This window comes from Leucopleurus acutus (assembly GCF_964270905.1).
Source record: "Leucopleurus acutus genome assembly, chromosome: 12".
Classification (NCBI taxonomy): domain Eukaryota; kingdom Metazoa; phylum Chordata; class Mammalia; order Artiodactyla; family Delphinidae; genus Leucopleurus; species Leucopleurus acutus.
In genome coordinates, this window is record NC_139154.1 from 49,744,131 (window position 1) to 49,874,477 (window position 130,347).

Here is a 130,347-nt window from a genome sequence, read left to right on the forward strand (position 1 = left end):
AACTAATTGCTAGGAAGTGCCACAAATACGCAAGGCCAAATTGCTTTTTAAGTGTGATAGTTGTGGTAACTGAAAAATCTAGAAGCAATGCAAATATCAAAATGATTTACATTTGGTCCATCCACTCTGGACTATTATGCAGTCGTTAAGAATACTCAGAAAGACTGTAGCAACATGAAAAAAGGCCATGATACGTTAACAGGGGGAAAAAAGCAGGTTATACATTAGATAGAAGGGAAGTGAAGAGTAAAAGATGTCACGTACAAAATTTAAAAGCTATGAAGAATCCTTTTACTTATTCATTGAACAAACATTTATTATGCACCTTACATCCCAGGCACCAGGTCAAAAAGAAAAGGTTCCTGTAGAAGAAATTAGTTTGGAACAATAGATTTAACAGGATAGAATAACATTACCCCTTCTCACAAAGAGCCACGGTGCTCACACCTTTCTTTTTTGGTTTAGGTTGTCTCTTCCTCTGTTTCTACAGTTATTTTAACGTAGCAGTAATTTACAATTGCTGCTGCGAAGTTCACCTCTGATTCTTCGTCCTCCTGCCGTTGGCGTCTCCGTTTACCGCGTTCCTGCCAGTGTGTGTGCCCGGTGCGGTGGAGGAGAGGTAAGACTGACGTCCCAGCCCGGCAGGGCCTCTCCATCTCGCAGCAGGGAAGATAAATGGCTCTAATCCAAGCCTGACTTTGGTAAGTGTCCAAGGGTAAGGCGTTACATTAGAAGGCAAGAAGCGGTCTGGGAGTGTCGAGGCGTTTTACCAGGACCTTGCCGGGAGGGAAAGCAAGGCCGGGTAACTGGACAAGGTGGGCAGGCGGTTGAGGCTGCGAGTGCAGCGCGAGGTGGGAGGGGAGGCGCGCGTGCCTTGGCCTGGCCCCGCCCCCCGGAGGCGGGCTTTGCGCGCTGATTGGCCCGCGCCGACCTCGCTCCGGGTTGGCGGGAGGTCTCCGAGCCCGCCGTGCCGCGGTGGAGTAACCTGAGAGCAACCGTCTGAGGCCTTGGGCGTCTGGGGAAGGCTGCCCGCCGGCCCGGCCCCCGCTCACTAGCCTCGGTTTTCCGCAGGTACTCTCCGCTCGCGCCCTGGCTTCGGGCGTCGCCGGCAACTCTCCAGTTTTGGTTGTGCCTGGTTCCTCCGTCCCCTCTCTCCCCCAACGACGCCACCCTCAGTGTGCGAGGTAGCGGCGGCGTCTGGGCCCCTTCCGCCCGTGAGTTCCCGCCTCAGGCGCCGGCGGGGAGGAGGGGCGTCGCGGTCGTACGGCGCCTGCCGGCGCAGGGCCGCGGGGCCGGGGACGGAGGCGAGGTAGAAAGAGGGAGGCGGGGCGCCCCCCTCGGCCGGGTTTGTCGGGCTTCGCCGGCACCGTGCTCTTTGGCTCAGCTGGTCGTGCTCACTAGTGGGCGGGGGAGGGGAGGGCACACAGGGGTTGGGGGGAGATGCGTCCCCAAGTGCTAGCCGTGCCCTCTCCTCAGCGGGCGCTGCCCTCCTCGGGAAGGAAGGCCCTTAGGAAAGCGCTCGTGCCTTCGCGCAGCACGCCCGCCCCCCTGCCTTTTCCCTTGGCCCATTTATCAAAATTTACTAATGTCCCTTTCTTACATTTCCAGTACGACTGGAGGCCAACTAGCTTCTATTAAAAAATAAATAAATAAAAAAACTTTAGAAGTAATTTAACATTTAAAGACTGATAAACCCATGCTATGTTAAAATTGAGATCCTGTCTCTACAAATTTCTTTATCATGAGCACATTAAAAAAAATACCTAGGGTCTCTGTTACCAATACAATTTTAACATTTAAATTACATGTACTAGTTGAGGTGAAATTTGGTTTTCTGTCATATTGGGACTCTTCTTTCTTTCGAAGACACCCTTCCTGTAAAAAAGATACAATAATAGTGCTGCCATGTATTGAGATTTTGCTAAGCATTCAGCACTGTGCATTATCCATATAGTTCCTTTCCTCACTAAGCCTACAAAATATGTATTATTAACAATGCCTAGTAAGTAACTTTAATTGAATACTTACTATGTACCAGGTTCTAAAAAAAAATAGCTGCTTTTATTATCTCCGTATCACAAGTGAGAAAATGGAGGCTCCCAGAAGTTAAATAGCCTAAGACCCAATCGCTAGTGAGAATCAGGTCTTAATCCAGGTCTATTCTCCAGTATTTTAACGTATATTCTCAGGTGGCTCTGTCCCTCTGCCTTCTGTCGTGCTGAAAAATCCTCTGTCTTAAAAAAAAAAAAAAAAAATTCTTGGGAATTCTCCTGCGGTCCAGTGGTTAGGAATCGTTGCTTTCACTGCCAGGGCCCGTGTTGGATCCCTGGTGGGGGAAATAGGATAGGCAAGCCGCGCGGCCGACCAAACTTAAAAAATACTACTAATAATTTGACTGTTGTCATTCTTTTAGTATGTCTAAATGAAGAGCAAAAATAGAAGTTACCTCAAGTTGGAATTTGACCAAAATGCTGCATTGATAGCTTCTCTCCTTAAGGTCCTTCTCCATAACCCTCCTGCCAGTGTTTGGTTATTAATCTCAGTGAATCTCTATTTGAGGAATTTCCTCCTCTTTCTGTTTTCTCAAATTTCATATGAAGCAGAATAGTGTAAAACATATTTATTTTTTTGATTGATAGAACATTTGCATTCTATTTCATGATATATCCAAGGTTGTTTTAACAAAGCAACGCTTTTAAGTTACTTAATATTAAGTAACGTTAAGTAAAACTGACATCCTGGGAGATATGCCACAACCATTCTATATTCTGGCACATCTGTCCCGCACTCCCCCAAGCCTGCCCCCACACCCCAATGTGAGAATCCTGACTATTTAGTTTTTTCCATCTAGATTTGTAAGGTTGCTCTTTCTTTGAGGGGGAAAAAAAAAAAGATGCAGATGAGACCTCCAGCTGTCTCCCAGATGAGGTGGGCAGGGAGTAGCAAAACGTTCTTAACACAAGTCTCAAGGCACAATTAATCACCCATTCCTTTTTCTATGGAGTTTGTAGCACTCCCCCACCCTCAACTCCATAATTGCCTTCGATTTGCTTGGACCTTAGGATCTAGGAAGAAAGATGAGAGGAGAGGAGGGAAGCAAAATAGAGGGAGGAGAAGCAATTATAGAATTAATTTAATATAATTTACTCTGCCTAGTTCTTCATAATCTAGCCCTGTACTGTCTAATATGTGGTTGTTGAGCAGTTGAAATGTGGCTGGTGCAACTGAAGAATTTTTACTGCAACTGAAGAATTGAATTTTTACTTTTATTTAATTTAAAATTAAATACTGAAGGAATGTAAAATATTTTTCCCTTATGTACCACATCATTGTTTTGGTAAGACTACATTTCACTTTAACTGTTGGAAATTTAGCATCCAAAATTGAGATACACTGTAAGTGTAAACACCAGATTTCAAAGACTTAGTATGAAAAAAAGAATGTAAAGTATCTCATTAGTTTTTATATTGATTACATGTTAAAATGATATTTTGGATATACTAGGTTACATAAAATACATTCCTAAAATTAAATTCACTTGCTTATTTGTACTTTTTAAATGTGGCTTTAGAAATATAAAGTGACTCACATTATATTGGACAGTGCTGATCTAGCCCCACTATATCCAATCTTATTTTCCATTCCTTCCTTCAGCAGGGAAGTTGCTGAGGGTCAGGAAGGAGAATCTGTACCTGACTCCTTGAACATCAAGGGAGGCATGGCTGCCTGGGTCACTGTGAGTTATGGATTCAGAGGTTCTCATTAGGGTCTTAGAGTAGTTTCCTGCTTTGGCTATTCATAACTACATTTCCTATTACCCTATAAGTACTTTGACCGTAAAAGTAATGCTAACTAGTAATCACGTGAACTAATTACCACCAAACATGGTAATGATTATGCATATTGTTACATATTGATGGATTAACTTTGTTTCAATTTTTATTAGTCTATAACAGTTTACATTCATTCACACTGGTAATTGGCCACTCAAATAGCATAGTCATACACTCACAACTTTAGAAATTAAAGTGACCCTACCAAATGTAAAATAGATAGCTAGTGGGAAGCAGCCACATAGCACAGGGAGATCAGCTGGGTGCTTTGTGACCACCTAGAGGGGTGGGTGGGATAGGGAAGGTGGGAGGGAGACGCAAGAGGGAGGAGATATGGGGATATATGTATATGTATAGCTGATTCACTTTGTTATAAAGCAGAAACTAACACACCACTGTAAGGCAATTATACTCCAATAAAGATGGTAAAAAAAGAAGATATTAAAGTGACCAATTTATGAGAATCCCTCAATGCACTTTATACCATGCATTTCTTTGCTAGAATTGTATTTAACTTTTCAATAAATAACAATCAATGCTTGTTGAATCAGTGAGTTTTATAACATATCAAGGAATTAACCAGTTAGAAAATATGCTTTTTTATGTGTGAGATTGCTTTTTAATATAATAATTGATGTTGATAATAATTTAGTTCTGGAAGTAGTTTGCCTTATTGTATAAAAACTTTGACTGACATAATAAAATTGTCAATACAAGCAGAATAAAAATTATCAGGAAAAAGGAATACCACAAATAGATTATAAACTCAGCATAGTTTCTATAATTTAAAATTTGGTTTTGAGTTCCCTAGTAGTCAAAGCAAAATAGTATGCAGGATCTTATTATTTGGGAAGAGAAGGCATATCAGTTACCCAAAGGAAGCATAGCTTTACTTGGTACTAAATTCTAAAAGCAGTTTCTCATGTGAGTCATTGTCATAACTAACATTTTAGTAGTAGGTTCAGTAACATTTCCTATGACTGCATCTGATAGTGTCATCCAATCTGTTGTTTTTATATAGAAGTGAACAAGAGTGTGATAAATAACTGTGTGTTTTATTTTTACAGGAATTGTGGGAAACCAAAATGAGGCATAATCAGCTATGTTGTGAGACACCACCTACTGTCACTGTACATGTAAAATCAGAGTCAAATAGATCACATCAGCCTAAAAAACCCATTAACCTGAAGCGTCCTATTTTTAAAGATAGTTGGCCAGCATCTGAAAAAAATGCACATAATAGCGACAAGTCTAAACGCCCCAAAGGACCCTGTCTAGTTATACAGCGTCAGGAAATGACTGCTTTCTTTAAATTATTTGGTAGGTTTAAAATATTGTAATGGGGTAATTATAGAGTACTTAAAAATAAGAATATAAGATCTATTTTATCATTTTTATAATAAAGAGGATACTGTTATTTTCTATGTCAGATTTTCTATCTCCAACCAAATTTGCCTTTTGTTTTCCTTAGTCCTTTTTTTTTTCCCCCTCAATGCTGGATTTTTGTTTGTTTTGATTACTTTTAGAGTAGAAATTCATCATCTAGCTTTTAGACTACTTAAATTTAAGTGTCAAATGTAAATTCTGGGCAGTTCAAGGTCATAGCATGAGTTTTGTTTGACCTAAAGTATAAATACTACATAAAGTCTCAGGTGAGCCAACTGACCCAGTGTCACTGGGCCTGAGGGGTTTCCCAGGACTTTCAGTGCTGAAACTGAGCAAACTGGCAAGGTTAGTCAACCTAGAGCAGTTTCAGTATTATATCTGGGGAATATTATTAAAAATTAAGTATGCTTTATCATCATGCTCATGTAATGAAATTGAGTTTGAATTTGTTCAGATCATGAAACAGTGCTACTTTGCTAATAAGCCTCTTAAACATAGCCAAAAAGAAACTTCTTTATAGTACTTCTACTGGCCAAGAAAGAGGATTGGTTTTTGTTTTTTGAGGTAAGGCAGTAAGGTAGACGGAATAAAGGGTTGGATAGATGGATTCTGGTAAGTATCTGCGGGACTGAATCAAATCAAGTAGCTATCACTGTCTGGTAGATCCAGGTAACAGCCTTCCTTGCTTATAGAGGAAAGCATATGCATAAAGGAGGAGAGAGTTGGGGACAAGAGTGTTTGCCCTGCTGAGAGGACAGAAATCTTTAAAAAAAAAAAAAAAAAGGAGGGCAAGCTGGTTAAGATTTAAAGAAAAGCAAAATAAGATAATAGAAGACAAAATGTAAATAATACAGGTAGAAAATGTTGAACTATAAAGATGTTCCTTGTCAGGATCTAGAATGCTGTTAATAAAAGTTTCCCTCTCTCTTTATTAAGAGTAGAGTGAAGTTATTACCCACAAACTTTATTATTATTTGTAACTGAATGTGAGAAATAGGAGAAAATACATGGCTTTACCATTTTAGGTAATTTAAGAAATAGAAATGGAATTAACAAGGCAGAAATTAATTATTCTCAAAAAAGCAGTACTTATACTTGGAACTTTCCATTTATTTGACTACATTGATGATATTTCTAGGATATAACAAGAAGTTATGCTTATTTAACTTAAAATGCAGGGGGAAATGGAAAAAAGTAGATCTTTCTCAAATTATATTCTGACAGCTACCCATATATTTTGGGATTATATATTTTAGCCTTTTAAAATTGAAATGAGTGTTTCTGACCTATTTTTTGGATGTTATTCATTTTTTAACAGTATGTTTGTTGATCTTTTTGTCATACTCAGTTTTTTCCAAAATTAAATGTTAGTTATAACTAACTAATGAATTATGAATCTCCTTTACATAGATATTTTCATGTGTATTTGGATAATAGATAATTGGACAGAGATAAGTAGGAGAAGAGAAAACTCAAAACTAAAAATACCCCGTACCTAAAAGGAGAAAGTAGTTAAAAAAAAAAAAAAAAGTAAAACATATTTAGAAAACAGAGTATTCATTGAGTCATTATGTCTTAAAGACTTATCTTTTATCAGATTCCATTTCCACCTGTTAAAGATGGATTTTGGAAAACAACAAAGGCTCATCTAGAGCTACCCAAGACATATTTCTAAAAGAGCTATAGAAATATTCAATAAATCAAACAGTTCTATCATTCTTCCTGCAGTCTGGGCTATATATTAAGGCAAATCAGATGGGAAGCCAAAGAATAAAGCAGTAGCTTTTTGTACAGCGCTTGCAATGGCAAACACGCTAAAGAACTGAAAACTACACCTTGGACAACCCTGGTCCTGCCATTTTTGTTTGATTTCTAAGCATCATTTGTCATCTTCTTATGTAAAAATTAATTCTTCAAAAGGAAACCACCTGTTTTCAAAAGACAAGTCATAGCTATCTTTTGTTGTAGATGATGACTTAATTCAAGATTTCTTGTGGATGGACTGCTGCTGTAAAATTGCAGACAAGGTAAATTTGTTAACAGTATAATCATTAACCAGCATTATTATGTTACTAGGCTATCAGGACTTTAATGAACCTTATTAGGATTTTCTATCTTATTAATTAAGGTTAGGAAAAGAACTAGCCTACATTGCTCCTTCAAAGTGGAATCCATTAGCATACAACATAGATTCATTCTATCTATACTTGAGGCATTGTGAAATATTATTGATTAAATGACCTTAAACCCATATCTGTTTGATTTAAAACAAGAATCAATATAGACTTAATATGTTCTTTGTTTGGGTGGTTGGGGGTTTTTTTGTTCTGTTTTGGTTTTTTTCTTAATTGAAATTTAGTTGATGTGTATCAGTTATAGGTGTACACTATAATGATTCAAAATTTTTAAAGGTTATACTCCATTTATAGTTATAAAATATTGGCTATATTAGGCTTAATATGTTTTGATCAGAATTATTACTTTTTATCAGGTAATAATATGAGATTCATTCCACTAAGGCAGTCTGTTACACATTTTAATATTTTGTAGATAATTTAGATAAAACAAATCCCAATAATCTTGTAGAGTAAAATTAGTTTATCATGTTCTTTATTTAGGAATCAGTGTTTCATAAAAGAACATCATGATGCTGACTTATATACTAGGGATTGTGATGTTTCTATACTATTTAGGTTTAGCTGATCAGTTAGAATTTCAACTTTATAAATGTCATCTTAGACCAGTTAGTCATATCAGAAAATTCAGCATGACTTCGTATTACATTTAAAATAACATGCTATGGGACTTCCCTGGTGCCACAGTGGTTAAGAATCGCCTGCCAATGCAGGAGACACGGGTTTGATCCCTGGTCCGGGAAGATCCCACATGCTGCGGAGCATCTGGGCCCATGTGCCACAACTGCTGGGCCTGCGCTCTGGAGCCCGCGAGACACAACTACTGAGCCTGCATGCTGCAACTGCTGAGGCCTGCATGCCTGGAGCCCGTGCTCTGCAACGGGAGGGGCCACCGCAGTGAGAGGCCCGCGCACCACAACGAGGAGTAGCCCCCCCACGCTGCAACTAGAGAAAGCCGGCACGCAGCAACGAAGACCCAAAGCAGCCAAAAATAAATAAATAAATAAATAAATAATGTGCCAACCAACAGAAAAGGGAATGAACAGAAGACTAGCTCATGATTAAATACCCACTAATTTCATATTGATGTGAACTCTTATTTTAAGCTTAAGATAAAAATAAAATCAGAGGGTTTTTTTAATTTTGAAAATTTTTAGAAAATTTCAAACATACAACTTATAGTAGAGAGAATAGAACAAAGACCCTCCATGTGCCTGTCATCCAGCTAAAACAATGATCAACTCATGGCCATTCTTATTTCTTCTAATCTCTCTCCCCAAACGTGGATTATTTTGAAGCAAATCCCAGACATCCCAACATTTTATCCATAAATATTTAAAGATGTACTTCTAAAAGGTGAGATCTTTTTAAACATAATCAGTGTCACTGATGCTTTTAAAAATTGACAGTAATGCCTTAATGTAAAATATCCAGTTCATGTGGAGTTCTAAAGTTTTAAATTTTACAAATTTAAGCACCTTACAGTAATTAAAGTTGTTGGACAGCAGGGGGCAGTGCCTTTAAAGTAGCCGGGAGTACTGTATCTTAACACTCAATATATCAAGAATCCTCTACTGAAAGTTACCTTGAAAATTTGGAATCACCTTTGTGGCCAAACCTGTGAAGGTAGCATGAATTAGGCATTTTATGAAAGGGAGTCTATTATCAATATATCAGTATCATAACTTGTTTTTAACTTGCAGAACAGGCAGAACCTGGCATGGGTCCCAATAGCAGGCTAGACATATGTCTTCCTAATAGTACATTTAAAACACTTTTATTCCAGTGAAAATAGAGCCATGTTGTTCTAATTTCTGGTTAGAAGTTATTTTTCAAAAATTATTTTCAAAAGTGAGTATGGATGTCTGCAACTAACTCAAAGGGTTGAGGGGAAAAATTTTTGCATATACACATACATCAAGCCAGTGTGGCAACAGAAAAACAATTGGTGAATCTAGGTGAAGGATGTGTGGTTATTCACTTGATTATTATTTCAGCTTCTCTATAGGTCTGAATAGATGGCAATAATAAAATTTAGAGGTTAAAATTATAATTATAAAGTTATAATTTAATCATAAATGATCCAGAACTATTTCTCACTGTTCATATGGATTAAAGAAAGCCAAAAAATAAGGACTCAAATAAATAGCTAATTCTATAATAAGGATAAATAATGCTTTATTTTAGCTTATAAACATAACTATTTTAAAGCAGTTTTACTATGAAAGCAAAACATTAATATTAACTTTTAACTTTTTTCCCTATAGTATCTTTTGGCTATGACCTTTGTTTATTTCAAGAGAGCTAAATTTACTATAAATGAGCATACCAGGATAAATTTCTTTATTGCTCTGTAAGTATGCTTTCTACTAAGTGATTTTTGTGCTAGTTATTTATAATATATACAATACCTTATTTAAAATAGAGGCTGTTTAAAACCTGATGTATATCTTTGAATAGGCCTTCCTGTTTAAAAGCTATATGTTTTTTTACTTTAATAGGATATTCTTATGTTCTTTTCACTGGTCTTATCCTGCCATATGCCTAACATTTATTATTCAGTATTCCACTTGAGTTTGTATTGTACCTTTCACATTTCCATAATTTATATAGTGTTCCACATAAATTATCCCAAATTTTCCTCTTTTGGACTTAGAGATTTTTTTAAAAGCCAGAATATTCTCTTTGAAATGTAATGTATAGTAAAAATTATCATTATTGCCCTTTTACACTGAACAGCTTGTGGAAAATGCTCTAGACATCTCAATATCAAAACCTTTTCTACCTAGTACCTGGATATAATGCTGCAGTTTGGAATATATGAATATAATTTTAAGTACCTAACTAGGGAACTACATATAAAAATATTTAAATTGAATACCACAACAACCGTTAGCACTGAAGAATTTATTTAAAGTCTGTTTAATTCAGAATCAAAGAGTGATTCAAGAAATAGGACTAGAAGAAATTATCTCTGCATGCTTTCAGCAGACACATTTCCCCATGCATAGGAAAATATGAACTCAATATAAAATTTGAGTTGATGATTGCTAAATGGGGGGGAATATAATAGTATTAGCTAATATTGATATGTGCAAGGTACCACAAAAATGTTTTCTATAAACTCGTCTAATCTTCCCTATAAGATACATTTTTTTAATTATCTCCATTTTACAGATGGGGAAATTGAAACTGAGGAAGATTAAGTACTTTCCAAGGTCACAAAAGTTAATCAGCAAATTCAGGTGTGACTTGCCAATGGCCAAATTCAGCCATTTAACACTAAGCTGCTGTTTACGTGTCTCTTAGTATTATATCTGTATGTTGATGCAATATCTATTTTATAGTTTTTTTTCTCACGTGAAAATTGAAAACAAACCAAAAGAAACTTTATTTAAATCTTACCAGATGCCCCAAATTGGATTTGACAAGTTTTGTAATGTTATTACCAGCAAAGCACTGTGTTAGCTTACACTGTGTAGTAGCATGTCAGGTTGCGTTGCATGTTGTATTATAAGCTCCATATGAAAAGTAACATGAATTATAATTTACATTTTTATATCTAATCATTCTTTTGATATAACCTCACTCAATAGTTCTCATTAAATATTTTCTCAGCCACAGTTCTAACTCAACTCCTTTTCCTTTCTATATATTCTTATAACACTCTGAACTTCTATTATCATTTTCCTATATCCTCTTTCAGTTATGTATTTATTTCATACTTGATTGCCTTTTCTACTTGACTGTAGACTCCTTAAGGGCAAGGAATGTGTATCTTACTTTTTTTGCATACTTCAGTGGCTGACATAGGAGGTTCTTAATTTTTTATTTGAATAAACATAATTAACCCAATGCAAAAGAAATGGACTCTGCTCCAAGAAAAATCTATTTCAAATTAGAAGACAACTTACATGTGTAAGAGACAGATATTTCATTACCTTGAGGCTGAAAAATTGTTAATATAGAATAGAATAATAATGTGGTCCTGATACTGGAGTACCATAGTCCATTATAGATTTTTCATTAATCTGCAAGCATGAAAGGGGCCAACCTCCAGCTCCATCTACAGTTTATTAAGAACTCTCAGGGATACTTAAGTGAGAAATTACTTTATGTAATTTCACAAAGGACATGATTTGACTCATATAACTGAATGGGTTTAACAATGAGGTGCTTTATAATAAGGTAATATATATATATATAATATAATATAAGGTAATATTAAAATAGTTATTTTAAGGGAGGATAAAAATATGTACGTACTCATTTTATATTAATGTAACTAAATATGAATATGCACATGGTTAAAAAATATATATAGGAAGGTATACAATTAAAAGTAAGTCTTGGGGGCTTCCCTGGTGGCGCGGTGGTTGAAAGTCCGCCTGCCGATGCAGGGGGCGCGGGTTCGTGCCCCAGTCCGGGAGGATCCCACATGCTGCGGAGTGGCTGGGCCCGTGAGCCATGGCCGCTGAGCCTGCGCGTCCGGAGCCTGTGCTCCGCAACGGGAGAGGCCACAACAGTGAAAGGTCTGCCTACCGCAAAAAAAAAAAAAAGTAAGTCTTCCTCATATCTCAAGACCTTGACCTCCCTCCTCAAGGACAGTTAACAGTTTCATATGTATGTGTCTAGAATAATTTTCTATATATGAACCAGTGTGTATATTACATGAATAGAGATGTACTATACACTTCTGTGCCTTTAAAATTTTTTTAATGTGAAATATTTACAAAAGAGTATATGGAATGTATACGTATGTGTGTGTAAAAGAATAGAAGCAAAACAAATACTCATGTACCCATGACTCAAGAATAGAACATTGCCAAAATCTTAGAAACTCACAGCACACAGTTTCCCAATTAGAGCCCCCTCCCTTCCACAAGTAATCATTTTCTTACTTTTCTTTATTCTATGTATATACCTCTAAATAATATATTATTTGGTTATTCCTATTTGGGGGCTATATAATAAAATAATTATACACCATAATTACCATTATCATTCTTCTGTAACTTTCTTCTTTTGCTTTATAATATTATTTTGAGATTCATTTCTATTGATACATGTAGCTATAGTTCATTTCATTTTCACTGCAGAATAATATTCTATTGTTTCTTATATATTTGCATTTTTTCCTACCATCTTGTTGTGTATTTTGTGTATGTCCCATTTTTTTCTTTCTTCTTTCCCCTCCATTTTAATCTTTTTGATTGAGATTTTAATATTTTTACTTTTGATACCTTTTTTTCCTCTACATGTTTGGAAATCTTACATTCTATATCTATTCTTTTAGCAATTGCCCTAGTTATTTTTAATTACAAGACCCTTAAGCATTTTAACTCTAATCACTCTTCCCAACTTCTATTCTCTTGTTTTGCAATTCTATTAGTTCTACCTGATGCCCTCCAAAATGTTAGACATTATTATTGTTGTTTTATAAATTCAACATTTGTTTAGATTTGCCCATATATCTATATATCTTTGATTACTGTTCCTTCTTGCATCTCAAACCTTCCACTTGGGATCATTTGCCTTCCTTTCTGATTGCTTTTAAGACCCCCTTTTCTTGGGTGTTTGTCTCTTAATTCCAGTATCTTCACACTTCAGGGACTGTTTCTGTTCATGGTGCCTTGTTCCCTTGTATGTTTTGTAATTTTTTTTTATTGTGAGTCGCCTGTTTTTCTTAGAAAGTCATCTATGGAGCTTGCATTGTTTCCAGTGGGAAATCTGCTCCATCCTTATCTCTGTTCCTGTGTTATCTAACATGTCTTATTTTTTTTCTCTGACTGCTTTTAAGATTTTCTCTTTATTACTGGTCCTAAGTAATTAATTATGATATGCCTTAGTATAATTTTCTTCATGTTTTGTGCTTTGGAGTTCACTGAGATTCTTTGTGGGTTTATAGTTTTCATCAAATTTTGAAAATTTTCAGTCATTATTTCTTCAAATGTTTTTTCTGTCCAGCCACCACCCTTTAGGGATTGCAATTTCACCTTTATTAGGCTGCTTAAAGTTGTCTCGCAGCTTATTGATGCTCTGTTCATTATTTTTGTTTCCTTTTTTCTGTGTTTCATTTTAGATAGTTTATATTGCTATGTCTTCAATGCACAATTCTTTTCCTCTGCAAAATTTGATCTGCTGTTAACCCCACTCAATGTAGTTTTCATTGTACACATAGTTTTCATCTCTAGAGGTATACTTTCAATGTGTCTAATCTTTTTGAACATCTGGAATAATTATAACTGTTTTAGTATCCTTGTCTGTTACTTCTATCATGTGGGTCAGTTTTGATTGACTGATGATTCTTCTTATCTGTCCGGTTTTCCTGCTTTTATGCATGCCTGATTCCCCCTCAGGTATTTGAGTGTAGGGAAAAACCGTAAGAATAGAGGGAACACAGTGACTAACATTCACCCAGGGCTGGAAATAGTGCCTGTTCCCATCAGCCAGACTGAAAAAACTTATAATTCACACTGAGTAATTCAGTACTGAGTACAGTACTCAGGAACGTCTTGCCTTAGTGGGGAGAAATTAGCCCTAGACTGAACATTGCTCCAGATCCACCTAACAAATCATGAAAGCAAGACTTGAAAGGATCAGACCGTTTCCATATAACTGCATCCCAGAGCAAAGCTCAAGATTGATAGGAATATAAAAGTATCCAGAACTCAACAGGTAAAATTCACTGTATCTCTATTTTTGACCTACCTTTCTTTAATCATGCATAAGGTTGAACATCTTTTATGTGTTTATAAACAAGTTGGGTGTGTGTGTGTGTGTGAACTGTCTGTTCCTGTCCTTTACCCATTTCTTTTTTGAGTTGTTGGTCTTCTTTGCTAGGTATCTGGCCAATACAGTTGAAGAAGATGAAGAAGAATCCAAATATGAAATTTTTCCATGGGCTTTAGGGAAAAACTGGAGAAAATTATTCCCTGATTTCTTAAAGTTAAGGGACAAACTCTGGGATAGAATTGACTATAGGGCTATTGTAAGCCGGCGATGCTGTGAGGAGGTAAGATTTTTACATGCGTTTTATATATATAATCTCTGTCTTCTCTTTATGTAGTTTTCCTTTTATGTTTTTTAATGTGCTTCTAATGTTTCACTTTTTTTTTGTATATGAAGTGTAAACCATTAACCTTGATGATTACCATGAGTACAACTTTTATATTACAATGTTGATGTTTTAATTTTATACCACAATAATTAAAAATTGTCATTTCTGTTTTTCAGAGCAGCCTAGTTCTGTAGAAAGTATTTTTATTTTAGAGTGTTTCTCTAAAAAGATCACCAGTATATTGGGAAAGAATAGCGTGCACATTCCAAAATACATCATGGTAATAACATTGGAGCTGAATAATAATTTCCATTAAATAATTTCTGTTAAAGTATCAAAATTTCAAGTTCCCAAGGTTAAATGTGAACTACATGGTATAAAATAAGTTTAAAAACTATACCTCTTTTCATAAAGCATACATAAAGTTTCCTTGATGCCAGATTCTATTAATATAAAGCAGAAAGACACTAAAAGTTAAAAGATTATTTTATCTAATGTTCTGGTTTTCAGTAAAGAAAGTTAATGTTTCAAACTAAAAAAATTTGGAGTAGAAAATTAAATGGAAGGCAATGATCACTATAAGGCAGTACTAGTTCAAAGAAGTCTGGTAAATGTGGGCTAGATAATGCTGTAATTAAATGAAGTCATATGGGACTTCCCTGGTGGCGCAGTGGTTAAGAATCCGCCTGCCAATGCAGGGGACACAGGTTCAATACCTGGTCCGGGAAGAACCCACATGCTGTGGAGCAACTAAGCCCATGCGCCACAACTACTGAGCCTGCGCTCTAGAGCAGGGGTCGCCAACCCCTGGTACTGGTCCACAGCCTGTTAGGAACTGAGCAACACAGCAGTAAGTGAGCAGTGGGCGAGTGAGCGAAGCTTTGTCTGCCGCTCCCCATTGCTCGCATTACCACCTGAACCATCCACCCCCACCAGTGGAAAAATCGTCTTCCATGAAACCAGTGCCTGGAGCCAAAAAGGTTGGGGACCTCTGCTCTAGAGCCCACGAGCCACAACTACCGAGCCCACACGCTACAACTACTGAAGTCTGTGTGCTCTAGGGCCCATGTAGCCACAACTACCGAGCCTGCATGCTGCAACTATTGAAGCCTGCGCACCTAGAGCCCATGCTCCGCAACAAGAGAAGCCACCGCAATGAGAAGCCCGCGCACCGCAAAGAAGAGTAGTCCCCACTCGCTGCAACTAGAGAAAGCCTGCGTGCAGCAACGAAGACCCAACGCAGCCAAAAAAAAAAAAAAAAAAAATGAAGTCATATCTAGTTTAATGACTACAGGCCAAAGGAACCAATTAATGGATTAGTGTCAGACCTGAGGGGAGACTTCAGAGGTGTGTCACAGAACTCTGCCCAGAATTAACCTTGTTAATTATATTAATGAGATGAAGATGTTGCAGTTATGCATATTTGTGGATTAGGATTGTTGAATGTTGGGGGAAATGCAAGGATTCAGAAATAACTTAGAGGACTGTGCAGCAGGCCAAGTCTTTACAAGATTATATTCAATAGAAAAATATGAAAAGTTAGGTATGTATGACCCACCTCCCCAGATTAATGGATCCTCATTAAGGAATTTAAAGGACTCATTCCAATTACAGGGCATTGAAAAAGTCCTGTCTTGTTATTTTTTGTCACTACCTCCCTAGGTGAGGAGTGGGTAATTTGCGCACTTGTTGCCATCCTTGATGTGATAGCGGGCCTTATTTGAACACTCTGATTTTTTCAAAGTAAATGCTTCAAGCCCTGTAGAACACTCAGCTAAGTACATGGAGGGGGCACTGGAGGCAGAAGAGGCTGGGATAGGCAATGCTTCCTCATGGCAGGTTGCTTACCCACTCCTAAAATACAATGACTAGCATTTTAACTGCAACAACTTTATTCTGCTGGAGCTGGAATTACCTCAGTTGCTGGCACCAGACAAAGAGACAGAGAGTTATGTGGCTTAATGGTGTATGTGTAAGAGACTACAAAGTTTTAGACACCTGGAAAGTCAGTTGTGTAGTGGGATTTACAGAAAAGTTTAGTCTCTCAAGGCTTCAGCACTGAGAACTAACAGATCTCTCTCCTAATTCCAGATCTGCATATCCAATTTTTAATTTACATTTCATTATCTAGTAGATACCTCAAACTTAACATGCTGAAAATTGAGTTTTTGATTCCCCCACATAGACCTCTACACTTGCTCCTCCTGCAATCTTCCACATGTTAATAAATAGTAACTTCATCATTCTAGTTGTTCAGGCCAAAAAACTGTCACCCTAGACTTTTTTTTCCCACATCTATACCTTAAAGAAAATCCAGCATCCTACCATTTCTCACCACCTCCACCACTAAACCCTACTTTAATTGTCATCTCTTGCCTCAACTATTGTCATAACTTTCCAAATAGTCTCCCTTACAATCTTTCTTCCCTATAGTCTATTCTTCATAGCAGATTTAAAGAGTAAATCTTTTAGAAAATCAAATCATGTCTCCTTTACTCAAAATCCTCCAGAGGCTTCCCATCTCACATAGAGTAAAAGACACAAAGTACTTATCCTGGATCCACATGGTCTGCCAACTCTCCTCCTTTATCTCTTTCACTTCATCTCCCATCCTTGTCCATTTCACTGCAACCACTCTGGCCTACTTGCTATTCTTCAAATGCACCAAGGACACTCCCATCTCAGGGTCTTTGCATTTGCCATTCATATTACCTGGAATGTTTTCCCCCAGAGATTCATATGCTTCACTTCCTCACTTCATTCAGGACTCTGCTTAAATGTCATGTCAGAGAAACCGTTCTTTACCACCCTATACTGAGTAGTAACTCCCTCAATGGAATAAAAATTGAAGAGTCCAGTTGACTTTTGGCGGTACCAAGAAAATTAAGTGGGGAATGAATCGTCTTTTCAACAAATTGTGCTGGAACAACTGGATGTCCACGTGCGAAAGAAAGCACTTGGACCCCTACTCCATATTATATATAAAAAGCTAACTCAAAATGGATCAAAGACCTAAATTTAAGAGCTAAAAACTATAAAAATCTTAAAACATAGGGGTTACATCTTCATGACCTTGGATTAGGTTTCTTAGATATAATACCAGAAGCACAAGCAAGAATAGGAAATATAGATAAAATGGACATCATCAAAATTTTAAACTTTTGTTCTTCAAAGGACACCATTAAGAAAGTGAAGAGACAACCCACAAACTGGAAGAAAAATTTTGCAAATCATCTGTTTTATAAGGCACTTATATCTAAAATATATAAACAGCTCTTACAACTCAGTATTAAAGAGACAACCCAATTTTTTAAAGGGCAAAGGATCTGAATATGTATTTCTTCAAAAAAGATATTCAGATGGGCATAAAAGCACATGAAAAGACGCTCAACATCATTAGCCATCAGAAAAATGCAAACTCAAAAACACAAGGAGATATCACTTTACACCCACTAGGATGACGATAATTTTTTTTAAAAAAAGACAGACAATAACAAGTATTGGTAAGGATGTGGAGAAGTTGGAATCCTTATACACTTCTGGTGGGATTGTAAAATCATGTAGTTGCTTTGGAAAACAGTCTGGCATTTCCTCAAAATGCTACACAGAGTTACCATGTGACCCAGCAATTCCACTCCTAGTTTTATACTCAACAGAAATGAAAACTATGTCCACACAAAAACTTGTGCATGAATGTTCATAGCAAGCAGCCTTATTCATAATAGTCAATAGTTGTGAAAACAGTCGAAATGTCCAGCAGCTAATTAATGGATCGACAAAATATCTATACAATGATATATTACTTGACAATTAAAAGGAATAAAGTACTGATACATGTTACAAAGTGGATGAACCCTGAAAACATTATGCTAAATGAAAGAAGCCAGTCCCCAAAGGACCACATATTGTATGGTTTCATTTATATCAACTGTAAAGAATATATAATCCAAAGTGACAGAAAGTGGTTGCCTAGGGATGAAGGGAGAGAGGAATGCAGTAACAGTGCCTGACTTGTAGGCGCTCAGTAAATATAGCTGACTGACAGAATGAATGGAACTTAAAGCTTCTGATTCTTTTTCATACCTTCTTATCTGTGAAGACAAACAACAACAAGGACCTAATGTATAGCACAGGGAACTATATTCAATATCTTGTAGTAACCGATAATGGAAGAGAATCTGAAAAAATATATAACTGAATCACTTTGCTGTACACCTGAAACATTGTATATCAACTATACTTGATTAAAAACTTTTTTTAAATAAACAAAACTATAAAACAATTCTTGGGCTTCCCTGGTGGTGCAGCGGTTAAGAATCCGCCTGCCAATGTGGGGGACATGGGTTCGAGCCCTAGTCTAGGAAGATCCCACATGCCGCGGAGCAACTAAGCCCATGTGCCACAACTACTGAAGCCCGCATGCCTCGAGCCCGTGCTCTGCAGCAAAGAGAAGCCACCGCAATGAGAAGCCTGTGCACCACAACGAAGAATAGCCCCCACTCGCCGCAACTAGAGAAAGCCCGTGTGCAGCAACAATGCAGCCAAAAATCAATAAAATTTAAAAAAACAATTATTTTTATTTTTTGGATGTTGGGGGTAGGAATTTATTAATTTATTTATTTTTGCTGTGTTAGGTCTTCGTTTCTGTGCGAAGGCTTCCTCTAGTTGTGGCAAGCGGGGGCCACTCTTCATCGCGGTGCACGGGCCTCTCACTATCGCGGCCTCTCTTGTGGAGCACAGGCTCCAGACGCGCAGGCTCAGTACTTGTGGCTCATAGGCCTAGTTGCTCCGCGGCATGTGGGATCCTCCCAGACCAGGGCTCGAACCCGTGTCCCCTGCATTAGCAGGCAGATTCTCAACCACTGCGCCACCAAGGAAGCCCTCCAAAAAATAATTCTTTACCGAGCTCACCTAGCACTGACCCTTATCCAGATAGATAAGCTAGATAAAGATAAGATCTTTTTTTTTTGGTTGTTCCAACCAGGTACATTTGAATCATGTTGGTGTACAGAAAAAGAAATTACCTAGTAGATTTTATCCTGTTCTCTTAAGTATTCATTTAACAGCTAATTTATGAGTAAGACACTAAGTTCAGTGTTGTGGAGGTTTATTATAAAGAAGTATTACATCATCCTTGCCCTGAAGTTTGCTGCATTATAGTAGCAAGACATGCTGTTAGAAATTTAGTTTTCTATGCATTTGTTATTAAGAGTCCAGTACTGGCATACTGTCAACCCATTTTTTAGTCACATATCCTAAAATAAACTCAAGTTATGATAGTAGCCACAAACTGGCTTACAGTAATTATACTGTACACTTGCATTGTGCTTTACAAATTTATATTTTCATATAAATTATCTTCTTATCCTTACAAAAATACTTGTGAGGACCAAGGAGGTTGAGATTTACTCAAGATCATATATCAGTTAAGTGGCAGAGCCAGAACTTGACTTCACATCTAATGGCTTCCCAGTGTTCTGTTTTCTCTGACATCTAGCCTCCATCTCTTATGTTGGTTAGTTTAGAAAGTGCACTTATATCTATTATGTTATCTCAGGAATTAAATAGCATAATAGGTAAGTGTGCATGCATTTTTCTAGGTGGGTTAACGTGGAGAGACTACGATGTCTAGCTTATTGCAGAAAGAACAGTACCAAATCTTCTATATTGTGCCCTTTACTTCATATTTCCCTCTGCTCTTTTCACTAGACTTTGCTATATAGGATTCCTACAAAAACCATATTGCTGAAGGCTCCTAATGTTAGTGGCCTCTAATTCTTAAATATTTTCATCTATCATTAAAAAATATTTAATGACTGCATAATATTGTGGAGAAGGCATTTGAAAGCAGTGTATGAGAAACTATTCCTGTCCAGAGGGGGCTTTCGGCAGAATAGGTTACATGCATAAAAAGGTACATCTGGGGCTTCCCTGGTGGCGCAGTGGTTGAGAGTCCGCCTGCCGATGCAGGGGACACGGGTTCATGCCCCGGTCCGGGAAGATCCCACATGCCGTGGAGCGGCTGGGCCTGTGAGCCATGGACGCTGAACCTGTGCGTCCGGAGCCTGTGCTCCGCAATGGGAGAGGCCACAACAGTGAGAGGCCCGCGTACCGCAAAAAAAAAAAAAAAAAAAGGTACATCTGAGTGCTAACATTTACATGCTGAGTCCTAATATAGCATTAATAATAAAACAAGAAAATCTGAAAGCTGGAGTTTCTAGAAAGGTGGGACTTATGTTGGGCATTGAAGGAAAAGAAATACTAAGACAAATAAAGGGAAAGGACATTCCAGACATGAGCAATAAAAACAGAAATATTGAGAAAAATAGTAGATAAATATGGAAGGAATAAGAAAATTTGATATTCTACTTCCTCACCTTGGGTATCTCTGCACCTAGTTTTACATTGGCATAGAAATGTGTATATTTAGAGTTAATATCTTTATTTACTTCTACCTTTTAAAAGATATATAACTTTATTACATGTCTTTGGTTGAAAACTGTTTTGAAGGATTTAAGAAGTAGATTATAAAATCAATCCAATCCTAAAGTACACTTTAAAAATTAGGGTTGCTAGTATTCTTTATGCATTGTCTTGGGGGAGGCACAATAACCCTATTTTCTGAGGGAATCAGCTTTAATCTGGGGGTTTTAAGGTTGTCATTCTTAACAGCAAAAGCCTTCTTTCCAAACAAAATTTTACACACAATCCCCCAAATTGAGGTCCTCCACCTGCTGTGTCTTCCCTTAGCCCCCCCTGCGACCCCTAATGTTGTCTGTGAAGCCTAGGGCTCCTCAAACCAGTTTGAAAATCACTCGTCTAGGCAATTAATAAAGCACTGTCTGTCTTTTTTGAATAATAATTTTGTCTAGATACTTGAATAAAATAATTTTTTTAAAGCACTGTCTAGCTCTCAAATTCTACAATTCTCATTTACCTTGGGTCACTGATAACTGCAACTAAACATTTTTGCTTAGAAGTAACATTCTAACATTCTGTTTAGAAGTTTTAGACACCATGAGGTCAGCAGGTAGGTACACTTCGCTAGCTTGTCTTAAATGGCCATCATTCGCCAGATGTTTACTATGTGATAAGGATTTTACACATATTTAACCTTCAGGACAATCCTATGAGGCAGATGGTATCCCCAGTTTTCCATATGAAGATATTGAGGCTCAGAAAGGTTAAGTAACTTGCAAAGTATCATACAACTAGGAAGTGGCAGAGCCAGAATAAGAAACTAAGTCTATCCTGACTCTAAAGGCAGTGTGTTCTCTAACCGACCTTAGAGAACAATGCCTGAGAGGTAGTGTGGAATCTTGAGTACTTTCTGAATAATCCCTCATCTAATCCTTGCAACAACCCTCTGCAATAGACACCATTATTCTCTCCATACCACAGACAAGAGAATAGGAACCGAGGGGTTAAGCACCTTACCTGTGTTTTCATTCACCATACCTCTTGCTGTGATTGCAAACATGTTAAGATTAGCCTAACATACATAGCTGGAAACCTCAATTAAAAATATTGTTTTCAACCCAGTACATTCCAGAGAATTATGTATTGTTTTGGACTAACTGTATTATTTTTCCCAAACCTATAATATCCAGAATTGAAAAACCTGGAAGGTTGCTTCAGTTCTATTCCCTGTTTGAAATAATTTAAATACTTTGTCAATTATTATCTTACGGATCCAAGCAATGAATCACTTTATAGGTAATATTGCCTTATCTGGAAATGCTTTTTTTCTAAAAAAAAAAAAAAAAAAAAAATCGGTGACAGATTTTTAGATCTAGTTTTACAGGTAGCTTGTTCTTGATTTATAATTTTTGTTCTTAATTTTACTAAATTTTAAAATCTTATTAAAATTCTAAAAGAAAGCTTTCCACCATAGGTTATGGCCATTGCTCCAACCCATTATATATGGCAACGAGAACGCTCTGTGCATCACAGTGGAGCTGTTAGAAACTACCACAGAGATGAAGTTCAACTGCCCCGGGGACCTAGTGCCACACCGGTAGATTGTTCACTCTGTGGTAGAAAAGGAAGATACGTTAGACTGGGATTGTCTTCATCATCATCTTCATCCAGTGATACAGTAGAGGTGGTGGAGAAACATTCTCAGAAATCACACAACTCATTCCCAATGGACATAATAGTTGATCCTTCTCAAGCTTATAGCTGTTTTCAAGGTATGACTTAAGAGATATGTCAGAATTAGATCTATGAATGTTATTAATAAATCCAAGTTATCTATTGACCAGTAGTCCTTATAGGCAGGAGGACATAATTATTTATATACTACAACAATATGAGTTAAAGTAGTATTGAAAGTTTTCCCCTTTTCAAGTACTACTTTTTGTCTTGGTATTGTTTTGTGGTAGCTTACCTAAACTAAGAGATTTTTAATGCGACTTTTGTTAAACTGAAACCTAATTCACCATAGATCTCAAGTATTTTAAGAGCCTGAAGCATTTTCTTTGAAATGTTTATTTTATTCAAAAGAAGTTTTAAGAAGAGAATAAATTTACTTGTAATCTCACCATGCAGCTTTATCAGTAATTAACTATTGGTTTCTTTTACACACTTTTTAAAATTGGGATAAAACTGACATATAACACTGTATTAGTTTTAGGTGTATAACATAATGATTAACACAATAAATTTAGTTAACATCCATCACCACACAGTTATGGTTTTTTTTCTTGTGATGAGAACTTTTAAGATACACTCTCTTAGCAACTCTCAAATACACAATCTTGTTAACTTATACAATCTTGTTAACTACAGTCACCATGCTGTAGATTATATCCCCAGAACTTATTTATCTCATTACTGGAAATTTGTACTTTCCACTACCTTCACCCACTCCCCCAGCTCTCCCCGCCTCCTCTGGCAACCACCATTTGGTGGTGTATCTATGAGTTCAGGTTTTTAAATTTATTTTTAATTTTTGTTTAATATTTATTTATTTAGGCTGTGTCGGGTCTTAGTTGCAGCGTGTGGGCTCTTCGTTGCGGCAGGCAGGCTTCTCTCTAGTTGTGGTGCACAGGCTCCAGAGTGCGCAGGCTCAGTCGCCCCGTGACATGTGGGATCTTAGTTCCCTGACCAGGGATCGAACCCATGTCCCCTGCATTGGAAGGTGGATTTGTAACCACTGGACTACCAGGAAAGTCCTGAGTTCAGCTTTTTTTAGATTTCACATATTATAAGTGAGATCACACAGTATTTGCCTTTCTCTGTCTCACTTATTTCACTTAGCACAATGCCCTCAAGTTCCATCCGTGTTGTCACAAATGGCAGGATTTCCTTCTTTTTTAAGATATATATAGATAGATAGATAGATAGATATAGATATAGATAGATAGATATAGATCGATATATAGATATAGATAGATAAAAAGATAGTCACATTTTCTTTATCCATTCATCCACTGATGGACACTTAAGTTGTTTCCGTTTCATGTCTTGACTATTGCAAATAATGCTGCACTGAACATAGGTGTGAGTGTGCAGGTATATTTTCAAGATAGTGATTTTGTTTCCTTCAGATAATACCTAGAAGTGGAATTGCTGGAACATATGGTAGTTCTATTTTTAACTTTTTTAGGAACCGCCATACTGTTGTACATAGTGGCTGCATCCAACAGTGCACAAGTGTTCCCTTTCTCCACATCCTCACCAACTTGTTATTTCTTAACAGCCATTCTAACAGGTGGGAGATGATATCTCATTGTGGTTTTAATTTGTATTTCCCTACTAATTAGTGATGTTGAACACCTTTTCATGTACCTGTTGGCCACTTGTATGTCTTCTTTGGAAAAATGTCTATTCATTTCCTCTGCCCATTTTTTTTTTTTTTTTCTTTTGCGGTACGCGGGCCTCTCACTGTTGTGGTCTCTCCCGTTGCAGAGCACAGGCTCCGGACGCGCAGGCTCAGCAGCCATGGCTCACGGGCCTAGCCGCTCCGTGGCATGTGGGATCTTCCTGGACCAGGGCACGAACCCGTGTCCCCTGCATCAGGCAGACTCTCAACCACTGAGCCACCAGGGAAGCCCTGACCATTTTTTAATTGGATTTTTTTTTCTGTTGAGTTGTATGAGTTCTTTATATATTTTGGATATTAACCCCCTTGTCAGATACATGATTTGCAAATATTTTCTCCCATTTGGTAGGTTGCCTTTTCATTTTGTTGATGGTTTCCTATACTGTACAGAAGCTTTTTAGTTTGATGTAGTCCCACTGTTTATTTTTGCATTTGTTGCCTTTGCTTTTGGTGTGAAATCCAAACAACAGTTGCCAAGACCAATGTCAAGGACCTTACCCACTGTTTCTTCTAGGAGTTTTGTGGTTTCAGGTCTTACATTCAAGTCTTTAATCCATTTTGAATTAATTTTTGTGCATGGTGAAAGATAGTGGTCCAGTTTCATTCTTTCACATGTGGCTGTCCAGTTTTTCCAACCCCATTTATTGAAGAGACTATCTTTTCCCAATATATTTTTGACTTCTTTATCATAAATTAACCATATGTGTGCGTTTATCTCTGGGCTCTCCATTCTGTTCCACTGATCTACGTGTCTGTTTTTATGCCAATACCATACTGTTTTGGTTACTATAGCTGTGTAATACTATACACTTTTCTATTTCTATTTTCAAAAATAGAACCATAATGTATCTATGCTTGCTTTTTTTTTTCACTTCCCATAAAGCATTTCCCGATGTCATTATTTAGTCTTTGAAAACCTGATTTTTAGTCATGACATGCTATAAGTACCACAATTTATTTGCATATTTCTGTTTTGTTGGGATTTAAGTGGTTTTGAACAATGGTATTTTATATTAATTTGAAAATAATCGCATGAACTGGAAATACTTTGTCAACCACACCCTAATTTTCATTTAAATTATTATTTATAAAGGTTGAGTACTTCTCTGACATTTCTCGATTTGAAACAGAACCAGAATGACATTCTACCAGCAGTGATCCTTTTTACTTCTTATAATGACTTTGTCCCAGATTTTCACCCATCTGAAGATGGGACTGGCAGATTTCTTATGGTTCTCCCTAATTCTATAATGAGACTCACATTATTTCAGAGTTTCACCTATTTATTTTTACCACATTCTTATGAGATTAGCAGTGGCTACTGAAGTTTTACTGAGAAACTAGACTCTTAAGACTCCTGAAGGTAGGGGTCTTGCCTATTTCTGTTCCATTCCCTGGCCATAGTAATCACTGAACAAATTTGACTGACAGTATAGTCTCTTCCCTTGTAACACCTCCAAGCATTTTTATTTGTTCACTCATATTTGAAAGTAAATAGGGTCTATCATAGGCTAAATGATAAGAGTTTCCTTTTAGCATCCTTCCCCTCTCTCCTAGCCCCTTTGCCTACAGTCTTTGATCCTCATAACAGGTAAGATTTACTAGATATTTAAAATGTTCCATGCAATGTGTTAAGGATTTTACATTCATAACCTCACTTAATATTCACAGCCAACCCCAAGGTAAATACTAGTATCTCCACTTTGTACATAAGGAAACAGAGGCTTAGAGAGGTTAAATCATTTGCCCAAGATGACTGAGAGAGTGACACTTGAACCCCGGTTTGACTCTACTACAACCTGAATTCCTGTGATGCTTTGCTACCCCCTTTGATGAAATCCTGCCTTCAGTAGTGAAAATAAGCTGCCACAGAAGTCTTCTAGCAGATTGCTAAGGACTAAAGAATTGGTGAAAGCATTAAGAACGAAGTCCCTGGCCCTGAACCAAGATGGCGGAGTAGAAGGACGTGCTCTCACTCCCTCTTGTGAGAACACCAGAATCACAACTAGCTGCTGGACAATCATTGACAGGAAGACACTGGAACTCACCAAAAAAGATACCCCACATCCAAAGACAAAGGAGAACCCACAATGAGACAGTAGGAGGGGCGCAATCACAGTAAAATCAAACCACTTAACTGCTGGGTGGGTGACTCACAAACTGGAGAACACTTATACTACAGAAGTCCACCCACTGGAGTGAAGGTTCTGAGCCCCACGTCAGGCTTCCCAACCTGGGGGTCGGGCAACGGGAGGAGGAATTCCTAGAGAATCAGACTTTGAAGGCTAGCGGGATTTGATTGCAGGACTTCAACAGGACTCGGGGAGAAAGAGACTCCACTCTTGGAGGGCACACACAAAGTAGTGTGCGCATTGGGACCCAGGGGAAGGAGCAGGGACCCCAGGGGAGACTGAACCAGACCTACCTGCTAGTGTTGGAGGGTCTCCTGCAGAGGTGGGGGGTGGCTGTGGCTCACCATGGGGACAAGGACACTGGCAGCATAAGTTCTGGGAAGAACTCCTTGGAGTGAGCCCTCCCAGAGTCTGCCATTAGCCCCACCAAAGAGCCCAGGTAGGCTCCAGTGTTGGGTTGCCTCAGGCCAAACAACCAACAGGGAGGGAACCCAGCCCCACCCATCAGCAGTCAAGCGGATTAAAGTTTTACTGAGCTCTGCCCACCAGAGCAACAGTCAGCTCTACCCACCACCAGTCCCTCCCATCAGGAAACTTGCACAGGCCTCTTAGATAGCCTCATCCACCAGAGGGCAGACAGCAGAAGCAAGAAGAACTACAATCCTGCAGCCTGTGGAACAAAAATCACATTCAGAGAGAGACAGACAAGATGAAAAGGCAGAGGGCTATGTACCACATGAAGGAACAAGATAAAACCCCAGAAAAACAACTAAATGAAGTGGAGATAAGCAACCTTCCAGAAAAAGAATTCAGAATAATGATAGTGAAGATGATCCAGGACCTCGGAAAAAGAATGGAGGCAAAGATCGAGAAGATGCAAGAAAAGTTTAACAAAGACCTAGAAGAATTAAAGAACAGAGATGAACAATACAGTAACTGAAATGAAAAATACACTAGAAGGAATCAGTAGCAGAATAACTGAGGCAGAAGAACGGATAACTGACCTGGAAGACAGAGTGGTGGAATTCACTGCTGTGGAACAGAAAAAAGAAAAAAGAATGAAAAGAAATGAAGACAGCCTAAGAGACCTCTGCAACAACATTAAACACAACAACATTTGCATTATAGGGGTCCCAGAAGGAGAAGAGAGAGAAAAAAGACCAGAGAAAATATTTGAAGACATTATAGTCGAAACCTTCCCTAACACAGGAAAGGAAATAGCCACCCAAGTCCAGGAAGTGCAGCGAGTCCCATATAGGATAAACTCAAGGAGGAACACACCGAGACACATAGTAATCAAATTGGCAAAAATTAAAGACAAAGAAAACGTATTGAAAGCAGCAAGGGAAAAATGACAAATAACATACAAAGGAACTCCCATAAGGTTAACAGCTGATTTCTCAGCAGAAACTCTACAAGCCAGAAGGGAGTGGCATGATATACTTAGAGTAATGAAAGGGAAGAAACTACAGCCAAGATTACTCTACCCGGCAAGGATCTCATTCAGATTCTATGGAGAAATCAAAAGCTTTACAGATAAGCAAAAGCTAAGAGAATTCAGCACCACCAAACCAGCTCTACAACAAATGCTAAAGGAACTTTTCTAAGTGGAAAACACAAGAGAAGAAAAGGACCTAAAAAACAAGCCTAGGGCTTCCCTGGTGGCGCAGTGGTTGAGAGTCCGCCTGCCGATGCAGGGGACGCGGGTTTGTGTCCCAGTCCGGGAGGATCCCACATGCCGCAGAGCGGCTGGGCCCGTGAGCCATGGCCGCTGGGCCTGCGCGTCCGGAGCCTGTGCTCCACTGCGGGAGAGGCCGCAGCAGTGAGAGGCCCGCGTACTGCAAAAAAAAAAAAAAAAAAAAAAAAAAACAAGCCTAAAACAATTAAGAAAATGGTTATATGAACATACATATCGATAATTACCTTAAATGTAAATGGATTAAATGCTCCAATCAAAAGACACAGGCTGGCTGAATGGATACAAAAACAAGACCCATATATATGCTGTCCACAAGATACCCACTTCAGACCTAGGGACACATACGAATGAAAGTGAGGGGATGGAAAAAGATAGTCCATGCAACTGGAAATCAAAAGAAAGCTGAAGTAGCAATACTCATATCAGAAAAAATAGACTTTAAAATAAAGAATGTTACAAGAGACAAGGAAGGACACTACATAATGATCAAAGGATCAATCAAAGAAGAAGATATAACAATTATAAATGTATATGCACCCAACATAGGAGCACCTCAATACATAAGGCAACTGCTAGCAGCTATAAAAGAGGAAATCGACAGTAACACAGTACTAGTGGGGGACTGTAACACCTCACTTACACCAATGGACAGATCATCCAAAATGAAAATAAATAAGGAAACACAAGCTTTAAATGACACAATAGACCAGATAGATTTAACTGATATTTATAGAACATTCCATCCAAAAACAGCAGATTACACTTTCTTCTCAAGTGTGCACGAAACATTCTCCAGGATAGATCACATCTTGGGTCACAAATCAAGCCTCAGTTAATTTAAGAAAACTGAAATCATATCAAGCATCTTTTCTGACCACAACGCTATGAGATTAGAAATGAATTACAGGGAAAAAACCGTAAAAAAGACACACACACGTAGAGGCTAAACAATACGTTACTAAATAACCAAGAGATCACTGAAGAAATCAAAGAAGAAATCAAAAAATACCTAGAGACAAATGACAATGAAAACACGACGATCCAAAACCTATGGGATGCAGCAAAAGCAGTTCTAAGAGGGAAGTTTATAGCTATACAAGCCTACCTCAAGAAACAAGAAAAATCTCAAACAATCTAACCTTACACCTAAAGGAACTAGAGAAAGAAGAACAAACAAAACCCAAAGTTAGCGGAAAGAAAGAAATCATAAAGATCAGAGCAGAAATAAATGAAATGGAAACAAAGAAAACAATAGCAAAGATCAATAAAACTAAAAGCTGGTTCTTTGAGAAGATAAAGAAAATTGATAAACCAATAGTCAGACTCATCAAGAAAAAGAGGGAGAGGACTCAAATCAATAAAATTAGAAATGGGCTTCCCTGGTGGTGCAGTGGTTGAGAGTCCGCCTGCCGATGCAGGGGACGCGGGTTCGTGCCCAGGTCCAGGAAGATCCCACATGCTGCGGAGCAGCTAGGCCCGTGAGCCATGGCCGCTGAGCCTGCGCGTCCGGAGCCTGTGCTCCGCAACGGGAGAGCCCACAATAGTGAGAGGCCCACGTACCGCAAAAAAAAAAAAAAAAAAAAAAAGAAATGAAAAAGGAGAAGTTACAACAGACACTGCAGAAATACAAAGCATCCTAAGAGACTACTACAAGCAACTCTATGCCAATAAAATGGACAACCTGGAAGAAATGGACAAATTCTTAGAAAGGTATAACTTCCCAAGACTGAACCAGGAAGAAATAGAAAATATGAACAGACCAATCACAAGTCACGAAATTGAAACTGTGATTAAAAATCTTCCAACAAACAAAAGTCTAGGACCAGATGGCTTCACAGGTGAATTCTATGAAACATTTACAGAAGAGCTAACACACATCCTTCTCAAACTCTTCCAAAGAACTGAGGAGGAAGGAACACTCCCAAACTCATTCTATGAGGCCACCATCACCCTGACACCAAAACCAGAAACAGATACTACAAAAAAAGAAAATTATAGACCAATATCACTGATGAATATAGATGCAAAAATCCTCAACAAAATACTAGCAAGCAGAATCCAACAACACATTAAAAGGATCATACACCATGATCAAGTGGGATTTATCCCAAGGATGCAAGGATTCTTCAATATATGCTAATCAATCAATGTGATACACCATATTAACAAATTGAAGAATAAAAACCATAGGATCATCTCAATAGATGCAGAAAAAGCTTTTGAGAAATTCAACACCCATTTATAATAAAAACCCTCCAGAAAGTGGGCATAGAGGGAACCTACCTCAACATAATAAAGGCCATCTATGACAAACCCACAGCAAACGTCATTCTCAATGGTGAAAAACTGAAAGCATTTCCTCTAAATCAGGAACAAGACAAGGATGTCCACTCTTGCCACTCTTATTCAACATAGTTTTGGAAGTCCTAGCCATGGCAATCAGAGAAGAAAAAGAAATAAAAGGAATACAAATTGGAAAAAAAGAAGTAAAACTGACACTGTTTGCAGATAACATGATACTATACATAGAGAATCCTAAAGATGCCACTAGAAAACTACTAGAACTAATCAATGAATTTGGTAAAGTTGCAGCATACAAAATTAATGCACAGAAATCTCTTGCATTCCTCTACACTAATGATGAAAAATCTTAAAGAGAAATTAAGGGAACACTCCTATTTACCATAGCAACAAAAAGAATAAAATACCTAGGAATAAACCTACCTAGGGAGACAAAAGACCTGTATGCAGAAAACTATAAGACACTGATAAAAGAAATTAAAGATGATACCAACAGATGGAGAGATATACCATGTTCTTGGATTGGAAGAATCAGTATTGTGAAAATGACTATACTATCCAAAGCAATCTACAGATTCAATGCAATCCCTATCAAATTACCAATGGCATTTTTTACAGAACTAGAACAAAAAAATCTTAAAATTTGTATGGAGACACAAAAGACCCCGAATAGCTGGAGGAATCAGACTCCCTGACTTCAGACTATACCACAAAGCTACAGTAATCAAGACAATATGGTACTGGCACAAAAACAGAAACACAGATCAATGGAACAAGATAGAAAGCCCAGAGATAAACCCACGCACCTATGGTCAACTAATCTATGACAAAGGAGGCAAAGATATACAATGGAGAAAAGAAAGCCTCTTCAATAAGTCGTGCGGGGAAAACTGGAGAGCTATATGTAAAAGAATGAAATTAGCACACTACCTAACACCATACACAAAAATAAACTCCAAATGAATTAAAGAGTTATAAATGTAAGACCAGACACTATAAAACTCTTAGCGGAAAACATAGGAAGAACACTCTTTGACATAAATCACAGCAAGATCCTTTTTGACCCACCTCCTAGAGTAATGGAAATGAAAACAAAAATAAACAAATGGGACCTAATGAAACTTCAAAGCTTTTGCACAGCAAAGGAAACCATAAAGAAGACAAAAAGACAACCCTCAGAATGGGAGAAAACATTTGCAAACAAATCAACAAAGGATTAATCTCCAAAACATATAAACAGCTCATGCAGCTCAATATTAAACAAACAACCCAACCCAAAAATGGGCAGAAGACCTAAATAGACATTTCTCCAAAGAAGACATACAGATGGCCAAGAAGCACATGAAAAGCTGCTCAAGATCACTAATTATTACAGAAATGCAAATCAAAACTACAATGAGGTATCACCTCACACCAGTTAGAATGGGCATCATCAGAAAATCTACAAACAACAAATGCTGGAGAGGGTGTGGAGAAAAGGGAACCTTCTTGCACTGTTGGTGGGAATGTAAATTGATACAGCCACTATGGAGAACAGTATGGAGGTTCCTTAAAAAACTAAAAGTAGAATTACCATATGATCCAGCAATCCCACTACTGGGCATATACCCAGAGAAAACCATAATTCAAAAAGACACATGCACCCCAATGTTCATTGCAGCACTATTTACAATAGCCAGGTCATGGAAGCAACCTAAATGCCCATTGACAGACGAATGGATAAAGAAGATGTGCTACATATATACAATGGAATATTACTCAGCCATAAAAAGGAATGAAATTGGGTCATTTGTTGAGACGTGGATGGATCTAGAGACTGTCATACAAAGTGAAGTAAGAAAGAAAAAAACAAATATCGTATATTAATGCATATATGTGGAACCTAGAAAAATGGTACAGATGAACCGGTTTGCAGGGCACAAATTGAGACACAGATGTAGAGAACAAACGTATGGACACCAAGGAGGGAAAGCCGCAGGCAAGTGGTGGTGGTGGTGGGATGAATTGGGCGATTGGGATTCACATGTATCCACTTATGTGTAGAAAATTGATGACTAATAAGAACCTGCTGTATAAAAAAATAAATTAGATTAAACAAACAAAAAAAAGAACAAAGTCCCTGATGAAAGGTTGTATGGAGTGAACTGGGAGAGAATTCCAACCATAATTTGAACACATATTTAACGAAAGCAGAACAGAAGCACTTATATTTTATTCAAACTAATGCCTTATATATCAAAAGTAGTCACACCCTATGTTTAGGCTTTGATATTTCAATGGGAAATCAGAGTGCACCCAGGGTGTAAGGGGCTCTGCTAGTCAGCTTGCTTCGAGGAAAAAAAGGAAAGCAGGTCTTTGAGGGATTTTGGGTGAAAAGTGGGGCACTTGACTTAGGGCAGTTGTAAATGGAACTGTGCTTTCTTCCTGTCCCTGGATGAAAGCCCTGACACCCTGGTTTAGGATATATAGGTCCTTTATAGGAAGAAATAAGTATTTACTCATTTGTGTTTTGTTCTGAGTGGGAATTCAAGGTTAAATGTAAAACCTATTGTTTCAGGATGACAGAGGGTAGGCAATACAAAGAAAAATTATTGGTCATACATACACTTGACCAATAAACGTTTACATTCATTTTCCCTCAGTAGGCTTAACAAGTCAGTGGGCTAACGGGGGGTGGAGAGGATTAAGGGTAACATGGTATTATCAGGAACAGTGGTCTCTTACTGCCTCAGCAGCTGTTTTGATGCTCAGTAAATGGCCTCTACCAGCAAAACTTTCTTCCTCCAGTCTATATAAGGTGGTTGGAATCACCTAAGGTTTGTGGCTACAGACAACTCAATTCATTCTCCAGGAGAAACACAAAGAGCTGATGCTCTGCTTAGGCTTTTATGATAAAACTTACCAATAGCTGGTATCGATGCTTCCATCCTTCTTTCAAACGCAAGCAACTTCTTGCTTTTCAGGTTAAAAACATGTTTTTCTGCCTTAAGATTTTTTCTCAAAACAACACGTTCAATGAACAAGTTTTACATAAACATGTTTATGACATTTACTAAGAATAAAATAGTTGATTTTGATAAGGTTGTGGGAGATAGATAGATGGGAGATAGATGAGAGGGATGAGATAGATGAGGCATTCTTTACAAACTTACATGCATCACAATCACCAATCACGTGCTAGCCACCTTATGAAGGTAGTCTCATTTAACACCTGACCCCCCACAAGAAATCCTGAAGTGCCACTATGACATTCATTTTACTGATGAAGAAACAAACTCAGAAAAGTCACAGCTGCAAAGTAAAACAGCAACAATGAAAACAGCAAGATGAGAACCCAGTTCTATCTGAATAGACAGCACATTTTTATACTTACTGAACTATATTGTTTCTCTTTACCTTATGCTGTCTTAACCTAGGCTAGTATATCTGAGACATGGGTACATATTATTATGTATTATCTGAGGACTCCCCAGATTTTAGAGTGAAGCCAAGGGAAAAAAGCAGTATACCAAACCTTAGTCCTGGGTCACGCAGGCAGGCACAAGACATTCCATTATGCAATCTAAAACCAAATAATTTTTCCTCAGAAATAAATCCTTCTCTGAACTTCCTTATTTACTTTTGTCATTACCACTGTTCTAGTCATCCCAATTTAAAATCCTTAACGAAGGCATAATCAGGGCTTATAAATTAATGATGTGATAAGGGCAATGCTAACTATATGGTCAACATTTATGAGCACAAAAGATTTCAGAATCAATTCTGTAGGGTGAGAGACATAGTGAAGGCTGTTCCAAGGAAGTTATTTATGAGCTGGGCTGAATCCTGTTTGCCCAGAGAAATAAGGCAAACAGTAGTTGTTTGCCTGAACAGTAGATGAAAGTTTGAATACATATAGCTTCTCTCCCTCTACATCCAATGAACCACCAGCTTATCTGGTTCTTCCTTCACAATATTTTTTTACACTTGCCCCTTTTCCACCCCTCATAGTTGTATATTAATACAGATTACCTCATAGTTGTATACTATGTATTACTATGACATTTCTGATTTAATATTTTCCTTCCTTTAAATACTCAGACACCACTAACAGACTAACTTTAAAAAGTATCTGCTTTTACATGACCATGGAAACTTCAGAAGTTCCCTACTGACTCTGAAGTATAAAGTTTAAACTCAAAGTCTTCCACAACCTGCGAGCTATATACTTAAATTTCCCCCTAGAACAACCAAGTCAGCAGATGAAATAACACCTGATCCAGTGTAAGCTTCAAGCCATCAGCAAACTTTTACTGATTTACTGGGTGGAAAAGTCAGGGCCTTTGGAAGTTACTGGGAAGACAGCTGTGAACCACTCACAAATCTCTAGGAGTTTATATTATGGTAAATGAGAACCAGAAATGAACATAGAAAGCTAACTTTAGAAGAAGGCACCTGTCCCACAAGCCAGATTATAAACATGCTTAGTGTTCAATGGAGAGATGGATAAAGGGCTTAAGCTGGACTTTGATTAACTATATAAATAAATGTTTATTTGCTTATATAGTTTGGTTTTCAACTCATTATTAGAATGGACACTGTTAGCTCTTGTTCAGTTCAGCATCTACTGAGCATAGTGTACTGAACAGAAGCCATTCTACATGAAATAGGAGAAGGCACAACTTTTCTTTGCTCTTAAGTCAGCCCCTTCTCCAAGAAGTACAATTAGGGCCTGCATTCAAAACAATAAATGAAGGACAGAATTTCACTAGTAGTTAAATAGAAAGGCAGAAGAAAGGGGAGTATTCCATGATGGAATCTACAAATATACATCAGAGCGTCTATAGATCTGGAAATGTTATGAAAACTTTAAAGCCATTATTATTGTATGAGTGTTCGAATACTTACCATTTAGAAATGGTACCAGAAGACTACTCCGCTTATGATTCAATCAGTTCTCCAGATGCAACCAGAGTGATTTTTTTCCAAAACACAGATCTAAGCATGTTACCACTTACTTCATGAAATCTTTCAATAGCACCCCATTTTTCTTAGGATAGACAAACTCCTTAACAGGTCTACAAGATCCTCCATGGCCTGACCCCTACCTATCTTTCAGTCAACCCCATCACTGGCCTTTTTTGTTCTCATTTTCCCTGCTGTAGTTAACTCTTACCTGCCCTTCAGGTCTCAGCTCAATTGACATTTGCATAGGTAATTACCTGATCAGAGCAAAACCTCTACTAAATCCTGTACTTCTCTGAAGTATTTATAACAGTTTTAGTTTTATATTTGTGTGATTATTTAATGTCTATCTCTACTATAGGCTGTAAAGTCTAAAAAGGCAGAGATTTTAGACTAAATTTTTCCACAGAACGAAAAATATGTAAAATGTTATTTAGAATATGTACATTATTTTAAGTAGTTCTAGCCTAAGGGATAAGTAGCATATATCCTCCCAGGCACTACTACTTCAAAACCTATAAAACATCTATATTTAAATAATAACTATAAGCTTATGTTTATCTGTAAAATGTGGATAATCTTAAGGATGAGCTACACATATTAAATGAAAAGATATTATAACGTTCTTAAAACAATGTAAGGCACATGGTAAATGTAAGGCACATGGTAAATAACATTATTCATAGTGCTTATGAATAATAATAAGCCCTAGTCCTAATTAATTCATATGTATAAAAAGTGTATCTCTCCAAACATTATCTTTGGCTGCGCCGTGCAGCTTGCAGGATCTTAGTTCTCTGACCAGGGATTGAATCTGGGCCATAGCAGTGAAAGCGCCGAGTCCTAACAACTGGACCAGCAGGGAACTCCCCAAACATTTGATTTATATAACAGAATAATTCTGATGTTCTTTCAAACTGTTAAAATGATTCTGAGAAAGATAAGAGATTCAAGAATTGCTACATCTTTTGTTACAATTTTTAAGATAGTTATTCTTATCAGTTTTCCCCCTATTATTTACTATAGCCCAGATTTGTTATTTTTTAAGACACATACAAGCCATTAAAATATGTATTTAAAATACACAGATACCTAAAATTTATCTCAAAATGCATATTTTATTTTGGTAGCCAATGACCATCAATCAAACAAAGAAAAGAAAACTAATTTCATGAAGGAAGACAAATCTATGGAGTGGTTTACAGGAAGTGAAGAATGAGATGGCTCAACTAAACAAACTTGGAATCATTAACTACAAAATGTCAAACTAACTGCAAGACAAGTGTCAAAATGGGACATTTAAGCAGTTTCGAAATGTTACACATCTTTCTCTAGCTTTTGTTACTTTTCAGAATTACATGTAAAAGTTATACAAATCATAGTAGTAGCTAAGAATACCAATCTATGAAAGTAGTGATTTGCAATACAAAGTTCTATTTTGATATTTTTCTTCACATCTTCAAATCAGTTGTCATCTGAGGTACTCAGTTAAGTTGTGGTTTGCACTTCCTCAACTTGACAAGAAAAGCTAATTTGAAGGGAGGAAAAGGTAAGGTCATTGCAATTTTGAGAAGAAAACACCATATAATATAGCATGGAAAACTTACCTGTATGACCAGTTTGCCAGTGTATAGGTCTAGCAATATAGGGAAATGATCCATAGGGAAAATCAGAATGTGATTCTTCTGTTATAGAACAAAATATGTATTGTAAGCTACATAAAATATTTTATAATTTGTTCACAAAACTGTTAAAAAACAAATTACTGTCCTTTTCCTGTAAGTTTTTTCCTCTCAGACTTTTTTTTTCTTTTAGCATTTGTCTTGGAGCTATTCTGACAGTTATCTTACAGAAACAACTTGTCAAGGATGACATGATAAACCTATATATGGTTTTATAACCAAATGGATAAGCTCATATCATAAATCAATGGATGTCTGAAAACTTGTTTATGGCCTAAGTAATGTGTACATACAACAAGGACCTAAATTTAGTTCTTTGAAAAATTCCTAGAAGTTGCTTTTTGGAATATTAGCTATTTGCATATCGGGTCCTATTAAATTCTTTCCCTTCAGTGATAATCACTGATCTAAATTTACAACATTATTTCGTATATTTAAAGTATTTCATAAGCCAATCCCCTTGTCACAAGTAAAATATGAATATTATAAGAAGTTCAGTTCTTCAAAGGTATCAGAGTTTTACATAAAAGGCAGGAAAAGTCATGATTCTGTCTCTTAAAAGATTTTAATTTAACAGAATAAATACCACATTTCAATTTCTATAGGAAAAACATAATAAATCCCTGAGAAATATTTTTATAATGTATTGCCCAATACATTCAGGAATGTATTCTCCATTTATTATTGCAAACACATGCATAAAATAAAACTGAAGCTCACCATGGTCATCTTCTTGAAACATCTCACCTTCAATTCTAATTTTCTTTTGAGAATGTAATTGTAAATCTCTGTTGATTTTAGGTTCCACTTTTTGAGGTAAAATTCCATTTTTCTGTTTTGCAAGGCAAACCAACCAATCTCTGACAATAACTTCACTTATCTTTTCACATGAGAGGGCAAGTTCACAGATGCGAATTCCATCTAAAAGTTCAATAACCTGTGTGATGCTTTCAAAAAAGTGAAAAATATAGTTTAAATTTCTACTACAATAATAACTTTATATTTAAGTTCACTATACCTCTTACGCCAATTTAAATGCTATGCTTAAATTAAAAGGGAAAAAATGTAAAAATGCAAGTTAGGGCACATAAGAGGAGAATACTAAGTAAAAACAATAAAGAGACTATAACGTCATTGTTCACATTACACTTTTAAAAACATTTCTTCTAAATTGTCAGAAGAAGTATGCATCTTATATTACCATTTATGTAAAGGATGATTTAAACAGCAATGTAACTGAATTTGGGACATATGCTGTTTCATAACAGTTTTTTTTTGACTTTTTAAAAAATTTATTTATTTATTTTGGGCTGCACTGGGTGTTCATTGCTGCGCGCAGGCTTTCTCTAGTTGTGGCGAGGGGGGCTACTCTTCGTTGCAGTGCGCGGGCTTCTCATTGTGGTGGCTTCTCTTGTTGTGGCACATGGGCTTAGTTGCTCCACAGCATGTGAGATCTTCCCAGACCAGGGCTTGAACCCATGTCCCTTGTGTTGGGAAGCAGATTTTTAACCACTGTGCCACCAGGGAAGCCCTTCATAACAGTTTTACGAGATAACATATACACTTAACTCAGTTACAAAATGAACACTTTAGCCTAGTACTTAAAACAAAACTGTGTTTGAAATATCATTACCAAAAAGTCACATTACTCACTTTGCTAGATACACAGCACATACACCACCCTGTTTAAGATTTGGGTATAAAACAGGCAAAGCAACTTGAGGATTCAACATATCCAAAGCTACCTGTAGTGGGGGAAAGAGAATCAGACTGAGTTTTGTTTAAATAAAGCATGTGTTTTCTTTTCTTATTGAGGTGAAATTATACACTTTGGGAAAGCAATTACCCAGTTAAAGTATTTCATTTTTTAGAATGTAATACTAATGACTGTCATTTTACCCCTCTCAAAAAGGCATACTTATAATTATACAATTTGTCATAGTACTTGACTACATAAAAATTGTAATGGCATGTCTTGTACTTGGCAATATTGATAATACAGGAATCTTTAGCTATATTTTATACACATACCTAGATACACACACACACACACACACACACACACACACACACACACACACACACACACACACACACAGTTGCCCCTTGAACAACATGGGTTTGAACTGCGCGGGTCCACTTAATGCAAGGATTTTTTTCAATAGTAAACACTACAGTACTACACAATCTGCGGTTGGTTGAATCTGAAGATGTGGAACCCTGGATATGTTGGAACCATGGATAGGGAGGGCCAACTATAAGTTATACTCAGATTTTTGACTGCACATAGGAGTGGTGCCCCTAAACCCCATGTTGTTCAAAGGTCAACTGTGGGCTTCCCTGGTGGCGCAGTGGTTGAGAGTCCGCCTGCCGATGCAGGGGACACGGGTTCGTGCCCTGGTCCGGGAAGATCCCACATGCCGCGGAGTGTCTGGGCCCGTGAGCCATGGCCGCGGAGTGTCTGGGCCCGTGAGCCATGGCCGCTGAGCCTGCGCGTCCGGAGCCTGCGCGTCCGGAGCCTGTGCTCCGCAACGGGAGAGGCCGCAACAGTGAGAGGCCCGCGTACCGCGAAAAAAAAAACAAAGGTCAACTGTATATGTAAAGTTTTTCAATGCTTTAGTTCAGCTTTTGGCAATAGAAATTCACATTATCTCAAATATGTATTTTTATGTTCAAAAGTGTTGAATAATTAATTTTAGAGATTCTAAAATTCAAGAATCATGTCCCTTGTTTCTTTACTCTTCATTCAGTTGCAGAATACAGGGCTGTACTCAAAAGATGTTGAATGAATGCAGAGTAAATGAAATTACAAAAAAATTCACTGAAAACAAAAATACAGTCAAATAGAAAATAAAGTGACTTACTGATAGATAGCTCTAGCAATCTAATGTAGTTGGCACATCATTATATTTACTAAATTAGAAATTATTGTTTATGTGTTTTTAAAAAAACAGTAATAATGGGTCATCATTCATTATTAATTTATTCACCAAATATTTACTGAGCATCTACCATGTGCCAAGTATTTTGCTAAGTGGTAAAAATATAATGGGAGCTTATATTCTATTTTGTTTCATAGGAACTTATATTCTAATTAAGGAATAGGCAGTAAACAAAAATCTAATAAATATGTAATTCAGAGGGTAATGAGTGACATGAAGAACTACAGGATTATAAAGGAGGACATGAAGGATAGAATGACAGGGCAGGGGAAGGAAGTACTATTTTATACATAGGCTGGTCAGTGACGATACCTAAAGAAAATAATTAAGGTTACCCTGTGGAAATTGAGGGGGGAAGTGTGCTCCAGATTCAGAGAACAGCAAATACAAATGCTCTGAGGCTGTAGGATACTTGGTGAGTCTGAGAAGGCCACAGTCGCTGCAGTGGAGACAAAAGGGGGAAAGTTGTAAGAGAAGAGTTCTCAGATGGTGGGGATGTGGTGGGGATGGGGAGGGACAGATTATGCAGAATCTTACAGACTTTAACTTTACTCAGGAAGCGAAAAGTCACTGGAGAGTTTGAGACATGGTCTGACTTTTTAAACTTTTTTGAATGTGATAAACATAACATAAAAGTTGCCATTTCAAGTGTACAATTCAGTGGCATTAAGTACATTCTGACTTGGGCAAGGAAAGATGATGGTGACTTGCAATAGCAAATAGCATTGGATGTGATGAGAACAGAGAGCCAATTAGAATTAGAATTGGCTGTCAGATGTGAGAGAAAGAAGTGAGAATGAATCCAGTGTTTTCATCCTAAGCTACTGAAAGAATGGAGATGTCATTTACTATTGAGGAAAATAATTTTAGGCAATGGGAAGAATAAGCTTGGGGAGAAATATTCGAGAATTCAAGATTTGGACACAAGTTTAATATGCCTATTAGGGCTTCCCTGGTGGCACAGTGGTTGAGAATCCGCCTACCAGTGCAGGGGACACGGGTTCAATCCCTGGTCCGGGAGGATCCCACATGCCGCAGAGCAACTAAGCCCGTGAGCCACAACTACTGAAACCCGTGCACCACAGCTGCTGGGAGCAACTAAGCCTGCTCTCCACAGCTGCTGAGGCCCACGCGCCTGGAGCCCGTGCTCCGTAATGGGAGAAGCCACTGGGATGGGAGGCCCACGCACCACAGCAAGGAGTGGCCCCCACTCGCCACAGCTGGGAAAAGTCCATGTGTAGCAAAAGGGACCCAATGCAGCCATAAATAAATGAATGAATAAATAAATAAATACTTTAAAAAAAAGATGCCTATTAGATATCCAAGTAAAGATCTCAATGACTAATCAAAGGGCCAACGGTGTGGACATATTGGTCTCTGTGACTGTAGTTTTAGTATATTATCAACAAGGAACAAAAATAAGACTACCAAGAAGCCTGCCATTCCAAAGCTCCATGGCTCAGCTAACAACATTACCATTCATTAGCCACTCAAATCAGGAAATTACAGTCACTATTTCTTTACCTTGAATTCTTTTTTGAGAATCTGTGGGGTTTTGATGCTTTTATTTGGATTAAAATTATCCAGTCCTACAAATCTACCTCTTAGTATTTCTCAAATTCATCCTACTGCTAATGCTTTAAGTCAGGACCTCATCATATCTTGTTGAAACATTACAATAGCTTTCTACATAGACTATGTAAATTCCATTCTTTCACCAGAATTATTCTGAAACAGGAATCTGGACATTCTACTCCCCTACTTAAGAACTCATCAATAGTTTTCCATTATCTAAAAGATAATGTCCACATGTCCTAGCTTGATATACACACAAGTGTTCTTCACTATCTAGTCCCTCATGACTGTATTTGCATCTTCATCTCCTCATTAGACCCAATTCTACAGCCATAATGTTTCATGCTTCTGAGTCTTTCTAATAAATGTTTATATGTCTACCTTTTCTTCTATATCGAAACCTCCTTTAAATGTATAATTCATTTTTGTCTTAGCATAGTACGCGGCACACAGCAGGTCTCTAATACATATTTGTGGAATCAAGAAAGTGGTTCAGTAATTCAGAGAAAGATGATAATCCTCCACTTAGATGATTAAGGTATATTCCATGGAGGAGACAACCTTTTATCTAAGCTTTGAAGGAAAAGTAGAATTTAAACAGGTAGGGACTTCCCTGGTGGTGCAGTGGTTAAGAATCCGCCTGCCAATGCAGGGGACATGGGTTCGAGCCCTGGTCCGGGAAGATCCCACATGCCGTGGAGCAACTACGCCCATGCGCCACAACTACTGAGCCTGCACTCTAGAGCCCGCAAGCCACAACTACTAAGCCCGTGTGCCACAACTACTGAAGCCCACACGCCTAGAGCCGGTACTCCACAACAAGCGAAGCCACTGCAGTGAGAAGCCCACACACTGCAACGAAGAGTAGCCCCCGCTCGCCGCAACTAGAGAGAGCCTGCGCGCAGCAATGATCCAATGCAGCCAAATAAATAAATTAAATAAATAAATTTATTTTAAAAAATAAACAGGTAGAGAAAAGGGAAAAGGAGAAAACTAATGATGAAAATCATAGCTAATAATAATTTAATGCTTACTATATATCAGGTACTGTTCTATGCACTTTACAGAAACACCTCATTTAATCCTCAACAACACTATGAAATAGGTATTAGTATTGATTACTATTCCTATTTAATACATGAGGTGACTGAGGCACAGAAAGATTAAGTAATTTACCCACGGTCATATTAGCTACTATGGAGCCTAAGTGAACCAGGATGAATAAACTCCAAAACTTACTTCCCTCTATTCACTCCCTCCTTTTCTCTCCTCAGAGATAATCATTGTCCGGAAGTTGGGAATGTTGCCAAATAATTTTATGCTTCTACAACATATGTATATAGCTACAAACAATACATGGTACTGTTTTTAAAATTTTACATATATGTAGCTATTCCATACTTATTCTTGAATAATTCATTTTTCACTCAGTTCTATGAGATTTTTTTTATTGGAGTATAATTGCTTTACAATGTTGTGTTAGTTTCTGCTGTACAATGAAGTGAATCAGCTATATGTATACATATATCCCCTCCCTCTTGGACCTCCCTCCCATCCCCCACCCATCCCACCCATCTAGGTCATCACAGAACACCGAGCTGAGCTCCCTGTGCTATACCGCAGGTTCTAACTAGCTATCTTACACATGGTAGTGTATCTATGTCAAATCTAATCTCCCAATTCATCCCACCCTCCCCTTTCCCTCCATGTCCACGCGTCTGTTCTCTACATCTGCATTTCTATTCCTGCCCTGGAAATAGGTTCATCTGTACTATTTTTCTAGATTCCACATATATGCATTAATATACGATATTTGTTTTTCTCTTTCTGACTTACTTCACTCTGTGTGACAAACTCTAGGTCCATCCACATCTCTACAAGTGACCCAATTTCGTTCCTTTTTATGGATGAGTAATAGTCCATTGTCTATATGTACCACATAGTCTTTATCCATTCATCTGTCAATGGACATTTAGGTTGTTTCCATGTCCTGGCTATTGTAAATAGTGCTGCATTGAACATTGGGACATATGTGTCTTTTTGAATTATGGTTTTCTCAGGGAGATTTATTGATGTAGATACAGTACATTTATTTCACTGTTAAATAATACCATTGTTAGTATTCCACCATGTCCATTCCTCTTTTGATGGTTAGGTTGTTTACAAAATGTATTAAAATTTGTTTAAAATCTTTTATTAGCCATTTTTTTCTTGTTCTGTTCTCTTTGTCTTTGTGGTTCAACACCTTTTTTTATTCATCTACCCTCATTTGAGATGGCAGGAGTATAGGCAGGTTATATAAAAAAGCTAAAGAAAGGAAGGTTGAGATCAGATTCTGAAGGACACCATAAATCTTTGAAAGAAAAGTTCCTAATTGGTTTCTCAGCAGGAGAGTGACAGCATGAGAACTAGATTAGTCTAAAGATGAGGAGAATGGATTGGAAGTGTGAAGGCCCAGGAGGTGAGATGGCAGCTAGGAGAGGAATTAAGTAGTCAAGGAAGCAATAATCAACTAGGATAACAATAACCAGAAATCAAGTGGTGGGAACATGCATAGAAATTTATGTTTACTAGTATGGAGGTTCCTTAAAAAACTAAAAGTAGAGTTGCCATTCAAAAAGATACATGCACCCCCATATTCACAGCAGCACTATTTACAACAGCCGAGATATGGAAGCAACCTAAATGTCCACTGATAGATGAATGGATAAAGAAGATGTGGTACATATACACAATGGAATACTACTCAGCCATAAAAAAGAATGAAATAATGCCATTTGCAGCAACATGGATGGCCCTAGAGATTATCAAACTAAGTGAAGTAAGTCAGAAAGAGAAAGATAAATACCGTATGATATCACTTACATGTGGAATCTAAAATACAGCACAAATGAACTTATTTATGAAACAGAAACAGACTCATAGACATAGAAAACAAACTTCTGGTTACCAAAGGGGAAAGGGGGTGGGGGAGGGATGAAGTAAGAATTTGGGATTAACAGATACAAACTACTATATATAAAATATCAATAGATGAATAAGGTCCTACTGTATGAACTATATTCAATATCCTGGAATAAACCACAATGGAAAGGAATATGAAAAAGAATATGTATATATATATGTACAACTGAATCACTTTGCTGTACACCAGAAAATAACACAACATTGTAAATCAACTATACTTCAATAAAATAAATAAATAAACATCCTCTCCCCCAAAGATATTTATGTTTACTATATGCCTCTTGAGTTTTGGTCAAGTGCTACCTTCAAGCAGGACTTTCACCAACTGACAATTTTTAGAGACTTTCTTAAAGAAAGGAAAATTCTTCATGATCTAGCTTTAACTTAATAATTCTATATTATGAGTAATTTATTTATGAACTCCAACTATAATTCTTTGCCCCAATAGTATATGACTCTTCCCCAGAAGCTGACAGTTCTCCTCCTTCTATATGCTCTGAGTATTCATCTGTCACTATTATTCAAGAGAGATTCAATTGAAAAAATCTAGTAAGGAGTATTCTTTCCTTTGGAACAGGGATGGATGTTTCAGCAGGTTTCCACTAGGCTGTAACAATACTGTTAAAATCCTTTGTTGTGTTTCATGCTCATCAAGCAGAATTCTGATGACCAATTAAACTCCCACGTATCTGTGACGTTCCTATGGATGGCCTACATAGAACAAGTCCTCTTTCTGTCCTTATTGAGCTATATAATGTGCAAGCCAAACAAGGATGAGGAAAAAAAAACACAAACTGTGGTCCTTGTGTCCAGGAAGCTGTGCCACTGTAGCTATTGGCTTTAGTTATATCAGAGATAGGAACCAGTCCTGATAAAAATCACCTCTTTAAACTTTACTTCATTTCTCACCTAGTTTCCCTTATAAAGTTCCTAAAATAAGCTTCCAATAGCCAATTAAGAAAAGTGAAGAAGGGACTTCCCTGGTGGCACAGTGGTTAAGAATCCACCTGCCAATGTAGGGGACACGGGTTCGAGCACTAGTCCAGAAGATCCCACATGCTGCGGAGCAACTAAGCCCATACGCCACAACTACTGAGCCTGCGCTCTAGAGCCCATGAGCCACAACTAATGAGCTCGTGTGCTACAACTACTGAAGCCCACACACCCAGAGCCCATGCTCCGCAACAAGAGAAGCCACCACAATGAGAAGCACGTGCAACGCAATGAAGAGTAGCCCCTGCTCGCTGCAACTAGAGAAAGCCCGTGCACAGCAACAAAGACCCAACACAGCCAAAAATAAATAAATAAAATAAAATAAATAAATTTATTTAAAAAAAAAAAGAAAGAAAAGCGAAGAAGACTTCTTACCCAGACCTCAGTCCATAGTGTCAAGCCATGAACTGATAATGGCATCATCAAGGGTAAGGCAACTTAAACTAGAATTGTGAAACTCTGAGGTCATCTGATAGCACTATGGCCCATATCTCCACCATCACTGTTCACAGCTTAAAATGGCATTGTCTCGTCGTCTATCCTTTTATCTTCATACTACTCTGCTTCTCCTCCCCTAACTCAACCTCCCACTCCTCCTTCTCCTCACAAATCCCTCCACTCCACTTTCTGGAGCTTTGTTCACAATAAATATGCCTCTATCCTCAACATCTTTAATTGACACTCCTCTACATCCTGACTTTAACTGTCTAAAGATGCCTCTTGCCTCTTCCCTCAAAACTGAAGGCTATTTATTCCCCCAAATCTCACAATATGAGGTCAGGTGTGGGGCTCAGTATGCTCCCAATGCTGCTTCCAAATTATTATTCCTTTATCCTAGAAACGTTGAAGTTCATGATGCTCAACTACTCCTCCTAGTATTTCATCATTACCCCACATTTATTAACAACTTTGGTACCTAATTCAGTATATCTCTCTGCTCTGAATCCCACCATGATATTAAAGGAAAATATTCCTCCCACTCTTAGAGATAGAAATGGGGCAAATAATGAAGGAAGATACTTTTCCATATAAAAGAAGCATGGTCCTTGTTTTCTTTGTACTCAGTATTAGGTAATATCATAGGACTACTTTAGAAAACTTACCGCATCAAATGTTAAAGATTTTATGTCTTCAGTTGCTCCTAAAATATCCTTATGAATAAAATCCACGTTGTCTGGCCACTCTTCTACATGACTCATTTTCCATGAATCACGCCAGTGTTTGTAATTCTTCTTAGCCAGTTCATGGTGGTCTTTTCTAATTTCAAAACTTATGACTCGTCCTTGTGATCCAACTTAATTTAAAAAAAAATCACGACATTACACAGTATTAATCAGTACATAAAGAATGTCAAAATTTTATTTGGCAAAGATATTACATGGATGTGAAAAAATAATTCAAATAGTTCAAGGTTACAAAAGTCTCTACCCTATCCCAAATACCCAATCAATCCCCCTCATCAGAGACAATCATTCCACCATAGTTATTTGCCCTTCCCGAGAAAGTCGCTGCCTATAGTACAAGTGTACAAGTATCTTTCTCTGTTTTTAACACACATTGTTACCTGTCATATATACTGTCCTGTACCTTCCTTCTTATTTACCAATGCCATTTCAGTGATTAATGATCTACTGCATTTTTTAAAACAGCTATTATGTTCCATTGTATGACTATGCCACAGTTTATTTAACCAGTCACCTACTGATGAACATTTAGCTTGTTTCTAGTCTTATTTATTATTATTTGTTATTTATTTATTATTTATTATTTGTTATTATTTATTATTTGTTATTATCTATAACAAACAATATTGCAATAAAAATTATTTTGCCTAAGTCTTTGTACACATGAGCCAGTATATCTATAGGATAAAGTCCTAAAAAAGGAATTGCTGACTCAAGGGATATGTGAATATTTTTATTTTGAAAATTATTACCAAATTGTCCTCCAAAAAAACAATGATACCAATTTACACTCGACCAACAATGTATTAGAGTGCCTATTTCTCCATATTCTCTCCAACAAAGAGTTATCAAACTTTTTACCTGTGTCAATCTAAAAATTGCATATAGTTTATCACTGTAGTTTTAATTTGCATGTCTTTTGGATGTCATATGGATGAAGTTAGGCCTTTCAGATACTTAAAAGATACTTGTTTGTTTGTTTTTTTAAATTTATTTATTTTTGGCTGTGTTGGGTCTTTGTTGCGGTGCTCGGGCTTCTCTTGTTACAGAGCATGGGCTCTAGGTGCATGGGCTTCAGTAGTTGTGGCATGTGGGCTCAGTAGTTGTGGCTCACAGGCTCTAGAGCACAGGCTCAGTAGTTGTGGCGCACAGACTTAGTTGCTCCGTGGCATGTGGGATCTTCCCAGACCAGGACTCGAACCCATGTCCCCTGCATTGGCAGGCGGATTCTCAGCCACTGCGCCATCAGGAAAGCCCCAATACTTGTATTTTTGTGTGTGTCTGAAAAACTTTCAAACTATTTATCATAGTAATGCTGCAGTTTCACAGAAAACTACTACATTTTAACTTACGGCAATTAATTTTCTACCCACCTCTATATGAGGTGATTTGATACCATTTGGAGGCTGTCCCAGATCAATCAGTCTATAGTTAAAATGAAGAGTTTAAATTGCAGCATGTCTCTTTAAAATGTAAGTCCAGGTGTAAGTCATCATGTTCTCAAGGGATAAAAATTAATGTTAATAGTAGCATAAGCTAAACACTTTAGAGAATTATGGTGAAAATAAATCCATCCTGAAAGTAAACAGCAATAATTTCTTGATCACTCATAGTTTGGGATTATTTATGCCATGACACTCCTCCAACACTATAGATATTAGAAATACAAACATTCCTCTTGTTTCACAAATTTTTTATAAATTCACTTTGTCAAATGCATTTAGGAATCTGTCACAGATTGTGAAGAAATGGCTGCCTTTAACTATGCACAGAAAAGAGTCCAACAAAAGATGTGAGGAGCCCAAAATGAATTTCCTGACCCAGTATAAGTTGGATTATGTTTGTATGTGATGACAATAGGTCAAAAAACAAAAGGTTTAAGTTTAATTCAGTATATGTCTATCTGTAATCTTTATAAAATCTACCCACATACACCTACAACTGCTCTAACCATGTTTATTAGCTAAAAAGGAATGCATTTATAAAACCAACATGAATGATTAAAAAAAAAATCTACCAAAAGAGAATGCTGTCTATTACTAGGTGAGAAAGGGAACACTGCAGAGGCAGCCAAACAAGCCAAAGCCATCCTGACAATCAGAGGAATTAAGTGGTCAAAGGGAGCAATAATCAACTACAATAACAGTAACCAGAAATCAAGTGGTGGGAACACGAACAGATATTTATGTTTACTATGTACCTCTTGAGTTTTGATTAGGTGCTACCTTCAAGCAGTACTTTTACCGACTGACAATATTTAGAGACTTTCTTAAAGAAAGGAAAATTCTTCGTGATCTACCTTTAGCTTAATAGTTCTATATTACGTATTAATTTATTCATGAACAGCAAAAATAATTCTTTGCTCCTGATAGTATATGACTCTTCTCCAGCAGCTGACAGCCCTCCTCCTTCTATATTCTCTCATACTGAGTATTCACTTGGCACTATTATCAACAAACACATGTACATGTGTGCACAAAAGACAAGTACAAGAATGTTCAGAGAAGCACTATTCACAACGTTCAACTCAAATGCCCATCAACAGCAGAATGGATAAACTGTGCTTTACTTACAAAAATGGCAACTAACATGAAATAACCATCGCTGCATGCAATGGCTGAATCTCACGAACAGAACGTTGAATGAAAGCAACCAGATTCGAAAGAGTACAATACTACAGGATTCCTTTTACGTAAGATTCAAAACAGGCAAAACTAATCAATGGTGATAAAAGTCAGAGTGGTGGCTACCTTCTACCTTCGGGTAGGATAAGGACTGAGAAGGGATTTGAGGAGGTTTCAGTGGTACAGTAACATTCCCTGTCTTGATCTGGGTAATAACTACGTGAGAGTGGTCACGATATAAAAATTCATTGAGGTATACACTTATGATCTGTGTACTTTTCTGTAGCTATGTTATGTTCTAAAAAAAAATTTAGTTAAAAAAAAGCATGGAGGGAGCAACAGAAAGCAAACAGAGAGAGGGTTAGACAGAGAATGACTTGAATAAATGCACAAAATGGAAAGAAAAACAGTTGCTTACATTTGATTTCAAGGAGAATGCTCTCTATCACAAAGTTATGTGAATATTTTCTGAAACATCTGTATCTATTTAACTTCCCGTTATTATGGACAGACTGAATGTTTTCTTTGTCATCTAAATTCAACTCATTTATCCCAATCTCTTACCTGCTTTGGATAAAAACAAGCTCGTTCCACCAGAGCCCGAGCCAGCTTCCAAAACAGTATCACCTGGGTGGATATTCATCATCAACAGTATCATATTCATATCCTATGATTGAAACACAGAATGGGTGACTCTGTGACCAATAAATATGTACTAAGCACCTAGGCTTACAAACACTATGTTGGACTTGGAGAAAAGAAGTGAAAAAAAAAAAGGATTAAACTCTGGCCCTGCCTACCAAAAGTTTATATTTTACTTGATGAAATGAGAGATTCAAGAATCAGGTAGCAAATACAGAAGCACTTCAGTATAATATTGAAATTACAGAAAATAAGAATAGGAGCTCAGAGAAAGGAGAAATCAGCAGACTGCCCTACCTTAAAGACATAGAGAATTTAAGGAAACAGTCACAAAGTAGAAACATTTTTAAACAAAAAAGAGGTAGAGTAATAAACACAGTTTGCCCATCTCAGGAGAAGCGGTAAGGAGAGACCTGAATCCATGCTAACGCATCTGAACTTAACCTGGTAAGTAACTGGGGCATGTCACTGAGGTAATATTAATGGCATTTTATAAAGATTAATCTGTGAGATGAATACAGGATGTACTAGAATAGAAAAAAATTAGAGGTATAAAGACCAGTTAGGAAGTTATTACATAATCTCTGCATGAAATGATGAATGCTCATTAGAATTAGCATACCAGGAATAGACAGGAGGACTCATTTGCCAAACTTTATAACTAAAGAATTGTTTTGTTAACAGGAATATCATGGATGATAGTAGTAATAGCTGTTTATTGAAATTTCACCAGGTGCCAGGCTTCTGTTAACTATGCAAACTGCTTTCAAACATTATCTTGTTTAATCAGAATACTAATATGAGAAAAGTATCACCATCCCCATTATAAGGATGAGAAATCAAAAAAGTAATTTGCCCAAAGTCACACAGCCAGGAATCAAGTGGGCAAGTCAGCGGTAGACCTGATGTTGAACTCCCAAACATCTCCTAACCATGCTGTTGATCATTTCACTATATATTACAAATGCTATAGAGAGAGAAAATTTTAAATGTTAGCATTTATTTCAACAGCCCCCCAATAACAAACCTTTCGAAGTTGCTAATAAGCAGCACATCTGGTAAGGTTTTACTATCTTTTCCTTCTCTGGCAAAAGCTGCTTTGAAAATTCTAAAAGAAACAGGAGGTTTTCTAGGATCCTCTGTTGAGTCACAACAAAGTTGTGTATTAAATATAGGTTTGGATGCATAAGAAACTATTTAACAGGTACAGTTATCTAATTAAAAGCCAAAATGTATTTTCTTTTTTTTTTTCTTTTGCGGTACGCGGGCCTCTCACTGTTGTGGCCTCTCCCGTTGCGGAGCACAGGCTCCGGACGCGCAGGCCCAGCGGCCATGGCTCACGGGACCAGCCGCTCCGCGGCATGTGGGATCCTCCGGGACCGGGGCACGAACCCGTGTCCCCTGCATCGGCAGGCGGACTCCCAACCACCGCGCCACCAGGGAAGGAAAGGGAAGCCCTCAAAACGTATTTTCTGAAATGATGGACTAAGGCTTGAACCAAATGATACTTAGACACATAATCCTTAAGGTGTATTAGTCAAAAAGTTTCATTAACAAATTCAAAGTCTTTCAGACATACATATCCTCTCCCATCTGCCAGGCACGTGGGAGTAGAGGTGGGAGGGGGCACAGATAACTTCACACAGGAGTGGGAGGCAGCTCCAGTAGCCATTTCAGTGAAATGCCCTGGAGAAGGCAGTTCTATTTCCTTGGCTCTTTCATATAAGACTAGAATTATAAAATTAAAAAAAAAAACGTTAGCACACTTTAACTTTTGCTTCCTGCCATTCAGGTTACCTGGTCTCCATGGAATGAGGTTGGAGCCCATTTTACACATCCTAGCGATTTCAGTCCAAAACTGGGGTGGGAATAGCATTTATTCATTTCCTTGCCTCTTTCCAAAAGGGATTTGAAGCTACTGGGAGACTCCTCTGAAGATATGAAATATCACTCTACTATTGAGTTTTCTATACATTTTAAAACTTTAGGCTTTCAAACAATCTTTTCAGACTTTTTCCTTTTTTTCCTTGGCAGGAATTTTAATCTCTTTCCTAACTAATTCAACAATATAAACCTAATCCTCAGCAGAAGGTTTTAACAACTGGGCTGCACTTTAGTCTTAAGTGGCAACAATTCCTACTCTCCAATGGTTCTTATATAAGTATTCCAAACACGCAAATCAGCAGAAAAGATTAATTTAAAAATTTAGGGAGTGTTGGGAATTCCCTGGCATTCCAGTGGTTAGGACTTGGCACTTCCACTGCTATGGTCCCAGGTTCAAACCCTGGTTGGGGAACTAAAATCCCGCAAGCCACAGGGTGTGGCCTAAATAAATAAAAATAAAATAAAAATAAAAATTTAGGGAGTGTTGCCATTTATACTTCTACTCCAAACCTAAAAGTGCTTGATATTGACCCCTGTGAAATGTTCACACTTTACACGTAACTATTAGGAAGTTTATTCAAAATTGCTCCCTCAGACCAACTTTTAATATTAAGATAAAACTACATAATTCTACGGAGGAGACCAGCTTTCAAAAGTCAGTGGAGGGACTTCCCTGGTGGCGCAGTGGTTAAGAATCCTCCTGCCAATGCAGGGGTCTTGGGTTCGAGCCCTAGTCCCGGAAGATCCCACATGCTGCAGAGCAACTAAGCCCGTGCGCCACAACTACTGAGCCTGCGCTCTAGAGCCCGCGAGCCACAACTACGGAAGCCCGCGCCTAGAGCCTGTGCTCCACAACAAGAGAAGCCGCCGCAATGAGAAGCCCTTACAGTGCAAAGAAGAGTAGCCCCCACTCGTAACCAGAGAAAGCCCGTGCGCAGCAGTGAAGATGCAAAGCAGCCAAAAATAAATAAATTTATTAAAAAATATACATATATAGAGACTGGATTCCTACTTAGAACCTTCCAACAGTCACCCAATGCACATGGAATAAAATACTCATATCTCCAACCACAGCACATCTCCTACCATTCTCTCCCTCACCTAACCCATTCAGCCCACAGCAGGAACTCTGCAATACTCTTCCCTTTGCAAGCACTCTGCTTCTAGATCTTTGCAAGGCTGGCTCTTCTTAATTAGTTTATCAAATGTACCTCCTCAGAGACCTTCTCTAACCACCTGACATAAAGTATTCTCCTCCCCCAGGTTACCCAACACAATGTTATTGTTAATCTACTTGTCTTCATGGCACTTAGCACTACCTGAAATTATCGAATTCTTTCATTTACTTGTTTGTTCCTTGTCACCTCCTCTAGGACATAAGGTCTATGTTGAGAGCAAGGACTGTGGTTCACCGCTTCACCTCCCTAAAATAGTGCCCTGAATATATAAGGTAGGCGAGTATTTACTAAAGAAATAATGAATGATTCCTCATCTAGGACTAGGAGGAGGAGTTGTTACAAAGGAACATTCTGCTCAAGGACAGTGACTGTGACTAATGATTAAAATAAACCACTAGCAATGGATGATTAGCATAAGATTGTAACAAGAAACTAGGTAGATAATTTACTTATAAATAATATTCCTTTTATGTTTAGTGTCTAATTTTATCTGTTTTCATATAAATTTTTTTTTTCTAATGGGAAAAGCATAGTGAGGGCTTCCCTAGCGGCGCAGTGGTTAAGAATCCGCCTGCCAATGCAAGGGACATGGGTTCGAGCCTTGGTCCGGGAAGATCCCACATGCCACGGAGCAACTAAGCCCATGCGCCACAACTACTAAGCCCGCGTGACACAACTACTAGACCCCGTGTTCCGCAACAAGAGAAGCCACCGCAATGAGAAGCCCGCGCACCACGACGAAGAGTAGCCCCCACTCTCCGCAACTAGAGAAAGCCCGTGCGCAGCAAAGACCAAATGCAGCCAAAAATAAAATAAAATTTAAAATATATTTAGGGCTTCCCTGGTGGCGCAGTGGTTGAGAGTCCGCCTGCCGATGCAGGGGACACGGGTTCGTGCCCCGGTCTGGGAAGATCCCACATGCCGCGGGGCGGCTGGGCCCGTGGGCCATGGCAGCTGAGCCTGCGCGTCCAGAGCCTGTGCTCCGCAACGGGAGAGGCCAAAACAGTGAGAGGGCCCGCGTACTGAAAAACAACAACAACAACAACAACAACAACAACAAATATATATATTTTTTAAAAAGCATAGTTTGATATCTATTGTTGACAAAATATACCTCTAACAACATGCCTGATTAAATATGATGCTTAAAATATCGCCACAGTGGTACTAAAAAATTGTCCCCAAGAGTTCAACGTTCTCTTGAATGCTGAACTCGCAAACTTAAGAATTATGGGGAATAAATACACATTCTTATTGCCCAGTGAGTCCACATCACTCTATATAGTAAATCACTTTACAGATCCGAGAATCGAGGCTCCCAAGTTAAAATTAAAATCTGGCTATTTCTTCCTAAAATTAGTAATCATAAAATATGTAAAAGTCATAGCCATTGGTTAAAAAAAAAGTGAGAACAATAAAAACTTGAAACGTGCTGAGATGTGCTTTAAGTACATTAATCAGGTCTGTAGTACTGCATCCGTTTTGCTCTTGGTGGAACCAAATGAACCTAACTCCCATCGCATTACCTTAGGATATGTTATGGCAGGCCCTCTTTGCATCAGTAATACATAGTCTTCCAATGCTGGCCTCCTCAGCATGAAGTGCTTACCAGAGGAACTCCTCAGTATCTGGCCGGGGAACTTCCCCACGATCTCGCTGAACGGGACTGCCCCCCAGATACTATTTAAGTGTCCGGCATTGCTCAACCTAAATAATTTTTTAAATTGTGTTTCTCTCTTCCCAGTCTCAGCTAAAATCAGCTCCCCAGCCCGAAAAGGCACCTCTCGGGTAGTTGACCAGGAAGAGGAGACGTGAAGTTCGTCATCCTTGGTGGCAGGCTGGGCCAAGGCGGGCAGTGAGGGACCGCCGGATCCCTGGTGTGCGGGACCCGACTGGCCCTGGTCTTCACTCGAGCCCTCGTGCTTTCGAGGGGGTGACTCCTTTCGCGGCGTCGGTAGTCTGAGGCTTTCCAGTGACGAAAGACATCTGGTCCCAAGTCCCCGGACGAGCGGAGGGAGAGATGGAGGCGACTCTACGTCTGGGGCTTTCCTCTGTGCCGCCTCGCGCTCTCCTTCTTCATCTCGCGCGTCTCTAGACGAGAATTTGCAACACAATAACCGGGCTCTCTCGAAGGGCTCTTGCCCAAGGCAGCGCAGGAATGGACAGGTCCCGAACCCTGGCCACCTCCGGAGACGCCTCAGCGGTAGCAAGACCAGACCCAGGCGCCTGGTTGACAGCATGATGACCCGCGCAGGCGACTGTCGCAGGCGACTGTCGCAGGGCCGAGGCTCCGCCTCTCGCTGCGCGCAGCATTGACGCAGCTGCCTGGGGGATGGACAGCTATTTCGCCGGAAGAACTCTGCTACAGCGCCTGCGTCCCGCGGAGGGGCGCAGCGGCCGAGTTGGCAGCCCGGGGTTCCGTGAGGTAGTCGCTGAGTAACTGTCCCGGGAGCGGGCCTCTTTCCCGCGCAGGGGCCCATTTTCCTCTTTGGAATGTGTGCAGAGTAAACAGTTTACTGCTGACAAATCTCCACCAGCCTCGTCCGGGGACGAGAGGATTAAGAGAGACACAGCCTGTCAAAGCGTTGTCTAAGCTGAAGTCCTGTACCAGGGTTAGTTAGCTCGCTGGTAATCAGGAGCAGGAACGTCAGTCGGTCACCATAAGTAAAACTGGCCCCGAGATGCGTTTTTATAGACTGCAGCTGGACGTGCCACCCGCTGACTGGAGCTTCTTTCCCAGCTGACCGCCTCCTTCCCCCAGTCCGAGCGAGTTCCTTTTGACTGGGCTCTGACCACCTGCATGCCCTCCCCAGGCCCAGAGAGTCGGCGACCCTAGATTAAAGTGACTGTATTCACTGTGTGCTCATTTTACAGAATTGTTTTTAATCATTAAAATATAATAGTTAACTGTTTTACCCTCCCCAAAACTAAGTAAAATTATCTTAAAATGGGAAAAGGCCAATGTTAAAACAGGGGTGGCGGGGTAGAGGGGTGTTATAGGCTCCATTGCATCCCTCCCAAGTTCATGTATCGAAGTCCTAACCTTCAGTACCCCAGAATAGGACTGTATTTGGAGATAGGGTCTTTAAAGAGGTAATTAAATTAAAATGTCACCAGAATGGGCCCTAATCCAATATGACTGCAGTCCTTGTAAGAAGAGATTAGGACACAGAGGGAAGACCATGGCCATCTACAAGCCACGGAGAGAAGCCTCAGAAGAAACCAAACCTGCTAACACCTTGATGTTGGACTTCTAGCTGCCAGAACTGTGAGAAAATTAATTCTGTTGTTTAAGCCAAAAAAAAGAGCATTGACTGTATTTTCTAATTCTCTCTCTTTAAAAATTTTTATTCCCAGGTTTTGGCACCCCCCCCCCAATTTTTAAATAAAAATGAATTTATTTAATCCTAAAAATAAAACAAAAGAAAATTAAAAACTGGGAAAAAGTTATCTATGGAGTCCAAAATCTCATTTAACATTGAATATCACTAACCTGTTTGCTTAATATTAATTCAATTGGCAGAAGTTTATTAAGGGTCTGGCAATATCTAATGTGCCTGGTCTAATGAGGCACATTAGCTATTTATTTCATTTAAGTTTACAACAATCCTGAGTCAGAAATAAGTATTCCAGTTTTACGTGTAAGAAAACTGACCCAAGGAGATTAAATGATTTGGGCAACAGCCCATAGCTGACAAGTGACATGACAGGGTTTCCTATCTAGGTCAGTTTGGTTCAGCAGTCCATGCTCTTTGTACTGTAACACCCCTTCTCAAAGGCCAGTCAACAGTACATTTGAATTCAGAGTTAACACCGGAATACATTCACAGAGCTACAAATTCAGTTTAAATTTGAGAAAAGAAGTCTTGTTATCACTTTCAAAGACATAAATTCTTTCTAATCTGTGCTTTCTAAAACATCAACCATCGTAAACTCCATCATCAGGACTTCTCTCTTTTAATCCTAAAAATGAAAAAACAAAACAAAACAGCCCGGCTCTCCCCCATCCCAACTGCATGTCTCACTTTTGGTTTTGATTTATTTTAAGAAAAGTTCTTTTGACTAACATTTATGTTATCATTGCCAAATATGGGTCTGCGTTGGAACCTTCTGAATCCTAAGCTCTACAATTGTTTTTAAATTTATCATTCCTAATTTATTGTCTCGTTATTAAATGATATTTGGCTGTTATTTCAGAAGGAGTAAGAATTAGAAAGATGGTATACTGACAAAATATAGGAAGTAAATCTTTGATTTCTGAGATAAATTGTGAACAGTTAATGGCATTCCTTTCTTTCTATTATTTGAATAACAGACAGTGATATAGTTTGTCCTACACACATCTAATGAAATGCATTAACATACACTGAAAAATATAATTATTCCTTATTTATTCATGACCTTTCAGAGCATTTAAGCTCTCAAAAAGAAGTCACTCTGTGTGCTTTTCTATTTCTGGCTATACTTTTCCTTTCCTATCTTTCCTATGAAACTGCCAACTTGGACTCTGAAACTATTCTCTGAAAATATGAGGCATCATCAACTCATCATTTTTACTTTAGGGTATAAGACCAGAAAGATACTATCGTCTAGTGGCATTTAGTCAAGCAACCACTTTAAAATCCAAATAGATGTCAAGAAATGCTATTACTGATGGCTGACATTTTAAAATCTCCAGTCAAACTATATCTCTATGTCTAGTTCCACAAACGTTCTCCTCTAGCTCTTTGCATATGCTTCTTCCCTCTATATAACTCCAAAAGACTGGGAGACGTGCCTCTCCTCTGTACTCTTGGTATGTCCTATCTTTAGACCTATGATGGTGTGTGTCATACTGTGTGGAAGTTGTTTACTTACCATTTCCCTGGTTAAGACATGAAATTGTTCAGAGAGCTGTGTCTTGTTCATCATTATAATTCTGTCATAGTTATATCACTATAATCCTGTTATTGTATCATATTATATGGTATATATGATATATTGTATATATAATATCATCATATTTCATAGATGTATCATTATAATCCTGTCATAGTACCTGGCACACAATATGCCCTCAATAAATATTTGTTCAATGAATGAAGAAAGTAGGAAATGAGAAAAAATAGCAGCCCTGGTACCTAAGTCCCTATACTAAATGATTCAACATGTAAATATGATCCAATTACATTTAATAGTTACATATTTTGTTCTGTATCTACACATGTACTTAGCTTTTTTAGAACTGTTGAAGTTTTTCTTACTGACTTTTAGTGAAATAGAAAGTATCTAAGTCTAAGAATATAACTTCCTTTCTCTTGGCTTTTCATTTTTTTCCTGAGTTGCTGCTAACTTGAATCTGGACCCTGTAGAACTCCTCTATGATTTACTGTTGTATTACTAGAAATTGCAAATTTAAATCTAGAGAATTTTAAAATTTTCTTAAATATGTGTACAGTTTTAAAGAAAAATTGCATGCTATTTAGACTTGGAGAAGCTTCTTACTTATCATCACGCACCACCACTCACTAAACACCTTTTTTGGTTCCTAAAGTAAAGGACAGTATACAGCATGATTCAGAACCAGTTTGTTAGCACCTTGTGAGCCATCGTTTTAGAATGTTGAGAACCGATCAGTCCTCCTTGGGATTGAACTCCTGGAGAGGATCCTAGATCCTCCTTCCTTCTCCTCAGGGTGCTTCTTTTGGAGAATGGCCTGACTGTCACCTCCATCCCACCAGCCCTACTGCTGGTCAGGGTCCAGTGCTAGTCTGGGCCTCAGAGTACCTCTACACTGCACCCCTCCCTTCTACCCTCCATCTCTTTCTCAGTTGTCGTCAACTCACACTGCAGAACTCAATAACCAATCTTCTGATTTCTAAATTGTGAAGCATTTAAGCTTTGTGTTTATGTTCACTCTCTTTGTTTATGAATGCTCATAAACTCTTCAAAATTTAAAACCTTTTTAAAACTTAAAACCTTGGGCGTATCCATCCATCTATTCATTCGCAATTCCTTCATTTATTTACTTTGCATAATTGACTTGTAATCATGCTTAGCTCACTCGAGGGGACTCCCCTGAACACCCAAGACAAATACTGTTATAATCTTTCTTCTTCTTCTTCTTCTTTTTTTATAAATTTATTTATTTATTTTTGGCTGTGTTGGGTCTTTGTTGCTGTGCACGGGCTTTCTCTAGTTGTGGTGAGCCGGGGCTACTCTTCATGGCAGTGTGTGAGCTTCTCATTGAGGTGGCTTCTCTTGTTGCAAAGAACAGGTTCTAGGTGTGTGGGCTTCAGTAGTTGTGGCACACAGGCTCAGTAGTTGTGGTGCACAGGCTTACCTGTTCTGTGGCATGTGGGATCTTCCTGGACTAGGGCTTGAACCTGTGTCCCCTGCATTGGCAGGTGGATTGTTAACCACTGTGCCACCAGGGAAGTCCCTAATCTTTCTTCTATGTATTGCTTTTTATTTAGTTTTTGTAAAATTGTAGTCATACTTTAATCTTTTTCTCACATTAGCTCTTTGTATCAAAGATTATGAATGAGCATAAGCAATAGTAAAACCTTAGCAAGACCATGTACAAGTGTCACTGTTGTGAGCTTTCATACTGTAGGAAATCCTGCCTAATTGACTCTTGTTTGTGCTCTGTAAATTCACACTATTTTGTAAGGCTGTATACTAGGATACTGTTTGGCTATAAGTGAAGGTAGGAAATTCAGAGCTAAGATGGTCCTCTGAAGTGTCAGGTACTCCTGGGTGTGGTCTCCATTCCAAAGCTTACCTTATGGCTGCTCAAGCTCCAGCCATTACATCCCAATTTCAGTCAGTAAGAAGAGAGAAGAGAGAAGAAGGTCATGCCCTCTTTCCTTAAACACACTTCCCTAAAAACACACATATCACTTTTGCTTACATTTCATTCACCAGGACTTAATCACATGGCCAGATCTAGTAGCAAGGGAAGCTGAGAAATTTAGTCTTTATTACAGCTGAATATCAGCCTAACCAAAAGTCTGAAATTCTATTAATATTGAAGAAGGGGGAAATGGATTAGAAGGCAACTAGCATTTTCTTTCCCAGGTGCATGCTAGCTAGTTGAGGCAATCCCCATTTTAAAAAAATGTGTTGTGTTCCTAAAATTTGTCAATAGGATGTTTGCAATCTCGTATAAGTAACAGTTATGTTCCCAGCTCTGCTCAAAAGCCTATTTAGGGATAAAGTAGCTGAAGCAGTGTTCACTATTGAAAAAGACAATGGAAAACTATTAACAAGCCACTTGTATCATTTAAACAAAAAATTAAATATAAAATCTGTGTTTTCAGCTGTCTACTAGACACCATCTCTGGTTGACTTGCTGGTACCTCAACAGCATGGCCCAAACTGAACTAAGTCATCATTTCCACCTTTTGTCCCATCCCCTGGAACACTGGACCTCCTATATTCCCTATATGAGTTTAAAAATCACATGATTTTCTGTTACTTCCAGGCTAGAAAATTCCAGGTCATCTGTGATTCTTCTCTCTGCAGCACTCTCTTCCAACACTCCACAGACATACATTCACAACCTCTGATCAGTGGTCAGGTCCCGTGGATTTCCTGTCCATTTCCTTTAGCCACCACCAAATCTGACTACCTGCATCTGAAGCCTCCCTACTCCTATCCTACACTGTTTCATTCAGTTATTCGATAAACATGTGTTGGGTATCCACTGTGTGCCGTGCGTTGTGCTAGGCTGAGGGTACAGAGATTGAAGAGGGGGATGGGAGTAGTTCTAGCCCTCAGAGAATTCACAGTCCATTAGGGGAAACACAGTGGCTTTCCAAGGTCAGAGTGGTGGGAGCTCTCTGCCCAGCATCCAGGCACTAAAGAGGTGTACTGTCTGTGAGGAATTCAAAAACAATACCAAAACCAACTGAAAGCCAGTCAGCTTCCTCTTATCACCAGGTGTCACCTGTTCTGAACAATGTCAGGAGTAAGATACTTCTCTCTCCCCAAATATTTGATTGTCTCAAGTTCTAAACAAGGGTTGTGGCTACCACTGAGTTTTAATTACATATGTATGTATGTGTGTATGTATGTATGTATGTATGCTTCAAATTAGCACATTTTTATTACTTGTGCTCTGATAAACATTATAGTGTATAAGAAAGTTAATTCCAAGAACTCCTAATTATATAGTTGGCCCTGACACATGTGGACTCACTTATAAGAGTTCTTTTTAAGTTCCTAAAGTTTCAGAATCATTCAAGAATAATTCACATCTCCAGCCCCTGTGGTACCACATATTCCTGTGTTAAAACAGGATATTTAAAATAAACAATGACTGCACAACAGTTATAAAGATGAAGAAGCAGAACTTCAATTGGAAATTCAAGAAGCAGAACTTCAATTGGTCATTCCAAGACTACTTGGAATTTTTGTTTGTGTTTAAAATGTTTCAGCTGTAGAGACATCCGAAAACTACTTAGCTACTCAAAGAAACAAAGGCATGAACAGTATTACGATATTTGAAATCCCTTATGAAACATGATTTTTATGAAAAAACTCAACCTTACTTCAAACTCAACCTTATGTTTCAGCCTTTTCTTAACTATTTGTGTGTATGCTGTTTCATGTAAAATAAACTGTTTAAAATTTAAATTACTACAAAATGTTGTCTAGTGATTGGGAGCAAATATAGATTGACAAATCTAGCAGCACTAACTATTGAACATAAATATGCGGAGATCAATTTTGCTAAAGTTATTGACAGATCTGCAGAAGTTAAAGGCTTGAAAACAAAACTAGCATTACTTAGCATGCTTTTGAGGCTCATCCATGTTGTAGCATGTAACAATAGTACTTCGTTTGTATTGCTAAATAATACTCCATTGTTTGCATATACCATATTTTGTTTCTCCATTCACTACTTGATAGACATTTGGATTGTTCACAGTTTGGGGCCATATGAATAATAATACTGCTATGAAATGTATGCATGGACATATGTTTTCATTTCTAAAGGGTACGTATCTAGGAGTGCAATTGCTAGGTTGCAAAGGAAATTCATATTTAATTCTTTTAAGAAACTGCCAAATTCTTTTGCAAAGAAGCTGTGCCTTTTACACTTTCACAAGAAATAGATCAGGGATCTGGTTTCTCCACATCCTCACCAGCACTTGTTATTGTCTGTCTTTTGTATTATAACCATCCTAGTAGACATGAAGTGGTATCTCATTGTTGTTTTGATTTGCATTTCCTTAACAGGTAATGATGTTGAGCATCTTTTCATGTGCTTTTTAGCCATTCATGTATCTTCTTTGGTGAAATGTCTATTCAAGTCTTTTGCAGATTTTTTAGTTGGTAGTTTGTCATCTTATTTATTTATGTATATTTTTGCATGTGGATATCCAATTGGCCCAGTACTATTTATGAAAAAAACTATTCTTTGTTCATTAACTCTCTTGGCACCTTGTATGTATCAGTTGACTTTAGAAGTAAAAATTTATGTCTGTACTCTTGATTTTGTTCCATTGCTCCGTGTGTCCATACTTGCGTTATCACTCTGTCTTGATTACTGTCACTATAGTTAGTTTTGAAATCATGTACTGTGGCTGCGTCACTTCGTTCTTCTCTTAAAAAATTGTTTTCACTATTTTAGGTCCTTTGCATTTCCACATATATTTCAGGATCAGCTTATCAATTTCTACAAAAAACTCCTGATAATATTTTGATAGGGATTGCATGAATGTATAGGGTGAATTGAAGAGAATTGCCATCTTGACAATACTGAGTTTACCAATTCATGAACATGGAATGTCTTTCCATTTACTTAGGTTTCCCTTAATTTCTATCAACAATGTTTTTACTTTTCAGAGTACCAGTCTTGAACTTCTTTTGCTAAAGTTATTCCCAAGTATTTTATTCTTTCTGGTGCTATTTCAAATGGAATCGTTTTCTTAATTTAATTTTCAGATTGTCCATTGATCGTATGTAGAAATACAATTGATTTTTTTGTATATTGATTTAGTATCTTATGACCTTGCTACATTCAGTTATTGGTTTTAGAATTTTTTGTGAATCCCTTGAGATTTTCTCTATGTCATCTGTGAATAGATACTTTTACTCCTTCCTTTCCAATTTGCATGCCATTATTATTATTAATTATTATTATTAACATCTTTATTGCACTAGCTAGAACCTCCAGTAAAATATTGAGTAGAATTGATGAGAATGGACAGTATTGATTTGTTCTCAATCTCAGGAGAAAAGCATTCAGTCTTTCATTATTAAGTAGGAAGTGAGTTGTGGGGTTTTTTTGTAGTTTTCCTGTATGAAGTTGAGGATGTTCCTTTCTACACCTAGTTTGTTAAATTTTTTTTTTTAAATCATGAGTGGGTGTTGGATTTTGTTAAATTCTTTTTCTGTATCTTTTGAGATTATCATGTGTTTTTAATCCTTCATTCTATTAATATGGCATATTAGATTTTTGAATGTTAAACCTAGTATTCCTGGGATAAATCCCATGTGATCATGGTATATAATCTTTTTTATATATTACTGGAGTTGATTTGCTAATCTTTTGTTAAGGATACGTAGGATCTTTAATAATTCCTATTATCTTTAGGACTAATAGGAATTAGTTAAGTTAAATTGTTAGTTAGTAGGTTGGATGAAGGGTTGGCATTGGGGCCTGAGAGAGGATTGGAAGAGCATAAATTATGGGCATGAGTAAGAGAGCAGAAGCCAGAACAAAGGTGGTAGGGCAGGAAACCAGGATCAGATGAGAGCCTGGGGTATGATGTTTGAGGCAGTCTACAGTGAGTGAGTGATGATGCTGGGGAGATTGACAGAGACCAGGTTATAGATTGTTCTGTAGTCCATATATATTGAGCAGCATAGAATTTCTTCCATAATTGTCAGCAAGCTTGTGAAGATTTTTGTTTTTGTTTTGTAAAGTAATCAAGATTTTTTTAATATTTATTTTTATTTATTTGGTTGCACCAGGTCTTAGTTGTGGCAGGCGGGCTCCTTAGTTGCAGCTTGCCAGCTCCTTAGTTGTGGCATGCATGTGGGATCTAGTTCCCTGACCAGGGATCGAACCTGGGCCCCCTGCAGTGGGAGCACGGAGTCTTAACCACTGTGCCACCAGGGAAGTCCCTGAAGGGTTTTAAGTAGAGAGGTAGAATGGTCACATTTATGATTTGCAAAGATCATAAAAATGTAGCAGCCTGGAGAAAGGGAGTCCAAATAAATCAGTGGTGGCAGTTCGGGTGAGAGATATAAGGCTCAAACAGGAACAGAGGTGGTAGAATTGCATGGAAATGAGGAAATTGAATGTGGAATTACTTCAGAGATAAAAAAGACTGCTGATTGATCAGATGTGGGTATGGTTTGGGTGGCAGTAAGATGTGGGGTTGGGTAATAATCAGGGTTGATTCCTTGCTTTTTACAGTGGCTAACTGGGTGGCTGGTGGTATCACCAACTGAGGCAAAGGATAGAAAAGAATCAGCACAATTAGATTCAGCTGCATGTGCCATAACCCAAAATGTAGTAGTTTATACAAGAGGGAAGTTTGTTTTCTGTTGTATAAAAGAAGTCCTGAGGATTTGGTCCAGGACATATATAATGCTTCAGGGTCCCTAGGTTCTGCTATCTTTCTGCTCTACCATTCTTAGCATGTTATTTTCTCCTCAAAGTCCAACACGGATGCTTCAGCTTTGGCCATTACATTTCAGTTCCAGGGTTTAAGAAGAAAAAAGCCATGGATTATAGCATACCCTCTCACTTTACGGATATTTTGTTCTGGCCCATAGTCATATGGCCTACCATTGTTGCAAAGAAGGCTGGAGAATGCAGTCTTTATTCTGGAAAGACATATGCACAGATAAAGAAGTAGTGCTGTAAGGAACCCTGATGTTAGAGAGTGGGACGTGAGGAAGATCCATGAGAAATGAATAAGAAGAGCAGCCAGAGAAGTAAGAGAAAGCCAGGAGGGTGTGACGTCATGGAAGACAAGCATGCTAATGACAAGTCAGGTAAGATGTAGACTTAGAATGGACACATATGGTAGCAATGTGGTGCTTGCTGGTGGCCTTGAGAAGAGTTTTGGTGTAGTGGTGGGTGGGGCTGAAAGTCCCATTGCAGGAGAGAAATTGAGAAAATTAGACTATTCTTTTTTCTTTTAGTTTTGTTTTAAAGGAAAGAAAAGATTGGGACAGTAATGGAGGGGGAAGAGGGGTCCAGGGAATTCTGTTTTTAAAGAAGAGAAAAATAACAGTATGTTTATATGTTGATAAGAAGGATTAAGTTGAGAAGTAAAAATTGACAGACTTTCTGGAATAATATCCTTGAGAAGGATTAAGTTGAGAAGTAAAAATTGACACTGATAGAGGAAAGACTTTTTGGAATAATATCCTTGAATGGGCAAGAGAAGCTGGGATCTAGAACTTATGTGGAAGGGTGGCCTTTGCTAAGATCACGGAAAGTTCATCCATAGGACCAGGAGAGATGGAGCACAAGTGGGTAGATTCCGTGGTATTGGGAGCTTGTGAAAGTGCTCTCGTGATTGCTTCTATTTTCTCATGAAATCGTAAGCAAAATCATCCACTGAGAGTGAGGATGGAGGAGGAGGAGGTTTGCGGTAATAGGACAGTCTGTCCTAATGTCTAGGACAGTGGAAGAGTGAATGGATTAGGGAACAACTGTTCGATAATCTGTTAGCATCGACTTGCCATGTGAAGTTTGTGGTCACGAATTCGAAGTAGATGAGAGTCCTAATAAAGTGGCTGTGGCTTTCTCTAATCATGTTCAGCTGCTTGTAGGTGGAGAGTTAGATTTTACCAGGCTTGTGTTTTGTTTTGTTTTTTTGGCAGCGCCGCGTGGCTTGCAGGATCTTAGTTCCCTGACCAGGGATCAAACCTGGGCCCCTAGCAGTGGAAGCTCGGAGCCCTAACCACTGGACCACCAGGGAATTCCCCAAGCTTGTGGTTTTACCAAGACTATTTTGTGGGAAAGAGGCAAGGGAGTTGAGGGTTGTAATGACAGAGGTTAGGATAAATTAAGGGGGAAGTGCAGCCATCGGGGAGTAGGGATGAGGGCTGGTGAAAAGACTGTAGGATCAAATGAATTGATGGTCCGGTAGGGTGGAAGGACTGGCTGGATGCTGAGAGCTAGAGGGAGTGAGCTGGAAAGACAGGAGTTGGTGGTTACAGAGTAGTGTGTAGAAATTGAGATTATGGAAGAGGTGCAGTTATTTGGATGGCAAGGTCTGCTACATGACCATGGGAGTAAGTGGCTGGTGTAGCATAGAGATTACTGAAAGGGATGAGGTCAAGGAATTGATATGCTTGGGTATCGGAGGGTCATCTATATAAACACTACATACTCTCATTGGATCAGGTTGCCGTGCTCAGAGATGACTTGGGTTAGAAATCAAGCTCTTCCTCCATTGCCCGGCTCTATGTCAATTTTCTGATCGGAAAGATGTAGATGTTGATAGTTTCTACATCCTAGGGCTGTTGTGAGGACTAAATGAATTAATACACATAAAGCACCTAGAACAGTGCCTGACATATAGTAAGTACAAAATAAGCTTTTATTTTTATTTGTATATTTATGACTAACAAATGCATAACTCTAGGTCAGACCTATCTTCACACAGACTCATGCGTGGTTTTTTTAAAATATTTATTTGTTTATTTACTTTTGGCTGTGTTGGATCTTTGTTGAGACTCTGTGTTTGTGGCACGCAGGCTTAGTTACCCTGCGGCACACTGGGTCTTAGTTCCCTGACCAGGGATCGGACCCACGTCCCCTGCATTGAAAGGTGGATTCTTAACTGCTGGACCGTCAGGGAAGTCCCTCATGCATGTTCTTTTATAACAAAAATCCTAGAAATAGTTGTCTATACTTTTCTGCCCTTTCTCACCTCCCATTTCCCCCTCTACTCTCTAAAATGAGTTTTTTCCCCCTACCTCTCTGCTAAAAATGCTTTTGAAAAGTCGCCAATGGTCTTGATCTTGCCAAGTTCACTGATTAATTCTGTCTTCATCTTACAGCATTTGACATGGCTTTGATTATGTCTTGCTTCTGAAATCCTTATAAAAATTTTGGCTTTCCAGGGCATCTCATTCTCCTGGGCTTTCATCACTGTTATCCCTTCTTAATCTCCTTTGCCAGGTCCTCTTCCTATTCCTGATAAATTGGCACATTTTTGGGGCTAAGTTTTTTTCTCTATTTATACTTACACCCAAGATGATCTAACCATACAGTTTCAAATAGCATCTGTATGCTAATGTGATCTACTCATATATCTGACTTCCTACTGAACCACTCTATTTGGATGTCTACTGAACATCTCAAACTTAACTGTCCAAAACAGAAACAGTTGATTTCTACTCCACCCAGACCCGTTTCCTCAATTCAGCTAATGGTATCACCATTCACTTATTCTCTCAGGCCTTAGAGTCATCCTTCACTCATGTCTTTTCCTCATCCTTCACAATCAATCCATTTAGCAAGTCCTGTTGGCTCCAACTTCAGATTAAATCTGGATTTGGACCACTTCTCACCACCTCTGCCACGTCATTCGAGTCCAACCCACCATCCTCCTTCTCTCTTGTCTCTTTGCTTTCATTCTTGCCCCCCTACAGTCTCCATCCAGCATCCAGGAGGCCTTTTAAAATGTAGATCAGGGCTTCCCTAGTGGCGCAGTGGTTGAAAGTCCGCCTGCTGATGCAGGGGACACGGGTTCATGCCCCGGTCCGGGAAGATCCCATATGCCGTGGAGCAGCTGCGCCCGTGAGCCATGGCCGCTGAGCCTGAGCGTCCAGAGCCTGTGCTGCGCAATGGGAGAGGCCACAACAGTGAGAGGCCCGCGTACGGCAAAAAATAAATAAATAAATAAAATAAAATAAAATAAAATGTAGATCAGTTTATGTCTTTCCAAATAACATAAACTGCAAATTTTACCATGGCTTTCGCTACTTGTGAAAGACTCAAGAGTCTCCCATGGCCCTGAGGGTAGTGTTTTATGACTTTCCTGCTGGTCAGTAAGCTGTGTGTGGGCTGAACAGTACCTGCCATTTCTTGAATCAGAATGCATAGATTTGGTGAAATGTTACGGAGACCTTAAAAAAACTGTCTATTTGGTGCAGTAACATGGGATAAATCTTGACGAAAGAAGAGGGAATAGCCTCTCCCACCGTTACTTTCACACTGGTATGATTGAATAAATTGTTGTTATGTGAACACATGATTACAGCCCGTAAGTGGATAAGGAAAAATGGAAACAGTTGTCACAATCACGGAATTATAAGTAAACATTTCTTTCAAACATTTCGTTCAATCATGTTATTTAAATTAAAAAAAAAACCCAAAACTTTTTCTTTCTTTCTTTCTTTTTTAAAGGAAGGAGTCGTGTCAAGCCCCTTCACACGTCCCCAGAACAAGTTAGTACTGAGCCTACTGGGCCACCGTCCACAGGTAGGCCGTCCAACGCTCGCTTGCGTCGCGAAGAGCCACTCCCTCTGCTCCTTGCACTCCCTCCGCCCCACTTCCCCCTCCAGGCCCCGCCCCGTACCGGTGCGCCTGCGCACGGGCGAACACGTGGCTGCCGCGGAGTCAGAGCAGCAATGGCGGCGGGTGGCGGAGGTGTTGCGGACCCCTTCTCTCCCGCGGGCGTCCCCTGCGCCTTCTCCCCGCAAAGCCAGGCCTATTTCGCTTTAGCGTCTACAGACGGTCACCTGAGAGTGTGGGAGACAGCCAGCAACCGGCTGCACCAGGAGTACGTGCCTTCCGCGCACCTCAGCGGTACCTGCACCTGCCTGGCCTGGGCGCCAGCGCGGCTGCAGGCCAAGGTAAAGCGAGCTGGATGGCGCGGGGCGGGTGGCCGCTCAGCCTCAGCCTCAGCGTTTCGTGGCCTGGCGGCGCGCGATCCGTCATCGCGCGTGGCCCTCCGAGGCCCGGGGCGAGGAGGCACAGAGCGCGGTGGAGGCGCGCGCTGGGCCCACACCGTCAGCCCCGTGCGTGGCCTGTCCTGAGGGCAACGAGAGAGGGCGCGGCCGGATCCGACGGGCAGCGGACCGAAGCCCTCCTGGCGGGCTCCATGTGGTCTGGGCCCAGCCGTCGCGGGGGCCGCCATGTTCGCCGAGGCCCCGGGTCCCCCAGGAGCGGCTTCCTGCTACCAGGCCTGGCTCTCCTGCTTGCGCTTTTCAGAGCTCTGGCTTTTGACAGAGCCCCACCTTGGGGCTGTATTGTTCTTCTCCGACCCCTACCCAGCTCATCGGCCTTGCGCTGGGCAGTTAGAATGAACAAGTCTATTTCCTTGCTTCCGGACACCCCCTCCACCCCCCACTCTTGGGGTCCGGCTCACCACGTGTTCTCTTCCACGTCCAGGATGTGACTATTTGAAAGTGTTGACTTTTCCCAGACTCGTTTCCATTGTAAGCCATCTGAACTTTCTTGCTTTTAAAGTTTTAACATCTGCTCGGCTCCCCCTTTATACATCCCCTTTTCCCCAAGTCTGAAGTCTGCATTAGGATATGGAGGTAAAGTGAAGTTGTAGTTTAACTTAACGAACGTGAGTCCAGGTGAAGTTTCTCTTACACGGGGCACTGCTGAGTTAGGGAAGGCTTCTCACTCTTAGGGAGTCAATGAAAGATGTCATTCACTGTGGAGTCACTTGGCTACATCAGCACTATTTCACACGCACGTGGGAACTGCGTGTATAAGGTAGCCAACCCAAATCAGTGCAGTGTGATTTGGAAGCATCAGGTATTGAGTTGTGTGGTATTTAGCTGACACTGTGTGTAAACCTTAAAAAGTTAGTATTTAAACACATACACACAAAAAAAGAAAAAAAAAGTTAGTGTTTAGTATAGATCTTAACTCCACCTGACTATCCTAGGAAACTTTCTGCTAACTTTTTAGGTTGAAAGTAGGGATACATCTAACTTGTTATACTTTGGATGAGTATGTTTAGGTGTTTTTCAGATCTTAAGCTTGATTTTCAAAGTTTCTGGATGAAGTGACTCCTGTTGATCATTAAAGAGACCTTATCAGGGCCCTTAAGTCAAGCACAAGACTAGGACTTTAAAAAAAATCAGTTGTCATTAAGGTGACAGCACTCTGCATATTTCTCCTTTTCAAATTTCTGTGTTTGTATTTTAACGGTCTTGTAAAGTGTTAATAATTCTAATGGTGAGAGGAAATGTGGAGCAGTGGTTAGATGCATGGACCCAAACTATACTTCCTCACTTTGAACCCAGGCTTGGCTTCATCGTAGGAATTGTGCCTCTAAATGGGAATAATAGTACTCACCTCATAGAGTGGTTGTGAAGGTTAACATACTTAATGATGCATAAAGCATTTAGAGTAGTTCTTGGTATGTAAGTGCTGCAAGTGTTAATTGTTGTTATTATCTCTTATTTGCATGGTTAGTCCTGCAAGGTAGATAAAGACTAACTTTTTGCTTTGTTCGTGAAGAAGAAACTGAGGCTTTGGAAAATTAAGCAACTTGCGAAAAACCAAAAATGGAACCAGGACTAGAATGCAGGTATTTAGAGCCCAACTCTATTATCTCGAACAAATCATTCATATTAGGCTGGCAGATATTTGTCACCCACTTGATATTCTCTTGACTTACAATCATATTGTATGTGTCAGGAATAAAACTTTTGCCTGGTCTTAAATTTCCTGTTAAAAGTCAGTTTTGGATTATTTATAGCAGTCTGATACAATAGAAAAATACCTAGATTTGGTTTCATACCCAGGACTCAAACTTGTTTTGTCACCTTGAGCAAGTCACTTTACTTTTGGAGGCCTCCTTGAAAAAGAGTTGGACTACATTAAAAAAAAGTTCTAACAGGTTTCAGTGTCCTTTTACTTGTATGCTCTCACTTTAGTCACCTGACTCTGTGAAATGCCCTGTAATTGTTACATTTTTAAAAACTGAGAATCAGAACTAAGTTTAAATGACTTCTCCAAAGCCTTATTAACCAATGAAGTAGCTGTAGCCACTAGAGTCAAAGTACTTTGACTCCTGGGCCAGTGCTCTTACTGTAACCTTAGATCTTCAGTCACAGAATTGAGAGTTGGGAGGATGTGATTTTTAAAGATAGCGGTTGCTACAAATCACTCTTCATTTTCTGCCTTTGCTCCCAGGTCCCTGGGTTATGATCCTTGCCACTTAAGTTTTAAGATGCTCTCTTAAGCCCTTATTTTACATGTAAATCAGTTTGTAGGAGTATTCTGCATCTGGTTCAGTAACTGGCAGTTTGCCACCCAAGGACAAAGTTTGGTGACATTACTCTTATCAGTGGAGAAAAATGAGTTGGTGCTGGGTTTCTTGGGTAACAGGAGCTAAAGCAGTGGTTCATACGTTTTTATAAAAATTAGATTGCTTCTTGGTCACAAAATGATTATAATTCTTTGCATTTATGTCACAGTAGGTTTTAGAAGATTTTTGTATATATCATATAGCTGAGCATTTTATTTGGGTGATGGAGCCTGGGGGGAAGAGGACCTCAGATGATGATGAGAAAAGTGCAAGGAGATGGATTGATGGACTATGCATGGGTGCTGTTTTTAGAGTTCCTCAGGTTTATGTGTGTAAACTGAGGCTGAGATGGTAAATGATATGCCAGAGGCACACAGTAAGTGGCTGAGCTACCCAGGAACTGACCCTGCTATTTCATTGCTCCTTTAATTCCAAACTTTTCAATTTTTCCTTCTCTAACTGCTGTAGAGCCCTGAAGAAACAGACTGGCTACCACAATAAATGCATTTATGTTACTATGCTGTCACTGTAGTTAAAATGACCCCATATGGCTTAGTGCTTATTAAAGGAGGCACATGGCATTTCAGGCATTGGACAGGGCAAGCACAGCAGCATTAAGGATGTTTCTAGGAAAAATCTGAGCATCCCCAGTCCTAACCCTTAGGGACGCAGCACAGTCCAGTTGTGTTCCTGTATAATGCTCTGTCGTATGGTCTCTCCAGTGTTTAAACTTCAAAAGGCTATGGTTTGCCTAATAAATCTTATTGGCAGAAATAGAAGTTCCTGTGTATTAGAATTTGTTTTTGATGTACATACTGTAGGTAATTACATGTAAAATGCACACATTTTGTTCATTGTTACCTATGAAACTTAGACATTTGCCAGAGTAAGTGACAGTTAAGATAGGCCAAGAAATGGCATAGGAGACTAATTGCAGAGTGAAACTTGAAACTTTGCCGTAATTTTCAGTGACTAGAGGTCAGTATTTTTCACAAATAGGTTTTGAACCATTAGTGGATTGTGAAATAGATTTGGTGGGTTGTGACAGCATTACAATGATGAAGTAGACAATATTAGAATGTATTTTGCATGGTAAAGGATAAGTTTTTTGGTGAAACTTGTTTCAGCTATATACACATTTTTATGAGTGTGTGTATTGGTTTTCCATGTAAACTCTTTTCTTACTCTGGGATCTTAGTCTAAAGAGTCAGGCCTTAATTGGATGTGCTTTTTCCCTCTGTCTTCACTTCATTTGTACTATGCCTTGCGTTTATAAATCATGCACATTTAGACTCACTCAGCCTTCTGATTGCCTTCTGGATCAAATACTGCTTTCTTGAGACTGCTGTTGGCATTTATTGCTTAGCTCGGTCAGCCCCTCACATTGGAAAAGACTATTTAGTCTAAGTAATAGACCAAATCCTTTTGGTCTTCGTTCCTGGTACTTTCTGGAACTCAGATTTTCTTTTTTTGTTTGTTTTTGTTCTTTTTTTCGGTCACGCCGCGAGGCTTGTGGGGTCTTTGTTCCCTGACCAGGGATCGAACCTGGGCCCCTGCAGTGAAAGCGCCAGAGTCCTAACCACTTGACCTCCAGGGAGTTCCCTGGAACTCAGATTTTCTGATTACAGATATATGAACTAAATTTTTAGCCTACCCTATCCATTCACTTTATATATTCACACATGTAATTAATGTGCACATGACATGAAACAAAGCAGTATAACTAAGACATTAAAGAAGAAATACAGACAATTCAGATATACTGTGTCTGAAAGAAGAGGTTTTTGTGGAGAGATCATATTTGAGGTGGACCTTGAAGCAAGGATCGATTTTTAACCAAATTGATAATTGAGACGGATAGAAAAAGGCCTCTCCCAAAAGAGGAAAAAGCAAATGGGAAAGTGTATTCGTGATTAGGGAGTGCAGTGTAAGGATGGAATTGGAAATAAGACTGGAAAAGGTGGTTTGGAGGCAAATTGTGGATGCTTTTGAATGCCAAACAGTTTTGTTTTTGTTTTTTTGGGGGTACGCGGGCCTCCCACTGCTGTGGCCTCTCCCGTGGCGGAGCACAGGCTCCAGACACGCAGGCTCAGTGGCCATGGCTCATGGGCCCAGCCGCTCCGCAGAATGTGGGATCCTCCCGGACCGGGGCACGAACCCCCATCCCGTGCATCGGCAGGTGGACTCTCAACCACTGCACTACCAGGGAAGCCCTACCAAACAGTTTTTTTGATTTACTCTTCTCTGGGGAGTCATTGAAATTTTTGATCACAGAAATAACAGGTTCTGATAGAAAATGCCAACAAAAGTCTGTCATAATCTATAATCATCAGTACCACTAAACTCTTGGTTTCAGAAATGTTTAGTAATGGGATAATAGTTAAAATATTAGATTTCACTAAAATGCACATTGGTTATATAAACTTCTTATCTGGTTGATGTCTTACTTTTTTGGACATGCACATCCTGCTGAATGGGAAGTTATTTTTAAAAAGATCATCCAACTCGGAGAAAACATACATGAGTCATTAGTTCTTTGAGGTTAATTAATTGGATTATTATTTAGGTTTAGACCAGTGATCCTCAAAATTGGGCATAGATTCTGTGATACTCCTACCACTAGCCTCTGCTTGCTTCTCCTAAAAATAGAGATTTTGCTGATAGGGAAATCAGGGCTCTGAATATGTTAACGTTTAATTTCTAAAATTTCTTTGTGCTTTTTAATGCAAATTCACATCTGCAGAAAAACATATACATATTTGGACCAGCCTATGTTTCATACGTTAGAAACCTCATTGTAGATAATTTTAATTTGATTTGGGGAAAACCAAGAATAGAAGAAATACTTTCTAGAATCTTTCAGAGGAGAGTTTTCTGATGAGGTAGTAGTAGGTTGGTATAATTTCCTCTATTGTCCTTGCCTGAAATAGGTGTTTATGTCCATAACCTTATGCAGAAACCACATTTGCCCTCCGGAATCATTCAGAGGCGGCTTTAGAAATTCATGTAACTGAAGGTGGGGCCTAGGACATTTCCTGACTAAGAATGTTACTGAGGGGACGGGACCATCAGACGTTTTTATACTTTGGCTATTAATTGTGACTTCTCTTTTGAGTTTATTAATGTGGATACATTTCTTAGGACTTGCAAAATGTTCATTATTTTTTCTGTATTTAAAGTTATCTTATTTTTTGTTAAATCTTTTAACTTTTTGTTGACTTAGAGCGTCCAATGAATCAAATTCTTCAAATGTAACATCTCTAGAGGATAACTAAGAGAAAAAAAAATGGAAAATGCTTTATAAATTTGCTCCTTGATTTTCTTTATGCACTGGTAACATCGTAGTTTTCATTGGTGGTTTTCTGGGTTGGGCAGATTTTATGTATCCTGGGCCGCTTTTTTGTGCTGTGGAGCAAAGATCTTCCACTGTGGAGAAAATGTTCTCTTTTCTGTAATATTGGTCTCTTTTACACTAAAAGAATGGATTTCTCAGAACTTTATGCTAAAACATAGGCTAGCAAGCTTTAATTTTAAAAAATTATAAACATATGGAAGAAAAGTTTCAAAATTATAAATTATTATTCAGCATTATAAACTCTAAAGTAGTACTCTAAAGTTGTGATCAATTGGTTGTCTTTCTGATGGATAGATGAGCTGTTCGTTTCATTTTTTGAATTAAATCAAAGAAGTCTTGGGCTGTTTGACACTAGATTGAAACTTGTGCCTCTTAAGTCATTAGAATCACGAAGACAACATGGAACTTTCATACTGACCCTTAAAGAGTCACTGGAACAACTTCTTTAGTGTGTGCTTTGCACTGCTGTACGAGTTACAACCATTTTTTGACTCTTAAGTGAGGTAATTGTATGTTTATAAATATAAAAACATTTGAGTCCCTTTTCCTGAAAATGAAGCCAGAATGCAAGGAAAGCTTTTGGGGGAGGGGGGAGGGGGAAAGCATTGGCTGCTTGTGTATGGATCTGTAATCTCTTTGCTTCGGAGTGGAGGCTTCACTTGGACCTGTTGGGAATGGTTGGTTTCCGAGAAGTGGAAGCAGCATTGAGGCTGTTCGGACTTGTTAAGAGTAGAATACTACCAAGAGCATACTCAGTTATCCTATTTGCCTTCCTTTCAGAGAGGTAGGAGATGGGGACAGAGTATTACGAGTTCTTTCCATTGGAGTAATTATTTTCTAAGTAGTGAGAAAGAAATCATCTGAGAGCAAATCACATCTCCACTTTAAAAAAAAAATTTTCTTAGAAGCAGTCACATTCATTTGTGGGCTAGTGGGCATTTGCATTTATGCATTAATGATGTTTCAGTGTTTGAAATAATAAAGTAAAAAATTGTTTTTTCTTTGTTTTCCAGGAAGGTCCACAGAGGAAAAAAAGGAAATCAGAAGCTATAGGGACAAGTAACCAGGTTGACTTGTTGGCTCTTGGTACAGCAGTTGGTAGTATTTTATTATACAGTACAGTAAAAGGAGAATTACACAGTAAATTGATAGTAAGTATGTGTGTGTGTGTGTGTGTGTGTGTGTGTGTATTATATAAAAGAGCGATGACAGGAAACTGATTATTAGAGACTTATTAAAAACAAAGCAGCTCAGGATATGCTATAGGATCTGCAGTATGGGGGCATTTTTCTGCCCTTTCCATATTGAAAATTTTGAACAGTAATATTTGTTAAAGCTGTGATAGGTAACTTAGTCATTATTATAGGTCAGGATATGAAGAATGTGAAGAACTATTGACTAGGCTTAAAATAAGAAAGGGTAGAAAGAATTCTGAGTATCACAGACAGCAGCTGCAGAAGGAGCGCACCACCTCCAGGGCTAGGGAACGAGGGAGGTGGTGGAATTATTGCTGAAACTCAGACCTTTGAGAAGCAGGTATTGCTCTCTGTGCTGATGTCTCTTGAGGGAGAGTGGCCCCATAGACTTAAGGTCCAGACCTCTGAGGAGGGGGTTTTAGCTGACTGCTGGTGTCTCTGGTTCTCCAGGTGTTGAAAAAACTGCATATTGGGTTCAGCTGCTGCCAAAAGGATTGCCCCTGCTGGGGTGAAGAAATGTTGGGGTGATGCAAACTGGGAGACAGGAAGGAACACCTCCGTTGTTCCTCCTCCAGCCTTGTCTCCCTCCTGCACCCTTATTGGGGGAGCCTACTAACGATCCAGCTGGCAAAGCAGAAATGGGGTTTGCAGAGTCCCAGCCCCAGCGTCCAGAGCAGAGAAGTGAGGGCTTGGTGCTGCAAGACAGTAACTTAACTGGCATAATGTATTTCAGACAGTGTCTACTACAGTATGTTTTTGGTGTTCACTTAACTCCTGTCTGTATATAGGAATGCTTTCTGTATATATGAATAAAAGAATGTTTTCTCTTTTAAGTAACATCTATCCATAGACAATTTGGAACTACCTGAAGTTGAAAAGGGAAAACAATTATACCTAAGTTTATCACCGAGAGAACCTCTTTTGATAGATTGCATATTTCTTTGCTTTATGCATATGTTTAAAAAATACAGTTGGGTTCTGTCTATTTTGTATTCTGATATTTTCCTTTAAATTACAACATGAGTAATTTTCATATTTGTCGAGAACTAGTTATAAACGTTTTCAGTGACTGCATAAAATCCTGTAAATGGGGTAGTCCGTTGGTGGTTTAACTCTTACTGACTATTTAGGTAGTTTCCGATTTTTTTGTTATAAAACTCTTTTCTTCTTACACGGGTTCCCAGAATTACTAACCTGTAGTTAATGAGTCAAAGGTGTGAGTGTTAAGCCTTTTTATACATAGTATAACAATTTTCTGAAAGGTTTTCTAATTTGTACTTGTATCAGCAGTGGAAGGACGGTACGTGTATTTCAGTGGTATTTTTGCCATTGTTGATTATTCCATTAAAGCAGCAGTAAGGCTAACCAAAAAAACCCAGCTAATTTGATAGGTGAAAATTTTTATCTGATTTTATATCTGCATTTAAAAATATATCACTTGTTGGGACTTACCTGGTGGTGCAGTGGTTAAGAATCCGCCTGCCAATGCAGGGGACACGGCTTCGAGCCCTGGTCCGGGAAGATCCCACATGCCGTGGAGCAACTAAGCCTGTGCACCACAACTACTGAGCCTGCCCTCTGGAGCCCGTGAGCCACAACTACTGAGCCCGCATGCCACAACTACTGAAGCCCACGTGCCTAGAGCCCATGCTCTGCAATAAGAGAAGCCACCGCAATGAGAAGCCCGCACACAGCAACGAAGAGTAGCCCCCGCTCGCCGGAACTAGAGAAAGCCCGCGCGCAGCAATGAAGACCTAATGCAGCCAAAAATAAATAAATAAATTTATTTAAAAAATAAAAATAAAAATATAACACTTGTTTTTATATTAAAGATTATAAAAATAATATACAACTGAAAAAAATTTAAAGCATTCAGAGGTATATATAAAGGAAATCTCCCTTTATTCCTCCTTCCTCCAAGTTGAGTGTGGTCCTCGTGGGCTTTTACCCCACTATAGTTTGGGTCCCATCCTTTGATTTGGTCAGTTTTCTGTGGTCAGTACGTACCTAGTATCTGGTGCACTGTGATAGCTGCTTTACTCAGTTACTGTGGCTGCAGACATGATGCTGATGGAGCCTAGAACTCCTTTTTAGATCAGTTTGATACCTCCCAGGATTATATATAAATCTTTAAGCAGGGAATGAGTTTATTAGAAAGGAACCAAGAGGGTCAGGGCAAGGAGTGTTGGGATGACGTGGTGAGGTAGAAAGGGCCCAGGCTTTGGAACTAGTCTATCCTGAGGTTGAATCCTGCTAGTTATATGATCAAGGATAAGTAATATAACTTCTCATCTCTTCAGTATTATATAACCTACGTTGCATGACTTTGAGATTTAGACATAACTATATATTGAAAGTGCCTAGTGTAGTGCCTGGCATGTAATTGGTATTGAGTAAATGTTTGTTGAATGAGTAACTAATGAATGAGTGGACACTTGCTAGATTGCTTTCCAAAAAGGTACGCTAGCCCCTAGCAACGTATGATAGTGCCCTGTAATCTTACCAGGGTGGATATTATAATGCTAAACAAATTGGTAGATGAACAGACTAAAAATGTCACTTTGTTTTGCTTTGTATCTCTTGAATTACTATTAAAAATTTTCTTACTGAATTCTTTCTATGGAATTTATCTGTTCATATCCTTTGTTCAGTTCTTTGTGTGTGTGGCTATAATGTAGGACTTAGTTCTTTGAGTAGATAGCTCGTAGGAAGGAAGGGAAGTAACTGAACTTAGCATTTAAAAATATTTTTCTTTTGGATTTCCCTGGTGGCGCAGTGGTTAAGAATCCGCCTGCCAATGCAGGGGACACGGGTTCAAGCGCTAGTCCGGGAAGATCCCACATGCCACGGAGCAGCTAAGCCCGTGTGCCACAACTACAGAACCTGTGTTCTAGAGCCTGCGAGCCACAACTACTGAGCCGTGCACCACAACTACTGAAAGCCTACGCTCCTAGATCCCATGCTCCGCAACAAGAGAAGCGGCTGCAATGAGAAGCCCGCGCGCCGCAACGGAGAGTAGACCCTGCTCACCACAACTAGAGAAAGCCCACGCACAGCAACAAAGACCCAACGCAGCCAAAAAATAAATATTTTTGAAAAATATTTTTCTTTTGAGATGGGAGCAATCTGTATGATGGAAGTAGTGATTTTGAGTTTTAACTTTTATGCTTAGATGTGTACACAGTGGTGACTCATTGTATGTATATTTAATGTGAATTCAGATGGAAAGAATGAAAATAATTGCTCACAGCGTAGGTGACTTAGCACCTTAATTCTGCTGAATGAGCTTGTCCTGGAATGTGTGTGAGACAGGAGACTTGAATTTGCTCTTTCCCAGTTGATTTCGCCATTCCTGTGTGCCTCTGAGTGAGCCAGCATCTTGCTGTGCTGAGTGTGTTTAAAGTTTCATATGGTATGAGCTGCAACACAAGGAAACATTTAGTGTTTCCCTGAAGGAACATTGATTTTTAAAGTTGAGAGATAGTTTTGGTATAAAGGGATTTTCAAGGATAGTTTTAACTAGACATGCTTTTAAACCCTTTAAGATTTGACTTTATTAGTTCACTCAAGTGTCCCAAACTTTTTGCCACTGTACATGAAGCATTTTATCATGCTTAGTGCTGGCATTCCTGTCAAAAGCAGGTGGCATTTAGGACTAGTGTCGTTTGACTTATGATGTAGAAGTATGTTTTTCTAGCAGAGGAGAAGGGAAAGTTAACATTTGATAAAGTTATAGAAGATTTATCTCATTTTTGATATTGGAAATGGATAGATGCATTTTAGTTAGGTTAATGGGTAGGCTTTTTTAGTTAGGTTAAGGCCTAACATTTTAGTTAAGTGTTTAGTAATGATTCTAGGGTGCATATTGTCATAACAGATGAGCTTTATTTTTTTCTTTTAATTTTTTAAAAAATCTGCAGAGTGGTGGACATGACAACAAAGTCAATTGCATACAGTGGCATCAAGACAATGGCTGTTTGTATAGTTGTTCAGATGACAAACATATTGTGGAATGGAACACACAGACGTGCAAAGTAAAGTGGTGAGTAACATTGATGGTTCTGGGGTAACTTGGTTACTGTTTGGGAATGCTTTAGAGTTTGACAAATCAAGACTATATTCTTGATGTAAGTAAAGTTTGATATTGGACACAGTGGGGAATGTAGACACTAGTAAGGTTACAGACTGTTCTCAAGGAACATTTAATCAAATTGGACATGGAAGATTTTAACAGAAAAGTTAAATAATGGTACAAGAGTAAAATAACTGCACAAGAGATGCCATAAGGTAGCAAGTAATTACTGGTCAAATGATTAGGATAGTGTTGGCAAGGCCTGGTGGAAGAGAAGGGTTTTCACCTGGGTCTTCTAGGAGAGGTAAGATTTGGAAAGAAGAGGGTGGGAGAATCCTTTTGAGGGTGGAGATGTGGCAGGAACAAAGGCTAGGCGAAAGGGAAGTTAAAGATTTACTTGGAACCCAGTAGAGGCATTTAGAGGAGGCCCATATTAGGGAATAATGGTTGGTGGAGGATATGAGCCAAAGTAGCTTATAAGAGAGTCTGGCCTTAAGTGTCATAGATAAAAATCTCAGACAGCTCTTCTAGTTCAAGCACCTAATACTGTGATTGACTGCATAGTAGATGCTCAATGAATGTAGACAGTTGAATGCGGTTGAACTTATGTGGATGAGGACCCTAAGGAGGATAATGTTGCCCGTGGTCTTACAGCTAATAAGTGGCAGGGGAGTTCTAATCTTGCTGTCTTGAATTCTGGCACAGTGTTTTTCTACTGTAGTCAAACTTCTTTGGTGGAGTTTTAGATTCTGTTTGGTAAGCATGAGACACTGAAGGTCAATGTCTTGGGAACAGAGTAACCAAAATAATGCTCTAGGAAGAAAATTTGCTAGCACTGTGTAAAATATATGGGAAGGAGCTAGTGCACAGGCAGAGAAGCTAGATCCCGGGTGGTGGTTGTAATAGTCCGGGTGTAGGATGGTAAGAGTGGGAAGAAAGAATGGAAAAGGTACCAACCAAGAAGAATCTTGGGTAGGATTGGGGGAGGGGGTGCTATTGAGTGAAGAAAGGAGTTAAATAAAATGTAACTAAGTTTACAGCTTTCTGAACTTACTAGGTGTCTAGTGGTGCAGTTAATAGAAACTCAGAAGAGGGAAGTGGTTTTAGAGTTTCTAAGCAAATTGAAGTAACACATGAAAGGCAAGACCCAGCAGAAGGGGTGGTGATAGAGGCTTAGAATTTTAAGGAGGGTTTGGGGCTGGAGGGGCAGAGAATAATCATTTGCCTAGAGGTTCAGTAAGTTCATTCCATTTACCTGCGGTGGTAGTTTCCATACTCATAGTTGTAAAGAGACGCCTGTGGAGATTCTCATCCACTAGGTAGGTCAGGGGTGGGGCCCATGCAGCTGTATTTTTTTTTTTTTTTTTTTTTTTTTGCAGTATGCGGGCCTCTCACTGTTGTGGCCTCTCCTGTTGCGGAGCACAGGCTCTGGACGCGCAGGCTCAGCGGCCATGGCTCACGGGCCCAGCCGCTCCGCGGCATGTGGGATCCTCCCGGACTGGGGCACAAACCCCTGTCCCCTGCATCGGCAGGCGGACTGTCAACCACTGTGCCACCAGGGAAGCCCGCAGCTGTACTTTTTAAATGCTGTCTGGATGAGAGTTCACCAAGTCACATTCTTCACATAGGGACTAATAATGTTCAAGGCACCGTTCAACATATTATACACAGTATTGTATTTGTAACACTGCGAGGTGGTCTCCATCCCTGTTTTACAGTTAAGAAATAGGTTGAATCACAGCCTGAGCTTTCATCCAAACTGTCCTGTCTCATACAATATTTTGTTTCCAGTTTCATTCTTGGCATTCTTATGCTATAGGTAACTGAGTTTATTTTCCATTTTAGGTATTATCTGTTGATTTCCTACTATAGAGGATGAGGATTTAGTTCTTAACCTCTACCTTTTTCTGTCCCTATTTTCCCGATATTGTAATGTCACACTTTGATTAAGCAGTATTCATTGTTCACATTATGCCTAATTAACTATTGTTACAGATGAGACTTGGACTGTACTGTTTATATTCTGGCACAGAATTTTGCTTTTCTTGGGGTTTATAATTGCTTTATTGTTCATTTGCTTAGTTTTGTATATACCTGTCATTAGTTCAGTCTCATTCCTGCAATAGTGTAAATCTCATTTATTTTCAGACACATCAGTTAATCAATCAGTTATTTAATCTTTGGAGGCTTCCCTCCAGTTTCATTTATTTCTTGGCGGACTTCTCTGCCTTCTTCCAGTGATTATCCTGAGATTTCCTTTCATCATCTTGAAAATTCTCTTGCCAGATGGAGCCTCTGTTTCCTGGATCCCATTTTTCTCTTTGTTGGTTTATTCCTTCTTTTTGGTGACACACACAAATTGGTAGCTTCCTGGAAGACAAGCAAAATCTCAATTGATAATTTGAAGATACAGACTTTTGGGTTGGAAATAATTCCCCTCAGCATTTTTTAAAAAATTATTTATTTATTTATTTATTTATTTTTGGCTGCGTTGGGTCTTCATTGCTGCGCGCGGGCTTTCTCTAGTTGGCGGCGAGCAGGTGGTTATTCTTCGTTGCGGTGCGCAGGCTTCTCATTGCAGTGCCTTCTCTTGTTGCGGAGCACGGGCTCTAGGCGCTTGGGCTTCAGTAGTTGTGGCTCGCGGGCTCTAGAGCGCAGGCTCAGTAGTTGTGGTGCATGGGCTTAGTTGTCCTCTGCATGTGTGATCTTCCCAGACCAGAGCTTGAACCCGTGTCCCCTGCATCGGCAGGTGGATTCTTAACCACTGCGCCACCAGGGAAGCCCTCCCCTCAGGATTTTGAAGCATTGGTTCGTTGGTTTTTTGGCTTTCATTGTTCATTATTTTTATATTTTAAAATATCCTGTGCTTTTTTTCTTCAGTCAGTGAATTATGTTGGCACTTGAGGGACCTTTTAGCCTGGGAATTCATGCTCTGCGTTCTTCTCATACTGTGTATTTGATAATTTCATTCCTTCTCTTTTCTTTGATCTTTCTCTTATACTACCTACTGTTATTTAGGTGTTATATCTCCTGGACTAATCCTTTTGGTCTCTTAACCTTATTTTCATTTTCTCTTTTGTCTTTTTCTTCTGTTACCTGGGAAATTGCTTCAATTTCACCTTCTAAATCTTGTATTGAAATTTTAAGTTTCTGTAAAGTTTTAACCTCTGGGAGCTGTTTTTCGTTCTTTGAGTATTTCTTTTTTGTTGTGTCATGTTTCTGTCATGTGTATAATATTTTCTAACTCTCTGAAGATATTATAGGATTTAAACTTTACTTTTCGTCATCTCCCTCTTGAGAATGTGTTTTAATTTTTGTTTGATTTTGGTTTCTTTCATGTTAAAGGCATTCTTCAAGTGACTGGAGATCCTCAGCTGCCTGTTGGTTTTCGAAAATGAAACATTGAAAAGCTGATTGGAAAGCCATTGTGGGGGTGTGGCTCAGTTGCTGGGCTTCATTTGTAGAGTGATTGGGAGGCCTTCAGTATCAGGATGTGTAGGTCATTCCTCTGGAACCTGTCGCATTTCCCAGAGAGGAATCTTCTGATCTAGTGCTTTTCAAGCTTTAATGTGCACATATGTTATGTATGTTTACAGATCTGATTTAGTAGGTCTAGGTTGGGGCTTGGGAATTCTAACAAGTTCCCAGTTTCTGCTGATGGAGGAGGGTTGCACAAGTAACAGGGGACAGGGGTGTGGTGGTGTTGGCTCTGTGCTGGCCTTTTCAGTGCTCAGTGGCGAAATAGATTCAGGAAGCTTGTCAGGATGGTGATCATGTCTTTTTTTTTAAAGTGTGTCAATTCAGTGAGTAGATGTTGAATAAGGAATACAGGTGAGTGTTGAAGCTCTGGGAATTGGTGAGAAATTGTCAAGAATGTTAGGAACCAATGAGGGTAAAGGAAAAGTTTTCATACATTATTGTTGCATTTCCTTGATTATTGGTGAGGTTGGGTGTTTTCATGTTTATTGACAGTTGTGTTTCTTCTATGAATTGCTTGTTTATATATCCTTTGTCTATTTTTATTTTGAGTTTTTTTTTAAACTCAAGGAGTTCTTTCTTGAATACAAAGAGCTATTTATGTATTCTGAGTATTCTTTGCCTATTTATTTTTTTCTCTTTTTTAATAGGTCTTTATTGGAGTATAATTACTTCACAATACTGTGTTAGTTTCTGTTGCACAACAAAGCGAATCAGCCATATACATACACATGTCCCCATATCCCCTCCCTCTTGAGCCTCCCTCCCATCCTCCCTATCCCACCCCTCTAGGTCATCACAAAGCACCAAGCCGATCTCCCTGTGCTATGCTGCTGCTTCCCACCAGCCAACTATTTTACATTCGGTAGTGTATATATGTCGATGCTACTCTCACTTCACCCCAGCTTCACCCTCCTACCCCATGTCCTGAAGTCCATTTTCTATGTCTTATCTCTTTATTCCTTCCCTGCAACTAGGTTCATCAGTACAACTTTTTTTTAGATTCCATATATATGTGTTAGCATACGGTATTTGTTTTTCTCTTTCTGACTTACTTCACTCTGTATGAGAGACTCTGGGTCCCTCTACCTCACTACAAATAACTCAATTTCGTTTCTTTTTATGGCTGAGTCTTTACCCATTCATCTGTCGATGGACATTTAGGTTGGTTCTATGTCCTAGCTATGGTAAATAGTGCTGCAGTGAACATTGTGGTACATGTCTCTTTTTGAATTATGGTTTTCTCAGGGTATATGCCCAGTAGTGGGATTGCTGGATCATATGGTAGTTCTATTTTTAGTTTTTTAAGAAACCTCCATAGTGTTTTCCATAGTGGTTGTATCAGTTTACATCCCCACCAACAGTGCAGGAGGGTTCCCTTTTCACCACACCCTTTCCAGCATTTATTGTTTCTAGATTTTTTGATAATGGCCATTCTGGCCAGCATGAGGTGTTACCTCATTGTAGTTTTGATTTGCATTTCTCTGATAATTAGTGATGTTGAGAATCTTTTCATGTGCCTCTTGGTCATCTGTATGTCTTCCTTGGTGAAATGTCTATTTAGGTCTTCTGCCCATTTTTTAACTGGATTGTTTGTGTTTTCGATATTGAGCTCCATGAGCTGTTTGTATATTTTGGATATTAATCCCTTGTCCGTTGTTTCATTTGCAAATATTTTCTCCATTCTGAGGGTTGTCTTTTTGTCTTGTTCATGGTTTCTGTTGCTGTGCAAAAGCTTTTAGGTTTAATTAAGTCCCATTTGTTTATTTTTGTTTTTATTTCCATTACTCTAGGAGGTTGGTCAAAAAGGAACTTGCTGTGGCTCACGTCAGAGTGTTTTTCCTATGTTTTCCTCTAAGAATTTTATAGTGTCTGGTCTTACATTTAAGTCTTTAATCCATTTGGAGTTTATTTTTGTGTATTGTGTTAGGTAGTGTTCTGATTTCATTCTTTTACATGTAGCTGTCTAGTTTTCCCAGCACCACTTATTGAAGAGGCTGTCTTTTCTCCATTGTGTGTTCTTACCTCCTTCGTTGTAAATTAGGTGCCCATATGTGCATGGTTTTATCTCTAGGTATTCTGTCTTGTACCATTGATCTATATTTCTGTTTTTGTGCCAATACCATACTGTTTTGATTACTGTAGCTTTGTGGTGTAGTTTGAAGTTGGGGAGGCTCATTCCTCCAACTCCATTTTTCTTTCTTAAGATTGCTTTGGCTATTCAGGGTCTTTTGTGTTTCCATACAAATTGTAAAATTTTTTGTTCTAATTCTGTGAAGAATGCCACTGGTAGTTTGATAGGGATTGCACTGAATATGTAGATTGCTTTGGGTAGTATAGTCATTTTCACAATATTGATTCTTCCAGTCCAAGGACACAGTATATTTCTCCATCTGTTTATGTCATCTTTGATTTCTTTCGTCAGTGTTTTATAGTTTTCGGAGTACAAGTTTTTCGCCTCCTCAGGCAGGTTTATTCCTAGGTATTTTATTCTTTTCGTTGCAGTGGTAAGTGGGAGTGTTTCCTTACTTTCTCTTTCTGCTATTTTGTTGTTGGTTTATAGGAATGCAAGAGATTTCTGCATTTATTTTGTATCCTGCAACCTTACCAAATTCATTGATTAGTTCTAGTAGTTTTCTGGTGCCATCTTTAGGATTTTCTATGTATAGTATCATGTCATCGGCAAACAGTGACAGTTTTACTTCTTTTCCAATTTATATTCCTTTTATTTCTTTTTCTTCTCTGATTTCTGTGGCTAGGACTTCCAAAACTATGTTGAATAATAGTGGTGAGAGTGGACATCCTTGTCTTGTTCCTGATCTTAGTGGTCACTTTCAGTTTTTCACCATTGACTGATGCTTTCTGTGAGTTTGTCTTATGTGGCCTTTATTATATTGAGATAGGTTCCTCTATGCCCATTTTCTGGAGAGTTTATCATAAATCAGTGTTGAATTTTGTCAAAAGCTTTTTCTGCATCTATTGAGATGATCATATGGTTTTTATTCCTTAATTTGTTAATGTGGTGTATCACATTGATTGATTTGCGTGTATTGACGAATCCTGTCATCCCTGGGATAAATCCCACTTGATCATGGTGTATGATCCTTTTTTAATGTGCTGTTGGATTCTCTTTGCTAGTATTTTGTTCAGGATTTTTGTATCTATGTTCATCAGTGATATTGGTCTATAGTTTTCTTTTTTTGTAGTATCTTTGTCTGGTTTTGGTATCAGGGTGATGGTGGCCTCATAGAATGAGTTTGGGAGTGTTCCTTCCTCTGCAATTTTTTGGAAGAGTTTGAGAAGGATGTGTGTTAGCTCTTCTGTAAATGTTTGATAGAATTCACCTGTGAAGCCATCTGGTCCTGGACTTTTGTTTGTTGGAAGATTTTTAATTATGCTTTCAATTTCATTACTTGTGATAAGTCTGTGTAGATTTTCTAATTCTTCCTGGTTCAGTCTTGGAAAATTGTACGCTTCCAAGAATTTGTCCATTTCTTCGTGGTTGTCCGTTTTATTGGCATATAGTTGTTTGTAGTAGTCTCTTATAATCCTTTGTATTTCTGCAGTATCAGTTGTGATTTCTCCTTTTTCACTTCTAATTTTATTGATTTGCGTCCTCTCCCTTTTTTTCTTGATGAGTCTGGCTAAGGGTTTATCAATTTTGTTTATCTTCTCAAAGAACCAGGTTTTAGTTTTATTGATCTTTGCTATTGTTTTCTTTGATTCTATCTGCTCGATCTTTTATGATTTCTTTCCTTCTACTGACTTTGGGTTTTCTTTGTTCTTCTTTCTCTAGTTGTTTTAAGTGTGGGGTTAGATTGTTTATTTGAGATTTTTCTTGTTTCTTGAGGTGAGATTGTATTGCTATAACCTTCCCTCTTAGAACTGCTTTTGCTGCGCCCCATAGGTTTTGGGTCATCGTGTTTTCATTGTCATTTGTTTCCATGTTTTTTTTTGTGTGTGTGTTTTTTTTTGCGGTACGCGGGCCTCTCACTGTTGTGGCCTCTCCCATTGCGGAGCACAGGCTCCAGACGTGCAGGCTCAGCGACCATGGCTCACTGGCCCAGCCGCTCCGCGGCATGTGGGATCCTCCCAGACTGGGGCACGAACCCGTGTCCCCTGCATCGGCAGGCAGGCTCTCAACCACTGTGCCACCAGGGAAGCCCCAGTATTTTTTTAATACTTTTAATCAGTTAGTTTTGGTTTAATTTATTAAGTTTAGTGTGTATGTAATATAAGACAGGAATCTAATTTTGTTTTTCCAAATGAGTAATTTGACATATTCCAGTGTGACTGGCAGAGCAATATGTTTTCTTCCACTTTAGAACTAACCTTTTTTCGTAAGAAGATTGCTCCTGTTACTTCTGTTTTTTGTTTTTAAATTAATTTATTTTTGGCTGCACTGGCTCTTTGTTGCTGCACATGGGCTTTCTCTAGTTGCAGCGAGCAGGGGCTAGTCTTCGTTGCGGTGTGTGGCTTCTTACTGCGGTGGCTTCTCGTTGTGTAGCATGGGCTCTAGGCACATGCGCTTCAGTAGTTGTGGCTCACAGGCTCTAGAGTGCAGTCTCAGTAGTTGTGGTGCACAGGCTTAGTTGCTCCATGCCATGTGGGATCTTCCTGGACCAGGGCTTGAACCCGTGTCCCCTGCATTGGTAGGCGGATTCTTAACCACTGTGCCACCAGGGAAGCCGTGCTACTGTTACTTCTTGATTTTATAAGTGAATAGCCAAGCCAGGCTCCTTGTTGCTTATAAATAGCATTAACGTATGCAACCGCCTATAAAGACTCTTGCTGTTAATCATATTTGTGGTATTAGAAAGGGATCATTTTACCTAATTTATTTTATTTTATCAGCTAGGGGCGTATATTTGTGGATTTGAGGTAGAAATAATCTTTTTGTACTGTAGGTTGAGAGATCATTTGTGTTACTAAGTAAATTAAGTTCTCAACCTTCCAGAGAATGCAGGAACTATGGAGGGGATAGGATGGGTTCTACGTAGAGGTCCAGCCAGCATGGTAGTTTCCTGGGCATTAACAGGATCACCATGGATCACAGGAGACACAGCTACCCATTTTACATTCTTATAACTCTTATTAACCCATTTCCTGGTACCTCTTAAGATTCTCTGTCCTATTGGGGAAGCATTACCTTGATGATATGTCCAAGGTTGGTTACCTGAGTCAGGATTTTAGGGAATGCAGTTTGGCATAGAACCTTGAGTGGTATTTTTTTTTTTTTCTCTCTAGTTGCGGAAAGCTGGGGCTACTCTTTGTTGTGGTGCATGGGCTTCTCATTGCGGTGGCTTCTCTTGTTGCGGAGCATGGGCTCTAGGCGCGCGGGCTTCAGTAGTTGTGGCGCATGGGCTTAGTTGCCCCATGGCATGTGGGATCTTCCTGGACCAGGGCTCGAACCCGTGTCCCCCACATTGGCAGGCGGATTCTTAACCACTGCGCCACCAGGGAAGCCCCTTGAGTGGTATTTTTAATTCCTAGTTTGCCTTTTGTTTTCTTTTTGCTTTGAGTAAAGTTTCCTCCCCATTCATTGAGATGTTTTTATTTCTCTTCACAATACAGCAAATGGAAAGGTGATAATAGCAGCGTCAGTTCCCTGTGTATCAGCCCAGATGGAAAGATGTTGCTTTCAGCTGGTCGAACAATCAAACTATGGGTTTTGGAGACCAAAGAAGTCTACAGAGTGAGTGAATCAAATTAGTTGTAAGCATAACAGTTGTCTAGAGTAAGTATGGAGAAAGGCAGAAGTCTGAGCCAAAGAATATTGTTTTAAGAATACAGATGTGTTATTTTCAAGCATATGAAATAGTACAATTAATAGACAAAAGTAGTCCTCCAAATCTGTTAAATAGATGAGACATGTCCTTTTTGCATGCATTGGAAGAATGAATGTAAATGGAAAATGAAATGAGTGGAATTTGAATTAAGTATCTTACTCTCTTCAATAATAATATAATTATATAATAATGATAGTAATTTTTTATTTCTAGCTTGCATCCAGCATTTGGTATATTACTGTATTTAGCTGTGGAGATTTAGAATTACATTTTGAGTGTGCTCAGGGGTTACTGAACTTTTGGTGCTGTGATGATGCCTCAAAATTGTGGTTTCAACTCACTGAGAGTAACATGAAGACCTACAATTCCTTGGCTGTGTCTGAGCACCCAGGCACCCCTTTTAAAATGGATAAAATGAAGTGAATCTTTAACACAAATATGGAAGAAGTAAAGATTGTGGGGTAGGCTCACGGGAGTTGGAAGGGACGGCTTTAATGTTGAGATTTTTTTGGATGGAGTTTTTTAAAGTGAGAGGAATATAGCACAAATAACCTTAGTAGTCTGGAGCTCTGATTTCAGATGTGTATCATGTATATTGTTTATGATACATATGAACTCTTAATTTTTGTTACTGCTTTACACCCTCTCCTAAATGAGATTTAACTTTCTCTAGCACTTCACGGGACATGCAACGCCGGTTTCATCACTTATGTTCACAACTATCAGACCTCCTAATGAGAGCCAACCCTTTGATGGAATTACAGGTCTTTATTTCTTATCTGGAGCGGTACATGACCGGTTACTTAATGTCTGGTATGTAGTCTTTTGGATTTTGGGAGGTAACATTTCCTTGAAAGAATCGGTCATAGCTTATATGGTTAATGTAAAAGATGAATATGAGATTTGCTTTATTGTATTTAATGTTAGATTTATTTTATATTGACTTGTAATGAGGAATTGAGCCTGCCTAAAAATCAGATCTTTATGAGAAAAATTTAAGAGCATTACATAATAGAACTTCCTCCATGCTTGTTTAGAGATAGAGTGGGCTGAATATTTTTGTGACTGGGCAATTTAAAAACCTTTTTAAAAAATTTTTTTAGGAAAATCTCTGATTTTGTTGAAAGAGATGACTGTCAGGGTTAGTGCAGTAATGCCTATTTGATGGTTTACTGAGGACCTTGAATTCCTTGGTTGTGTCTGAGAATCCCAGTAGCCTTTCCTTGCAGTGGTTGCTGTCACTAATTCCCTTTGAAGCTACTTTTTTTTTTTTTTTTTTTTTTTTGCGGTACGTGGGCCTCTCACCGTTGTGGCCTCTCCCGCCGCAGAGCACAGGCTCCGGACGCGCAGGCTCAGCGGCCATGGCTCATGGGCCCAGCCGCTCTGCGGCATGTGGGATCTTCCCGGACCGGGGCACGAACCTGCGTCCCCTGCATCAGCAGGCGGACTCTCAACCACTGCGCCACCAGGGAAGCCCTGAAGCTACTTTTGAAAGTAAAAATCTATTTGGTATTGAAGAGCCATCAAAAAGTTTTTAAATTTAAGAAATAATAAGAAATTTCTTGGATTTTATAACATCATCTAATGGAGAAATTAACTTTTTTTCTTTTACCTGATGTTCATGGACAGAATACGTAGAGATTTTAAAAATAGAAGTAGTTTCTTATCCTAATGATCAGTTAGTTGAGCATGCTCTTGACCGTATAAAGTTACTGTAAATTTATACCAAATAATACTCAGAAATGATACTCATCAAATATGTATTTCTTAAAGTAGTAGTGTGGGGAAAGGTTCATGTCAGTCTGGAGGTGGACCTCTGTTCACCTCCAGACCATCAGCTTAGTTCCTAATTTTGCCTCTTATAATCAAATTGTGTTGGTTTTCTGTCCTGTGTTTCATTTTTGAGGAGCGCCTATTGGAATATCTTATTTTGGTTCTAGAGGGTTTATCCCTAACATAAGAAATTAGTAATGCCAAAAAAGTTAAAATCGGCCACCCCAATCTCCTGACATTACTGAGGTGCTTCAGTCTTTAATGCCTCACCTCTTTGGCTCCTGAGACTAGGGGTCTCCAGCTCCAAAATTTTTTGTATAGCAGAAAAGTTGATTTCTGCTGTCTTAAGATCCTGAAGATAGTTTGTGTATACCTGAGGCTTCCTAGTAACAGAGGAGTAAACCATAAAAAACAAACAGATTAAAATGCATATTGAAAGGCTGCCCCCAAAGGCCATTCATGAAAACTTTATTAGGTAGAGCAAGCCGAGGGTCCCCTTATAATTACCTTTGAAAGACACATTTCTGAAAGAAAATAACATTTGAAGGCTTCTTGCCACTGAATGAAGATTAAAATTAAAAAACAACTGAAAAACCCTTTCATATTACTGCAAGGAGGAAGTACTGTCTCCTGTTGATGTGCTAAAATAGCAGCTTCTGCTGTGTATAGTCGTGTGATAGCAGTGATTTTGAGCATGTATATAGTATGAGTAACTTAATTTTAGAATGAATCTTGTTTTATTACGAAGTTATTATGCATGAAATATTTAGAATTTATCAAATCAACTCTTAATTTTCTTCTAGACACAAAAATACTGAAAGACTGTTTACTGGTAAATGTATAAAGTCTCAGTAGTTAATAAAAAGAAACTGATCTTGAATCATGTTTGTAAGCCACGCTTGTTACTCTGTTACTCAGTCTTTATTTTAATTTTTAAAATTTGTGCCCAGATTTTTTAAACAGCTTCACTGAGGTATAATTGACATAATAAATTATATGTACTTAAAGCAAAAGCATAATTAAGTTTTTACATATGTATACAAATGTGAGATTATTACCACAATCAAGACAGTGGCCACCTGCATTGCTCCCAAGAGTTTCCTCGTATCCCTTTGTAATCCCCCTCCCCACCTCAGTCTACAGGCTTGTTAACATGTTTGGCATATTACAGATAAAGTTGTTAAGGACACTTGTGTACAAGTCTTTTTACAGACATATGATTCATTTTTCTTGGGTAACTACCTAGGAGTATAATGGCTGCATCTTACGATAGGTGTATATTTAACTTTTTAAAAAACTGCCAGGGGCTTCCCTGATGGTGCCGTGGTTGAGACTCCGCCTGCCAACGCAGGGGACATGGGTTTGAACCCTGGTCCAGGAAGATCCCACTTGCTGTGGAGCGACTAAGCCCACATGCCACAACTACTGAGCCAAAAATAAATAAATAAGAATAAAAAAGAAAACTGCCAAATTGTTTCCAGAGTGGTTGTACCATTTTACGTTCCCACCAGCTGGGCGTAAGAGTGCTAATTCCTTCACATCTTCACCAACACTTTATATGGTCATTTAATTTCAACCATTCTGATAAGTGTGTAGTGGTATCTCAGTGCGGTTTTAAGTTGCATTTTCCTAATTACTGTTGATGTTGAGAATCTTTTAAGTACTTATTTGCTATCTGGATATGTTCCTTGACAAAGTGTGTGTTCAAATATTTTGGCCTATTTTCTGCTGGGTTGTTTGTATTCTCACTGAGTTTTGAGAGTTCTGTGTATGTTCTGAATATAAATAAATTATTAGGTATATGCTTTACAAATATTTTCTCCTAGTCTGTGGCTTGTGTTTTTTTTTTTTTTGAAACGAAGCAGTTTTTAATTTTGATGAAGTACAGATCATGTTTTGAAGTCTTTGTTTAACCCAAGGTCACAAAAGTGTTCTCCTGGAAGTTTTTTAGTTTTAGGTCCTGTGTTTATTTGGTTCTGTGATCTGTTTCGAGTTAATTCGTGTATATGGTTCAAGGAACGGATTGGGGTTCATGGGTTTGTTTTTGTTTTTTGGATATCCAGTGGTCCCAGTACTCCCAGTACTATCTCCAGTGAATTGGTGCTGCATATATACACGTTGAGTCAATTGCCTGCTATTTGCAGTAGTTATGTTGTATGAAGTCCTCAGGAGCACTGATTCAGTGATACTGAACTCTTACTCCTTGGGGAAACACCAGGGTTTGGTTTCTGCAAGCCTCTGGTTACAACATTTTTGTCATCTAATTAATACATAACCTTGTTTTATGTGTATTTCTGTTTAAAGATACCTTAGTTTATTTATATACATACACACAAACACATAGCTGATTAACTTACGTCAGAACAGAGTTTATCGAACTTAAACATTTTCTCCATAAGCATATCACAGCCTTTTTACTCTTAGGGACACTAGACCGCACTTCAGCGTTATACTTGGGGGCCATTTTAAATAGTGAAATCACCAACCAAAAGCATAAAAGCAAAAAGTGTGGCGCTAAATAGGCTGGAAAAAGAATACTTCGTATGAAAGCTGAAGTAAAAAGGCAGAGCATAGCCTTGTTAAACCTCATGAGCATTGGGCTGCTCATATGCCTCACTGCTCTATGTATACCTGTTAAAGACCATGAAATCACCACAAATAGTGATTTCGGGGTCTACAAATCAATTTTAGCAAGTAGGCAGATTCTCAAAGAAACAACCAGTAGTGAGGATCATTTATCTATCTATCTATTTATCTATTTCTGGACTCTGTTTTCTCAGTATTGCTGTGATAATCCTCCTTAAATTAATCTATAGATTCAAAGTGAATCCAGTCAAAATCCCAGCAATCTGATTTTAAAATTCAATTGGAAATGCAAAGCACATAGAATAGCCAAATGACTTTGAAAAAGAAGTTGGAAAACTCACTTCAAAACTTGCAAAGCTGCAGTGATCCAGACAGTTGGCATTGCCATCAAGATAGACAAATAGGTTAATGGAAAAGAACGTTGCTCATTGTTTAAGTCTGCCACAAATGCATTAATGCTTTCTCTTTTCCCATATAACCATGTCACATGGTAGTGACACAAATGCTTCCCTTATTTTGATCTTTAATTACCTTATTTAGCTTTCAAAAGATGAAAATGCTGTTGGGAGCTGATTGCTGTAACTCCCTTTAGGTGTTTGCCTTTTTTTTTTTTTTTAAATGTCTCATTATCTAATCATCGGTTTTGTTATCTAGGCAGGTCCGTTCAGAAAACAAAGAGAAGAATGCAGTGATGTCTTTTACAGTTACAGATGAACCTGTCTATATTGACTTGACTTTGTCAGAAAATAAAGAAGAGGTAAGTGGCTTGTTTCTTAGAGAATTTGTTTTTGGACTTCACAAATGCTATTTTTTAAAATCAGGGTTTTGATGATTCGATGATTCAGGAAAGAGAGAGAACAAAATAAAAATCTTAGACTATTCGAAGTAATCATTGGATTCTGTATTGAGTGCTCATGAGGGGAGAGGACAGGGCGCAGTGGCGTTTTCAGTAATCCTGACATGTGGGCCTGCCAGTTGGTTCCCTGTTGTCAGCCAGTGCACTTGGTTGTTGACTTAGCTCCTCCAACTTTCATGCTGCGTTGTCATGGACTGTGCTGTCTTCTTAGCCTAAACTTTTATTTATAGGCTTGACAACAACTACTTTAATTGTTATTTTGGTGGCAGTGATTATTTTTAAATTCAAGAGTTGAACATCCTTACTGTTTTGATTTATCTCTTGTTATTTGAAGGGTGGAGAGGGTAGTTGGATTTTCATAAGTAATTATTAGAGTAGACCGAAGTATATTACCTATTAATGTTACATTTTTCTTTTAGCCTGTCAAGTTAGCTGTTGTTTGCAGAGATGGTCAAGTTCATCTTTTTGAACACATATTAAATGGGTAAGTAAGAAGTTTCTCAAGTCAGAAATTTATTTTCCTTCCCTGACTTGCTACTTATTTATACTCCCACCTCAATATTCTTTGCTTTATGTTACTTTTCATTTAGATTGTTCTGAAAGCCTTCTTAATTCTTTGTCCGTATGACTACATACATTCCCAGTGAGAACTCAAGTTTTATTTTAAAAGAAATTGGTTCAGTAGGAAAGCTTTGCTTGTGAACTTTGGTGAAGCCTTAATTTCTAACTTTGATAGTGTCACACATTTGTGGATCAGTGAACGCTTGTGTTTTGTTGGACAGAGGGGAGTTGCTGATATGATGTGTAGTAGTCATAGACCAGGGGTCAGTAAATTATGGCCTGCAGGCCACATCCAGTAGAGACCACATAGACCCCACCCCGCCCCCCAAACAAAAATATTTACTCTGTGGCCCTTTATAGAAAAGTTTGCCAACTCTTGCATGTGCTATAAACATGGTCTGAGACTCACTCATGTGCAGAATTATGTTAAACTTTAAAATGGTTTCAACTTTTTATTGTCAGTTGGTGCCCTTCCTTTTACAATTCTAATATAGGGATTATGAAAGTAATATACATTTATTTTAAAACATTCAGGATGCATAGACAATTGATTATAAAACTCAAGTCTCCCTCCATTGAGTTCCACTCCCTAGAGGTAACTTAACATTTTGATGTGTAGCACTTGAGGCCTTTATTTATATAGTCACATGTATGCATGGAATGTATAGTTGAGGGCCCAGAAGTGGTGGGCCATGGTAAGGGCTTGGGCATTTCTCTTTGGGCAGTAGTAAGCTGTTGAAGGATTTTAAACTGAGGATTGATGAGGTTTGACCTAAGTTTTAAGACATTAAGTTTTAAGTCGTTCTATCTGATGTGAAGAGAATAGACCACAGAAGGGTAAAGCCCAAAGCAGAGGCCAAAAATCCTGGATAGAGATGGATGTGGAGTTGGGAAACTAGGAAGAGTGAGTTGGAAAGATAGTGGGGTGCTTACAGTTGGGATTATGGAGGGTGTGTACTTAGTGGTGATAAGATGTCTGTGGTGTGAGGAGCGTGTGGCTAAGGTACAGGGAAGGACAAGGTTGATAGAGGTAGAAGGCTAAAGGAACTGAGAGGGCAGGGTGTCAGAAGGATCGTCAGACTGCATGCCGTATATGGAAATCACTAAGAAAGGGATTCCTCAGTGGAATTGTTGGACAGAGTGACAGCCACTCACATCTTCAAGAAATGCTGAGTGACCCAGAGGCCATTGGATGACGGCAGGAGGGGAATGTAGCTGGTAGCTGGTGACGGCAATTTCAAAGGTTTTGGAGGTGGTGGAGGGAGAGACTACTTGTCTTGAAGTGTTAGTGAAGAACAAGAAGCGTACTTGAATCATTGCCAAGGGTCTTGGCACTAAGGGTGTGGGGAAGGCTGCCGAGGCAAGCAAGGTGAGGAGAGCTCTTAGAGAAGTTGAGGATCTAATTTTGTTTATATTTTGCTGATCTTTTTGCTCCTGGAACTCTGATGCAGAGCTCATGGTGAGGATTCAGGGGTTGGAAGCAATTAGAGATGGGGCTGATTAGAGTAGGGCAAGAACAGAGCCATTTGGGGCTGAAGCTCACTTGGGAGCTTGGGGCCATTTGTAAGGGTTGACAGAGTGGGATAGAAGAGCAGCTGTGCCTCAAGGCAGGTTTTGGTGGTGAGGTCTTGAATGTTGGCAGGGTGGGGATAGATGAAGTCTTGACAGGAACACTAGTGCTCTGGGACACTGGTCACTCCTGATGATGTGGAGGCCGGGGGAGGGTCACATTTCATGACACCAACTTCAAAGAATTAGTGTGAGATGGTATTTTCACATTTTCTAATCTCATTTTTTTCCATTCCCAGATACTGCAAAAAGCCTTTGACTTCAAACTGCACAATTCAGATAGCAACGCCTGGGAAAGGCAAGAAATCAACACCAAAACCCGTCCCTATTCTAGCAGCTGGTTTTTGCTCCGACAAAATGTCATTGTTGCTTGTATATGGCAGTTGGTTTCAGCCCACCATTGAGCGAGTGGTACGTAGCTGCTCCTCTGGAGTAAAGCAGTGCAACATCAACATGTCTGTGGAAGAGAATGATTTTAAAATGATATATTGGTCTGCTTATTGGAATACTTAAGAAGATGTCATATGTTTCCACTTAACTGAAGGACTTTTCAGTGGATGGTTTATTTTAACTTGTGAGAACTCTGTTTATAGTTGGTCCTTGAACAACACAGTTTTGAACTGTGTGGGTCCACTTATGCATGGATTTTTTCCAATAGTAAATACTACAGTACCTCACCATCCAAGGTTGTTGAAACCACAGATGCGGAACTATGGATACGTTATAACTATGAACAAGTTATAAGTGGATTTTTGATTGCACAGAGGGTCGGCGCCCCTAACCCCTGCATCGTTCAAGGGTCAACTATGTAATTTTACTTAACCCAGTATATCCAAAATATCATTTTAATGTTTAGTATAAAATGTTATTTGAGATATTCTGCCCTTCTTCCTTTATTTGGTATTATGTCTTTAAAATCTGGTGTATATTTTTCACTTACAAGCCCATCTCAGTTTGGACTAGCCGCATTTCAGGTGCTCAGTAGCCACAGGTAAATCTTAATAAGAGATCCCGTAGTAATAGCACGCATTGAGTATTCTAAGTGGAAATGTAATGGGTGGGGCAGTGGTTTAGGTTTTTTGATTACAGAATTTTTTTTGGAGACTTTTGGTGAGTTACTATGAGCATGTCCAATAGGTGAGAGACTATGAGAGGAATATCTCTTGCTTAAGCAATCTCTTGTTGAGTCTATTTAAAAAAACTTCTTACTTTAAAAAAATGTAATACATGGTTATGGTGTGACAAAAAAGGGAGAGAAGTGTTAAACCCTAAACATACGTCTCCTTGCCATACGTGGATCTCATAACCTCACTCTCCAGATGCAGCCTGTTTCCTGTGTGCTTTGTGTCTTTCCAGATATTGATTAGGTGGGTATAGAGAATTACCTATAACTTTAAAGCCTTGTAGGTACATATGTACTTTGCTGCATCTCACTTCCCCTCCTGTTTAATACCATATCAGGACATAGAGATTCACCTTAGAGCATTTTATTAATCAGCATTGCTTGTCTTTGACTAGCTTGTGGAAGGATAGCAGTAGGAAATTTAGGGTAGGATCAGTCTTTTTTAGGATAGATTATAAGGTGATGAGCTAATAATGTTTTCTTTAAAATCTGTTACGTTTTAAATGTCAGTCTTTTAAAACTGCGTATGTGAAAGATTTGACCAGTACATAACTGAAGAAAGTAAACATTATGCCTGGTATCTTCAGAGTTTACCCATTTTCCTCATATGGCATCAATCTGAATGGTGATCAGTCTGAGTGACCAGGAGTTTTCTGTGGAAGCCTTCTGTACTTTTTTGTATTTTTATAAAAATGCATTTCTTTTTCACTTTATTCTGACTCCCAGTTACTTTGTTTGACACTTTTTTTTTTTACCTTCCACCCCCTTTCCCTCTTTAAAATTCTATTCCCAGGCTTTAAATTCCAAAGAACCTCATATGTGTTTAGTAAGAGATATTTCAATCTGCTGGGCCCCAAAAGTAGAAACAGCTATAACAAAGGTGAGTGCATTTCATATTAGAAGTTAAGAAAAAAGATATTTGAGTGAATTGAATTGTTATGTAATACTATGTTTAAACTCTTAATATCCTCTTTATGATCTTGTCTTAACAAATTTTGTGGGATTAGGTTTTAGATATTAAGACTGTAAAACTTTTTTCATTTCTGTGCTCTTGATTTGTTGAACGAATGAGTGAATAGGTGACTAGAAGTTGAAGACCTTGGATTTATTTAATTCTTCCTCCTCCACCCCACCCCCAGTGCAGGATCACTGAGTAAATATCAGTATCAAATTTATCAAATTATTTCATCAATTTATATACTTAAAGGGGCAAAACTTTGTTGAGAGGAATGCTGTATTTCAGGGTGGAATAAAACCTAAATCCATGATGGGGCTGGAATTAAATACCAGATATAAGAACATTATTGTCATGCTTTATTTTGAATATAATGTGGCATCTACATGGAGACATCATGTGTTTGGCAGTCTAATGAAAAAAAGGAAAGCCAAGACATGCTATGATGACATTCAAATGGTTTCGCTTCTGGCTGAGTTTCAGAGATGACACCTTTCTCTTGGCTGTCTGAGCATTTCTGGCAAAGATCAATTATTGGAGGTAGTCATAAAATGTACAGCTTCACTCTTTAACATTTTTTTAAAATTATTTATTTATTTTTGGTTGCTTTGGGTTTTTGTTGCTGCGCGTGGGCTTTCTCTAGTTGCGTCGAGCGGGGGCTACTCTTCGTTGCAGTGCGCGGGCTTCTCATTGTGGTGGCTTCCCTTGTTGCAGAGCACGGGCTTCAGTAGTTGTGGCACGTGGGCTCAGTAGTTGTGGCTTGTGGGCTCTAGAGCTCAGGCTCAGTAGTTGTGGCACATGGGCTTAGTTTCTCTGCAGCATGTGGGATCTTCCTGGACCAGGGATCGAACCCCTGTCCCCTGAATTTTTAAGTCAGTGTGTCATTGTGTGATCTGTAGATTTTGTTTTTCTTGGTTCTTACTCTTACATGTTGCAGGCTTTAAAACAATGAATGTTCAGATTATACTTAAATGCCAGTATTCAATTAAAATATATCTTTAATTCATATCCTATTGAGTTAGTTACATTAAGTTTTTCAGTAGGAAAACCTTTTAAAAGCTGTTAGTTTTCTCATTGGGGATAAATCTTGCAAAGAGTAAGACAGTTTCCTTTGTCACACCCCTACTATTCCTGTTTAACAGGTGAGAACACCAGTGATGAATTCTGAAGCAAAAGTTCTGGTGCCTGGGATACCTGGTCATCATGCAGCTATCAAGCCTGCCCCTCCACAGACTGAGGAAATAGAGAGCAAGAGGAAATTAGGGGAAAAGGAGGTAATCCACTCATTCTGACCATTTTTGAGTTTGAAATTTAAGATTACTTGGGAGATTCTAAGAATTATATTGGATGGAGCCAAAGCTGAAACTTCAGAAAATGGAGAGGACAAAACTCTTATTAACTGAAGAGGGTGCTCTTCTGGCCATTTGGTCATTGTTAGCTGGATAAGGTAATTGTAGATTAAGCCAGGACTTGCTGTGATGATTTTCATTGGGTTTCGCATGTTGCTGAGTTCCAGTGATGCCTTGTCTCTTGGCTGTCTGAGCATTCCTGGCTGGTTTAATGCTAGTTAGCCTTTAAAAGTGATCGTCATTATAACCTCTTAAAGTGCTTATAAATTTCATTTTTTCTCAACTCTTAAAACCCTCTTGTGATTACTGTACTTGTCTGTGAAAAATCCTCTTTTTTGTCTTCCATTCACTTGTCACTCTTGTCTAAGTAATCTAGAATTTTAACTGTTTTATCATTAGAGAAAGAGTGTTTCTTTACCTGATTTTAAATGTCTTGCTTTATTGGGGGTGGGGGGTTGGGGAATAACATTGCTGTTCTTAAAAATTGTTTCTCAATAACATGATATCTGATTTAAAAATAAGGTGTCAACTTCCTCTAGTTTGGCCTAGATCCTACCCTTTAATTTTTTCCTACCTTTTTAGTGTTTTTCATAAAACATAACCCAAACAGGAGGCTTTACCAAAGCCTCTCTGTTTGCTTTGGTAGTAATAGAACGTTCGTATTTTGATTGAGCTTCCAAGGGGCTGGCAGAACGTAGTTGTTAGATTTGCTTTCATAAGGGATTAGTTATGTACAAGTGAGTTTTTGTATAGCAAACAAAGAGATAGGAAGACATCTTATAAATTTTGGGGGGAACGTAACTGTCTTTATGCTCTTTTGATAATTGTTAGCAAAAGATCCGAGGTTGATGGCAAGGGATAATTACAGAAGGGGAAGCTTTTGTGATTATAGGTCTTTTCTTGTGCTTTAGTAATCAGTTGCCTGATCCTTGTCTTTTTTGAATCTTCATATAGAGGGGATTTTATGAATTACATTTTCAAATCATGGTTTTCATTTTTTTTCACTGGAGTCTGGAAACTTGGATTGCAGGTATTACACTTGTCTACGACATTGGCCTTATGGTGATGAGATTCTATTGGAATGAGGAAGAGCGTATTTGTGTTTTTCAGTGTTGAGGTGTGAATCAGTCAGTGGCTTTTGTCTTCTGAGACATAAGCACAAAGTAATTTGACCAAACTGCTTTAGGTGTTGTCTCATATAACATTAACTGGTCATTTCTGTTCTGTAGGTTAGCATTGAAGAACGCCTGGGAGCACTGGATATAGATGCGAAAAAAGAAAAGGACACCCTTCCACAGACAAACAGTTTTCCAGTTCTCCTCACACAGGGTTTAGAAAGTAATGATTTTGAAATGCTAAATGTAAGTATTATAGCAGTTTTTAAATGAATTAAGATGGTTAATTTTTCTTAGAAAGTGATTGACAGCACATTTACAGAATGAATAGTCATGTTATGTAGCTGTCTTGAATTTAATGTTTTGTGAGTTTAGTCAAATATATATCACTTGGTGGCACTATACAGACAGTCACCAACCTACAAAGGGATTGTGTTAAATTATTTTGAACCTGGAATGCATTTTCTCATAGAAATATTGTTGTGAATTGTTACTAGGCTCTTAGGCTTTAGTTCACAAAAGCCTTTATAAACATTGTGTAGCTGAATTATAATACTCAGCATTCTAGATCACAATTTATATTTTTTTCTGTAGGAAAATGCGTTCCTGAGTTTTTACTCTGGATTCCAGAAACTTAATTCCCCCTGGCCGTGAGAGGGGGCGGTGAGGTGGAACCTTGGCAATGGATAGGAGGTTTGGGGGAAAAATTCAAGAGGGTTGGGGGTATATAAAAGGGAGGCACTTACGATTTCTGTGTTTGTAAGTTGGTGACTGCTTGTACGATGTTGCTTAATTTAGTCCTCTTAAATTCCAGAATTTGAAAGTGGTCTGTAGAGAAAATTTAAGTGTAAAAAATTGGACTTAAGCACTGCGTGATCAGATTAAAGCAGTTTATATTTGCTAAGTGCATTTATTCCTAGTGACTCGTAGTGATATTATGGTGCCACTTAGTGTAGATGTGACGTTAATATGCAGCCTATGAATAAGGTCTCTCTGACTTGTATTTTGATCTAAATGGGAATATCTTATATTTGTGTTTAAGGGGATTTTGCAAAACAGCAGGGGGGAAACCAGGCATATCTAAAAACCTGAACTTACCTTTAAAATAGTCTGTGAGTGTATGTATTTTGGGAGGTCAATTTTAGTTTAACATGGCATACAAACCTAGGTGAGGGTGTGGTGAGAAATAAGCTATAGAAAACAACTGACGGTGTTTTTAAAATATAACTTATCTGCCACCATTGCTTGCTTAACTGTGCTTTGAAAACTTCTTCAGTAGTACAAGTGAATCAGTTATTGTTTTGTTTTGTTTCTAAGAAACATTTCAAAACATTTAACAGTACAGTGGGCCACCATGAACCCATCACCCAGTTTCAAAAATTATTAGCACTAGCCAGTCTGTCTATTATTGTTTTATCTGTTTGCTCACCCCCTACCCAGGTTACAGTGAAGCAAATTTCAGAACTGTTATTTATTTCATCCACAAATATATCCCTGTTCAACTGTAACAATAGAAATTCCTTTAAAAAACATAACCACAATTCATTATCACACCTAAAAAGGTGAACAGTGATTCCTTAAAATCATCAAATATCCAGTTAGTATTTATCTTTCGCTGATTGTCTTGTAAAGTTTTTTTTTCTTTGCTTTCTTCAAAACTGGATCCCAACGAAGTCCACGCTCTTTGGTGGATTTGCCTTTTCTGTCTTTTGCAATTTGGGGAAGCTAGGTTATGTGCTCTAAAGAGACTTCACATTCTGGATTTTGCCTCCTGCAAATCCATTTTACTGGGTCATTTAACCCAACAAGTATCATTTAATATACTTCTTGTCCATCATATTCCTGTACAATGGTAGTTGGATCTAGAAGCTTGAAGAGATTCAGATTAGAATCATCTGGCACTTCAGATGTGACAGTGTGTACTTTTGTCAGGTGTCATAGAGTTGTTGGGAGAGTAAAGGAAATGATGTTTGTGAAAGCACTTCTTAAATTGTAAAGAATTGTACGTGTAAGATCTTTTCATTATTCAGGATTTTGAGGTGATACGTCATATTGTTTAAGTAGAAGTCAATAACCTTTAAAAAAAAAACTAGAATATAGGAGTATTCCCATACTGTATTACCTGGGATATCATGCATTCTAAAGAGAAAGAGGCAAGTAAAAAAATAAACCAAATACTTTTTCCCCTGGAAAGTGTGTTCCTCATTTCCAAAGATAACCTTCTGAGGATATGTGAAATATAATAGGAGGTCATTAAAAATAGGAATGAAAGGGGACTTCCCTGGTGGTCCAGTGGGTAAGACTCCACACTCCCAATACAGGGGACCTGGATTCGATCCTTGGTCAGGCAACTAGATCCCACGTGCATGCTACAACTAAGGAGTCCACATGCCGCAACTCGAAGATCCCGCAACTAAGACCCAGTGCAGCCAAAATAAATATTAAAAAAAAAAAGAAAGAAAGAAGAAAGTGAGCAGTGTCAGGTATGCAACATAGGACCAAAGGTGTGGTTAAAAATCCCTGCTGTAGAACACTTGACATTAAAGTTTGTGGCTTTTTAGGAAAGTGGCAATTTGACCTAAAGAAATAGTCTATAGCTTATGCAAAAAAGATAGGCTTAGTCATTTATATAATTCATGGCACCCATAGGAGTTATAGGTTTTTAAATATTTTAAAAATTTTATTTAAATTAAGTATTTCTTAGAAGTTCCCATTTACAGTAGTACCAAAAAATGCCTAGGATAAATCTACAAAAGATGTTTCTACCTCTACATTGAAAGTTACAAAAATTGGGAGAAATTAACCAAGGCCTATGTTCATGCTTGGAAGATTCAATATTGTTAAGATGAGCAGTTGCCCCAAATTATTCTATGTATCCAATACATTCCCAGTTAAATTCCAGCACAGCTACCTTTTAGAAATTCAAAGGACATGAAATAACCAAAGTAATTATAAAATGAAGAGCAAAACTGGGGCGCTTACCCTACCTGATTTCAAGAAAAAGCTGTAGTAATCAAGATAGTTTGGTATTAGTGAAAACATAAATATAGATTAAGGAACAAAAATAGTCCAGAAATAGACCACATGCAATTGGTTTTCAGTAAAGGTGCTTCTAAGTTGAGTCAATTGGGAAAGCAAAGTCTTTTCAACAGTTGCAGTTGAATCAATTGAATATCTATATGGAAAAAAATGCATCTCAACTCTTTCCTCACATCTTACACAAAAGTCTACACAAAAATAGGTCACAGACATAAATGTATAAACCAACCCTCAAAACTTCTAGAAGAAAATAGGAGAAAATGTTATGCAGATTTGCATGGAAAAAGCCTTCTTAGGTTCATCACAAAAAGCATGAAACACTTAAGGAAAAATTGGTCATTTGGATTTAATAAAAATTAAAAACTTTTCTCTTGAAATGACACTGTTGGGAGAATGAAAAGGCAGGCCGCAGCCTGGGGAAAAAAAACCAACTTATACATCAAAGGATTTATATCCAGAATTGATAAAGAACTCTTAACTCAGTAGTGAGACTCAACTCAAATAAAAAACAATTGGTAAATGCGTGAACACATATTTCATAAAAGAATTCCAGTGGCCAGTGAGTGCATGTAAAGGTATTATACATCATTAATCATCACAAATGCAAATTAAAACCACAGTGAGATAACACTGCATACCCATTATAGACTGATTAAAATTTAAAAGACCAGTACCATCTACTGGGGAGGATGTGGAGTAACTGGAACTCTCATATCTTGCTGGGGGAATGTAAAATGGTACGCCTACTTTGGAGAACACTTGGGCCATTTCTTAAAAGTGAAGGACACATCTACCATAAGATCCTGCCGTTCTACTCTTAGGTGTTTACCAAGAGAATTGAAAACAAATGTTCATACAAAGACTTGTACATGAATGGTCATGGCAGCCTTATTTTTAATAGCCCCAAACTGGAAAGAACCCTGAACACATGAAGGGATAAATTGTTATCTAACAATGTAAAGAATGTATATTGCTTCATCAGCAACATGAATGAATCTCAAACTTATGCTGTGAGAAAGAAGCCAGACAAAAAAGTACATACAGTTTGATTTCATTTATAGAACAATTCTAGAAAATGCAAACCAGCATGTAGTTCAGTGGTTGCCTGAGGACGGTGGGGTGGAAGGGAAGGATAGAATGTAAAGGGTCCAAGGAGACTTGAGGGTGATAGAATGTTTATTACAGTGTTTGTTTCATGGGTAAATGTATGTCAAACTGATCAAATAGTACACTTTAAATTGTGCACTGTTATGTTTCAGTTATAATACAGTAAAGTTTAAAAAAAAATCCCATCTTCAGTATCATCTTCTTGCTACTTGTAGCTGTGGTTTATAGTCTTGGCAGAAGTTAATAATGCTAACTCCTCTATTCATTATCATTTTGCTTGGTTTGGGATAACTTATTTTTTGTGTGTATTTTTAATTTGAAAATTGTTATCATAGAACCTCTGTCTTTAGTGAGCACAAGGATTATCTGAGAGCTTGTTACATTTTTCTGTCCTGCAGTTTGGAATAACTTCTAAATAGCTAGGCCATACATACCATTATTTGCCTGTGACAGTTTTGGTTTACACCTCTTAACTTGGTGTAATTACTAATAGTGACTCCTTTCATTCACAGAAGTGTCCCAGTTTGGACAACAAATTATCTGATCACTTAACATTTAGAGCACTAGAGGATTTCACAAACCATGTATTTTTCAAACCTTCAGCCCTACATTATGTTTCTTAACCAAGCTTTTGGTATAAATAATGTGCAGCAGCAAGTTCAAGATTGTATTCCTTGACCTAAAGTGTTACTATTCTACTTGGCCATTTAAGACAGTGAAGCCTGGTAGTTTGGTGAACATGCTGTGAAAATTGAGTACCTTAACAAAAAGAGATGCAGACATAGAAAACGGACATGTGGGCACAGGGGGAAGGGGGAGTGGGATGAATTGGGAGATTAGGATTGACATATACCCACTACCATGTATGAAATTGATAGTGGGAACCTGCTGTATAGCACAGGGAGCTCAGCTCAGTGCTCTGTGATGACCTAGATGGGTGGGAGGGAGGTCAAAGACGGAGGGGATATATGTATACATATAGCTGATTCACTTCCTTGTACAGCAGAAACTAACACAACACTGTAAAGCAACTGTACTTCATTTTAAAAAAAAAGTATTTGTAGACTAGTTCAGACAATGTTCCCTGTAACTTGTACATCACTGGAACTTTGTGATAGCTGATCTATAACAAAGACTTGATTTGAGGGATGTTTAGTATCATCAGACACCTTGTGAATTATTGTTTAACTTCTCAGCATACTTTGCTTTGAACGTTGTGTTCTGATTATTTGAAAATGACAATATTAGGACAGTCCATCCGTCAGTTCCCCAGTGATTATGTATAAAAATACGTAATCTTTCTTTTGCATAATAAACTTTGTAATTATGTCAGTGATAGTTTTTTTTTTTTTTTTTTTTTGCGGTACGCGGGCCTCTCACTGTTGTGGCCTCTCCCGTTGTGAAGCACAGGCTCCGGATGCGCAGGCCCAGCGGCCATGGCTCACGGGCCCAGCCGCTCCGCGGCATGTGGGATCCTCCCAGACCGGGGCACGAACCCGTGTCCCCTGCATCCGCAGGCGGACTCTCAACCACTGCGCCACCAGGGAAGCCCAGTGATAGTTTTTAAATAGTACTTGATAGATTTAAGAAGGGTTTGGTATAAAGATATTTTTACAAGCAAATAAAATCCATAGGGAATTTTGAAAGGGTATGTTAAGACCATTAAAGTAGGTTGAAAATGAACTTTCCGCGTTTTTGCCCTGTAATACCTCTACTGTTCATATCCTGAACATGATCTTTATAGCAACAACAGCCAAAACATAGCATGCACCAACCATTAGGGAAGTTCCTCTAGTTGTAAACTCTTTTGAAAGATAAATATTGAAAAGTATTAAAGAGGAAGGGGGTGGTATCTGGATTTTGAAGCCTGAAAGGACTCATTTCCCACCCTCTCCTATAGATGAAGCATCTGGGTGGGGTTTGGAGAAACAGAAAGGCCTGCCAGAATTTGGACTAATCTGCTCTATCTCCTTTTCTATCCATACAATGTGGGGTGGAGACTGCGTTTCACCCTTAAAGTTTTTGACTCAAGCACTCATTATATGATCTTTTGATTGGCTTAAAATTTTATCAAAAACATTTAAAAGGTATGTTTCCTTGTAGTGTGAATTTAGTGTGTTTTGCTCACTCTTGTGTTGATATGACAAGATATGTTTCATAAAACAAAGGCTTGAGAACTTCTCTAAAGTGGTGTATATACCTGTATTTAAATGTCGAGAGGTGTTCTTTTCTGTTTTATATCAAAAATTAGCTTATAAGAATTTAGAATTTGTGGAGCAGAAACTTGTTTAATGGAGTAAATGTCCTGATACTTGAAGCCTGTACTTGTCTGATAGCCATAAGACATAATATAACATTCTCCATTTATTCCTAATCTTTATTTGCTACAGTTGAGTATTGCTTGGTTTTTAAGATAATTTTTAGTGACAGTATTCCCTGTAGTGTCCTTAGTTTCTGAGTATGCTTATTTACATTTTTTTTTTTTTCTCACAGAAAGTACTTCAAACTAGAAACTTAAACCTAATAAAGAGAACTGTACTAAGGATGCCCCTGCATGCTGTCATTCCGTTGTTGCAAGAGGTAACTGAGTACGCTTCTCATTTTAAGGTCCTAATGCTATGACTCAAAGACAAAATCCAGTATTCAGAGAAATGGATTTGCAGTATGTAAGCAAGCAGGGTATTTAGAGTCGATGATAGATGATCACTAGATCTACTCAGACAAAATTTGCCTAACCTAGATTTTTTTCTATGTATTTTAAAAATTGAGATATAATTTACATACCTTTAAGGTGTGCAGTTCAGTGTTTTATAATATATTACAGATTGTGCAATTGCCACATCAAAAAGAAATCCAGTACCCACTAATCACTCCCCATTTGTCCTTACCCCCAGTTTCTGGCAACCACTAATCTATTTTCTGTCTTTGTGTGTGTTCTGGACATTCATTCATATAAATCCTAGCCTAGATTTTTATCAGATAATTATTTTTATTTTGGGAATGTATTCCTAGATTATGTTAAATTGGTTGAACATTTAGGAGTTAGGAAATTTGAGAATAATGATTTCCTAATACAGTCATTCTTTCCTTTGTTCTTGTGGATGTGTTATCATGGGAATTCATGGAGATTGGCTGCCTCTGAAGTACTGTTGCTAATACTGTTTTTCTCCTCCTCAGCTTACAAAGAGATTACAAGGACATCCTAATAGGTAAGATGTTTAGGCGACTTAAATTGCTTTGATTTTATAAATATTTTAAATGTGATTGTTTAAAAACAGCAGTGTCTGGCAGCATGAGATTACATAGTAGGTAGCCTCAGATTCTAACTAATAAAACTCAAAGTGTCCGATATTGCTCTCTGCACTTATTTTAAATTGACTGATTCTTGTTTCTCAGACTGTATTATAGTTTTTCCCTTCCTTCAGAAAATTGGAGGTTTTTCAGCTTTATTATATCAGGTCATTTAACGGGTTAGTCTGATTTAATAATTCAGGCCTAATCGCGATGTGTAAAACTGGACATTTGTAGAACTTGCTCAGCCTCTGCTAGTTGCTTAAGACACTACAAGGAAAGATTTTATAGAACTAAATTCTGTGGGTCTTTTTTGCTAATTTGATGATTAAATATTTATATAAGGTGTTGATATCTCAAAGATCTCAGCTTGCACTATAGTATTTTCAGAGTCTATAATACAGTTTTTCTTTTCTAAATTTTTTTTCGTGATAGGCTCCATTAGCCTTTGGAACTCACAGAGGAAATCTAAAGATTTCATTAATTAGGCCCGGCTTACATTTTTGGTCTATATTTGTCTTTTAATGTTGGTGTGGAAATCTTTTGCTGTTTGTACCTGATGATGAGTAGATGATGGGCTCAGATACGAGCATAAAATGCAAAGTCAGCTGAGCCCAGTTTACTGCCTTGGTATCAGCTAATTACGAAGTAAAGCATAGGTTTTATATCTGGAATTGAATTATTTTAGAGGAAGGGATTTTTGTCCTCTTATCTAGTCCATCCTACTACCCCCTTCCTTCCTCAAAAGATGAGTATATTACACAGACCTCAAATAGACCCAGTGAAAGAATGAACGACTGTCATATTCACAGTGGTTATTTATTAGAGTCATTTTCTAGATCTTTATAACTCCATTGTATTTAATTTTGAATTTGTGAATATTAGTTGATTTGTTCTTTTTTTTTCAGCGCTGTTATAATGGTTCAGTGGCTAAAATGCGTGCTAACGATCCATGCATCCTACTTATCCACAGTAAGTCTTTTCACCTGTAGTTGCTGAACAGTTTGGCTTTGATAAGGATTATCAACTGATGGCTTAACAAAACCATTTTCTCTCCATCTACCCTTTAACCATCAGCTGCTGCTTTTAAAGAATTTGTTTTTTCCCCAGGTGCAATGTCATGTTGTCATCATTGTTACCTTTTATAAACTGGCCCTTTTTTGGCCCAGATTTTAAAAGTAATATATATTCTGTAGAGAAGCTTGAAAAATACAGAAAGGAGAAAAGTTACATACTAGTCTTCAGGTGTTTTTCTATATACACACCTGTTTAGCAAAATTATCTTTACGTTGTATGTATCTCTCCCATCCTCTTCTAAAAGCTTAGTAGCTTTTTAAAGTTTATATCTATGCTAACATATCTATATTACCTTGTGATAAAAATGAAATGAATATCTTAATACCTGACGTTTTGCTGGGGCTACTGTCAGCTCTTGATTACCTATACAGATGGAAGGGAGGGAGCATAAAATCATAAAGCAACACCAAAAAAAACCAGTTTTATATGTCACAATATGAGCTGGGTTATTGCCACATCATCAATTTAATTATAGTTTAAGCTAGAAATAAAATTATGCAGTTGACTCATTCTTCTTTTATTTGGTTATCTAGAACCTTACAATAGGTTTTCTTGAAAGATTTTAGTGGATAGTTGAAAATTTTTAATTACTCCTTAAACTATAGCTCTTCCCTTCTTAACAGTGTCACCCAGTTCTTGCCTGATCACTGTCCCTTGTTCTCTGTCTCAGGATCCTTTTCCTTCAGTAGTCTGAGATAGGAAAAACCATTGGTTAACCTGTTTTGAGTTCGGCAGTTCGTTCTTTGTATGTCTGTGGAGATCTCTGTCAGGATGTTAAAATGTGGGGAAGAGATAGGAAACAGTAAGAATGCATATTGGGTTTCCCTGCTTACAGAAATCTTGGGAGTTGGATTGGGGGCAGTGTCTGAGTGGCGTGGTGATGGGCATGGAAAGATTACCACAAGCATAGGACGATACTCATTTTGTGACTTCATTGAATTGCTTAGAAGCAAAAAGAGCCCTAGGTGGACTTGTAGTGAAATCCCTTCTGGAATCAACCCCTAAGTTATAACTACTGGAGTAGTAGTCGTAGAACATTCTAGGTCAGGGCAAAATAGACCATGGAAGTATGGACTCCAGCCCAAAACGGTTTTCTCTCTTCAGAAAACAGTGCTCTTCCCCCACCTTTCCTTCATTTCTTCCTTCCTTATCAGGTATCTTTAAGTACCTTCTCTAAGTCAAGGACTGTGCTAGGCATGGGGGCTTTAGTAATGTACAGACACTCTCATTTTTACTGTTTAAAGTTTAACATTTGAATGAAACACTCTTATTTACTCTTGTGTCAGAGATAGGAGGGCAAGTAAAGGCTAATTAAAGGGCAAAGAGTGGGGTCCCTTTTTCTGAAGCTCTGGAGGGACAAAGAAAATAATTTCCTGCTTTAATTTCTGAAGTATAACTCAGAGGGTTAATTAACAGGAAGTATGTTTGAAATACCATAAGGTCAGCTTTGTATTCTGTCACTTTGTCCTGCTGGTCTCTGGAAGCTGTGAAAGCTTCCTCTAGCTGCTGGGACCTAATGGAGGTAGATAGTGTGATATCATCAGAGAGGAAGTTTCAGAGTGAAGCCCTTTTTAGCCCAGAGGTATGTGCTTGGGGTTACTCTTTAGTTAGTGTCTCCTTTATATTGATCTTCTCTGAAATAATAAGATCAACACAAAGAAGTCCCACCCTGCAGTTTGTCTCTTCTTGCAGTTTCTCCTTCGGACCTTGCATCATTATTTTTTTAATGTATTATTTTTTTGCTGTTAGGACAGTAAAGACCTCTGAAAATTTGAGACATTGCTAGGCTGTGTGTACACTGCCACTGCCACTGGAAGTGCAAGCATTTGTGGGGGCTGAATACTCAGGCATATCTGAGCATGATTTATATATTTGTTATCCATGTTTTATTATAATAGTATCAAAGTATCATTTTTTTGTTGCTGTTGTTCCTTAGTTGCCTGACCTGGTACCCCAGCTGGGGACACTGTACCAGTTAATGGAAAGCAGAGTAAAAACTTTTCAGAAACTCTCCCACCTTCACGGAAAGCTCATCCTTCTAATCACGCAAGTGAGTATATCAGATTGTTTTGTGCTAAACTTTTGAATGTGATGGGAATGGAGAGAGGAATAAGGATTGTTTACCTGAATGTTGAAAGCACCCTGTTTCAGCAAAAAATTGGTAAATCAGGACCTAGTTTTTGACTAGGAAATGTTATATATTTGACAGTAAGTTAACTTAGTTCTGCCTGTGTCAGCTTTAACTCGGAGGTTCTCACCGTCATATTTCAGTTGTTAATACAGTTAGAGTGGTTGTGGTGCTATGAGCAACGAGTCACAGGGTATTTCTACAGCTTTTTGTCGCAGAAAGAAATTGGTTTACCTTAAAAGTATTTTCAGCCTTTACGGAGTAATTCTTTCTTGTATTTGACGAATATGCCTTTTGCCCTGTATTTGATCTACATCGTATTAAGGTCATCTGTTATAGTGGTTGAGGATGAGTTTACTGTTGGGGAACGTTGTGATACTTGAGATAAACTTACACTCTACTTCACAATAGCACTTGATTATCTTTCAGGTTACAGCATCAGAAAAAACGAAGGAACCGACTTGTCCTGCACAGAAGGCAAAGTTGGTGTATGAAGAAGGTAAAGCTTGGGGCATAGGCTGAACATTTAGTTTTTCACATTGACTCAGTTCTGTGACTTTGTAAAAACATCAGTGTGAGATCATGCTTTGACACACAACTTCCCTAATAAAACGGGCAAGCTTGTGGCAAAACTGGCAAAAATGTGATCAAATAAAAAAAAGCGAAGGCACAAATATAATACAGAAACAAAAAAGGGCGTTAGGTATGGAAGAGATTTGAAGAACACTATGAACAAACTATGTCAATACAAAAAACCTAGATGGTGTAGGTAATTTCTTGGGAAACTTTAATGACCAAAATTGACTTAAAAAGAAATAGAAAAAAAAAAAAGAGAAAAAAAAAAAAAAAAGAAATAGAAACATAGAACAAGCTAATAGCTTTAAATTGATTTAGTCAAAACCTTTCCCCGTAGGGTACCAGGCACAGGTTTTATAAGTGACTTTTACCAGTCTTTAAGGAACAAGTCATTTTTGTCACATACAAACAATTTAGACATTTTATGAGTCAAAATCGGACAAGTGTAGTCAAGAAAATAACATCTCAGGCCATCCTCAAATATCCTAAGTAGCAGATTGATTACAGAAGTGCTTAAGTAAAATAATATGTCATTACCAAGTAGAATTTATTTAAAGATTGTAAGATGATTTAGCGTCAAGAAATCTGTTAATGTAGTTATTACCATGTTAACAGGTTATATCATGAGCACTGTCTATTATTTTAATAGATATAGAAAAATAATTCAATGAAATTCCGTCTTTGTACATCTCATTATTTGATAATCTAGTCACACCGTTGAAATATTCAGATAAGCAAGTTTACTGGATACCAAGATCTAGCAAAAAGGAATCAGTAGCATTATTATGTCCCAATAATGTATTGTATGTCCATAATGTCCCAGTTAGAAATGTCTTAGGAAAAAAGATCTTATTCACAGCAGCAACCAAAACTATGAAGTACCTAGAAATACCTCTAAAATATGAAACAAAACCTTTATAGAGAAAACTATAAAATATAACTGAAGGACATAAAAGCATACCTGAATTAATTAATTATACTTTTTGTGATTTTTTTCCCCCCTGGTTTTATTGAGATATAATTGACATATAACACTGTGCTCGTTTTAGGGGGGTACAACATAATGATCCTATATGTACATATTGTGAAATGATCATCACAATGTTTAGTTAACATCCATCACCACACGGTTATAAATCTTTTGTTCCTGTGATGAGAGCTTTTAAGGTTGACTCTCTCAGCAGCTCTCAAATAAACGTTACAGTATTGCTAACTGTGGTCACCGTGGTGTACATTATCTACCCAGGACTGACTTATCTTATAATTGGAAGTTTGTGTCTTTTGACCTTCACCCATTTCCTCCACCCCTGTCTGACACCTCTGGCAACCACCAGTCTGTTCCCTGTATCATTGAATCTCGTTTTTGTAGATTCTATATGTGAGTGAGATCATACAATATTTACCTTTTTCTATCTGACTTATTTCACTTAGCACAAAGCCCTCAAGGTCCATCCATGTTGTTGCAAAGGGCAGGAGTTCCTATTATTGCATGGCTGAATAATAATCTATTTTGTGTGTGTGTGTGTGTGTGTGAGACATTTTCTTTATCCATTCTTCCATCAATGGACATTTGGGTTGTTTCCCTGTCTTGACTATTGTAAATAATGCTGCAGCGAACATGGGAGTGCAGTTATATCTGAGATCCTGATTTTGTTTCCTTTGGTATATTTTTAGAAGTGGACTTGGTGGATCATATGGTAATTCTATTTTTAATTTCTTGGGGAGTCTTCATACTGTTTTCCATGGTGGCTGAACCAGTTTACATTCCCATCAGCAGTGCACAGGGATTCCTTTTCTCCACATCCTCGGCTTAGTTTTTTTTTTTTTTTTTTTTTAATTGAAGTATAGTTAATGTACAATGACTTAGTGTTTTAGATGGGATTTTGTTAGGGTTTTGATACTTTGTCCTGATCAATGAGATCTTGATGGAATAGTATAATACATGTACTTTTATGCAGATAAGAATATAAACAATGTTCCTTCTTAGATGATAGCTGAATATATTTCTAAAGATAAATTCAGGAATCTGATTCTTTTTAGCTTTCTGGGCTATGTCCTCTGCTTTGATCACAAAGTTAAAGCTTGTTTCCCCCTTCTTGCAGAATCTTCTGAAGAGGAGTCTGATGATGAAATAGCAGATAAGGATTCTGATGTGAGTAATTTGTTTCCTGGTACATGAATCTGCCTCATATCTTTGTACCCTGTAAGAACGAGGCCTTCAATCATGCTTTCCTTGCTTAATATCTCTACCAGGATAATTGGGATGAAGATGAGGAAGAGAAAGGAGGTGAAAAAGATGAGGATGTTGATGAAGAGGAAGAAGAGGATGCTGAAGAAAAAGATGAGGAAAATGGTGAGGACAGAGACGTGGCAAGTGAAAAGGAATTAAATGGAGATTCTGATTTAGATCCTGAAAATGAAAGTGAAGAAGAATGAACAGAGAGGAACAAGTCAAATGAACTATGGAAACTGGCTCACCTTACCCACTGCTGCCGAGTTCTCCTATGGAGGGTTGTCTCCGTGACAGATGCCAAGGACCGCTGCACATTTCCAAATTCCTAATGGTGGCTCCCATGCCACTTTGCTGTCTTGAGCACCCCAGACTTAACTGTGTAAATAAGAGTTTCATTCAAATGTTAATAAACTTTACACAGCAAATAGATACATTTTCTGCAGTGTACTGACATGAGTGTCCAATATATGGTATATTTTTATAATGTAATATCCCGGTATGATTGGTTATGCCAAGAATTGATGTAAGTGAAGATAAAGACATTTCCCATGTAAGGGTCAAGAACTGGACTTTTGTGAAGGAGTCAGCTCTTATCTCAGGTTGGTATCTTTCATCACATCCTGGTATGAAGCAGCACTAGTGAAAAAATTTTAATTTGGTACATTTTCATAAAATGTGAAGGGATAAAACTAAAGACTGGAGTAAAAATGATTGTGACTAAAAAAAATAAAATCACCAGTATCCCTAGCTTCTCTATTGACTGGTAATCTGATTTGAGTCAGATTGAATATTTGGAGTGCTTCCCCAAAACAACCACTTATTTTTTAAGCTGTCATGTGAAGTATTTTTTTAAAACACAGAAAAATTATGATAATTTAAAAACTAAAGAATTAGCCATATTGAGGATTTTTCTTGACTGCAAGTTGCCTGTAAAGAATCATCAGTGTATAGATTTAGAAGTGCTCGTTACCTGCAACTTTTTAAAAGATTCAGTTACAGCTGCTTTTGAAGAGGTTTTCATTTTTATTTAAATTACTAATGGGTCAAAGAACAGTTGTTTATTTTTTCTCTTTGGTTTTAGATATTAATGATAACCTTGTTGGAATTTTTTTCCAAAGAAAATATTTTTATAATTCCATAATTTAATGTGTTCCTTTTCATTACCCACTCTTGGCAGTGTTAGGGTATGTTTACCTTAAAATAAATCCGACTCAAGATTTTTTATGTATGTATAAAGAAATATTTTGGTGTGCTACAAAAGCCTTCTCAAATTATCAGTAATTTTTTTGTTGTTGTTTGTTTTTTTAAAAGAATGAGCCAGTATTTGCTTAGTGCTCTCTAGGGAACATGCAGATGGAAGCTCAACTCTAAGAAAGGGCTGGGGAGATGGGTTTATTTTTCCCACGTGTGAATATGTAAAACATAAAACCATTATCTCTGAGGGACTTCTGATATCGGTGGCAGACAGATTTCTGTGCTCAACTAATAGAGCTGGAGCCATATAGAGCATCTTGGGAAAGTTAGAGTCAGCTACTGGTGTAATGTATAGTTATATTTGTCTATAAATGGAGCTGTTTATGGCAATTTAATACCATTCTCTTTGTAAAGTGAATAAATATTCATCTTTACCCAGTGCTTGTCTTGTGGTATATGTAGGGGAACACAGCCACAGGTTTGTGCTTGTGGTGTGAAGGATTTAAAAAAATCATCTTACTCCACTAGCATTAATAGATAAATGCTTTCAAGGCTTTTTGGATAATCTAGCATTTGTAACAAAGTGAAGGAACCAAGAACTTTGTTAGGAGCTAGTGGTTGTTTCTTGCCCCGCCTGGCAGGGCCGTGCTCCCACCACCCGAGGTTGCGGTGGCAGTCACAAGGGTGCACGTGCCCATGGCTCAGGCCGTGTCCTGTGGCCTGGGTCAGATTTCCCCCCGCACCTGGCTCTACCTAGAGAACGGTAGTAATTGCTTACTGTTTCTTGTTTTAGACAAATCCAGAGTTAAATTACAAACTTGTTGCAAAGACTTTTCTAGTTTCAGGGTATTCCACTCCTAATCCAGACAACAAAGTTTTGAGTATGTGGTGGTGTCTTTTTTGAGGTTAATTTTTCTTCTTAGCTTTTTTTATTTTTAATAATTAACCCTCTCTTCATGATCAAATCAAGGATCACATATTATATTTGGCTGTCATTGCTTTGTTAATCCAGAATATTCCCCATTCCCCCTTGTGTGTGTTTCATGATTTTGATATTTAAGTAAGTCCACATAAATTAAGCTGCGTTACAGAATGTCCTACAGTCCAGGTTTGTCGGATTGCTTCCTTATGATTAGATTCTCATTTAAATGTTTTTTGGCAAGAATACTAAATAGGTGGCGATATTTGAGGTTAATTTGTAAAAGTAAATTCTTTTGGGGCATAAATGAGTATAAGTATGTTTTGATGTAAGTAGATGTTGAGGCTTCAGGTTTGGGATTTTTGAAGCCTTAGTGCAGAGGGATGTTTGAGGGTCAGAAATGGGATCTAGGGACTTCCCTGGTGGTACAGTGGTAAAGAATCCGCCTTCCAATGCAGAGGACGCAAGTTTGATCCCTGGTCGGGGAACTAGGTTCCCATATGCTGTGGGGCCGCTGAGCCCATGTGCCACAACTACTGAGCTTGTGCGCCTCGACTAGAGAGCCTGCATGCTGCAAACTACAGAGCCCACGCACCCTGGAGCCTGTGCGCCACAACTAGAAAAGAAAATCTGCACACAGCAATGAAGAGCCTGCATGCCTCCCTCAACCAAGACCCCATGCAGCCAAAATAAATAAATAAAAAGAAATAATAAAAAGAAATGAAAAAAAAGGGATCTAGGTAGTGAGATAATTTGGGTACATTGATGCTATATATATAAGGCTGTTAAAATTTTTGTGGAGGTAAATTCTCAACAATGTACATTCATTCATGTAACATATTTATTGATTGCCTACTCTCGGATTAGTCCGTTGCTTGGTACATATACGTCACTGAGTAACAGTGAATGACAGTGAATAACTAACTAATAAGGAGCTGACATTCTATCAGAAGTATGCAATAAACTAACTGTACAAGGTATAGGAGTAAATGAATTCTATATAGTATGTTAGAAGATGGTGACTTCCGGGGGGAAAAGAGTAAGGGTGTTGGGATTAGGGAGTGCAGTTGCAGAATTAAATATGTGATCAGGGTAGGGCTTATTGACAAGAGATTTGAACATAGACTAGGCGGAGGTGAGGAAGTTAGCTAAGTGGGTATCTGTGGAAGAGTGTTCTAGGTGGAGGAAATGGCATGAGCAGAGGCCAGCACACGTGTGATGTGTTGAAACCACGAGAGGAGACCAGTGTGACTGCAACGGAGTGAGAGGTGATGGGGACTTAGGCCAGGGTAGTAGTAACAGACTTGGTGATAGTTGGTTAGTTTCAGGGATTGTTTCTAGTTTAGAGCAAGCTGGGTTTCCGAGAGGTGTGAGGAAAAGGGGGGGAGTCGGGTATGACTTGCTGCAGCACCAGGATGAAGCTGTGGGTGGAGCAGCTTTGGGGAGGGAGATCAGGAATTGGATTGCGGACATACTAAGTTACAGGTATCTGTTAGGAATGCAAGTCCATACCCAGTTGATTTGAGGGGCGAGTTTGGATGGAGGGTCAGTAAAGCCACAAGACTGGGTTTGCTTCTCCAGGGAGTGAATGTGCATAGGAAGAGCACCCAGCGTCGGAGGAGAGGAGAAACCGCAAGGGACACAAAGGGGGAAGGTGAGGTAGGGGAAATTGAGGTTTACTTACTCTACCATTTTCTTTTAATTCTCGACATCCTTCAGCTGTAGTTTCTTTGAGCTGTAATTGATGTTACTGGTGGAGCCTTCCCGGCCGCAATGGCTTTTGTGATGCCCTTCACGTGACTGCTTGTTGATCCTTTCTTGGAAGGCTACTCGGGCGTAACATTTGTTCTCTTAATGCAGTAGTGTTGTGGTGCCTTTGTGGCACCTAGGCACTGTCCCTCGTCACGTGTCCAAGCTGTACACTGGATCACAAAACCGGCGCAACGAGAGACCGCAGCGGTGTAAACGGACTAGCAGGCATCATTCGAACAGGAACACAGTAAGGAAGAAAGCATAGGGTAGGTGGCGCTCTCTCTTCTGTACAGTACTGGCTGACTTGGTGTGAGAAAATGGAATTGTACTTGTCAGCACTATAATGAATATTCATATATGTGTGGGTAATTTTTAAAATATGAAAATAGTTCTGAGAACAGGGTGATTATAAATCACACTTTAGCAGGTGATGGATGTCAAATGGAAAATCCAAAAGTTGAAAGTTACCACTTAAAAAATTACCTATCTGGCATATTCTTTCCGGGTAATAGTGGCTCAAAGGCCAAGGGAATATTATTATTTTTGGACACTAAAGTTTAAAAAGGATTTCCTAATGGAAATAAGTATGTAGGAAAACATGTTGTTACAGCCTTGCCTTTGGCCTTGTACTTTCTTTTGTTCTAGTTTGAAAGAGGGGAAGGGATGTGGTTGTCTGGCAGTGCAGTCGCTGAAGTCCGAGACAACTTGGCTGCCTCAGCTGACCCTGTGCGGGCATGATGGTCCAGAACTGGGCCACTACTTCCACAGGATCAGAAACGTAATTTTGTCCTTGTCCCTAGACTTGATGTATCAATAGTTTCATACAGTCAGAACATCAGCCAGGCTTCCAAGAGAAATTGGTATTTAAATGGTGTATTTATTAATAGAAATACACTACACCTCTCCAGTGGAGCAGTGTTCATGTTGGGTGGTGACATGTCTCTTTTTGCACAGGAAAGTCACACAGTACAAACCAGTTTTATAACTGGAAGATTATCTTTGCACCAGAGTGTGGAATTGGAAGAGACATGAATTGGATGGTTAGTGGACAGTGTGTAGTCGGTACTAAAGGCGTTGGAATTCTTGGCTTCCTTGCATGTTGCTCTGACCCTTCTCCTTTTATTTTTATTTATTTATATTCTTTTTTTGCCGCACGTGGAATCATTTAGTCGCGGCACACATATGGGATCTAGTTCCCCGACCAGGGATAGAACCTGGGCCCCCTGCATTGGGAGCGTGGAGTCTTACCCACTGGACCACCAAGGAAGTCCCCTGACCCTTCTTTTAACAGGACCGTTACTGTGGGTGGAATGTCGGTGTTTGGGTCTCCTCAGGCACCCACTTAGGACTGCCCGTTAGGGTGCATTCTAATGATTCAGGGACCATGAGTACCACCAAATATGGTTACACCTAAGAAACAAATTTGCTATTTTCTGCCAAACTTTGACTTCATTAATTATCCCCAACCTGGCAAAGTCTGCACTTCCCCACCCCCCAATTTTTTTTTATTATGGTAAAATATACATATCATTTAACCATTTTTAAGTGTATAGTTCTGTGGCATTAAGTACATTTCCATGGTGGTTCAACTGGCAAAATCTCTTAATTGGTGATTTTGGTGGAAGGATCAGGTTCAGGAAGTGAAAGCGAATATGAATACAATGAGTCTGTTGTGGAGACCCCAGAGTTAGGGCCGACAGCTCCAATTCTGGGTCCGAACTACAACATGGCAGTGATAAATCTGCTTAATTTCTTTTTTCGGTCTGTGACAGGAGAGTAACGACAATGCTGTTTGTGACAAGGATGCTGTGAGAACTGCATGGAGCAGTGTCCGTGGGACACTGAACACGAAAGCTCAGTTCGTGTTAGGCATTTTCCAGTATGGGAGAGGGGGAGGGGCGCAAGTTTTAAGGGAAACTCCTTTCTGTCTCTGACATTTTTTAGAAATTCAGACAGAGCTTATGGGTAAGCACAGTCCTCCTTTTCCACAGGTGAAAAAGTGAACTTAAGTCTTTTTTCTGTAACGCATTTTAAAAATCTGTTGTTTTACAAGCTATGACATTCATTGAGTATATTTTGGAACATATCAAAAGCATAGGGCTTCCCTGGTGGCGCAGTGGTTGAGAGTCCGCCTGCCGATGCAGGGGTCACGGGTTCGTGCCCCGGTCTGGGAAGATCCCACGTGCTGCGGAGCGGCTAGGCCTGTGAGCCATGGCCGCTGAGCCTGCGCGTCCGGAGCCTGTGCTCCGCGGCGGGAGAGGCCACAACAGTGAGAGGCCCGTGTACCGCAAAAAAAAAAAAAAAAAAGCATAAAGAAGGAAAATAAAATGTTAAGAGAGGTTAACCATTTGTAACGTTATGGTGTATCTCCTTTTAATATTTTTTTCTTTGCATGAGTGCGTACACATTTTTCTTATGAGATTGGAATTGCATATTAATATTATTCTTTGTCACATAAAATATTGTTAATTATCCCTTGAAAGAAGAATGCTTGTGGTTCTACCTTATTAAACTTGAACTTACTCTCCTATTATAATTTGTTATAAGTAGTGCTACGGTGCAGTTCTTACCTTTTGTATTTTTCTTTAAGTGTATCCTTATGAGATATTCCCATGAGTAGTGTTACTTAATTAAATACATGAATATTCTCTTCAGACTAAAGAAATTTGCCAAAACCCTTTTCCAGAAAGGTTGTGTTGATTTTCAACCCCACAAAATAGTGTGTTTCCACCTCATCATGAACCTCAGGTCACCTGCAATTCTGTTGCCACTTGTATTTCTTAAGAGTATTGTGGGTTCAGGTTCTTGTTCATGCTTAAAGGGATTGTCTTATTTACCTGTAAGGGCTTTTTATATGTTAAAGGTACCTCTTGCCAAACAGATGGCACAAATATTTTTTCCCAATTTGCCTTTTATCATACTGTTTTCCTTTATAGTTTTCTTATTTTTAAGCTTAATAAATTTCCCCCTAGGAAGATAATTCTTGTATAATATTTTGTTCTAGTCGTTTTATGTTGTTTTTTTTAATATTTACCTCTATAGTAACTGGTTGTGATGTATCAGTGCATTGTGAAGTAAAGTATGTTGCAACCACCATTTTTCAAAGTAGAAAAGGTAATTATAGAAAAGATTGGTGCATTGCATGTAGTTAAGGGTAACTGTTTTAGAGGTTGCAACGTAACATGTGTTTCTGTGGGTAAGACGTTTGAAAGCTGCTGCTCTCATCCATATGGAATTATTTTTGGTATAGCTGTGAGATGAGGCTCTAACCTAGGATTCCCCTGCACACACCAGTATTTTCCACACTGTTGAATACTGTTTACTGTGGACTGAATTTGTGTCTCCCTAAAATTCGTATGTTGAAACCCTAATCCCCAATGTGATGTTATTGGAGATGGCGCTTTCGGGAAGTAATTAAGTCATGAGAGGGGAGCCGTCATGATGGGATTGGTGCCCTCATAAGAAGAGGAACAAGAGAGCTTGCTTCCTTTCTGCCGTATGAGGATATGGTGAGAAGACTGCCATCCGCAAACAGGAAGCAGGTTCTCACCAGGTACCGGATCTGCCGGCAGCTTGGTCTTGGACTTCTCAGCCTTCAGAACTGAGAATGAACGTTTGTTGTCTAAGCCACCCAGCCCATGGTAGTTTGTTATAGCAGCCTGAACAGACTAAGACCCTCCTTTCCTATCCCATAGACTTGCGTTTTCTTTGCCATATGGTAGGTCTGTTTCAGTGCTGTCCATTCTATTCTATTGATCTCTCTTCTTGTGCTTTGTAAGTCATTTTGTTGTTGTTGGTACCTTTTTATACTTCTTTGAAATATTTTCCTAAATATTTTTGCCTTTTCATTCTTCCATATTATTAAAATAGTAAAGATTCTTTGGTTGTAAGAAACAAAAACTTACTAGATGCAGCTTAAGCAAAACAAATGTAGTATTACAGTTTCAGAGAATCTGTGTACACAAGCGGAAACAGCTGGGGAAGAACCCTAGGGCCTTTGGGTGGTCCCTTATTTGCTGCCCTCTGCTGCCCTCTATTGCCTCAAAGTTCTCTCTGGCTGCCTTACAGTCCAAGTCTATGATGTCATAATCCAGCCACTTGCTGATTCTCAGGAGAGCTGGATATTCTCTGCCTCTCCAGATCCCCTCTCCACCTTTCTCCGTCTGCTCTTCGCCCTCGGTGGTTGAGTTTTACAAACTGCATCAGCCCAGCTCCCTTTCCTGGCTTCTGGGAGGGTCAGCCAAGTGGGTGGTACTGGCAAGTGATGGGAGGGTGGGAGGAGAGGAGGTCTGAGTATTCATTCCCCCGGGTGAGCCCTTTGCCCACCACCTCTGAACCCCTTCTCTCCCCACTTGCAATGGTTTATATGCAGAGGTAACCACTGTTATTTTAGATTCTGGATCTCTCCAAACCTTCATGCATTTGCGTACCTACAGATGTGCTCTTAGGAAATAAGTAGTTTCTTTGTTCCCACATAAATGGTATCATACTGTATGTAGCATTCTGCAACTTGAAGTTTGCTTTTTATTACTCAATATATCTTGGAGGACTTTCCAAGTTAGTAATATAGAGTTATTTCATTCTTTTAAACTGCATCAGGATCAGCTGGCGGGCTGGTGAAAGCAGATTGCTGGGTCCCATTCTGGAGTTTTTAAGTCAGTGGGGTGGGGAGGGGCAGGGAATGTGCATTTCTAACCAATTCCCAGGTGGCATTGATGCTGCTGTTCTGTGAACCTACTCCCTTTTGAGAACCGCTGCAGTGGTTTTAGGCTGTTGAGCCATCCCCTAATAGACACTGAGGTTGTTTCCAATTTCTCAGAAAAATAAAGAAGGTGGCAGTGACCTTGTCTGTACTGGTGCATGTGTACCGAGATCTTCCTAGGGTGGGTATGGAGAAGGGGAATTCTAGGTCACAGGGTATGACCTGTAATTTTAGTAATTACTGTCAAATGGCCTATCAGTGGGCTATAGCAGGTTACAGATGAACTTTCAAATAATTTTCTCCCAAGTTAAAAATAAATCTGATGGGAATTTTGACTGGGCTTGAGATAAACCAACAGATTAAGAGAACTGGTTTCATCATGGAGTACTGTAACATTAAAATTTGCTTTTCTCATTTGAAAAGTAAAAAATTTCCTTTTCTCATTGGAGAGGCATATAATATGATTATTATTTTTTAAAAATTGGGAAATGGTGACTCCTGCTTCGACCTCCTTAGGTTGGGATAATTACATTGGGAGTAATGATCTAGTTGCTCCTCTAAGAGTCTGTGAGCATCCCAGCCTCGGCAAAGTACATAAGATTCTTATACATCATATTTACCAGGCTGTTACCTCATGAATGAATGGTTTTGTGTGTTAATTCAGCAGGATAGGGGAAGCACTGGGGTCTGTATAGGTGGGAATCTTTTCATGGGGAAGGAATTTTTTCGCCTCTCTTCTCCCACACCTGGATTCTCAGTGTTTCGCATACAGTTGATTGCATTTGACACACAGCATTGGAATGTCCCTGGGATTAGGGCTGTGACAAGTATAACGCAGGAATGGGGATGAGTAGGAGGATACAGTTAAGCAACTAACTAGAATACAAGGTAGAATGAAGTAAGCGTCATTTACTTTCGCAGGTGAAGTGCTGTGGAAGCCGGGAGAAAGGAGAGACTGATCTACTCCCAGCCAGGGATCAGAATTGAGGACTTGAGTACAGTGACCCAAGCCTTGAGGGAGGGCCTTCTAGGAACAAGGACGATTACAGTGAGTGGCAAATAGATGCTTAACAGGCGTGTTCTAAAAACCCCAAACCTCAAACACCTGAAAACACTCTAAAAAACTCAAACACTTACAGGGGAGGTCCTTGATTCAGTTAAGTGGCAAGTTTTTCTCAGGTGTCCCCAGATGGCCCTTTCTCTCTCACTAGACATGCTGTGTCTGGAGTTCAGAGCACATGTGTGTTGCTTCTTGTTCTTGCTTGAATTTGCTGAGTTTAGCGAGTGCACTTAACACCTGGTCACTGCCATCACATTTTCCTCCTATCCTCACCAGATTGCCTTGGTTACTTTCTCAGGTTAGAAGGACGACGTCAATGTGAAAAACGACCATTAGATGTCAGCCTTGCTTTGTGCAAATTTTTTCTTATCGCAGAGGAGGCATTTTGAGGAAAAGCTGCTAGTTGTGACCTCTTCCTGTGTAAACTCCCATGATGGGTTGGGGAGTTTGTTTTCTGAACCCCACCCCTGGGCTTGGCCCAGAGAAACCTTGAGATGCTTCCAGCTCTCTTTCTTTTCTGGTGACCAGGTCCCAAAAGAGAACCTTGAATGTCTCTAGCCCAGCAACATGCATCATGAGAGGGACCGAAAATGAATCCCAGTTTAGAGGAGATCGGGTCTCTAGGCTGTGGGCTGGCACCTCCAGATACACTGGTTTGGGCAGTACCCATGGAGCAGGCAACTGGTCTACCTCCATCCCTCCTGGACCCACCACACCCTGCAGTGGACTACAAACACCCGTCTGACCAAATGCCTGGCCGACAGGGAAGCAGCAGCAGCTCTTAGTCTCTTAAGAGTCCCTGAGCATAGGAAGCTAGAACCCACGTTTCCCTGCATTTCAAAAGTGAAGTAAATAACAATAAGGCCAGAATCAGAGAAAAAGCACAATACTGTTCACCAACTACATTAATTTTCCCAGTAGACTTTGTCCCTGAAAACCATGGTTTTACATTATGTCAATGACTGTGTGGAGGCAGAATTTTTTTTTCACTTCTTTTCCCACCTTATGAAGATTTCCAATATACAGAAGTTAAAAGTAGTATGATTCTCTCTATGCACACCACTTAGGTTAAGCCGTTGCTAATATTTTGCTTCATCTACATTTGTGTGCATCTTTTTTTTCCTGATCTTTTAGAAAGTAAATTGGAGATGTCATGACAACTTTACTCCTAAATACTTAAGTGTGAATTTTCTAAAAATTATGACCTCTAACACAATCACAATACCATATTACACCAAAAAATTCAAACAGTAATTCCCTAATATCATCTAATATCTAGTTCATATTCAATTTTTCCCAAATATCTTATTTTTAAAATTAATTAATTAATTAATTTTGGGCTGCATTGGGTCTTCGTTGCTGCTCGCGGGCTTTCTCTACTTGTGGTGAACAGGGGCTACTCTTCACTGCAGTGCACGGGCTTCTCATTGTGGTGGCTCCTCTTGTTGCGGAGCACGGGCTCTAGGCGCATGGGCTTCAGTAGTTGTGGCATGCGAGCTCAGTAGTTGTGGCTCGCAGGCTCTAGAGTGCAGGCTCAGTAGTTGTGGTGCACGGGCTTAGTTGCTCCACAGCATGTGGGATCTTCCCGGACCAGGTATTGAACCTGTGTCCCCTGCATTGGCAGGCGGATTGTTAACCACTGCATCACGAGAGAAGTCTCTCCCCAAATGTATTTTATAGTTGGCTTTTCTCAAACCAGTATACAGTCAAGGTGCACCCATTGGATTTTGTTGTTGAGTCTTCTTCAGTTATTCTTGCTCTAAGACCCCCTCTTCCCCTCCCCCACCCTTAGTTTTTTCTATGGCATTGACATTGAAGAGACCAGGCTAGTTGTCTTGTAGAATGAGCCACATGTTGGATTTGATTGTTTCCCTATTGTGGGTTTAACTCATTTCTTTCTCCCTGTATTTTCTATAATCTGGATGTTAAATCTCAGTATTATCCAATAGAACTTTCTGTGATGATGGACTGTAATGTCCAGTATGGTAGTCACTAGCCACATGTGGTCACTGAGCACTTGAAATGTAGCCAGTGTGTCTGAGTAACTGAAATTTACATTTTATTTAATTTTCATTCATTAACTTATATATATAATATATATATATATATTTTTTAACATCTTTATTGGGATATAATTGCTTTACAATGGTGTGTTAGTTTCTGCTTTATAACAAAGTGAATCAGTTATACATATACATATGTTCCCATATCTCTTCCCTCTTGCGTCTCCCTCCCACCCTCCCTATCCTACCCCTCCAGGCGGTCACAAAGCACCGAGCTGATATCCCTGTGCTATGCGGCTGCTTCCCACTAGCTATCTACCTTATGTTTGTTAGTGTATATCACACTCTTCTCCTCTCTCTCCAGGATTAGTTTCACAACCTCCTGCCCTGTCCACCCAAACATGTTCTCCACCTGTAGCTGCTGTGAGCTTCATTCATTGCAGTAACACTAACACCATGGGGTATTGATTGCTTGCTAGGGGCCAGACTCAGTACTGAGTGATTTTTGTATTTTATTGAATATATTATTGAAGTAGGGTAGGCAATATCTCCATTTTTGCAATTAAAGAAACTGGGGCTCAGAGAAGTTTGGTAACATGTCTGTGGTCACACAGCTCTCCAGTGTCAGAATTTAGTCTCATTTACCTTTGTATCTTAGTTCCTCACATATGACTGAATGAGTGAGTGGATCTCAGACTTTCAGTGATAGACTGAACCCAGGAGGTCAAATCCAATAGGTTCGCCTGAGAACACCCAGAGTTGTCCGTGGAGGTCTATGGGGTGGGCTACCTCCTGTGTGGGGAGGGGAACAGGTGTGTGTGAGGAATGGAGGTGTGGATGGGTGACTATTTTCAAGGAGACACCTGGGGTACAGGAAGGGGTGTTCTGCCCAGTCTAAACTCTGGCAATAACTAGTGGCAAATCTTCGTTAAGTCACATATATTTTCTGTGCTTAGTCCAGAGGCTGGCCTAGTGTCTCTGTTTCGGTCCTAAAATTTTGTCAAAAACTTCCTTCTCTAGGAAAGTCTGTCCCGGGTCCCTCTTGAGGGGTCTGCACGAAAACGCAGGTCAGATGATGTCATTCCTCTGCTCGAAATCGTTAGAGCTCCCCTTGCCTGCAGAACAAGCCCGGACCTGACAGAGCACTGCAGGTACCGGCCCTGGTCCGCCTGCCTAGACTTGGGCCCTCCTGCCAAATCCTAAACTCGCAGGCCCGTTCGATCCTCTGTGCCTTTGCTCAGAGCATGCCTTTCCCCCTTCCTTGCCCATCTTTTTTTTTTTTTGTGGTACGTGGGCCTCTCACTGTTGTGGTCTCTCCCGTCGCGGAGCACAGGCTCCGGACGCGCAGGCTCAGCGGCCATGGCTCATGGGCCCAGCCGCTCTGCGGCATGTGGGATCTTCCCGGACCGGGGCACGAACCCGTGTCCCCTGCATCGGCAGGCGGACTCTCAACCACGGCGCCACCAGGGAAGCCCTTCCTTGCCCATCTTGATCCTGTTTCCTTCCCGGCCCCGCGAGGATGCAGCTTTTCCACAGAGGGTCTCCAGGTACCTAGTGAGACAGCACTGCAGAACACAGACCGTGTTCTCTGGGCATTGCAGCGAGCATTCCCTGCATGGCATAGAATTGCCATGAGGACAGCTGGAGACCCATCTAGCCTGAGCCTCTTAACTCTATAGACACATCTGTCTCCTCCTCGTGAGGGGCGCCTGCGTCACCTGGGTCTGTCTTGTAGGACTGGAGGGCTGGCCCCTGGTAACTTTAAAGGTAGTGTGGGTTTGCACGTTTGTACATGTGTGTGAATGTGTGCGCGCGTGTGTTCATGTAGGGTGGGGGAGGAGGGGGAAGAACTCAGACCTGACATTCGTGGTTGATTATCTACCAGCAATGGTACTGAATTATTTTTGTACATGACTTCATTTAATCCTAACAAAGCCCTTTGTTAGGACGCTTTTTCAGATTAAGAAACCAAAGCTCAGAGGAATTAAATAAACTTCCCAAGTTAATTCAAGAGGGGCAGGGCAGGGGACTTCCCTGGTGGTGCAGTCGTTAAGACTCCGTGCTCCCAATGCAGGGAACTAGATCCCACCTGCATGCCGCAACTAAGAGTTCACATGCCACAACTAAGGAGCCCGCCTGCCGCAACTAAGACCCAGTACCACCAGATAAATAAATAAATAACTATTAAAAAAAAAAAAAAAGAGGGGCAGGGCAGGGTTCCAACCTAGCTGTGTCAACCTCAAAGCAGAGTTCCAGGTGTCCCGAGGTGGGCGTTCAGGGGCAGGCTGGGGCAGGGCTGTGGGGTGGGAGGGCTGCCTACACCCGGGGCCCCTCTTCAGAGAGTATTTAAGGGGGACACATATTTTGGGTTCAAACACTAAGTGTGGTAACTCGGCCGTTTCGCCTTCCTCTCTCTCTCTCTCCTCGCCTGGACATGGCACTATTGTTCCCACCAAACACATCTGAGCAGATGAGCTCTCTGACTTAATGGAACCCACATTCCAGGATTGGGAGCCGACCCCTCCCCAGTCCCCCTGCTCTGGTCTCTCCTCCCTACTCAGATGCTGGCCCTCCTGCCGAGGGCTGTTCATGTGAGGACCAGACTCTGCCCAGCTCCTTTGGGAGCAAGGTGAACCTGGAGTGGGGCACTGGCTCCCTACGGGCTGTGCAAGGCACAGGGCGGTTGGGATTTTGTCTTTGGGGCCGACGTTCTTTCCTGGGAGACTCCATGTTTGTTTCCTTTCCACCTGAAACCTGAGTCCCTTCTGTCGCCTTTCTTCATTCCTGTGGTGTTGGTCACCATGGAACCTCTTTAGCCATTGCTTTAGTGGAAGGAGTAGACAACGGTCAGTTACCTCGGGCCACCCCTCTCCCTGAGTGCGGACACCGAGGCCGAGGGTGGAGGAGCCAGCCATCTTGGGCGATCCAGAACTTCAGGGGTGAGGATGGAACCCTGGTCCCCAGAACCCCCTGGCTGTTAGCCCTTTAGGTCAGCGGCTGGCTCTTCCAACAGGGGACACACTCCTTGGTGCCCAGGACAGTGCCAGGTCAAATGGGGGTTCAGTGAATTGTGCCTCAGGGTCAGCACTAAGTACTGTCCATGCCAAACCCGAAAGCTTTGTCCACATTTGGAATGGAATTTCTGATCCTGGTTTTTACAGTTTGGACATAGATCTTTAAGTTCCCACCAGGTCCTGGGGAGGTGGCACCCACTGCTCTCACATAAGACATGCTCGTCCGTCCACAGCTGTGGACACCTCCCCGTGGGCAGGCACTGAGGAGGCCCTGCATGTAGACCCTGCGGGCCCGAGGGCTCAAAGGTGTGGATGCAAGCGGTGGGCAGGCCTAAAAGGGGCTCTGCCGACTGGGTTGCCTGGGTAAGCTACGGAGTGGACCCAGGTGTCCCTCAGGGAACGGGGAACCTGGGCCGTCTTCGTCCGCCAGGGAGTTTGTGGGGAGTCGGGTGGAGGGCCGGCTCGCTCAGAAGGTGCCGCTGGGCCTCACGTATCTGTACTCTAAGGCAGCTCCAGATCTCCTCTTTAGCCTCCTAGACGTGATGCTCTGGGCAGACTGAGTAGCAATATCCACTTTGGCAGCCTAAGGTCAGAAACAGGGCTGGTCTCTTAATATAAAGGGAATCTGAACTATAGCCCAGTGGTTCTCAATCCTGTTTGAACATCAGAGTCACTCAGAAGTTAAGAAAAACACAAAACAAAAAACCCCAAACAGATCCCTGTGGCTGCTCCCTAGAAAACTCTACCTCACTTGGGGCCTGGGGCGAGGCCTGGGAATCTGTCATTTTAATCAGTTCCAGGAGACTCTGATCTGCGGCTGAGGTTGAGAGCAAGGGCTGTAGCTAAATGTCGCTTTTCCACGTGGAATTCGCACAGAAAGTCTGCGCTCTGGTTAGGAATGGGTAGCAGGTGTCTGTGTGGCCTGCAACCCTCACTGCCCCCAAAGCCTGGACTCCAGCTCCGTGGAAGGTCTGTCCCCCCAGGAATGTTCCTTCTGGGCTTTGCCCAAAGCAGCCACCTTGCCAGTGTCTTGAGTCTCTCACTCAGTGGGGCGAGGAGTGGGGTGTTGGGAGCCGTGGAGCAGAATCTCCCTCCACGTTGCTCGAGAGAAGTACCGTGTCCCTCGGCTATTCCTGGCAGCTTGTCACTACCATGTGGCCAAAGCCCTACCCCAGCTGTCAGCAGCTCGTCACTACCATGTGGCCAAAGCCCTATCCCAGCTGTCAGCAGACAGGGGGTTGCCTTCTCCC

The 130,347-nt window shown here is 39.2% G+C and overlaps 3 protein-coding genes across 4 annotated transcripts; 2 read left to right on the plus strand and 1 right to left on the minus strand.

Annotated features, from left to right (window-relative positions):
• Positions 1–4,903: 4,903 nt before the first annotated feature.
• On the plus strand, positions 4,904–36,544 carry SPDYA (speedy/RINGO cell cycle regulator family member A). The gene is made up of 6 exons (XM_082851493.1): positions 4,904–5,153; positions 7,188–7,246; positions 9,622–9,707; positions 14,198–14,369; positions 22,309–22,606; positions 36,447–36,544. Exons 1-6 carry the CDS (start codon positions 4,919–4,921, stop codon positions 36,533–36,535), a joined length of 939 nt encoding a protein of 312 aa, XP_082707619.1. The 5' UTR covers positions 4,904–4,918; the 3' UTR covers positions 36,536–36,544.
• TRMT61B (tRNA methyltransferase 61B) lies at positions 36,442–55,242 on the minus strand (the record flags this gene model as incomplete). 2 transcript variants are annotated; one of them, XM_082851492.1, is made up of 7 exons in its annotated part: positions 36,442–36,844; positions 36,924–37,001; positions 37,719–37,945; positions 38,652–38,743; positions 46,579–46,769; positions 49,848–49,950; positions 54,514–55,242. In XM_082851492.1, the coding sequence occupies 7 exons, from the start codon at positions 55,225–55,227 to the stop codon at positions 36,801–36,803; spliced, it is 1,449 nt and encodes a 482-aa protein (XP_082707618.1). In that variant the 3' UTR covers positions 36,442–36,800. The 2 variants fall into 2 exon arrangements, with proteins under 2 accessions (XP_082707618.1, XP_082707617.1); XM_082851491.1 differs by having other exon boundaries at positions 36,442–37,001; positions 54,514–55,227.
• A 13,320-nt stretch (positions 55,243–68,562) lies between these two features.
• On the plus strand, positions 68,563–116,021 carry WDR43 (WD repeat domain 43). The gene is made up of 18 exons (XM_082851933.1): positions 68,563–68,806; positions 75,595–75,732; positions 79,698–79,819; positions 88,901–89,021; positions 89,789–89,928; positions 94,129–94,231; positions 94,750–94,814; positions 96,700–96,871; positions 98,377–98,463; positions 99,681–99,812; positions 101,117–101,248; positions 107,642–107,728; positions 108,326–108,357; positions 109,348–109,411; positions 111,453–111,566; positions 112,074–112,143; positions 114,323–114,372; positions 114,474–116,021. Exons 1-18 carry the CDS (start codon positions 68,582–68,584, stop codon positions 114,654–114,656), a joined length of 2,037 nt encoding a protein of 678 aa, XP_082708059.1. The 5' UTR covers positions 68,563–68,581; the 3' UTR covers positions 114,657–116,021.
• The last annotated feature ends 14,326 nt before the right edge of the window (positions 116,022–130,347 follow it).

Coding starts and splice junctions, on each gene's coding strand:
- SPDYA (XM_082851493.1), top strand. CDS start 4,919: ATGAGGCATAATCAGCTATGTTGTGAGACACCACCTACTGTCACTGTA. Junction 7,247..9,621: donor GCTGTAAAATTGCAGACAAG/GTAAATTTGTTA, acceptor TTTTCCCTATAG/TATCTTTTGGCTATGACCTT. Junction 14,370..22,308: donor GCCGGCGATGCTGTGAGGAG/GTAAGATTTTTA, acceptor TTTCCACCATAG/GTTATGGCCATTGCTCCAAC.
- WDR43 (XM_082851933.1), top strand. CDS start 68,582: ATGGCGGCGGGTGGCGGAGGTGTTGCGGACCCCTTCTCTCCCGCGGGC. Junction 107,729..108,325: donor TCATTCCGTTGTTGCAAGAG/GTAACTGAGTAC, acceptor TCTCCTCCTCAG/CTTACAAAGAGATTACAAGG. Junction 108,358..109,347: donor TTACAAGGACATCCTAATAG/GTAAGATGTTTA, acceptor TTTTTTTTTCAG/CGCTGTTATAATGGTTCAGT.